Source organism: Molothrus aeneus, chromosome 19, assembly GCF_037042795.1.
Source record: "Molothrus aeneus isolate 106 chromosome 19, BPBGC_Maene_1.0, whole genome shotgun sequence".
Taxonomy (NCBI): Eukaryota; Metazoa; Chordata; class Aves; order Passeriformes; family Icteridae; genus Molothrus; species Molothrus aeneus.
In genome coordinates this window covers 181,165-308,797 of record NC_089664.1, presented here as the reverse complement: position 1 = coordinate 308,797, position 127,633 = coordinate 181,165, and the positions used below count along the sequence as shown (strand labels likewise).

General features: G+C 56.8%; 9 protein-coding genes and 1 long non-coding RNA gene across 20 annotated transcripts in view; 6 read left to right on the top strand and 4 right to left on the bottom strand.

The window, feature by feature from the left end:
* The first annotated feature begins 7,642 nt into the window (after positions 1 to 7,642).
* Positions 7,643 to 30,464, top strand: NPDC1 (neural proliferation, differentiation and control 1). 2 transcript variants are annotated; one of them, XM_066563082.1, is made up of 9 exons: positions 7,643 to 7,816; positions 20,666 to 20,809; positions 25,927 to 26,034; positions 26,151 to 26,324; positions 26,440 to 26,506; positions 27,463 to 27,547; positions 27,698 to 27,777; positions 27,878 to 27,974; positions 28,925 to 30,464. In XM_066563082.1, exons 1-9 carry the CDS (start codon positions 7,723 to 7,725, stop codon positions 29,000 to 29,002), a joined length of 927 nt encoding a protein of 308 aa, XP_066419179.1. In that variant the 5' UTR covers positions 7,643 to 7,722; the 3' UTR covers positions 29,003 to 30,464. The 2 variants fall into 2 exon arrangements, with proteins under 2 accessions (XP_066419179.1, XP_066419180.1); XM_066563083.1 differs by lacking the exon at positions 20,666 to 20,809.
* Positions 30,465 to 34,477: 4,013 nt separating this feature from the next.
* On the top strand, positions 34,478 to 38,837 carry LOC136564787 (POU domain, class 5, transcription factor 3-like). Its single transcript, XM_066563053.1, has 5 exons — positions 34,478 to 34,975; positions 36,519 to 36,630; positions 37,032 to 37,162; positions 37,672 to 37,836; positions 38,586 to 38,837. The coding sequence occupies exons 1-5, from the start codon at positions 34,478 to 34,480 to the stop codon at positions 38,835 to 38,837; spliced, it is 1,158 nt and encodes a 385-aa protein (XP_066419150.1).
* A 2,992-nt stretch (positions 38,838 to 41,829) lies between these two features.
* Positions 41,830 to 44,737, bottom strand: FUT7 (fucosyltransferase 7). Its single transcript, XM_066563055.1, has 2 exons — positions 44,685 to 44,737; positions 41,830 to 43,179 (listed from the first exon to the last, which is right to left on the bottom strand). Exon 2 carries the CDS (start codon positions 43,133 to 43,135, stop codon positions 42,092 to 42,094), a length of 1,044 nt encoding a protein of 347 aa, XP_066419152.1. The 5' UTR covers positions 43,136 to 43,179; positions 44,685 to 44,737; the 3' UTR covers positions 41,830 to 42,091.
* Positions 44,738 to 47,980: 3,243 nt separating this feature from the next.
* Positions 47,981 to 82,375, top strand: ABCA2 (ATP binding cassette subfamily A member 2). Its single transcript, XM_066563194.1, has 49 exons — positions 47,981 to 48,142; positions 55,389 to 55,482; positions 57,749 to 57,860; positions 58,283 to 58,449; positions 58,652 to 58,779; positions 58,948 to 59,052; positions 59,519 to 59,704; positions 59,786 to 60,004; positions 60,634 to 60,968; positions 61,215 to 61,374; positions 61,586 to 61,714; positions 61,996 to 62,163; positions 62,896 to 62,992; positions 63,342 to 63,515; positions 63,596 to 63,698; positions 64,249 to 64,363; positions 64,712 to 64,902; positions 65,142 to 65,292; positions 65,591 to 65,795; positions 66,252 to 66,416; positions 66,725 to 66,908; positions 67,177 to 67,389; positions 67,705 to 67,901; positions 67,982 to 68,164; positions 68,582 to 68,760; positions 68,849 to 68,969; positions 69,711 to 69,998; positions 71,027 to 71,245; positions 71,398 to 71,500; positions 71,844 to 72,169; positions 72,625 to 72,838; positions 73,017 to 73,122; positions 73,418 to 73,529; positions 73,951 to 74,011; positions 74,267 to 74,441; positions 74,527 to 74,642; positions 75,096 to 75,243; positions 75,454 to 75,577; positions 76,406 to 76,538; positions 76,700 to 76,817; positions 76,931 to 77,109; positions 77,416 to 77,557; positions 77,887 to 78,021; positions 78,198 to 78,301; positions 78,568 to 78,660; positions 78,955 to 79,057; positions 79,193 to 79,330; positions 79,540 to 79,746; positions 79,977 to 82,375. The coding sequence occupies exons 1-49, from the start codon at positions 48,077 to 48,079 to the stop codon at positions 80,010 to 80,012; spliced, it is 7,527 nt and encodes a 2,508-aa protein (XP_066419291.1). The 5' UTR covers positions 47,981 to 48,076; the 3' UTR covers positions 80,013 to 82,375.
* Positions 82,376 to 82,781: 406 nt separating this feature from the next.
* Positions 82,782 to 86,033, top strand: CLIC3 (chloride intracellular channel 3). The gene is made up of 6 exons (XM_066563002.1): positions 82,782 to 82,826; positions 83,728 to 83,837; positions 84,188 to 84,313; positions 84,453 to 84,559; positions 84,865 to 85,040; positions 85,372 to 86,033. The coding sequence occupies exons 1-6, from the start codon at positions 82,791 to 82,793 to the stop codon at positions 85,531 to 85,533; spliced, it is 717 nt and encodes a 238-aa protein (XP_066419099.1). The 5' UTR covers positions 82,782 to 82,790; the 3' UTR covers positions 85,534 to 86,033.
* Positions 86,034 to 86,409: 376 nt separating this feature from the next.
* Positions 86,410 to 88,720, bottom strand: PAXX (PAXX non-homologous end joining factor). 4 transcript variants are annotated; one of them, XM_066563133.1, is made up of 7 exons: positions 88,623 to 88,720; positions 88,481 to 88,541; positions 88,315 to 88,349; positions 87,997 to 88,187; positions 87,453 to 87,524; positions 86,902 to 86,995; positions 86,410 to 86,789 (listed from the first exon to the last, which is right to left on the bottom strand). In XM_066563133.1, exons 1-7 carry the CDS (start codon positions 88,706 to 88,708, stop codon positions 86,750 to 86,752), a joined length of 579 nt encoding a protein of 192 aa, XP_066419230.1. In that variant the 5' UTR covers positions 88,709 to 88,720; the 3' UTR covers positions 86,410 to 86,749. The 4 variants fall into 4 exon arrangements, with proteins under 4 accessions (XP_066419230.1, XP_066419232.1, XP_066419231.1 ...); XM_066563135.1 differs by lacking the exon at positions 86,902 to 86,995; XM_066563134.1 differs by lacking the exon at positions 87,453 to 87,524.
* TMEM141 (transmembrane protein 141) lies at positions 88,590 to 90,403 on the top strand. 7 transcript variants are annotated; one of them, XM_066563141.1, is made up of 5 exons: positions 88,590 to 88,828; positions 88,933 to 88,999; positions 89,110 to 89,193; positions 89,359 to 89,433; positions 90,095 to 90,403. In XM_066563141.1, the coding sequence occupies exons 1-5, from the start codon at positions 88,682 to 88,684 to the stop codon at positions 90,172 to 90,174; spliced, it is 453 nt and encodes a 150-aa protein (XP_066419238.1). In that variant the 5' UTR covers positions 88,590 to 88,681; the 3' UTR covers positions 90,175 to 90,403. The 7 variants fall into 7 exon arrangements, with proteins under 7 accessions (XP_066419238.1, XP_066419241.1, XP_066419236.1 ...); XM_066563139.1 differs by having other exon boundaries at positions 88,602 to 88,828; positions 89,353 to 89,433; XM_066563138.1 differs by having other exon boundaries at positions 88,670 to 88,828; positions 89,359 to 89,484.
* A 1,504-nt stretch (positions 90,404 to 91,907) lies between these two features.
* ENTPD2 (ectonucleoside triphosphate diphosphohydrolase 2) lies at positions 91,908 to 103,308 on the bottom strand. Its single transcript, XM_066563132.1, has 9 exons — positions 102,955 to 103,308; positions 97,116 to 97,233; positions 96,475 to 96,625; positions 95,691 to 95,850; positions 95,371 to 95,598; positions 94,786 to 95,052; positions 94,476 to 94,595; positions 94,064 to 94,198; positions 91,908 to 93,068 (listed from the first exon to the last, which is right to left on the bottom strand). Exons 1-9 carry the CDS (start codon positions 103,063 to 103,065, stop codon positions 92,868 to 92,870), a joined length of 1,491 nt encoding a protein of 496 aa, XP_066419229.1. The 5' UTR covers positions 103,066 to 103,308; the 3' UTR covers positions 91,908 to 92,867.
* A 5,715-nt stretch (positions 103,309 to 109,023) lies between these two features.
* On the top strand, positions 109,024 to 116,986 carry LOC136564691 (uncharacterized). Its single transcript, XR_010784743.1, has 2 exons — positions 109,024 to 109,106; positions 113,365 to 116,986. It is a non-coding gene; the product is annotated as an uncharacterized lncRNA (long non-coding RNA).
* Positions 116,987 to 124,137: 7,151 nt separating this feature from the next.
* SAPCD2 (suppressor APC domain containing 2) overlaps positions 124,138 to 127,633 on the bottom strand; it is an 11,921-nt gene continuing 8,425 nt past the window's right edge. The window contains 3 exon segments of the mRNA XM_066562945.1: positions 124,138 to 125,929; positions 126,814 to 126,927; positions 127,431 to 127,529. Coding sequence (XP_066419042.1) covers positions 125,801 to 125,929; positions 126,814 to 126,927; positions 127,431 to 127,529 — 342 coding nt within the window. The 3' untranslated portion in view covers positions 124,138 to 125,800.

Genomic DNA, 127,633 nt, shown 5'->3' with positions numbered 1-127,633 from the left:
GAGAAGGTATCTTCATGGGGGCACTGGCATTGTGCCAGTGTCAAACCATGACACCTTGGTTATGGAGAGATCACAGGGTACGGGGAGGGAGCTGGGGGTGGGTGGTCTCCCTAGGGGTCTTGTTATGGGTGTGTCTGTGTGATACCTTCCCAGTGGACCAGCCATGTAGTTTTCTATGTCTGCTTCATCAAATCAACTTGAAGGCTCTGTGAACATGGAATTGTAGCTAAAATAAGTTTATACTAGGTAAAGGGAAAAGTTTTCAGTGATGACAAATGGGTTGAGGATCCCAAACACCTCCTGTATTTGCCCCATTAAGTGAGAACTTTGGGCCTCAAATCTCCTGGGAAGGCACCGTGTAAGACCTCAGAGTTTTCCAAGTGCCACTGGCCATGGGATCTGGCAGTTGTGAGCCCAGAAGAGCATTTCCCCTTTCAATATAGACCCAGGAGTATATTGAAACCACACAGATGTCCAAACCCTTGTGCATTAGATCTAAGGAGCTGATTCCTGGGTCAAAGTAAATTTTTGGCACTGAGTTTCAGCTTCCAGCTCTTGCAGGCTTGCCGCTCCAGGGTGGCCAACAGCAGCATGCTCGAACAAAGGGCTCTCCTTTCTAATGCAGCCATCTCCCAGCTGGGATTTGCTTCTCCAGGCTGACCATGTTGCACCATATCTTCTCTAATGGACTCTCCACTCTTCAGGCATCCTGACAGCCCAGCTAAGCTTCCTCGTCAAGTGGGTTCCCTGTGCAACATCCAGAAAGGTCTCGCTAACCTAACACAGCATCAATATTTTCCCACATAGTCTGGAACCCTTTTGTCCCCATGACCACTTTGGCATCCTGTGCCATACTGGTGGCTCCAGATTCCCCTGACTCTCCAGTCAAGGATCCTGCAGGCAGGCAGACTGCTCTGCAGACACAGAGCTCTTGTACCCTCCAAGTTTTCTTTCTTTCCCCTGAAGCTTTGCAAATGTCTGGGGTCAGATTCCTCTTCTCCCTCATCACAAAAACACTTTGCACCCTCACTGCTGGAGACACAACATTCATTCTTCCTGAGTCCAGGTGCAGCCACATTTCCCTCCCTCAGCAAATCTCTGAAGACTCTCCTCCCTCCCTAATGCTTCTGTCCCAGTTGTCTTCATGTTGTCACTGGCCATAAGTTGTCATTGTCCTCTTGGAACATTGGGAGCAGGAGATATCTGACCTCCAGGGTGCTGTACTGAGGACACAGCAGGACTGTCTGTCCCCATCTACATGGCTGAAAGGCAAATACCCCATATATCTCTGCAAGCCATTCTCACAGGCTCCCTGCACTCCTTCATCTTCCAGCACAGGCTCTTTTCTTTCCTTGCAGACATTCCACTCTTTCCAGAGTCCCTCCTTGGTGTCTGTATGTTGCTTGTTTGCTAAGGGAGAAGCTGTTTCACCAGCCTCTCCCTTGTGCTTAGAAGGGATTTTTTGGTGCCTATTCTTTCTCTTTTATGTTTGAATGCTCAGCTTTCCAAACCTGCTCAGCTGCAGGAACCAGCTCACCTCACTTCTCCTGATTTGTGCTTGTTCTCAGCAACAGCCACCAATCTGCCCCTATAATCTTCCGATTTCTGCCAAATGGCATCAACTCATGCCTACTGGAGCTCTGAAGTTATTTTCCCAAATAGCTCTTCTAAAAACAACCAAAAGGAACAGGTACAAAAAAAAAAAAAAAAAAAACCAAAAAAAAAAAAAAAAAAACCCCAAACAACACAAAACAAGCAAAACAACCCCATCAACTCACTTTACACTGGTTATGTTGTCCTCATATCCAAGGATAACTAGAGTAACTGTTGCAGACAGGTGATTACAGCACCTCTGCCCCTCCAAAGAGCTATTCTTCCTGGAAGGAAGAAACTCCAGCCTAAGCCTAAAGGATTTCTCTCCTGGTAATTTGTCCTCACCCCAAACTGGCTGGGGGATCTGTGACGGGCTCCTAACATCACTTAGGCAGAAATTCCTTTCCTTCCTTACAAAGTCAGTTTAGGTCCAGGAAGATCTTTTGATCGCGTCTTTCAATGTCTTGTGCTGGCCTCTTTCCTCATCACACGCTCCTGTCCCTCCTCCTGAGAGCTCCATCACCTCTGCCCAGCTCATACCACCTGCTTCCGTGACTCTGGGAAGATCTGCTCCCATCGGCAGCTCCATGTACTGCTCTGAGTTTCTCTACAGCAGCATTGCACAAGGCTACCATTGCTTGTGATCTTTCCCATGAGCCAGATGTGAAGACACCAGCCCACGCTGCTCTCCCAGCTGCTCTTATCCCTCGAGTTCTTTCCTTCCATCTGTGGTTGCACACTTGTTTACCAGCTCCTATTCCTCATCACAACCCAAACCAGTATGTAAAGTACATGCCTCTCCTTCAGTCTCTATTCCCTTCCTAGTTCAGAGCCTGGCATCACATCACTGCAGGTGTCTCCCATCCCACTGGCATGCTTCCTTGCATTGAAGAGTGTGTCCATGAATGCCATGGCATCCATGCTCAGGTGCCCCAGCCTTGAACTGGCTGCTCACGCACCCCCCACCCAACTGCTGGCCACCAAGACAAATCCACAGCCCCCAATCCTCTGCCTTGTAGAGCGCATCCACAGTTGCCCTGTTCCCTCTTGGAGGGCCCTTGCAACGTTGTTTGAGGGTGCTCAATCCTCTCAGCCTGGCACCCACCTTCTCTTCACTCCTGGCAGATGTTCCCGCTCTTCTCTCTGGAAGGACCTGAAGACAACTCTGTCAGCACCAGTAGGTTCTTACAGACTTGTGTGAATCACTGATCATCTCCTGGCCTGCTCCTCTTGCAAATTCAGTAGCTTTAGTTTCACACTCAAAATATTCTGTATCTCATCTTCATTTATCCTTAGGCTCCAGTTTCTTGTTATACCCAGAGCCTTTCCTGCAGGCCAATGTCTCTGCTTTCCCTTGCCACACTCAAGCCTGCTGGAACCACAGTCACCTTTGGATGCCATTCTGGTCCTCCACACTCTCAGAGGTACCTGCCTCATGTTGTTTTCTCAGTGCAAACATGAGGTGACATCCCCAGTGAAGTATTGGCCAGCAGGCACTTTGTAACATTTAAAGATTCTTTTTTTTTTTTTTTTAATGTCTGCTTCCACAATCTGTGATGGAGAGGGCAAGCCAGACACCTTTCTGTATCTTCACTAAAGGTGTAAAAACAATTTGTTCCCATGAAGGGAAGCAGCTTTTCAGGTAGTGTCTGGCCTGTCACGTTTTGTGGGATCTTTAGACCAATCTCCAGCTGCAGGCCAAGAAACCTGGAAGGAGGAGAGGAGCTACTGCATCTGTTCCCTGATCTTCTCCTACTACTGTGTCTGTTCTTGTTTAACAGTGTTTGGGACCATCAGGAGAGCCCTGTCTATGTCCACAATACAGTCCTGCTATGTTCTCAGATGTTAGAGATGTCACTGAGGAAGCAGCTGAGTGACCTGAGACACTGAGTGACCCCCACCCTCCCAGCAGCAGGGACAGGTCTCTCAGTGACCTGACACAGAGGAAGAGCCTGGGGGTGCTGGTCAGGCAGTGCTGGTGGGGGCACAGCTGGCAGCTTCTCACTCCCCCTCACCAGCACATCCAGACCTCTTACTGCCTGGGGGGACCCAGGGGCTGGGTCCCTAATTCACAGAATCCTCTCCCTCTGTGACTGAAAGCTCCCCACTGCTGGGTTGGACTCACAGTGCCAGCTCGAGAGAGCCCAGCTCTGCAGGTACAGCCCTCGATGGGTGAGGTGGGTCTCATCCCATCCATAAAGCTGGGTATCAGTGTGGAGCACTGCACAGTTCCTCATCCTCTCAGAGGGATGGCAGAAGGATGGCATGTAGCATCCTCTGGGATAGACTAGGAGGGGATTCTTTAACACTGCTAATTCTTTGGCCACAGGAGGTCTCCCAGTAAACAATTCTGGGAACTCTTTCCATAAGAAATAAATACTGCCCAGATGGACAAACTGTGCCGGCTGTCCACACATTGCTTTGGCACGCTGATGCCCTTGGTTAAGCCTTTTTTCTTTAATCATTTATCTACATGAGGACTTTGTCAGGCTCCCTGGGAAGAGCTTTTCTTCCCAAGCAGAGCCCTTTCTGAGGTGAAACAGTGCAAAGCACAGCAGTAATACTCAGCTGTTTGCACTTCTGGTAAGTGCTGGATAATCTTGTCTGGGCTCAACTTGCAGACACTGCAGAGCCGGATGTCTTTCCCTTAATGCAATAAAATATGTATAAGTAGAAAAACCATTGTCAGTGGACTGATCTTCATAGTTTTTGGAGTCGAAAGTTAATCCTGGGAACACGAAGCTGCTTCCACATGTGAAATGGCAATGAAGCAGGAGTGCAAGTGGGAGAGCAGATGGATCTGGTTCATGATGTGCCTTCAGGAAGGGTTCAGGGACTCTCAACACATGGAGCCAAGAGGGTACCTGGTGACTGTAAATAAAGGGGTGGAAATGGATGTTTTGCTCTGTGTGTGCAGGGAGATCCAGCCACAGATAAAGTGAAATCTGTCCTCCCCAGACCTCAGCCCAGTGGGGATCACTTTACGAGCAAAACTCTGTAAGAATCCTACTAAGGGAAAATTATGGAAACTGGTGTTTTCTGATTGATGGAGCCAAGATTTCCCAGTGAGAACACAATGTGCTTTATCCCACTCAGGTTAGGCTGCACTACATCCTCCCAGAAGACATGGACAAGGCAAGGCTAGGTAAGGAACCCAGATTTTAAGACACCTACAAAATCAGCAGCTCCTTTGGAAATAAAATGGGAATTTCCCATCCCTTTTTACCCATGATTCCCAGGGCAGGGGTGAGTCAGAGCAATCTGGAACCCCTTTGCTCTCCTACTGCCAGGGAAACATGAGAGTTCATTGGGCATTCCTGCCATGTGTAGCAGCTTTAGTACTGGGCTGGGAATGCAACTCTGGAGCTTATGGGTAGAGGGGGAGGATGGAGAATCCTCGTGGCAGGGAAGGGCTGGGTACCATGAGTCCCAGCTGTGTCTGTGCTTAGCCTTCATCAACTCAAGACACTGATGGATGAGACCACACCACAATACAGACCGGTGGAGCTTGCTGAAAGGACCAGCAGTGTCATCAGGGATAAAATAATCATGAATTCCTGTTCTGAGAGTTCAGGGGAGACACCTGCTTCCTCCAGAGAAGCCAGGGTGCATGCAGCTCCAGGGGTACACAGGGCAACCCATCAGGGTGCAGGAGGAAAGTATATTTGGGCAAATATACTTTGGTGTTATATATTTAGTGCAAATATGTACAAATTAATGAACAAAATAAAATAATATTTTGAATGAGTGTTATTAAATCTTTATCTTATCCTTTTACAATGTCTATTCATGTGTATGTTTTACAATCTACATGTATATAACTTATGAATAAAGGGAGATATCCCTGCCAGAGGGCAGGAAGTGCTTGCAGTCAGGGTAGAGGCACGGGTGGTTTCCCAAGCTTTCATCCACCAGGATCTTGCAGGCCCCAGGGTGGTGACCATGGCTTTCGGGGGTCCTGTCTAGCTCTCCCAGGAGATCAGGTCCCACCTTGCTGCCAGCCCTGTTTATCCTTGATGGATCAGTGCTGGAGGATCAGTGCTGGAGGATTCAACTCAGCCCCACTGTGGTTGGGGCACCCATGGCCCCATCCATCTCCCCACCCACCACTTGCTCCCAGATGAAGAAATAGTGCCTCTACCCCATGACTGAGCGTGATGCTGGGGAGTGCTGAGGTCCCTTCCCTAAATTCCTCCCATGTCAAGCTATGACAGGTCTCTACAAAAGTGCTGTGTCCAGTAAATGGTTTTTATCTCAACTCACATTTTTGTGAGTTCTCCAGTTCTCAACTCCATTTCCATAGCAGGAAGAAGGTCATAGAAGGGGGGAGGGGGAGGGGGGCGGGGGAGGAGCAGGATCTGGCTTGGGAGAGTCTTGGGCAGGGGGCACTAAATTGAGGAGTGCCATTCCTAAACCATGACAGCAGCTTTTTCTTGGGGAAGTAAAATCCCAGACAGGGATTTTTTTTTTCACAGTCCCTTTCACAGGAGCAAAGGGCCAAGGAAATTAAGGAATAAAGAAAATTTAAGAGGTAACAATTCTGCTGGGAGCAGATCACATGGCTGGCCCCATGGCATGCTGTCACCCACCTCTACCTGGCACCTTCCTGCTCAGCCATGGTGGCAGGGGGAACCATGAGCAGGTAGCAATTCCTTCCAGAGCCAGGCCTGACATCCCTGTCACACCACACCATGGCAACTCGCTCTCAGCATTCCTTGGACAGGCTTGGAGTGGGCTGACAGCCTGCCAGGGCACCACTGAGGCTCTAATGGGGCTCCCACTGTGAGCGCGTCAGCTGGGGCTGAGCCCAGCCAGGCAGCAGGGCACAGCCACGGCAGTCCCTACACTGAGCCCAGCCAGGCAGCAGGGCACAGCCACGGCAGTCCCTACACTGAGCCCAGCCAGGCAGCACATGCTGGCCAGCAAGATCCCAGACAGCAGGTCCCATTCAGCATCATGTCATTTGTGTTTGAGTCAAGGCCTTAGGTCTGTGCCCAGAGCATGGGGCCAGAGACTGGATGCCAGGATTTTGAAGAGCATCCCCTGACTGCATGGGGGAAAACCTTGGGTGGCCTGGGAGCTCTGCAGCAAACAGGGACAACCTGGCATCCCTGTTGGACATGGCTGTTGGTGTGACTGCGGTGTCCATGTGGAATCTCTGGGCCTTGTGGCTGTGGAGGCAAATCACCACCAAGCACCCACTGTCCTGCAGCCAGATGGGACATTTGTACTCAAAGGGGACATAGGGGTTGAAAAGCAAATCCTAGAGATATGAGACTAATCCAGGATATGGAAAGAGGTTTTGCAAGGGAGTGACCCAGGAATGTGGCTCTGACTGGGAAGGGAGGGGGTGCTTTGGCAGTGCACTCCTCTATCCAAAGTCAACGGCAGATAAGGTCTGACAAACCCAGCACTCAAAGCCATGTGCCACAGCTGCAGAGCAAGCAGGGATGAGATATCTCCAGCCATCAGCCTAAACATTACCCCAGCAGCCACCAGCCACATGACTGACAGATGACATTCCCCAGCTCATCACTCCCAGTGTATGCCATTCATGTGGGACTGGGGGAATAACCAGATCCCAACATAGCATTACAGACTGCAGTGGGGTGGAAGGGACCTTTCAAGGTCATATAGTCCAACACCCCTATCATGGCAGAGACACCTGCCACTTGCTCAGAGCCCTGTCCAACCTGGCTTTGAACGCTTCCAGGGATGGGACAGCCACAGCTTCTTTGGGCAACCTCTGCCAGGGCCTTTCCCCTCTCATAGGGAAAAACTTCTTCCCAATATCCCATGTAACCCTGCCCTCTGGCAGTGGGAAGCCATTCCCCCTTGTTCTGTCACTGCAGGCCCCTGTCCAAGGTCCCTGTCCAGCTCTCTGGAGCCACCCTGGGCCCTGGGCCGGGCTCTGCGGCGCAGCACTCGGGGAGCCGCCGGCTCCCTGATGCCAGAGCGCTCCCGCCGGGGGCTGCGGAGGCCGGGCCTTGGCGGCGGGGGTGGAGCCCAAACGCGCTGGAGCCCCGCCCTCCGCCTGGCCCCGCCCCGCCCCGCCGCCCGCAGCCGCCGCGGCCCCGCGTCCGCTCGTGTCCGTGTCCGTGTCCGTGTCCGTGGACGTGGACGTGGACGATGGTGGCGGCCCGGGGCGCTGCCGCCCGCCGCGGAGCGGTGCTGCTGCTGCTCACCGCCCTCGGATCCTTCCGTCTGCGCCTCGCCCGTGCCGGTGAGTGCCTCCTCGTTCCCCCCACTCCCGTCTCCGTGTCCTCTCCCTTCCCCCGCGGATGCTCATGTCCTCTCCTACGACGAACCCTGGTGCAGTTGCTCCCCTTCTTCTCCCTCATTATCCCCATCCCCACCAGGGATCAGCATCCGTGGGTGTTCGTGTTCTTGGGTGGAGCAAGATAGGAGGTGCCCCCGTCACAAAGCCCCACGGGGGTTTCTCCCACCCCGCAGCGCTCCCCGGGGACGGGCAGCGCCTCCCCGTCACTCTCCTGCCCGCTGCTGCAGGCAGGGGCCTGGCAGCGGGTGGTAGCGCCGCAGGGCCGGTCCCCAGCAGCTGTTTGAGGGGGCTGGAGGGACCCACAGATGTGGATCCTGGAGTGGGGAAGGAGCACGTAGTCATGAGAGCGGCCTCATGAAGCACCTTTATTGGTAGGAAAAAATTAAAACAACATCAAAAACCACAAAGAAAAAAATAAGGGCGCTGCAGTGACCGAGCCATCCCGGGGAGCCTCCGGGGGCTGCGCTGGAGGGAGCCCTGTTTGCCCAGCTGTCTTATTGCCCCGGGAGCAGCCGCAGCACCGCCCCGGTACACCAGTGACGGTGACATTTCTGCTCTCCGCCGTGGCAGAAGGAATGGGTGGCCTTCGCGCCTTCCCGTGCAACACCGCCCTAAGCTGCCCTGCTGTCTGCCTAAGGGTTGTTTCGGGGCGTTCAGGTTTGATGTGTTTGAGTTTCAGGGTCTGGGTTAGGACATTTCCCCTCCTGGGGCGTCTGGCACTGGACATGCTCCGTGTCCTCTTGCGCTGTGCCCACTGCTGGGGCGCGCAGAGCTGTGATGGGCACAAACAGCGGCCCCAAAACCCCGGCCAGCCCCAGGCCCCGTTGCTGCCTGCGGGGAAGGCTGTGGCTGCCCGCCCCGGGGAGGTGCCGTGTTCCTGCCTAGGTACGGCCTGTCTCGGGCAGGTGCTTTCCGCCTGGCTGGCGCAGGAGCCGGGAAGGGCCTCCTGGCTCCCAGCATTGTTTGCGAATCCGATATTGTTTCCCTTCTCGGGCTCCCGGCAGGGCAGACGCCGGGCCGGCGGACGCCGGGCAGGCAGCCTGCTGTCACCGGGGGCCGGGTGGCCTCTCCGTGCTTCTGAGGGACGGCGGGAAGCTGCAATATCAAAACGTCTGTGTGTTTCCACGTCGGAGGGTTGGAGGCAGAGGTGGGGATGCTCCTGCGCTCCCTCTCTTTCCACGAGCCAAGGCTGGGGTAGCCCAGCCAGAGGTATTCCTAACACAGGCTGAGATGAGAGGAAGGAGATCCAGGCTCGGATGAGCCACCAGTGATCCAGCATAATCTCTGCTGCTCCTGAATTTAGGGGTTAGTGTGGGATCATCTGGCCTGGCAGTGCTGGTTGGGCTGGGTCACTTGAGGGGCTGCTGGGGTGATTGTGCCCAGGTGCTGTCAGGGAGTGGTGACAATTTCCCCTTTCCTTCCCCTCCCTTCCCAGCACTAGGAGGATGCTGGAGATGAGGTGAGCATGAGGGGCCTGGCACCACATCAGCAGCCTGTTCCAGTGCTGAGATATTGCATGCTCTTGGCAGATGTGGGATTGGATTTTCAGCTCAACCTCTTTTCCCTGAGAGAAGCTAGGGATGGTGTCTTTGCGCTGTTCCCGACAGCAGCATCCCATTGCCAGGAGTTTGAGGTTGTATGGCATGTGGCAGTGGGGAGCTCCAGGTAGGTTTCTCCTGGGGATGGCGGAAGAAAATATCCCTGGGGTGCTGGGCAGGCAAAGGAGTCTCTGTCCCAGCCCTACCACCTTTCTCTGAGTGCACTGGGGCACAGGAAGCATTGGCTGTTTCTTCTCACTTTATAATTGCCTTTCCTGGGCAGATGGGGCCAAGCTTGGCTTTCTCTGGGGGTGACTGCAAGGTGGAGGTGGCAAGCCCAGGAGCAGCTTCTGTTCTGTGGTATGCTGGTGAAACTGGCTCCTGGCAAGGAGGGAGCCAGGGAAAAGGTCCTGCACTACCATACCCATGTCCTCCTGCCTCTGCAGCTCCATCAAAGCTTCTTCAGAAAGCTTCAGGGGGTTGGCATCTCCTTCTCCTCCTCCTCCTCCTCCTCACTTTCCTTGGCTGGCGCTGCGACCCAGAGCCCCTGCAGCAGATGCCATCTCCCGGGATGCAGCTGCACGTGGCTCAGTAACATCCTCATCTTGCTGTGAGCCTGATCCAAGCTGGAGGAAGGGCAGCAGTGCTTTGGAGGTGCTGCAGGTGGTTTAGGTTCGCTTGCTACTCCTCAGCTGGGCTTTTTTCTCCCACGTGTCTCTATGCATCACACCAGGCTTTGGGCAGAGGGCCTGCCTTGCTTCGTTTTCTGGCTTCATTTCCTGGAACATGAGTGACAGCCATATTTCTCCCCGCTTCTTGAGTAACTAGATTGCCAAATTTCATCTATTATTATCCTTGTTATTATTGTAAACAAAAAACCCAGTTTTCCAAATGGGATGACAGGCTAGAACCCCATTTTTTAATAATCCTGAACCCCACTGCCACAGCCATCAGTCCACATCCCAGACATCTGGAGAAGATACTCAGCAAAATCTGAATTTTGTTTCCAGTCCAAGTGACCCATTTGGCCATGTTTGACCTGCTGGCTCTGCACTGCTGCTCCTCCTCATGCCGCTCTGCAGGGACGTGGGTGGGAGCACAGATGCTGGTGTTGATACTGGCTGCCCCTGCTCTGCAGTGATGCAGGTACTGCTCAAACTTCCCAGCTGGGCATGGCTAGGCAGGAGCCATCCCCTGGGAAGTTCCCAGGCTCAGCCTGTGGTGGGACTGTCCATCTCTTAGCTTTTCCTCCTTGCCTGCTTGTCCATCGCTGCACTGGGAACAGGCTTGGGACACAGTGGGTGCAGTAGCCCCAGGGACCCCCATGCTGACCCCTGAAGCTGCTGCAGCTCCAAGCCACTCTTGGGAGCAAGACATTGGGACTGGTGCTGCACCTGTGGTGCTTGCAGGGGCCTGGCTGCCTTGCCAAGTGAAGGGAGTGATCTCAGCCCTGCAGCATTCTCTGATTTGGTCTGTAGGTAGCAGCCCCAGTTTTTTCTTGAGGCACAGGAAAGGTTGTCTGGGTCCCCCTTGGGAGTGGTGGCGGTGGTGGGCAGTGATCCCATTCAGTCACTCCATCCTTTCAAGCCTCCTGTGGTGGGGGGTCCTCTGCTACACTGGTGCAGACCAGATGTTTCTCCAGGCAGCAGCTAGGGTGCTGCCTATGTAGTTTTATTCTTGGAAATAATGTCTCCACCTTGTTATCTGGGGTTACTTGTGCTCAGCTGGTTCTCCCTGTGGGAAAGGAGCCCTTGTGGGCATGAGGTGTGGAGGAGCTGGGATGTGCAGCACAGGCATCCCACAGGGCTCCAAGGAGCTGGTACCCATGCCAGGGACATGGGCAGGGCTCCGTCTGCAGGCCTGAGGAGGGGAAATGGGTGAAAAGATGTCTGATAATTCCAATTACAGAATCAGCATCAAGGAAGAGTTTATGGAAGAGACAGGGTGAAAATCCCTCATCCCTTTTGCTGTAGCTTTGTGGGGACTCACAAATCCATGTGCACCCCAGCAATACCCTGGGGATGCTGATGCGTGGGGAGCTGGAGCTCAGGGTGGGGAGACTGGGATTCTGGAGCCAGGGGCCTGCTTGCACTGTGCAGGGTCAGGTCCTTTGGATCTGCAATTTCCTGGCAGCTCTGGAGACTGTTCCCCCACCCCAGGGATCCCTCAGTTCTCAGAGAGCCTGAGTCTTCCCACAGCTCAGGGGAAGGTGCATCAATGTTTGCCTGAAATGTCTCTTCTGGGCCATGGGGGTATTAAGGGAGGTAATCGGCTTAGCCCTGCCGGGTGCTTCCGGGGGGGCACAGCATCAGGGGGTGACAGTGTGGTCAGGGCACTGGGGACACGGAGGTTGGTGGTAGATGCTGGAGACTAGAGGAGTGATGGGGGCTATCAGGGGTGACAGTGTGGCAGGGGGAACAGAAGGGGTCACGGGATGGACAGTGTGCTGAGGACAGGAGAGGTGTGGCGATGCTGGAGACAGGAGGGGTGATAGCACAGTGGGGACTCTAGGAACGAGAAAGTTAATGGGTGCTGCTGCAGACAAGAGCGATGGGCATGTTGTGAACAGGATGGATGGTTTGGTGCCCAGGGACAAGAGGGCTGATGGGATGGCCTCTCCCCATGTGCAAGGTGCTGGGTCCCTGGGCACAGGGTACAGAAGCTGCCATCAGTTCCACCCCTGCATTAAATCCATAAACACTATGCCCTGGTGCTTGGGCCCCACCAAGAGCTCTGGGTCTGGTCCCCAAGGGGGGTAGTGGCTCCCCTGGGCCGGCTGGTCCCAAAACACTTGGGCCTGACCCCAATGCCACTGCCAGCACTGAGGTATCTCTCTCCTGTGCCTAGGCATAACCCAGCACTGCTGCTGCTCCAAATGGCAGCTGCAGGCCTGTAATTAGCCACTTTGTGAGCTAACGAGAATTGCAACAGGAAGAAACTGGCCGTTAAGTGCCTGGAGTGATATTTGAATTGGTGGAAGGAAGCGCAGCCAGAGCAGGTCCTGGTCCCTGCCTTATCGTGCCCTGGAGCACCATGGGCTGCAACCGCCCATGTTAACCCATGCACACTGTGGCACATGCTGGGGTACTACTTCCTGCACAGATAGAGGATGGCAAAGCTTTTGAGAGGTATTCCCTGTTTGAGTGGGAACCCATTGCACTAGGTGGGTGACATGAGAAGTGACATGTCAGTTGAGTGCTGTCAGGGACCCTGACTCATCATGATACAGGGGTTCCCTGGGCTCCTGGCCTCTGTTCCGTTCCTACAGAAAGGAGATTGTGGTGGGGTTGGAGACAGGAGGTGTGGAAGGTGCAGGTCTCCAGTGCACCCATAGCACCCATGGCTGCTCTTGTAGGCAAGGAGCTGCTCTGCCTTGGGGACTTCATCATCTCGCACCTGTCAGAGGGAGTGAGAGGGCCCTAAATCAGAAGAGAGGGCAGCCTGGTGAGCTGCTGTAATGTGACCAATCCTGCAGCAATCATTCCTGGCTTCCTGGCTAGGAAGGAGAGGGTTTCCCTGAGCTGACTCTTCCTATGCAGCATATACCCCAAAATCTCTGGGTCCAGCTCTTTTGGCACCATCTGCAGCCCTTTATCAAGAGCCCTTGGATGCTGCATGCACCAGCACCCCTAGGATGCAGCTGTGCATCCCATGGACACCCAGTTTCTCTGTTGATGGGGCCTCTCAGTTGCTGGGTTCTACTCCATGGGACACAATGGCCCTGCAGGTCTTTATCACTGGTGGTGGCTGAATCAGTGCAGGCATACCTGTGGGTGCAGCCACAGCAGGGTGGATGCTGCAACCCCCACATTTCTCCCTGCCTCTGCTCTTGCATATCCACCAGCATGGAGGGTGCCCACCTGGAGTCCCCTTGATAGCCCTTGTTCCAAAGGCTGTTGTTCCAAAGACTCTTCTTCGAATGGCTGTTCCAACAGCTATAAAGGTTGGCCCCTATTGCTCCAGCACTCGTGGGTGAGGAGCTATGTCCCCAGGCATCTGTTTCAGGGTCATGGGCTGGTGGGAGTACCAGGGCTGGTGCCAGGCAATGACTAGACAAAGGGAGCTGGACAGACAGAATCCCCACCTTGAACAATGCTCCACCTGGAACAGCAGCTCCACTCTGAGCTGCTGGAGGCATCAGCAAAATTTTGCTCTTTCCCAAAGGCTACAGGATGTCTCTGGTGGTGGTGTGGGATGCTTTGGCTTTGCTAAAGAGCATCTTGGCCCTAGCAGGTGCAGTGGTACTGCTGCTCCAGATGGATATTTCCAGCCCAGTGGTGAGAGTGCATGGGAGCCTGTGTCTGCTTTCACATGACTGAGCTATAGTGGCCCCCGGCCTGGCAGCTCCTTGGGTGCTGAGCTGTGGGGTGGGCTGCCCTCTCCCACCTCCCTGCCATCACACAGAGAGAGTTAACCCAGGGCTGTGGCTCTGCTGTGGCTCGGTGGGCAAGTGTGTACCTGTGGGGTGCTCTCCTGCTCCTGGGTCAGTGCCCAGGAATGCCCTTAGGAGAGAGCTGGACCCCACTCCCTTCCTTCCAGACTGCTCAGTGTTTCAGGTGGTGTGCTTGCTGTGCACCACAGCCCTGGCCACCACCTGCTTCACTTGTGATGTGGTGCAAAACTTGCCCAATAAGAAGGGAATTAAAGAACCCAACCCCAGCCCCAGCAGGCTCAGTGCATGTGCAAAGTTCATTGGTATTTACTTGAGAAAAACCTGATAAACAAGTCTCCAAGTGGGTGGTTCAGGCTGCAAAGAGCAGCCAGATGCATTGGGATGAGGTGGCACATTGGTGGCAGCCTGGGGTCCCCAGCGTAGGTGTGCAGGCAGCGAAGCAAAGCCAGCACCAGGTTTGGGTGGGTAGGCCTGGGGAAATGGCATATGGCACCTGGTTTGCCTTTGGATTTTTTTATTATTTCTTCTCTTCCTGAATATCTGAAGCCACTTGTGGCTGGAGACCCCCTGGCACAGCAGGGACACAGGGTGGGATGCAGTTGTGCACATCCTGGGTGTGGCAGCCTCTGCAGGGCTGCAGTTGGGGCTGTCAGCATTCAGGGTTGTTGTGGCTGGGATACCCCTCGCTGGCTTGATGCCTCCCACACCAACCACAGGCAAGGAGAGCAATGTTCTCTACTACCTCCTGGCTCTGTCCAGTCTCTGCTGGGGTCTGGATTTGTGGTTTGCTGGAGCGGTTTCAAACCATCCTGGTGCTATCTCCTGTTCCTATGGCCCTGCCAATCCAGCTGTTTTGTTTGCACAGCAGGCAGGCTGCTAGGGCAAGGAACAGGGATGTTTCTGGCCTAGTTAAGTCCTTTGAGTAGTGATACAAAATTCCATTCCCTCAGCCTGCTGGAAATTGCCTGGTTCTGCCCCAGCCTGGAATCACAGGAGCAACTTGGAATTTTGGGGTGCTTGTAGATGGGGTCTCCTCTAGAGCAGGGACAGACTCTGGAGGAACACTGATGTTTGGGAGGCAATGTGTTTGGGGATGCCGAGGGCTTGGCATCTCCCCACCTCTGCAGGAACCTGGCTCAGCTCCTCCTGGCCCTCCCTTTCCCCCTTGGCATTGAACGTGGAGCAGGACAAGGCTCTGGAAGCCCATCCTGATGGCCTCAGGGCTGCACCATGGGTGCCCACCACACTGTCTGTGCTGCCTAGCCCAGGGCTCTGGGTTGGTGGCCCCAAAGCAGCAGCAGCTAGGTGAGGATGGGGGTGGGAGGTGGGAGTGGGGGGAGTCGTGAGGATGAGGCCTTTTTCCATTCTTCCTGGGGGTGGGGCTGTGTCTGGTGGGACTGTCCCATCAGTGGGACTGTCTCCTCGGTGGGAGCAGGGTGCAGTAGAGGTGTTTGCTGTGCAGGGATGGGGAATGCTCCCAGGGGTTCCCTACAGGTGTTCCCTGTCCCGAGTCTGTGGCACAAGGCTGCTGGCACTGTTTCTTGGCCATGACAGAAACTGTGCTGGAGATCATCTCTGCCAGCTGGGCCAGACTTCAGCACCCACCAGCCGAAGCTGGGAGTCAGGACACAAGCCTGGTGGCTTCAGGGATGGGAGCTGGTGACATGTTGCATCTGCCTGACCAAATCTGCTGAAGCACAAAGAAGCATTTCCAGCTGCTCCCTTACTGGTGGACTAGCATACACCGGTGCTGCTGCAGGATATGGGGTCAGACTGGTGGCTGTGGCTGTGCCACATGCTCTGTCCCCAGCGGTGACGTGATGTGACCAGCATCCCCCCAGTCCTGGTTTGTGGGGTCAGCGCTGCTCCACTGTCTCTGGGGGAGAGGGGGCTTGGCTGCTGCATTTTCAGGGGCAGGGGCAGGAGCACAGCAATGACATGAGCAGCTGCTGGCAGTGGCACAGGGACTGCCCCAGCAGCAGTGCCAGCTGTGTCCAGGAGTGGGCATTGCTCCAGGGGTTCAGCCCAGTCCCCATCCACCTGCTTCCTAGTGCAAGAGATAGCAGGGCAGGTGGATGCAGGCGGGTCAGGAAGCCCACCAAGTTGCGGCCACCAGTGGAGTGTCCATCCTGCAGTCACTCTGTGTGTCACTTGTGACTGGTGTGTGTCACCTCTGCTTGGTGTGTGTCACCCGTGGCTGGTGTGTACAGCATCCAGCCTGGCATTGCTACTGCAGCTGCTGGCAGTCACTACCGCTGACTCACTTCAGGAGCCACATCCCTGGGTGTGGGGCAGTGCAGGTGAGGTGCTGAGGGGGTACCTCAGCAACCCCTGCTCCTGCCTGCTGCAGAACAGCAGCACTGCCCCTGCCCAGGGAGGCTCTGGACAGGGGGAAGTGAGACCTCGAGGACTGAGGTCTGATGGGGGCATCATGCCAGCCTGCCTGCCTGATGCCTGCCCGCCAGCCTGCCCTGGGCCTGCTCCAGAGTCCTCCTTCAGAGCCAGGAGCACTTTACAGAGCTGCGAGGGAGCCACGGCCAGTGCCAGCTGGCAGTGGAAGTACTGGGAGGGCAGGCTGCAGGCAGGGCCCTCAGCAGTTCCCACATTATCTGGCTGGAGGAGGAGAATGAGGAAGAAGAGGAGAAGGAATGACCTTGGAGTGGAGCTGGCAGAGACCACACCACTGCAGGCCCGGCGGGGGCTGCCACCGCTGCTGGGGTTGTGTCATGGCCTTGCTATGGTCTTCCCTCAGCCTCAGCCAGCATGCAGGGGCCCAACGTGGGAGTGAGACCTGCACCCTGTTCCCCAGACACCCCGATATACCCCCTCAGTTGCCCATGTCCCACCAGGGGCCATGTCCTGCTGCCATAGAGGGGCCAGACCCAGTGGTCCTGGGCAGGCTGCTCTGTGCCCACGTGGCTGTGCAGCCAGAGCCCTGTGGGCTCAGCCCATGCCCAGTGGGCTCTGCCAGCTCCCACTGTTGGCACTGGGGCTGGCAGCTGAGAGGGAGGCTGGGTGTTGGTGTTGCCAGGACCTTAAACATTCACAGCAGTACTCGGTGCTAATTAATTATCCTCTTACGTTCACTTTTATCTCTCTATCTGCAGCAGTGACGCAGCGGGGGCAGTCCCTGCCTCCCTGGCCACACAAATGTCCTCCTTGGGTTTATTTTTGTTTCTTTTTCACCTGTATGTTTTGGCATGAGTATGGAAGAGCTGCTCCATCCAGTCTGAGACTGCCAGTGGCTCTATGCCCTGCCTGGGCACCGCCTGTCACAAGCACTCTGCTGAGTGCCACCCTGGATGCCTGGCACAGCTCTCCCCAGGGTGAGTCCTTGGGGATGGAGCTTTGTGCTCAGCTTTCCCCCATGGATAACACATCCAGAGGCCTTGCTGCTCACATGACTGTGTTTCCTCCTGGGCACAGGTCTGTTCCTGCTTACGTGTGTCCCCAGCTCATGCCCACCTGCTGTGTCTGTGCCAACTGCTGTGTCCGGTGCACCCGCTGGCCTTGGGCTGGGGTCCTGCCTGCAGGGAGTCACTCAGCTCCTCTGGCACCAGCAGCTCAGCCCAGGCTTGAGCTCGGTTTAAGGGGTTACCCCAGTTGTGCTGTTCTGGGCTCCCTGCCCACCTGCACAGGAGTTGAGCACCATGGCAGGGCAGTATCAGCAATTGGAGCATCCCCTTCCTCTGAACACCCCTGGCACATCTGGACAGCAGCATCCTGGCTGGGCTGTGTCTGATGCTGGCTGCACATTCCATATCATTCATTGCTTGCTCCTCTGGTCTGTACTGTCCTGCTGGCAGGGCCATGCAGGGGTAGGGTCCTTGCAGGACCCCAGCTGGACCCCAGCTTGGGTCCCTCTGCCCATCCCACTTGTGGCCAGGCCATGCTGGGCTGCACTGGTGCTAAGCAGGGACCGTGGTTGGGGTGGGGGGATCCCAGACTCCCCAGATTCAACAGCAGCCCTGCAGCTGCAGAGGCAAGACAGGGAGCTGCAGCAGGCATCCTGGCACTGTTAACAGGTGGGTGGCATGGTGGTGACATGGCTACAGCTGGGTGGAATTGGGACCCACATACTGTGCCAGCCCAAGTACTCTGCCTCAAGGTGAGTGTTCATGAGGGGGGTATCCATGGCCAAAGTGTTGGGGAACCCAACGTCTGCCTGCTCGAGCACTGGACTGGTGGCACCAGCCACAGGAATGTGTGAGTGTGCAAGGGTGGGGCAGCATTGGGGCAGTGTAGTTTGACATCACCACAGGGTGGCAGCAGTCAGGGCTGGATGTGCCCATGTGGCACCTGGGTGGTGGCACACTAACCCTAACCCTAACCCATCACCTAGCATGGCACTGAGGTGCCCACTCCCACCAGCAAAGGATTCTTACTGCTGGGCTTTGAGTTGGGCTCAGGGAGTAAAGCCCCTGTGGGCCCCCTCAATCCACAGGGTGCCCACGCAGTAATGCCAGCTCACCAGTCACTGGCTGGTGACACATGGGGAGCTCTGAATTGCAGCCGGTGACAGCTGGGCAAGCACAACTCATTCCTCAAACAGAGATAACAGCCTTCACTGGAATCCAGCCTGGGCTTTATGTACCCAATTGCTGGACTCTGGCTCGGGGCTCTGCACCCATCACTCATCACAAGGTGGCTCTGAGGCTCTTGTCGATGTCTGGCTCTGTTGGGGTGACCCACACTGGGGTGACTTCCTCCGCCAGTGATCAGCTTCTGGCAGCACCTGTTTTTTTGGGAGGAAGTGTTTCCATGAGCCTGTGGCACAGACAGGGGCCCCTACAGGTGTGTTCCCCACTGCCCCACGGGGCTGTAACATGTCCCCAGCCTGAAGCTGCACAGTGCCACGACCTCCTCCTGCCCTGTTTTTTAAAACAGAGTGGCCTTGAGAGTAACCCTGGGGAGGTGAAGCCAGGAGCCAAGTCCAATTTCTGTGCTTAGACATCTGATTATTTGCCCATTAAGCACTAATTGCCCCCTAGCCACATGGCCAAGCCCCACACTATCCCCAGGGAACAAACAGTCCAGCAAAAAACCCAGCTCCCATGGGCACAGTAGACACTTTCCCCCCCTCCGAGCGCACCCCCTCCAGGCAGCTGTGCCTGGTGTGGGGGTCAGCCAGCACTAAAATTGCAGTTGGTGCATCCTTGCCAGTGGCAGCCGAGGTGGGGAAGGTGATGACTTCCTCGTGGAGTGGAGTGGAGTGGAGTGGAGTGGAGTGGAGTGGAGTGGAAAGTTGCCTGGGCACAGGCTGGAGGTTCTTAGTAGCAGCTGCACCCTCCGGGGAGCAGTTTGATGGTGAAATATGGCCATGGAAAGGCAGGGGGTTGCATATCCCACTTGTGTGGCTTTGGGGTGATATCTTTCCTGCACCCTTGCTGGGGGAGCAGAACTGTCATGATTTCATGATTCATCCTCTGCCGGTTCTATCCTGTTTAGGACTCTCAGCTGTGTACTTGGTGCTGCCCCCATCAGTGCTGGAGTGCGCCGGGGCTGTGCCGGGTGTTGCCGTCACCCGCGGCAGGGACAGGCAGGTGGCCCGTGCATTGCTGGTGCCGGTGTGGGCAGCGAGGGCTAGCAGGGACTGCTCGGGGTGCGTGGGCAGGTGCTGGGAGCCTGTTCCTGCTATGATTCATTGCCAGCCTGGCCCTGCTCCCAGTGCAGCCCCACAGTCCTGCTCCCTGCCTGCTGCTGCCTGCGGGAATGCTGCGGGCGTGGTGAGGGACAAGGTGAGGGGCAGAGTAGGGCAGATATGTGCCACATCCTCAGCCAGCTATGCAACCCCATCCAGCTGTGGCCCCATCCAGCTCTTCCTCCCACGCACAGTTGTGCCCAGCCTGAGTGCTGGGTGCACTGAAGGGCACCTGATTCCACAGCGCCACCACTTGTGAGGGAAAGACACTCCAAGCTGCAGCAGGACCAGCAGTGTCACCATCAAAGCCGGGACCCCATTGTGCCCCAAACAGCCTCCTGCCACAGGTGGTACTGAGTGCTGGCCCTTTGTGTCACAGTTCCTGTCTGTCTCCAGCTCTGCACATGGTTTGCCACCATCACCTGGCCCAGGACTCAGCTTTGTGTAGGACATGGGGACCTTGTGCCTTGTGTTCCCCAGAGAGGTTCACTTCCTGGGATGAAGACCCAGCCATGATGGCACTGCCATGGCACAATGGGTTGGTGAGGCTGGACCTGGGGGACTCATGCCTGTATCCAGGGAGTGGCGTGAGATGCCCCATGAAACTGTGAATGAGGTTTGGGGTGCAGTTCAGTGCCAGGGAGGGCTGGCTCCCACTGCTTCCTGCAGGGAATCCTGAAGGGATGGGAGCCTAAGTCACAGCACTGTCACATCCCGCTGAGGCTTTGGGGGAGTTTGTGACTTTTGATTTAACAGTCACCACACCAGCAGCAGTCTGTGCTGGTTGGATTTCATCTCCCCATGCAGGGCAGGCAGCAGCAGGTGATCCTGGTGCTGCAGCACTCCCACATTGTGTCCCACAGGATGGTGGCACCCTGGGGCTGGGGACCCTTGGGGGGTATGGGCACTGCATGCATGCTCATCACTGCAACTGCCTTGTGAATGTCATGGAGTCACAGACTACCTCAAGTTGAAAGGGACCCATGAAGATCATCGAGTCCAACTCCTCGGTAATTAAGCTCGTGATTAATTCCAGGTGGTAATGGCCTTGTGGAGGCAAAGTGGGGCCTTGGGGCAGCTGTGGTGAAACCCATTGATAGCCGGGAGCTGCAGCAGGGCAGCCTGGGGCAGCTGGGTCCCACTCCAAAAAGCTGTGAACAGACCTAGGGGTGTGTTTGACCCCTCTCCTCCTCCTGAGCTGTTTTGTCCTGTCCCCACAGCAGCATCGTGTCCCCGGAGCCTGGACTGTGCCCTGCAGCGCCGGGAGTTCTGCCCGCCAGGCTCAGGTGCCTGTGGGCCCTGCCTGCCCCCATTCCAGGAGGACGACCACGGGCGCTGTGTCCAGAGGCAGCTCTCACCCAGTGGTAGGTGCACCCACCCTCTGCCCCTCTGCCTGCACACCTACCCTGCATCTCTGCAGCTCTGGGAGGTTCTGTGCCTCAGGACAGCCCCCCCACCCCAGCAGCACCCCATGCTCTTCCTTTTTTCCATGGCAGCTGTATCTCTGTGGGGACAGCTGCTCTTCTCCCTCCCACCCCACTCACCTCAGCTGAGGGGGTGGTTTTGGGCTGGCAAGCCCATCCTGCTCTACATGCATCCTGCTCTGGTGATTGGCCCCGTTAGCACTGTGGGGAGCCTAGGACCTCCAAGGACAGGAGTAGGACAGGCAGCTTCTGGGGATCTCCAGGATATTCATGGTGTGCCTGGCTCTTCCAGGGTTCAGGCTTTGCAGGAGCAGAAAAGCCATCTTCAGCACACAGAGCAGTGACTCATGCTGCCCATGGCCTCACCCATCCCAGGGTGCCAGTGGGATTTTAGTGCCTGATTCCCTTTGGTTTGAGATATTGGTCGGTGGTTCAGGACTGATGTTTCCTCCTTGGGTGATGCCCAGCATCCATGCTGGGAGGACTTGAGTCAGCTGTGACGGGAGGACCACTCCCTGGCTGCACACCAGGGCACCGAGGGCCGTACTGGGTGTTATTCCTGGCTCTGTCCCCAAGGGATCTAAGGGGCTGTGGCAGCCTGGGTGCAGCAGCCTATGGTCAGCCATCCCACTGCTACTGCAGTACTTGAAGGGTGCTCCCAGTGCAGCTTTGGCACCTGTGCCCCTGGTTCAGCTGCAAATACAGTGCTGGGAGCCAGTCATAGGCATATTTTAGCCTGACAGTCAACTCTTCATGCAGCTTGGAAAGCTGTGGCAGAGTTATTTTTGTGCCCCCTTATCATGGGCTCACCTCACAGGTAAGTTAAGACCATAATTATGGCTTCACACAATTATTTATTGCTATAAAGTGGAGTGGCCTCTGTGGCTGGGGAAGAGGCCAGGACTGGCCACACCCTCAGGCTGTTCCTGGTAGGTTCTGCTGGGGACTGCCTGGATGCAAGGTACTCTGGAGCACCTCTGAGTCACCTCCTGGTGCAGAACGTATTGGTATCTCCCCCAGCCCACCCTTCTCCACCTGCTCTTCACTCCCGCTGCCCCCAAAAGTCTCCTGCTAAGGGGTTCCCAACTCCTGGGGAGCTTCTAAAAACATGCAGGATGGACAAGCACTGGTCATTGAACCAGGGAAGCAGGTTCCCCTGCATCTGAACTCCATGCAGACATGGAGAGGTCCTCTGAGTTTTAGGGGATTGCTTTGTGTTGTTGAGCATGTTCAGGGTCTTGTTGGGGTGCAGTTGGAGATATCCTTCACCCATGGCTCTGCCCAGGTGGGCACATGGAAGATGTCAGAACCCAGCATGCCTTCAGTGCCATTCCTCCTAACAGGAGAATTACCCTGTAAATCAGAGGGGAGACCCCCAAAGCAAGACCCTTTGGCTGAAATGAGAGGGATGGCTGGGGGGATAAGAGGGATTGGCACAGGAATATGGTCTAGACTTGATGTTTGACAGCAGTCAGTGCCCCTGCCACGGGTTCTTCATTCACTGGCACTGAATGGCTTTAGCAGTTGTTTATAGTTCATTTTTTAATGTGGAGTCTTGAGAGCAAATTCCCCTCTCGCAAGGGCTGCACATGCGCTGGCATCTCCATAGCAACCCAGCTCCTTTCTGAAGGATGTGGCCACAGTTGCATCCTTATGCAGAGAGATGCAGGACCATGGTACCATCCTCTAAGGACCCACCATTGCAGGATGGTGACACCAAAGTCTCTCCCAGTCCTATCCTGTTGTCCCAAGCAATGCTGCTAGCTTGTGGCAGCAAAAGTGTGGGGCTGTGTTAAAAAAAAAAAAGGGGATCTCCTTCCAAATCCTTTGTTTTAGCATTCTGAGGATGGCCAGCTACTCTTGGCAGGGAGGCACCATTTATTTTTCAATGGGGGCTTTCTTTCTCATCCTGCCTGTACCTTTATCTGGTAGCAGCACTGGAGAGGGCTGTGAGGATGAAGAGGGGCTGTGATAGCTGCATTTAGGGGGAGATGCAAAGCAAACAGGGGGCTGCTGTAGCCCAAGGATACCTTAGCCTTTGAAGGGGATACCCATGCAGCCCTTTTGCTATGTAGGCAGACCCTTTAAAGGGTTACACATCCTTGAACCACTTGTGACTGCTGGTGATGCCAATCCTGGGATCCTGCCACTGTGCCATCCCCACTGCTTCTGGCAGGAGCCAAGGATCCTCTCCCAAAAGCAGCTTTTTGAGGTGAAAAGCACCATTTGGGGTCTCAGGAGGGCATGTGAGTGTTCCTGCCATTATGTGTAGGTCTTTCGGCATACCTGGCACAGAGGTGAGATGGGATGTATGGAATCTGGGTACACTGCATCCCACAGCTGGCTGTCTGCACCTGGCTGCTACTGTCTTGCACAGGGCTCTGAGCTCCCCAAAATCCCATTCACTCCATGGTGCTGCATGTGTCTGTGCTGTGATGGGTTTGAGTGATGTGCTTTGAGATAGTTGGTCTTATCCTGCTTCTGCTTGACCAGCATGGAGCCCCACTGGGCTGCAGGAAGCACTTTGGGAAAAGGGGCCTCAGCTCACAGACATGGATGTTCCTCATTCCCTGCCTGCTGTGCTGCCAGCATCAAAGAGGACATCAGCCATCCTGGGCAGGACTATAGAAATTAGTGGATGTATAAGAATTTTGTGCCCTCGTGTGGACACTGTCAGTTACAGGTTTCCTCAGCCCAGGGAAGAAGCCTCATGTGTCTCTTCTTGGTCCCTGTTTCCCCAAACTGTCAGCGTAGGTGTGTGTCCCAAGGTTGAGCCCTGAGGAGAGGCCAGGGGCAGAGCAGAGGGACTGGGGGGCTGTGTGCCAGCCTGGCCATGACATCCTGCTGCAGCACTGGTGGCAACTACCATGAGGGGGCACCCACACCCTACACAAGCCCTGCCTGCACCCCTGAGTGCCCCTGTGCATGGCCTGAGTGCCCTGTCCCTATCCCGTCCATGCCTGGTGTGCCCTCCCTGGACACTGTTCCTCCCCCACATCTCTGCTCCTGCTCCTGGGGCAGTCAGGCAGGAACTGGGGCTCACCTCAGCCCCCTGTTCCCTGGAGCAGCTCAGGGCCAGCATCTCACACACCCACAGTGCCTGGCAGGACCCAGCCCTCAGTGCCCTCAAATGCGTGGTGGAAACTGTGGCATCACTGGGGGAGGTTTAGCTGCCACACAGAATGGGAGGTGGGCAGCTTTTAGCCACTTGAAGACAATGTGCTGATAAAGCTGGTTAGTGCAGGTAAGTGGCACAACCCAGGCCCTGCAGCAACACCGGAACCCCAAACCACTGCCTCAGTTTCCAATGTTCCACTTGACACACCCCCACAGGGTGGGAGACTGAGGGACCTGGCAGCTGCTCTGGCTGCTTTTTCAACTTTATTTTCCTTTTTCCAGCCACATCACATCCAACACCAGCACAGCCTGGTGGTGGCACACATGGGATGGACAGGGTTGTCCCCTATGGAGACAGACTTTTCCCAGAGTGCAGAGGTGAGCTAGAGCCAAATGTCCCCATCCCAGGCATTAGGATGTCCTCTGGCACAGGGCTATCCCAATCCTGGGCACAAGGACGTCCCCCTAAGGCACAGGGCTGTCACACTGGGTCCCATGCAACTCCCTTGCCCATTGGGAGACGTTGGCCCTGTGCTAGCACCTTGTCACCATGGCACTCACCTATTGGGCACAGCACTGGCACAGCCCCATCCTGGCGCTACTTGACCATGGCACTGCTCTGGGATGCAAATAACAGGGTGCAAAGAGCCAGGGAAACCCAGGGCTCTAGCTAAGGGTAGGAGGCTGGAGGCAGTTTGGGGACAGCAGGGCATGGAGGATGTAGGGACAGTGACTCTTGGTGCTTTTGTTTAAAGCAAGAGTGTCCCCCTTTTCAATTGTTTTTTGGCTCATGTGATTCTGAGTCATGGGGCAGCAAGGTGGCAGTTGTGCATGGCTCCAGAGGGAATCAGGGTTTATTTCCAAACACTGGATGTGAGGACAGATTCCAGAGGAGATGTAATTCTTATGACCTTGAATTATGTGCCAGTACCACCTTGCCTTAGTATGTCTGGATTTAGGCCCAAGGGCTTCTCTTAGGGGACAGTCTGAATATGGGCACAAGAAGCAGGGATAGGATGGGGATTGAGATGGGGACAGGGATGTCTACTGCCTTTGATGTTTGAGTTTAATCCTGTTAAAAGCAGTGGTGAGTGTCAGAGCTGGACTCTGCTTGATGAGCCTGAGAAGAGCGACTCCACTCTTGCTGCAATGCTGTCACCTCAGGCCAGAGTGGGAGTCCTGCCTGTGCCTGTTGCTGCAAGAGCCCCCTGAAGAGCAGATGTGTCTGGTGGCCACTGTGCTGGGACATGGGCTTGGACAGCCACCTGTGAGATGCTGCTGGGGCCAGCCCCTGGGGGTACATCCCTTGCTGAATGGGGCTCCCAAAGGAGCTGCATCCCACCAGGCACTGGGCAAGAACCAACCCCTCTACTGGAGCAAGGGCTCCCATGCTCTGCTGAACAACCAAGCTGAGCTCTGCTCTGGGGTGGCTCCAGCCACTCTGCTCTATAAAGGACCCTGATCTATTTTTGAGGTGAAAACCAGTGTTTGGGGTGTCCCCTGACTGTAACTGTGCTGAAGCTACCCCTCACCCCTGAGGCAGGAAGGCAGATGGGGAGTATCTGTCCTGGTCCAGCTCCCATCCTTCCTTCCTTGGAGCTGCTGTGTAACCCCAGGGGCAGGTGCTGCACACTGGGTGCTGGCACCCTGCCCTCTCTCACAGAGTCTGCAGGACCTGCTGCCTCTGGCATGAAGGCAGATACTGTTGCTCCTGATCCTCCAGAATTTGTGGGGTGAAGATCGCACTGAACGCAGCAAGGATACCCGTGGGTCTCGGGGCCCAGCTTTCAGAGAGCTGCATCTGAGGGGCCTCAGACTGAACTCCACCCGTGTTTGCTGGAGCTGGGACAGGAGCTCCTTCTTGGGGGTACTGGTCTCGCCCTGGGGGTGGGCACACACCTGCACCCCACAGTGCCCATCTCACACCTGTTCTCCCATAGGACGGACCTCTGTTCCCAGCTTGGAGGCAGAAATTGATTTTCTTGCGGATGTGCTGGCCCGGCAGGAGGCTCCTCGCCACCACCCACTACAGGATGGCAGACCCAGGAGTAAGTGCTCATCCCTGTTCCTAGCAGTTCCTTGCAGCCAGACCCTGCACCCCAGGCAGGTTTGCCTTCTGGAGCTGCCTGGACACCACTCACCACTGCTCTGTCTTCTCCTGCAGCCACCCTGGTGCCCAACAGTGGCAGACAGCGTGTGGCCAGTTGGCTGAGAGATGGGCATCTGCAGCAGGGTCCCGCCAGCACCATGGCAGCCACCACCCTCCCTACCACTGCCACTGTCCAGAAGTACCCGGTGGAGGCGTCCCCCATCCCTGAAAATGACAACATGGTGCTCGGTGAGACCCTGGGACTCAGAGGAAGAGGTTTCACATCCTCACCAGGGAAGCATGGGCTGGTGTCACCATGCTGCCAGCTCACCTGCTGTCCCTTGCTGTCCTCTCCACCTGGCAGGGCTGATCGTGGTGTGCACGGTGGCCGGGATCTCCGCGCTGATCGTGGCAGCCATCTGCTGGTACAGGTGAGCTGGGGCTGCGGACAGTCCCTCAGTGACCCTGTGCCCAGGGCAGTGTATCCCCATGCTTCCCAGGCATGAGGGGTTGCAAGAGAGGCAGTAGTCCTCCCAAGGAGCAGCATCAGCTGGCTGGAGCAGGAGGACAGTAGTGAGACACCTCTGTGCCAGATGCAGGCTCCTGGGAGCAGATGGCACCTGGTGTGGGCATCACTGTGGTACTGGGTGCTGACACTGCCAGCACGTTGGTGCCTTGTGCCCAGGCCCCATGGGATGGAGGTGGTTATGCCTGTCATGGTTGCCATCACAGGGAACAGGGCTGACCCTCCAAGGGTCACTGGCTCCTCAATGGAGTCGTCTGCTTCTATGGCTCCCCATATCCTCTAGGATGAACTAGAGAAGTCATTGTGCCTACAGTGGGCACTGGTGAGGCACCTCAAATCCTGGGTTCAGTTTTGGGTCCCTCATGGCAGGAAAGACATTGCAGGTCAGGAGCATGTCCAGAGAAGGGAATGGAGCTGGCGAAGGGTCTGGAGCACAAGTCTTATGAGGAGCAGCTGAGTGAGCTGGGAGGGCTCAGCCTGGAGAATGTCCCCCTGAGCCTGCCTATCATGCTCTGCACAACTCCCTGACAGGAGGGGGCAGCCAAGGGAGGGTCAGCTCTGCTCCCAGGGAACAAGGGACAGGATGAGAAGAAATGGCCTCAAGCTGTCTCAGGGGAGATTTAGGTTGGATATTAGGGAAGATTCATGTAAAGGGTGGTCGGGCATTAGGCTTCAGGAAGGACTGCCCAGGGAGGTGGTGGAGTCACCATCCCTGAAAGTGTTCAAAAAACATGTGGGTGTGGCACCTGGGGATGTGGTTTCGTTGTGGGCTTCGGCAGCGCTGGGTTAATGGTTGGGCTTGATCTTAGAAAACTTTTCCAAACTTTGTGATTCCCTGATTCCAATGCCCCTTCCTGGCAGGCTGCAGAAGGAGGTCAGGCTGGCACAGAAAGCAGACTATTCAGCCCAGCGAGTAGCCAGCCCCCTGCCCTATGACAAGATCTCGGTAAGGCGCCCATATCCCTCCCTGTGAGGTGTTTGGCACACGGGCCTCAGTGCTCTGCTGGAGGTATTCCCACATGGTGGAGGCCCTCCACCAGCCAGTCTGGGGCCCTCCACAGCCCAGTCTCCACAGCTTTTCCTGCTCTCTCCACAGCCTGGGGACAAGACGCTGGCTCAGAGTGCCCAAATGTACCACTATCAGCACCAAAAGCAGCAGATGCTCTCCCTGGAGAAGTAAGCAGCCTGGTAGCAGACAACGTGTCCTGCCATTAACTGGGATGGTCCTCATCATCCCACTGGGTTTCACCGCCTCTCTACATCTTCTTCCCACCAGGCATAAAGAGGAGCCCAAGCTGCCAGACTCAGCATCATCCGATGAGGAGAATGAGGATGGAGACTTCACCGTGTATGAGTGCCCTGGGCTGGCTCCGGTATGTGGGTGCAGGAGAGCCAGGGGTCCCTGTGCCTGTGGGGGTGTCCAATAAGTGCCTGGGACGTGCCCTTCAGTGTGAGGAGCCTTTTCCACATGTACTTCATCAAACTTAGAGGTGGTCCAACCTCTGCCCCTCTGTTGCCCCCATGTCCCTGGCCAGCTCCCACTGAAGCTCTCCAGTGGGCAGGAATGCATGTCCTGGCACAAGGATTTCCTTGGGAGCAGATAATTAGAGCAGCCCTTGGCCCACCTGACCCACCATCCCTCTGGCGACGGGGGCATGGTCACCGCTCCTAGGCACCGGGGCTGGGGGGACTCGTCCTTGTGCCCTCCCAACGTCTGGAGCGCAGTCATGCGACCCCTCACAGCCAGAGGGTGTTCTTGGCTAGCAGGGGACTTTGGGGACGGGCATAACAGCCCTGGCTACAAAGAGCACAAAGGGACGAAGAGGAGCCTTTTACATGGTAATAGCTGCGGAGCGCGGCCATCAGGGCCCAGATCGAGGGTCATCAGTGGGTCTTTACAGGCCCATTAAAGGGCACTTGATCGCAGGCAGGCAGTCTGGACAGGGCATCCCATTCCTGCCAGCCGTGCTGAGGGGCCCATCCTGGGGTCCCCAGCCTGATCAAGAAACTGTTCCTGCCAGCCAGGCTGGGATTGCTGTCCTGGGGTCCCCAGCCTAACTGTGGGGTCCCATCCCACCCAAGACCTTGAGTTTTACACATCACCCCACCTCATTCCCTCCTGCCAGGGAGGCAGCACCTTTCCAGGGTGACGGAAGTCCTGGTGTTTGTCATCCATTGCAGCCCACTTGGTAGCCCACTTCCCCTCCTCCCTGCCGGTCTGAGGTTGAGACCCAAACCCCTTGGGCTGGGGCAACTGAATCCCAACCTGCTTTCTGACCTCCCGCCTTTTCTTTCCCCCATCCCTCCCCCGCCACCACGGCAGACCGGAGAAATGGAAGTGAGAAACCCGCTGTTTGACGACTCCTCCCTACACCCCTCCAGCCCCAAGTCGCAGCAGTAACCGCCCCGTCTCCTGCGCTCCAGCTTGCTGCAGACTGGGCCCAGTGGGGTGGCCGTGCTGGAGGAGCACCCACAGCTGGGTCGAAGGACGCTGCCAGACTGTTCGACGCCTGCCCAATAAACACCCACTAACAGCTATGGGGGGGATCGCCCCCGTTTCCAGCGTCCTTGTCCTCTTTGCTGCTGTGATCGCGTCCCTGCATTGCCGTTTGCTCACAGCTCTCGTGGGCGCAGGGGGGCGGCTGCTTTGGCATAGAAATTGGTGGGGGACGGGGGGGGGGGGGGGCTGCAGCACTGTCCCCTGGCTGAAGCTACATAGCAGCTGGGAAGGAGCCAGAGAGAAGGTCAGAAAGCAGAAGAGAGCCAGGAGGGCTGGGCACGCTCATGCCTGGCATCAGGGCTGCCAGCCTGCCCAGAGCACCTCTGCCAGGGATGGAGCCTTTTCCTGGAGCAGGTGGCATCACTAAGGGCTTCAGTCCCCATTCTCCTCCGCCCCAGCCTGGGCAGCTCCTGGCAGCAGGATAGTGCTCCAGGAGCCAACAGCAGGAGCAGCTCAAGCAGGCACTGGCATCACTCCCCAGGCTGCTCCTTCAGATGCTGTCCTGTGTTCTGACCCCATTAAGAGTGCTGGGCTTCAGGACAGTCCCAGTGCTACTGTGGCCTGGGAGCCCACATCAGTCTGAGCGGGCAGAGGATGGGCTCTATCTTAACCCAGGCCTCAGCAGGGTAAAAGCTCAGAAAAAGTGTTCAAGGTTTTGTTCTTAAGCTTATGTGGCTGTGGGGGAGGAAGGAATAGGACTGGAGGGGGCTGGGGTGGCTTGAGAGGGGTAGCCAAGGCATGGGGGCTTTGCTGTGCTGCTTCAAACCCCACAGAGCCCATGCCGGGGCAGCATACCTGTGGAGCCTGACACTGTGCATTCTCTGAGCATCCCTCTGTGGCAGGTGACAGTCTCCACTGCTCCATCCCAGGCACCTCTTGGGCCCCAGACACTCCCTGCACCCCTACGTTGCCCACATCCAGCCTCACCAACATGTTCTTGCTTGGAGCCCAGTGCTGCTCCTCCAACCCTCCCAGGTACATAGGCCATGAACCCCTCCAGTGGAAGGTCCAGAACAGGGTTTGGGTTACTTTGCACAGATGTGGCTTCATGTCCAGACCCTGTTGTGGATTGTCACAGGCACAGGTCACCGGTTGTGCTCACTGGAGCCATTGCACACTCAGGCAGGCATGGGCAGGGCAGGCAGCAGTGGCAGAGATGTGCTGGTGAGTGGTGGTGGCATGGGACCGTCCCTGTCCCTGGCGGGGTGGCTGAGAGAGGCCATCACGGCACAGATTCTGTCCCCATGTCCTGCGCTCCCCCTCCCCTGGGCTGCTGCCACTCTTCCCACACCTCTCGTTGTTGTTGTATGAATTGTAGTTCTTTTAAAAGGAGATTTTATTAAACGACCATGTTTGAGACCCATGCGAGTGTGTGGTGTGGGGCCCGAGGCTTGGGGGGCTCCTCTCGACAGCAGGGTGGGACAAGGGGACAAGAAAGGAGGATGCTGTGGTCCCCAAACCTTCCCTAGGGAACAGTGAGCAGCCATTCTGCTTCTGCAGCTGGAATAGTGTTCAAATCCTTCCCAAGGGTTTTCCCAGGCACATAAAGAACCGGGGATAATTTTCTTGTCTTTCAGTATTTGCCAGGTTTCAGCAGGGAAAGGTCGGTGGGAGCCCCCGCACCCAGCCCTGCAGCACCCACCACCCACCCCCCCTCCGCCCCTTGCCCCCAGGGCCCTTAGCACCTCGGGGATGACAGATAAGGGCTATCGAGTCCCCGCATTGTGTGCAGCCCAGTTCCTTTGATCACGCCAGCCCCCCCATCAAGCTGATACCATCTCTCCAGGTTTCAGCAGCCGGAGGTGGGTGCTGACTCACCGCCAAAGCACCCACCCAGGATGCTCCTCTCATGGGAGTCTCCAGCTGCACCCCTGGGCAATGCACACCCCAAATAACCCGAGATGCCCCCAGGGCTCAGTCCTGGGAAAACCCAGCCTAGAACCCACTCCTCTCTGCCGAGGTCCCCAAATTTGTCCTTCCTTTGCTCCCACAATCCAGCAATCTCTCTTGGAGCACATCCAGACATTTTGGGAAGCTCTAGCTTAGAGTAAAATTTGACTGTTCTGCTGGGAAGACCCCCTTGCTCAAGGCATGGAGGCCACAGGAGCCCTGTGTGCCCTGGAAATCCCTGTCCCTACCACACATCCGGGCATGGAAGAGTCATTTGTCCAGGACCAAGGGCCCCTGATGCAGACATCCAAGGCCTTCAGCCCCCACCTCACTTCCCACAGCTGTAACACAATAGGGTGAACTTACTGGTGTGTTCAGGCACTGTGATGGTGTGGGTGACACTCACATTATAGCCCAGGGCCTTCATAATAAGGGGACAGAACTGGACCAAAACACCCTCTGTGATTTTCCCCAGGGCTAGGTGGGAAGCACTGACTCCATACTGTCCTCCTAGGCCAGCTGCAGCCCAGCAAGCTGTGCTGACAGGGACCAGATCAGCATTCCTCCAGGCATGGGGTTTCTGGAGATGAACCCCCTGTCCAGCCCTCCTTAGATGGTCCTGGAGTGGCCCCCCTCACCACAAGACCCTGGCCCACCACATGCAGGACTGCAGCCCCCCTTCGATGGGCACTCAGGGGTATCCAGCACAACCTCCCTAATGGCCCTTCAATCACGGGCTACAGAAAAGGGTGACCTGACCATGAATAAAACATCATACATGCTCATCCACTCTCTTAAAATCCCAAGCAGCTGGAGCCACACCAGCACACTCAGCAAAGGAAGGATGGGCAGATGTACATCTCAACCTACTCCAGCCTGCTGCCATCTCAGCGAGCCAGTAAAGCAGATGCATTTCTTTCTGCTCTCATTTTCTTAGTGGGATCCCTGGCTGCCTTAGACAGAGCCAGGCCAAGCCTGGAACACTAGCAGGTTCCAGATATGGGCTAATGGAAGGATGCATCTATCAATCTCCTCTGGAGCAGGCAGAAGAGATGTGGTCACTGGTGCTCGAAGACTCTACACAATAACTTCACACAGCCCCCCCCCTCCAAATCACCCAAAATCATTGAAATGTATGGGGGGGACACACACACTGAGAAACCCCACTGACTCCTTCCACATCCCCCAGCTAAAACCATCACTGCCACAATGGGCCCCCGTGCCTACAAAGGGGCCGGTTCAAAGTCAACGTCTCCCTTCCCCTCCGTCTGTATATGAAAGGACAAGGAATGCGTTTGAGGGCCGGGGGGGGGGGGTGTGGAGGGGGGGGGGGGGAAGGGGGGGTGGGGATGGGGGGGAGGGGGGCCTGGGAGGCTTCCCGGGGGATGGAGAGAAAAAGTAGGTTGGCAGGAGGAGGGGTCAAGCCCGGGAACAATAAATCAAAGGGAAGGGGAGTTACTGCCTAGCCAAGGAGCTTCTGAAACCCTGGGCCGCAGCAGGAGCTCGGGAGGAGCAGGGCTGATGGCTGCCATCGGGGTCCCGCAGAGAGATTTCCTCTGCCCGCTGGCAGTGGGGCAGGCAGTAGCATAACAGGCAGTGGGCAGGTCTGCCCGCACAGCACTGGGTTCAGCCTCCTCTGCAGCACGGTAAAGTTAGTCCCTTGGCAGATTGAATCCAGCCCCTGCTGGGGAAGGTGCTTCACCATTCTGGGCATGGGACCCCCGAGGTCCAGAAGCCACAGGGCTTACTCAGGGCTGCCCACGTCCGCACTACAGGGTTTTGGATCCTCAGTTCATTTTCCTGGGGCTGCCCTCCCTCCTGGAGCAGTCTGGCACAGCCAGGATGGGCAGCCTGGTACATGTCCTGCCAGGCATCAGGAACAGACTTTAATTTCAGCTCATCTATCGGGCCATTTTTTTTCCTAAGAGGAATATCATCAGGAAGCTTAGTTGTACCACTTCCCCTGACATGCAGCAGTGCCATGTGCTGGGCCAGGGACTGATGCTGGCATTGTGGATACCAGTCCCTAGATGCCAGTCCCTGGATGCCAGCTGTGGGTATAAGTCTTTGTCTGCCAGCCCTTGGGTGCCTGTCCTAGGGCATCGCTCCCCGGGTTCCAGCCGCCTCAGCAGCCAAAGCAACTGCTTCATAAACAGCATTAAGCACCTTCCCTGAGTTCCCCCGCCCACAGCCCCATTCCCATCCCGTCGCGGGGGAGGCTGCTCCAGCCTATCTCCTGGCCATATCTTCAGTGCGAGACGGCTGCAGCTCCCGGTAATCCGGGTTAATAAACAGGCAGCAGTGTCGGCAGCGGGATAACTCCCTGCCTTGCTCCGGCTGGGATCACGGGGTGCTGGCAGAAAAAGCACTCCTCGCGTTGCTCCAGCTGAAGTCAGGGGGTGCCCACCCATGCTCTTGGTACCCGCCAGTATGCAGGAAGTGGCATCGGGCAGTGCCAAGCAGAGGCTGATGCCATGGCAGTGTTAAGATGGGGAAGCTGAGCCAGGAGGGAAGGAAAGAGGAAATGACTGGAGCCGAGCCAGCCCTGGTGAAGGCCCATTGTGAAGGGCAGTGTGAAGGGAAAGTCTTTAAGACAGAAAATATGGAGCGTGCTTTAATGTGGAGCCAATGGACACAATAGTTGGGGCTGCAATTCCTTCCCCGGCAGCACACTTTGAGCTCTGAGGTCCCAGGGACAGACATGCTTCTGCAAGCCACAACCCTTCTCTGCAGAGTGAGAAAGAGGAGAGGAATGGTGAGACTGTAAGGGGCCTCGAGAGCCTCAGCTCTGTCCATGCTCCCCAAGAAGCTAAGGCTCAGTAAAGAAGACCAGGCATTAAGAGGGGCAAGAGGTGATGGTCAAGCCCTGGACCACCCCTGCTGCTGCACGATGACACTGGCATCTCGCGGCTTGTCCTCTGTACCGGGGACAAGTGGCTGCCAAAGCTGGATGGGCTGCCCTCACACCAGCCCCTGGCTCCGGTTCATGCCTCCAATATCTCCCCAAAGCCATCCAGTTTCTTGTCTAGACTCCGCAGCTCTGGGGGTTGCCAGGTGTGAAGACCCGTGGCTGCTGCTGTCCTAACACGGGCGCGGTGCCCTCCGAACAGCATGGGGCCGGAGAGGTTGCGGGGGACGTGGGTGTCCTCGAGTCCCCCGGGATTGGAGAGGGTTGTGAGGCCCCGCGGCAAGATCGGTGTCCTCCCCCTCCCAGTCTCATCGGGGCCGCCCCGTCCACCTCTCCGCCGGCGCTGGGTGCGGGCCGGCGCAGCCCCCTCCCATAGCACCTTCTCTCCGTGCCCCCCGCCCCCCTGGGGGATCAAGTTCACGCCCGACCCACCGATGCGGGGCCCAATGGGGCCGGGGCCCATCTCCATCCGACCAGGCCCGTCCCCTCCACTCTCAGAGGCCCCAGCGGCGCCCCAGGAGTGAGGCAGCGGCCGGCAGCCCCCGCATGGAGCCCTAGGGCAGCGGGCGGCGGGCAGCATGTTCAGCCCGGACGGGGGGCTGCCGGCCGCCCCCTTCGGCCTTCTGACCGATGCCGGACCTCCCTTCCCCCGCGGCAGCTTCGACGGAGCGCCCGCTCAGCCGCTCTTCTTCCCCTTCGCCGCCACCGCCGAGCCCGAGCCCGCCCGCGACCCGCCGCCGGCCCGCGCCTGGCTGCCCCCGCCCGTCCCCGCGCCGCCCGCCAAGGTGGAGGCGCGCCCGGGCCGGCCCTGCAGCCAGCCCGAGCCCGAGCCCCGCGCCGCCGCTTGCTGCGGCCCGGCCTGGCCCCCCCCGCCCTGGGCCGGCCCGGCGCCCTCCGGCCCCGCCGCCCTGCCCGGGCCGCCCTTCCCTGGCCCGGCTGCCCCTGCCTTCCCTGGCCCCCAGCTCTGCCCCTCCGCGCTGCAGCCGGGCTCCGGCGGCCCGTCGGGGCTGGGCAGCAGCGGCAGCTCCAGCGGCGCCGCCAGCGAGGGCGGACACTCCAGCGACAGCGGTGAGGAGGTGAGACCCGACGGGCCGGGGACGGGGCGGGTTGCCCTGCCCCGCTCCCGCCGTCTGCACACGGTGTGCCCCTGGGGCTTTCCTTCCCGTCTGGAGCCGCGGTTCACCGCCCCGTCGGCAGGAGCTGCCCGGCTGCTCTCGTGTACCGCCGAGACCTGCCGGTGCCACCTGTCGGGGCCCGCCGTCGGGAACCCCCGGTAGAAGCCCTGACCCAGCGCTGGGGCTCGTCCCGCATGTGTCAGAGTCTCCGCAGGGGGAGAGCCTTGGGGAGGCTGCTTTGGGGTAAGATAGGGAGTTTTAGGAACTTGGGAGAGAAGCTTTCCGTACGCGATGCGGCGGGGTCGTCCCGGGTAGCGATGTAGAAGGTCGGCTCCGGCGTGATACTCGGGGCAGCGCAGCGAGGTCACCGAGGGCTCCTGGCCACCCCCCTCAGTCCCCTTCGGTCGTCTGCGTCCCCGGCCGCGGCTCCCGGAGCTCCACGGGCACTGAAGTTTGCTGGGGCAGAGACAGCCCGGAGATGAGGGCGGGAGGAAGACGGGGGCAGCAGGGCTGGTTCCCGGCACGACTAATTTTGTGGTTTGGGCTAGTTTTAATATTTAATATTTTTCAATGTTGACGTGTCACGATCCCGCCCCGGGGAGAGCAGCGGCGGCCGATGACGGGGACTGGCCCCTGACGGGGTTGGGGAGGATTCGCACTACCGCCAGCGGGTCGCAGCTGCGGGAGGTCCCACGCCACGATCGATACGTGTGTGTCCTCGGGCCGCAACCGGCCGCTCTGGATGGGAAGTGGTCATGAATGGCATTTTCTAGCTGCGGGACGGTGATTTGGGACGGCATCCCTCCTCCACGGGAGGGATGCTCTTGAGTTTACTGGTGCTGATTATACGCCAGAAACTACTAGCCGTGGCTCGGTGATAGGAAAAACTCCTGAAGAACCCGAAACCCCGCTGAAAACGTAAATTAGGTAAAAAGCTTCATAATGACCCCGTTGACGCTGTAGGCTGTTTGGCAGGAAGGTGGGAAGCGCCTGGGTAGCCTCTTGCCAGAACCAAAGAGCTGCCTGGTAGCAAAGAGGCGCTTAAATTTAACGCGGCTCAGGGGCGCGTTTTGTCTCTCTCTTCACGGGAGTCTTTTCCCTGCTCCGTACGCAGGCGGGAGAGAGACTGGTGAGGGGCTGCCTCAGCCCGAGAGCCATGGGGAAGTAAATCGGACAAACCTGGGACTCGGCCAACGTGATCATTGGTGCTGCCTCTGGCCAGGTCAAGGAGGCGCGAGCCAGAGGAATAAAGGAACATTTCCAAGGCGGGTTGAGGCAGAGCAGGAGCTCTTGGTGTCCTTGTGCTACCCTTGTCCGCCGCCGCGCCAGATTGGGTGGAGCCGAGCAGTGTGCGTGGTCGGGGTGGGTCCTGTGTGAGCTCGGTCGGTGTCAGTGCTCGAGGGCTCAGCCGAACCCTCTTCTGCCGCTGTCCTTCGGGAACCCAAACAGACCCCGGACCCTGGGCACGACTTGTCCCTTCTCAGTGTCTTTCTGCCCTTGCCAGGATGCGCCAACCTCAGGAGAGCTGGAGCAGTTCGCCAAGGACCTCAAGCACAAGCGCATCATGCTGGGCTTCACCCAGGCTGACGTGGGACTGGCACTGGGCACCCTCTACGGTGAGGGGTCGGGGGTGGCGGGGGGTGGAAAGGCCCTTGTGTTACCCCACAGCCAGTGGGAAGGGAGAGGCCCGCGAGGGATTTGAAATCACTTGGGATAATGATTTCTGCTCCTTAACGACCTGCAAAGGAGGCATCAATCTCCAGTCCTGGGCTGGGGCTCCCAGAGGGGTATCTCCAGATCTACGGTGAGAAGCTTCGAGCTCACAGGAACTGGTTTAAAATAGCTACAGTGGCTTATTGAGACGTATTTCAGGGCTTTAAATCCCTGTTGAAGGAACAGGGAGAATGCCGTTCCTGGTCTCCCAGGAACAGGGCAAGCTTGGGGGTGGTGATCCTGGGATGCTGCTGGCGAGGAAAGCTATGTGGTGTGTAATGCCCTGCCTGCCTTGGCCGTGCAGGGAAGATGTTCAGCCAGACAACCATCTGCCGCTTCGAAGCGCTCCAGCTCAGCTTCAAGAACATGTGCAAGCTAAAGCCGCTGCTGCAGCGCTGGCTCAATGAGGCGGAGAACACGGACAACATGCAAGAGGTGCAGGGCTGAGGGGGCTGGGAGCCGGGTACCTGCAAGCCCTGAGCCACAGATTCTCCTTCCTCTCCCACGTGCTTTCAGGGAGAACAGAGAGGAACAGAAAGCATCTTGTGGCACAGCACCATCTTGCTGCATGGCTTAAGTCTGGCTTGAGGGCAAACCACTGGGTATCACCTCCTGTCAGGCCTGGGGGGAGGAAGCCCAATCCCCCTGCAGACATGTTGTGGTTGTGACAGCTCCCATTTTGAGTAGCCAGGTCCTGCTGGAATCTCAGATAGACAGATTGTGCGGCTTGCGCTCCCTGGGGGGGATGCAGAAAGATATGTCCAGCCTCACTGCTGGCAGTGCTGGGACACTGGGAATGGCCCCAGTCACAGTGGAATGATGCTCAATGGAGAGTCACAGGGACACAGTCTGTGCCCCAAGCTCTGCAGCCAGCTACATGTGTTCCAAGCCTGGTGGAGACTCTTCCACCTGGTAACTAAACATATTCCCTCTCTCATTCCCAGATGTGCAATGCAGAGCAAGTACTAGCCCAAGCCCGGAAGAGAAAACGCAGGACCAGCATCGAGACCAACGTGAAAGGGACGCTGGAGAGCTTCTTCCGCAAGTGTGTGAAGCCCAGTCCCCAGGAAATCTCTCAGATTGCTGAGGACCTCAACCTGGACAAAGATGTAGGTTGGGAGGGTGGGGAGGATGGATGCCCTAATGATGCCAGCTCCTGAGAGTTTGATACTTTAGCTCAGAGCAAAAATGAAATACACATGAAGAGATGTAAAAAAACTGCCCTTTAGCTGTGCCAGACAGTTAGGATATATATGGCTCATCAATATGAAAAAGAAAAATCCACTTGGTTCCACAGAAGACTTTGGTTCACAGATTTAACATTTAAAACTTCAGAGAGACAAAAATAGTTCCCAGACCCAACTACAGGCATCTGTGTTTGTGTGTATGTACATAAATATGTCAAAGTAATCGATAAAAGTAATCATTTGATACTAATTTATCTCCTAAGAAGTTGATTTTTGATCCCAAGAACCTACATGGATAGTTACAATGTTTTTCTTCTGAAATGGAAATGTACCAGAAGAGACAAACCACAACCCACTAACAATGCACAAGTTTGCACACTGGCTTCATCTGGCTATGCTACCAGCCTTTGGAGAGCAGCCTTTCTTTTGATTTGTTATCTTCTTTCCTATTTAACATTTGCCATTTTTGTCATCTCTCAACTCTGGAAGCAGTGGGAAAATGGTCATGGCTGAAGTTTGTTTCAGCTGAGCCTAGCTAGGAGTTGTGACAGGGAGGGGGCTACACTGGCAGGTTGGGGTGCTGTGGAGATGCCACCAGCAGAAGGGTCTCCTTGTCACCCACATGGTGTGCCTGGGTCAGCCCTTATCCTTCTCTGTCTCCCTTCCCACAGGTGGTCCGGGTCTGGTTCTGCAACCGGCGTCAAAAAGGCAAACGGCTGCTGCTGCCCTATGGCAACGAGGCAGAGGGGATGATGTATGACATGAACCAGCCCCTGGTGCCCTCCACTCTGCCCATCCCAGTGACGTCCCAGGGCTACAGCCTGGCACCCTCCCCTCCTGTCTACATGCCGACCTTCCACAAAGCTGAGATGTTCCCACAAGCGCTGCAGCCTGGGCTCTCCATGAGTAACAGTGGCCACTGAACCAGGGGCTGTGGGCTCACTGCAGGTGGGCTGGTGCTCTGAAGCAGCCCCCCTTGCCTTTGGCTCACACAGGCTTCTGCTTCTGCTTGCTGGGCTGATGTGTGCGGCTTTTGGGGTACAAGGGGCTGAGAGCCTGACCCAGGGATGGTGCCTGCTCTCTGCAGATGCTCCCAGCCCTTCCCTGTTATATGAGCTTACTGGTCCCAGCAGCGTTGGCCCTCGCCCCGACTTCTCCTGGGGCCAGCTCCTCCTGCCCTACTGCACCCTCTGAAGCCACATGTGCCCAGTGCTCTTGAGCCCGTACCTGGCCCCAGCCCAGCCGCTCTCCTGCAAGACGCAGAAAAAAATATTTTTTAGATTTTGGGAAGGGTGGGGGGAGGTGGCGGTTTTATTATTTTTTAAAAGGTTTTTGGTTGTAGTTTTTAAAAAGCAAAAATTTTTGTAGTGATCTAGTTTCCCAGGTGTCTCCTTCCGCCCTGTCATTTAGAGAAGGGCTGGGGTGCCATGCCCAGGGCCAATGGTTCTGGTGGCTCTGCCCACCCTCCTGGGCGGCCAGGATGAGCCAAGGGCTGGGGCAAGGGGAGAAGGGGAGCCCCCTACCACCCCTCACCCTGTGGCACAAGAGAGCTTCGCTGCTCTGTGGGGCAGCTGATAAAGCTTGTTTGGGATAGGGGGTCCTCCCCAGTGCTTTGTGCCCAGCATCACCCCCAGGCCCCCCCCCCCCGCTCTCCAGCCGCTGTCCCCCAGCCCAGCTGCCCAGAGATCACCTTTCCCTGGAGGGCCCAGCCCAGGGGGCCTACACCACCCTTTCCATGCTGCTAGCACCCCACGCCTTCCAGCCTGCTGTAGTTAATGATGATTTTTATATTTTTTGTTCTGAATCACATTCCCTCTGGCAGTGAAATAAACCTCAGAGCTCTTTGAGGCAAGAATGAGTTAAACATTTCCTAGCCTTCCTCGCATCCCTGCTCCTGCAGCCCAGCAGTTGAGGGTTGGCTGCATGCAGGGGCACAACAGGGCTGGAGCAAGGCACCCTAAGAAGGTGGACATGTCCCTATCATTGCCAGCAACATTCAGCTCTTGGCTGCCTGCAGCTTGGCCTTCCTCCATGACTGGTGGCAGCTTGGCCCTGGAGTGGTACCAACTTGTCCGGGCTGTTGCCCCTCAAAGCAGAGGGGGTCAAAAGTGAAGGGAGGGGGTCATCTTCCACTCAGTTCAAGCTACTGGTTTGCTGTAACTGCTTCTGGGAAGGTTGGAAGCAGTGTGAGCTTACTTATAGACTGCTCCAGCAGCTGTCAGGGACAGAGAAGGACTATGGGTGCAATGTAGCAGGGTAGGAAGTGAAGAGGTCTGGAAAGCTGGGGCTGTCCTCATTGTAGTATGGTGCTGACAGGGGAGGGATGGATGTTCCCATATGTGAGGTCCAGCTGAGGCAGTCTCTGGTGGGGTGATAACAACCCAGCCATGCAGGTCCATTGGGCACTGGGAGCTGAACTGGTGAGAGCGGAGATGTCTGGGGGATGACCCTTCACTTTTTCCCACCACACTCTCTCTGTTGGCTTGCTCCCAGTCCATTCTCTCAAGGCCCCTTCCCCAACCAAACCTGTAGGGAAATTTGGAAAGCTCTGTTTTTTCAGCTTGATGGGTGATAGCTGGGGTTTTGCTCTCTAGGGCTACCTGGAATACGGGCAATGAAGGCAGCTGCTCACAGGGCACCTTGGGACCCTGCAAAGGGCTGGGCTGGGCTAGATTCCAGCCTTATGGGGCAGGGCCCCTCTGCATCCCTGCTTGCTCCCCAGAGCCTCCTAGTTGCCTGCCCACAGGGTAGGGGCACAGCCACGTGTGGCATCCATTGGAAACTGCCCCCTGTTGCTGCTGCCCAGTGCTGCCTGGCACTTTAGGGGTGCAGGAAGCTGGCAGGATCAGGAGCAGGAATCTGAGACAGATGGAATCTCTCAAAGGTTTGCTTCTCTATCTGGTTTTCTGCATGCAGCCACACAAGAGCTGCAGCCCACCATGGGACCCCCACATCCTGCTACCCTGGCACCCCCTGCCCATGAGTACCCAGCATCTGTCTGTGGGCACTCGCAGCCCCTCCCGTTCCGCTTCTGGTTGACCCAGAAAACAAAGCGGAAATCGGAAGCCACAGAAGTCAGAAGAGCACAGTGTGCCCATCCAGCTGTCACCTCACTGGGGCTGTGCCAGGGAAGGGAAGTCCCCTCTGCTGACTCTGGGTGCTGCCAGTCCTGGGCACGCAGCAGCTGGCAGGGTGGTAGAGATGGGGTTTGGTAACTTAAGGGCCACAGGAAAGAAAACTGGAAAGGAAGCTTGTGACAAAAAGAATTGTTTACATCAAGGGAGTTAAAGGCACTGAGTAGGGGCAAAGAGCAAGGGATGGAGCAGTAATGTCTTGCCCCTTGTCCTGGCGCTCAGCCCTGACAGCACCACCGATCTCAGATGGGTACTTGGGATGCTTGTGGTGCAGGGTGCCCTCTGTGTCGGGTGTGCAGGGTTTCCCCAGTGCAATGTGTGCATGTGCAAGTTGCCCATGAGACTGGCTTTGCTTCAGGGTTGTGCAAGCCTCCGGAGGCTGTCAGCTCACCGGCTTCCTGTCACAGCAGGGAGGGAGTGACAAACCACAGTGTCCCTCTGCCTGCCTGGCAGCACTGAGATTGCTCTGAGAGCATCCGCTGTCCCGTGGCTCCTCACTGGCACAGTGGCACCCATGGCTCAGGGGTGGGGGACAGGAAATGGGTGTTACCAGGAAGAGGGGGATCAGATGCTGTCCTTCCTCCCTGGCCATGGGGTAATGGACCCTCCTGGGTTGATGCCCACTCCTCCAGCCTAGCCACAAATGTCACCACAGGGCCTCTGCTGCCATGACTTTGGCACTCAGCAGGTGCTGGCAGGGACATTGAGGATCATAGGAGAAGGCTAGGGAGCCCTGAACCACCCACCACCCTCCTGACCTGCCCACACCACAAGCACAGCCTCAGCAGCACTATGCCATTTATTTCCAAAGCACCTTCTGGTCCTGCCAGCACCCTGGCAATGTGTTCGGTGTTAGGTTGGGGTGATAAGTCCTGTTTCACAAGAACTGAAGTCATAGGGAGTTGCTTGAGGTCGCAGTGTGACAACAGCTGGGTTAGGAGGAGAGTGGGGGTTCCTGTCCTTGTTTCACATCCTGTGTGCAGGTGAATGCCTCACACACCTCCCACCCTTGCCTGCATTCATCCCAAGGGTCCCAGCACACACTAGGAGTTGAACCAGCTCTGCAGGTCAGGATAGAGGTGGCCATGGGGCAGGTGGGGGTAGGCCATGCAGATGGCACAGATCCGCTCCCTCCAGTCAGTGTAGAGTTTCACACTGAACCTCCTCTGCCAGGCAAAGAACTGCTGGTAGCGGCTGGAGTTCATGGTCTTCAGGAAAGTGGCCAGCTCCTCCAGGGAGCCAAAGTCGTTGACATGGATGAAGGAGTCTGCAGGAACAAACTGCTCATAGTTGGCCCTGGATGGCCCCAGCACCACAGGCACGGTGCCGGCCAGCAGTGAGTTCCTCCAGAGTTTCTCTGTGATGTAGTCCCGGTGGATGGAGTTCTCAAAGGCCAGGTAGAACTTGGACTTGGATATTGTTGACAAGAGGCAGTCCTTGCAGAGGGGCTTGTTGTTTGCTTTCCCATATATATTCACATGGAGGTACCTGGAGAGGTTTTTGTAGACTTCGGCTCTTTTCTGCGTCCTGTGGTAGTTGCTGATAACCCAGGACACCAAGTTGGTTTTTGCAGGGATGTTCACAGTGGCTGACCGGTTGGGCACAAGCTTGCCATAGGGGATGAAGATGTCCGAATCCTGTCTGTAGGTCATTACCCAGTTGAAGGTCTTGTTCCATGCTGCTAGAGCTCTAGTGTTGGAGGGAGACTCCAGGGACACCCATACCCAGTTCTGCCCTGGCAGCCTCTCCTTGGGTAGTTTGTCCCGGCCAGGCTGGAGCCTGGAATGGGGGAACACCACCACATCGGCCTGGTGCAGGAGCTGCCGCTCTGTGGTGAGCTGGCAGCCTGTGATGCTGTACAGCTCACGGCACACGTCTCTGCTGACATTGGGGACCTGCTTGGAGGGCCATTCCCACACGAGGATCATCAATGGCTCCCTGTGTTTAGACTCTTCTCCAGAGCCCTTGGAGGGGTCGAGGAAGAACCTCAAGTTCCAGAGGGTGGTTACAAACACGCCAGCAGTGACCAAGGCTTTCACACCAGGCCGTCCCCATGGTGACCATCGCAACGGCAATGCCCAGGGCATGCTGGTGGGTTGGCTATCGCGTCATCGAGTGACAGAGCTGACACCTGTGAGAGAGGAGAGGCCCCTGAGGACCATCAGCTTGGCTTGCCAGGGACGAGGGGTGATGGGGAGGCACTGTGGCCAGAGGGGGCGGAGAAAGGGCTTCTTCATGAAGCCTGGGTCTCAGCATCACCCCAGGACCCTCTGCTTCCCTGTGCCACAAAGTTCCCCATGTATGTGCTTTCACCCCAGGGCGGCCTTTGATAATGCTTTTGTAGTCCCTTGTGACCTTTGGGGGAGCACAAATGCTGCTGGGAGGTGCAGAGTTGATGGGAAGTAGCCACCTGTGCCCCTCTGCCCTGCCTGGCTGACCCCACTACAGACAGTCTTTGCTTGCTCTGTGCCTCAGCTTCCCCACCGGACACACAACCACAGTCTCAGTCCTTCTTGCTTTGCCCAGAATAGGTCAAACCTGATATGCAGCCAGACTTGCCTCTGCTGTGCACCAAAGGACAAGAGGGAATGTCCCAGTCCCACCTGAATAGCCCCATGGTGACGCCTTAGCTGCGAAATGGGGTGACTGACTCTGAAGTCCAAAACTCTGACGAGGGCCAAGTTTGGCAGCGCCCTGCCCAAGAAGTGCCCACTCACCCCAGCATTCTCCTGTGACAATGGCAAGGAAATTGCCAAGCTCGAGGTGCCCTCCCCAGGTCAGGATGCACTCCCCAGTCCCTAAGGGCATCAGGAGCCCCAGCAGGCTGGGGCCCAAACACTCATATTTAGGATGTCAGAGATACCCAGTACCCCACTGTGTAAGCACAGAGGAGAGAGAGGACAGGGAGAGCAGGGAGGACAGTGCAGCACTTGGGGCTGCCACTGGTGGGGCTTAGCTTGCAGGCACATGGGCCCCCCAGCTGTGGGATGCTCACCCTGCCAGGGTGCCCATCTGCCTGCCTCGGGCTTCTGTGGTTTAAGCAGCAGCCCTGCTGGGAGCAGAGCAGTGGCAGAGGTGGACAGGGAGATGGTTGGCTGCACTGGGGACTAGCCACCAGCTTAAGCCCCCTCTGGAGGGCTGGTCCCACGGCAGGGCTCAGAGCATTCAGTACCACAGGTGGTTTCTCCTTTTGTGGAAACCTCTGGAAACGTGTGGGCTGCCTGAGCCCTGCTGCCAGCTGGGGCTGAGCCAGTGCCTCCAGTATTGGGGTCTCCTGGAAAACAGTGCCCTACTTTCCCACCCACTGCAGCACTGCAGCTTGGCTGCAAAAAAATCCCTTCCCCACCTTGGCCCACTCCATCTGTCCTGCTAAAATGCATGAGCTAAGTTTAAGCTCCAGACAAATCTGGCATGGGAAGCAGAAAGGGATGGGAAAGCATTGCTGGTTCCCTGTACTGCACATCAGTGCTGCAGGTCTCTGTCCCCAGCAGCAGGAATGTTGCTTCTGTTTTGGGGATGTTGCCCCCATTTTGGGGATGCTCTGAAAGGAAAACCCCTGCTATAGCAGTGGCAGGGGCCAACCCATTTCTCAGCCCCTCTCCCCTCAGTGGTCAGTAATGTTGGACTCAGACTTACTGTGGTGGAGGTGTGCGAGGTGCCAGATTCGTCTGCCTGGGTGCTGCTGGGCTGGGGCACTTGAGGGCTTCCTCTTTTTTCAGTTTTGTCTTGTCCCAGCCCCACAGCAGGTCCTTCCTGCCCCATGTGTCAGCTGGCACACCCCGCTCCCAGCACTTCCCCTGCACTGTGCTGGGGGGTGGGTACCCTGTGACTGGGTGGGTGCCCCATGGCTGGGTGGGTACCTTCTGGCCAAATGGGCACCCCATAGCGGGTGCATGGCCCAGAACAAGATGGGTGCCCCATGGCTGGGTAGGTGCCCTCAGCCTTGACGAGGTGCCACCCATCTGCCACCCGCAGCTTAGTTGCAAACAGGATATCAACTCCCACTGACTCATCCTGAAACCATCAACTAACAGCCCCAAAGTGCCACTGAGCTCTGGGCACTGTCCTGTCTGGGATTTTTCCTGCCAAAAGGGGCAGCAGGCACGTGTGAGCCTCAGCAGTGTGTACACAGAGAGCTGCCTTCTCTGCCCCTGCCCTAGTTCTGCTCTGCTCTCTGTCCAGCGCAGTTTTGTCCTTTGCTGGCATTGCTGTTCAGGACCCAAGTCTCCATGAAAGCCCTGGCAGGCAAAATGAGATGGGGAAACTGAGGCAGAGGCAAGAGAGGAGCATTGAGGTGTGCAGCACTGTCCCTGAAGCTGGTAAGGGTATGTCCTACACCTTGGCACACACAGAGCTGGGAACAGGGCTCCAAACTGCTCCCTGGGGGTTCTCAGGCTGCTCCCGTACCTCTGGGGTCTGCACTCTCAATCCTGCTGGCTGCCAACCTCTTGGGATCCCTGTTGGGTACAATGCCATGCCACCATGCCACAGTATATCAGGGCTCTGTGGTTTCACTGACACCCCAGGAATCCTCAAAGGCCAACTGCAGCCCCAAGGGAGGGTGTTCCTTCTTCCACAGCCATGTCCATTTCCTGTCATCTTTTCTCACTCCTTTTCTGCATTTCTTCCCCTGCATGACTGAGAGCCCAGATACTACAGTCCATTCCCAGGGCACCATTCTGAGCCTTGTCTGTCCCAGCCTTGCTGCCTGTGGTCAGTAGTCCCTGCCTGGCTGGAGTATTCAGCATCATCCTGCTGCTGCCCCCTAGCTTGAGAACCCAGGGCCACATGGGCTGGGGCCATTCCCCTCCATGGAGGACAGCACTGGAGACAGCATTTCCATAGGGTATTGAGGATGGCTGGTAGAGCAGCAGGGAGCTTTTCCTTGGCACCCAATAGCTATCATGTGCGGGTGCTGCCCCAAGACACCCTGTGTGCATGGACAATGCCCTGGGAGGACTTGCAGCCAGTGGATCCATACACCGTGACCCTGTGGACAAAGGGACATGGCTCTGAGCCAGGCAGGGAGCCAGGGCCAGTGCTGTCTGGGTGGGTTGGGCAGAGATCAAGGCCAGAGGCCAGGCCATGAGACCATCAGGAATGCTGGACAGCACCAGCACAGAGCAGAGAGAAGTATATGTGTGTGGGTACTGCCATCTGCAGATGACTTCATACAGAGACAGGAGCCTGGCCACCCCACAAAGGAAGTCCCCTGAGAGGAGCTTAGGGGTCCATGTTCCCAGGTCTTCAGGACCTTTTGTTCATGGAGGAGATGGGCCACAAGGTCTTTGGAGCTTCTAGACCAGGGAGGGGTTGGGCCTTGGGCATCAGGCCCTGGGTCCTTGGAGGATTTTTGCCACAGTGTCTCCAGGACTGTGCTGTCTCGTGGTGCACTGCTGGGTCTGTCTCTTGCTGGCTTCTTGGGGTTTCCATGGCCATGCCAAACAGAAGAGCAGTTGTGAAGCTCCCCAGGACCCACCCAGGGGCAGCAGGAGGGAAAGTGCAGGAGACCCAGGTCAGGGCTTTGACCCACCCATGGGTCCCCACACTGTGCCACTCCAAGTTGGGACCGACTCTGCTGCAGGACAGGGGCTTGGAGATGCTCCTTGTGTGGGCTGTGGGCAAACCATGCACAATTCTTTGTGAGGAGTCTAGGGTGACTGCATCCTTCCTTCCCCAGGGACCTAGAAAAAGCCTAGCTCCCCTTAATTCTGGGCATCTCTGCTGCCTGTAGCCCTGCCCGTGCACCCAGCAACCCTCACAAACCAATCACTCTCACCAGAGCAGGGAGCTGGGCACACAGAGCCTCTCCACCACCACATCACCAGGCATCCTTTGTCCTCCTGGACCTCAGCAGTGTTTTGCCCAGAAGTTTGGGGAATAATGCTGCTTTGTGTTGGACAAGGGGAGCTTTTGTTAGCCCCGGGCAGCTGCCAAAGGGCCTGCCCTGAGCACAGGCACCCTTGGCAGCACCACTGCGGCTGGGACAGCCAGAGAGGGATTCACTGCTCCTGGCTACACTTGGCCCATGAAGAGCATGGAGAATGAGATGGTTACAGAGAGCTGGAGGAAAGGAGAGGGAAGAGGGAGAGAAGGCTGAGGAAGAGCAGGAAGAGGGAGGGACAGGTGGGAAATGGAGAGAACCAGAGGAAAAGGAAAAGGGAAGGAAAGAAGGATGGGGGAATGGATGAAAGCAAGGCCAGATGGAAAGAGGAAAAGATGGCAGGAAGGAGGAAAGGAAAGAAGAAAGGATGGAAGGATAGATGGGAGGATAGATGGACAGATGTAAGGAAATGTGAATAAGAGGAAGGATGGATGAATGGCAGGAAAAAGGATGGATGGAAGAAGAGTGGATGGGATTAAGGAGGAGAGCTGGCCTGGTTCAGTCCTTACTGCTGAAGGCATCCAGCCCTGGGTTCAGAGCTGACAGGACACAGATGTGGCAGCAGGTTGGTCCTTCCAAAAACACCCGTGGACGCCCCAGCACATGCCTGTGGGACAGGTCAGGCAGGAGCAGGGTGGGCAGCGTGCAAGAGAAGGGACAGCCGTGGCACCCTGGTACACAGGTCCCGCATCCACGGGCTAGTCCTTCCTGTTCTGGGGGAGCACCAGGGGCAGAAGCGCGGAGGTGATCAGTGTATGGCTGAGGGGCGGGAGGGTGGCGGCTCGAGGGGAGCGAGGATTCCCCGGCCCCTGGGGCAGCAGCTCCGCTCTGCGCAGTCAGTACCGAGGCCACTGTTGCCGGGATAAGCCGGGCCCGGGCCGCGCTGTGCCGGGGCCGCCGTGCGGGCGGAGCGGGCGGGTTCGGCGGCGCCTTTAAGGGGCGGCCGCCGCGGGCCGGGGGTGGTGCTGGTGCAGCGCAGGGTCGGGGCGGGTGCGGCGGAGCCAGGCCTGGGCCGAGGCCGTTTCGCTTCCTTGCAACCCACGGCAAGCAGTAGACGCCGGCTGGGAGGGGATGGCGGTGGGCGGCGGGTGACCCCGGAGCTGAGCGCGACGCGGCCCTTTAGCGGGGCCGACCCGACCCGACCATGGGGTTCCTGCATCAGCTCCATCTTCTGCTCTGGAAGAACGTGACACTGAAGCGGCGGAGCCCGGTGAGCGGGGGCGGGGGGGGCCCTGCAGCCCCGAGGGGCGAGGCCGGGTTCCGCGCGAAAGTGGTGCCGGAGGGTTCCCCCAGTCCCTCGGCCCGGCGGTGTCCGCCTGCCTCGGGCCGCCCGTGCACGAATCCTCCGGCCCAGCGCGCCCCCGGGCCTCTGTGTGGCAGCAACAGTTGGGGCTCTCCCGCTTCGCTGTCGTGTCCGTGAGGCCACCCGGTCCCGGGGGCCGCAGGAGGAGGGGGGCTGGATGTCGCCTCCTCGGGGTGGGATCACTCCCCGAGCCCCGATACCCACCGGGTATAAATAGGTTCTCAGTCCATATGTGGGTCGGAGCCGCCTATCTTCCGTGGGCTGTAGAAAAGGCAACTTCGTGGGGTTAGGGGCCGGGGGGCAGTCCCTCCCGGGCTGGCAGAAGGGGCAAGATGACATCGACCGTGCTGAGGCCTCGGGGCCACTGCCGCCCTGTCGCAGGCTCCCTGTGTGGGGTCATCCATCGGCCCCCCGTGGGATCCTGCACTGTGGGCCGGGGGTGGGTGCGCGGCCCGAGGGAGCCGGTTATTTTTAGCGGCTGGGGGAGGGGAACGAGCTGCTGCTCGCAAGCTGGCATCGCTTTTCTTTTCCCTTCCCAATTATCCCGCAGGCCCGATCCTGCTGTTCCTCACCGGCAGCCACCAGCCCCAGACCCCGTATCCCGGTAACCGGAGCAGCAGAGGCTCCTGTGACAGGACCAGGCATGAGCCTGGTGCTGCAGGCAGGTTTCCCTGGACTGACAGCCCTGGTGCCCCCAGAATGGATGAGGGGGATGATGCTGTTTGGCTGAGTCATCTCCCCTCTTTACCCTTAGCAGAGTTGCATGGCCACGGCAGGGGCTGTGCCGGACCCTTGCCTGCAGGGATGAGCAGCCTGGCACGGCTGGGCCCTGGCACACACCGGCTGACCTGGCCTTGGCTTCCATGGCCATTGGGTTACAGAGTGGGGGTGCACACAGCTTTTGGGGACCCATTTCTCCGTGACCCTCCCTACCAGCCCCGTGGGCAGTGTGGGGGTGCATCACAGGAAGCTGTGGCCAGAGGAGGAGGATGAGGAGCCCAGGCCGCATCACCTCCATCTCTGTGGACTGTTGCTGGAGTGCCACTGCTTCAGGCAGGGTGGCAGGTTATGGAGCAGCCCCTCCTTGCCCACCCAGCAATGGTGTGAGTGCAGGGGACCAGCTCTGAGCCAGGACGAGAGCTGGTCCCAGTGCCGCGGGTGCTCATGGATGGATCTGATGCAGTCCCTAGGACAGCTGTGCCCTGAGGATGCACGTGCCCTGTGTATGTCACCTCCCTCCTTGTGCTACTGCTGTGTGTGAATACCAGAGCCACTTGGTGTCCCTGGTCTGCGCAAGGGCCATCATCCTGCCCACTCTGTGGGGAGCTCTGCCCTCTTGGAGTAGTGCTGGGCTGAGCTGCCAGTGGTGACTGGCCAGGGCAGAGCCAAGCCCTGTGTTGGCTGTGCCTGGCACTCAGCAGTGGGTTCCCCAGTGCAAGTCTGTCCTGGCAATAGCTACAGATGAATGTTTCACTATGAGAAACCAGCTCCCACTGGGGTGATCTTACTGCAGCAGCCAGAGGCTGGGGGACTGGAGCAGCTGCTGCCCCTGGTGTTCACCCAGGGGCAGGCAGAGTTGGGAGTTGCTGGGCTTCTCCCAGCCTCAGAGAAGGAGTGTGGGCACAGCAGCTGCCTTTTGGTCCATCCTAGTGCTGCAGGTGCTCCCCTGGGGTCAGTCCTTGCCACCATGTGCTCCCCTCCCGGCAATAGGTGGAGTAGCAAACCCAGTACTGCAGGGTAGGGTGGGAAGCAGAGACCTCAGGTTTGACTGAGGGCTCTGACAACTGGAGCAGTTCCGTGTCCTGCCTATGAGTGTTGGTGGCCTGGGGGTGTCCCTATTGTCCCTGGCAGCAGGGGCTGTTCAGGAGCAGGATTGCAGTAGGGTACAGCCATGGTTTTGGGACAGACTTTATTCATAGTTTAGACAGACTTTCATATTCACAGGCAGACTTTATTCATTTATTCATAATTAATATTCATTATTTAGGTGAGGACTTGGCCAGGCCACTTATGGGTGGATGGTGGGTGCAGGGAGACCTGCAGCATGGCCAGGCACTGTCCCTGGTCAGTGGCACCTCTGTAAGGCCTTGTTCCCAGCCCATGGTGGCTTTGGGCCTTGCCTAGTGTGGCTGAGCTGTTCCAGGGACTGCTTTGGGGTTTTCCCATGACTTTATTCTTCCCAGAGCATAACCCTGGGATGATGGAGGTCTGAGCAGAACAGCATTGGTGGCTCTTGGTGGAGGGAAGCCCGAGCTGTGGGGTCCCTTGGAGGTGCCCATGGCAGCCCTGGGGATTGCTGGCTGTGCCTTGAATCTGCTGGGACAGGAATTGTTAAAGGATGGGCTCTCCCATGACTTTGGTATCTGGTTTAAACCTATGTTAGATGTAAGATTTAGCAGGTGTTCTCTCAAAAGTCACCACAGGCACAGTTCAGGGTGTTCACCTTTCTGCCCTGGGGCTCTTTGTACCCATTCATTTGGGATGGGCAGGCAGCCACAGCTGGAGCTCTCAGTGATGGAAGTGTGCTGCCAGTTTGCTTGGTCCTGGGGAAGGATTGGTGGGTAGGTCAAGGCTCTTTTGTGGGAATGGTGGGAGCAGTTCTATGCTGTTTTGGTGCTGCAGCACACTGATGGGGCTCCCTGTGGCACAGGCACTGGAATGAGGGAAGGGAGAGCTGATAGCAGTGTGGCTGTTCTGCTCCATGCAGGATCTGTGCCTTCTGCACTTTGTCCTGAAGATGGAAAACTCTCCACACAGGAGCTGGCAGATCTGTCCTTTCCCCCTGGCTGGTGGCAGAGAGCTGGGGGGAAACTGATGCTGCCAGAAAACTAAAGGCTGAAATTTGGGGTGCTGGGGGGCTGTAACACCGCCTCTGCTGGGGTGCAGTGTCCCTAGGACTGTGTGCCTGTGGCCCTGCCAGCTCCTGCTCGTACTGAATCCTGCAGCAGGAATCAGTTGGGTACTGCCCTGGCTGTGGGTGCTCTTTGCCCTCTCCTTGTTTGCAGCAGGTGTGGGGAGGGGAAGCGCGGGTTTGGCAGGGGTGTGGTGGCCCAGCAGTGTCTCTGTGAGTCCCTGTTGGCATTGGCAGCTGGGGCATACCCGTTGTGGAACACCTTCATCCACACTGGCTGCTGGCATGACCCTGTGCTCAGGTCAGGCATCTTGTGCCAGTGGGAGGGTGGCCATGTCCCAGTGCTGTGTGGCCTTTGCACAGGGCACTGACAATGATGTGCCCTATTGGCCCAGCACACAGGTGCCTGGCTGACACTGCAGGAATGGGGAGAACCGTGGTGGGTGTTCCTGGGTCCTCAGCTCAAGAGAGCTGTTGACAAACCCCAGCAGGGATTTCTCGCTCCTCCAGCCTCCCCAAGGCAGGACCCCAGGTTGCCGTGCCGGGGCTGTCGGGGGTGGGGATGTGTCCATGCTGGAGGCAGGGAGTAGTGGGACAGATGGACATAACTGGAAGTGACCAGAGGCAGAGGTGAGGGTGGCCAGGCCTTGGCAGGATGGGAGTTGGCAGCCCCTGGACCTGGCCTTGTCTGTCCCTGTGGGGCAGGTGACCTTGAGGGAAGCCTCTCAGGCCCCACCTGGGTGGTCAGATTTCCACTGGAGCTGGGCAGCTTGGCACAGCCTCATGCATTTTGGGGCCTATTTTCCCCCAGAGCTCTCAGTCTCATCTTTCCCAGTGACCACAGCTTTACCTGCCTTTACATTCTGGCTGTGGGCAAAAGTGGGCATCTAACAGTGATTAAAGTGTGGGACCATGAAAATTTAAAGGTATTTCTGCAGCCTTAAAATGCTATTGGAAAAGTTGGATCCTGCAGGACTTGAGAGCCCAATCCCTCAGGGTTCCTGCAGGCCAGCACCTATTGCACTGGCATGGGCAGAGAGGCTGGCATGGAGTAGGCAGCAGCTCCTTCCTCCCATGAGGAGGACAGGCAGACCCTGCCCTGTCCTCTGGGGGGTACGTGCAGGGATTTTGGATGTTGTGTGTAATGCTGCTTCACCTATGTTGGAGCCAATAAACCCCCTTGCTGGTGCCAGGCTATGGGCAGGGGGACTGACATGGCAGGTGTGGGGAGCAGGGATGTCGCTGGAGTTGCCAGCTTGAGCGTCTTAGTATGGGAGTGCCCAGTCTCTGACTGCCCCTCTCCCACACCATGCTGGCTGGAGGCTGTGGCTTGTGGGCATCAAATGTTGTTGGGGGCACAGAGGAGAGAACTGAGTGGACTTTTGGGTGACAGCCTTGGACAGGAAGAGCTGCCTCTGCCTGGCCTGGCTGTCCCCATGAGGACTGCCCCCTGGGCTACTGGGACATGAGTGCTGCCACATCCTGGGGACACCAGTGGAGTTATGCAGTTGTTAATGATCTGACAGCCATGTCTGTGCTGACCCTGGCTCCAGCACATCTCCCAGCTGTCCCAGTGGTGGCTGGAGAGTGGGCATGGTGGCACCGTTGTGCTGGGCAGGGCTGTTTACTCTGCTCTGTTTGTATCACTGTCCTGTGGTGCTTGTCTGGCCTTTTGACCTGGCTGTGTGGGAGCTGTGTGTCGCAGCAGGCACTGCTGCCTCCTGCTCAGCCTCCTAGCAGCCTCTCGCTCCCATCTGACAGTGTGGCAGAGGATGGGCCCAGGCATTGAATCACTGTCCCACTGCTCCCGGAAAGACATGTGCTTCTGCCAGGGGCCAGCACCCTGCTGTAGCACCCACCCAGCTCTGCCTCCCTGCTGGGGGAATTGGGCAGGACCCCACCACCCCTGTCTCCAGCCAAGGACAGGGCTGAACGTGGGGCAACTTACCCCACTGTCTGTAGGGTGGCAGGTTGACACCCAGCACTTGTGCAAATCTGAACAGCGCCTATGACCTCATCCTGCTCACATACAACCAGGCTGAAATGAACATGTGGCAGGGGATGTGGAAGAAGAGAATGCCACCACCCAGGAGCTGTCCCTGGCCCCACAATCATTGTCACCTGGTACCAGGGCTCCTGGGACCAGTGTCCCACCCTCAGTCCTGCACCTGTGCCCTTGTCAAGAGAGCAGGGGGGCAGGGGATGGGTGACAGAGCAGGGCAGACTAGCTGGTACACTCATGGCCACCTGCTGGCAGGCACTGGCCCCTCTCTTCTCCTCTCCTTGGCTCTTTCCTACCTACTGGGAAGCATTTCCTTCTCATCTGCTTGTATCCTGGCCTTTCCTCCTTGCTTCCTCACACAATCCCAAAATGTCCCCCTAGTTGTCTTGTGCCTGCACATGGGGACCCCACCATCCCCAGGCTGTGCAGGTGTCCTGGTCTGGTGCCTCGCTGGAAGTCTGAGGCTCCGTTGGGCCCCACTGCATGCCAGTGCCCCTGGGGACCAGGGGGGGCAGGGTCGGTCCTGGAGGTGCAGCCTGGTAGATAGCCATCAGCTACCATGTCTGCCCATCACCATGCCACTGTGGGTGCCAAAGGTGTGGGACAGCCTGCTGTGACACTGGGATATGTGAGACAAAGGGTGGGGACAAGGGACATCTCTGGGGATGGAGATGAGCAAGAGTCAATGACCTTTGTCAAAAAAATAAATAACAACAAGTAGCTTCCAATAAGCTGTTGCCACCAAGGACAGTTCCCACACGAGCCTGGTACAGGCCAGCATGGGTGTGTGGGGATGGTTCCCCCAGTGCCTGGGCACAGAGGCCTTGTTGTATGCCTGGTAAACAGGCAGGGGGTGGGGCAGGGGCCACGGGACTGCAGTGTGTGTCAGGGTGTCCCCTGCTATCCTGCTTTGTGCAGGACCAGTGACACCAGGGACTGTCCCTGGGACTGGTGTTATCAGAAAGATGACTGTTCTCAGGCACTGCTCCTGGGGGCATTTTCCATCTCCTCCAGCTCTTCTTCCTCTTCCTTCCAGAGTTCCAAAACCAGGAACCTCTGGCATGGCGAGTGCAGCATGGGCAGCATCCACGGGTGCAGTTGTGCTCATCCCACGGAAGTAGCACTGTGGTCATTTGCTGGCAGGGACCTGGGTGCAGGGCTCCCTCTGCTCGCTGCCATTTGGGGCTGCTCTCACTTTTTTGACAGAGTGTTGGCAGCCCCTGAGTGAGGCAGCATGGAGGTAATGTTGGAGACACAGGGCCTGACCCTGTCACCTGTTGGAAGCTGCATCCTTCACATTAAAGTCTGTTCTTGCCTCTCCATGGGCTTGCCCATTGGCACTGGTCACTGGGAGGAGGCCGGTGTGGGTGGTGTAGAAAGCACCTTCCCAGCAGTGGAGCTGGGCCCTGCCATGCCTATGGGTGGCAGCAGTTTCAGGGTCTCAGCAGCTGCCTTGGGTCTGATCTGGCTCTGGATTGAGCCGAAGTTGGCTCACCTCATCCTGTGCCTCAGTTACCAAGCCTGCAGTGGTTCCCTGCTGCTGGGCAGCGGGGCTGTGCCATTTCTGGGCACTCCAGTGCAAAGTGGCAGCAGCTGTGCTGGCAGTGTGCCGGCTGCTTGCTCCTGCCCATAGCTGGAGATGCTGATGCCTATCCCCAGGGCCTCTGGGCACAGAGGCTAGCTGGGACTTCTGAGCCACTGTGGCCAGGAAGTCCTGGGGATTTGCTGTTATTTACCATATGCTGCCAGTGGAAATTCCTTGCAGCCAGAACCTTTTGGGAGGGCATGGAATGGGTACCAGGATGGCCCAGTTGCACCTGGAGCTGGTGGCAGGGCGTGGCTGAACTGAACTCTGCTATTGGACTCAGCTATTGCTCCTTGTGAGATCCAGCAGTGGCACAGGTGCTGAGGGGGCATCATGCTGCTCCAGGCTGTGAGGGCACTAGCCTTCAGAACTTGAGGTCTTCTCCCTGGGCAGGTCCAGCTATGGTGGACCTTTATGGCTGAGCTCAAGCCTCAGCAGCCTGTTTGCACTACTGGAAGAGGTATCCATCCCCTCTGTGTACCCTGCCCTGTCCTACAGTGCTCTGGACAGGGTGGTGCAGGCAGGAGGTTGTGGGATGCCCAGGAACCTGTTTGCCGCTGGCTGAGCTGTGACAGAGCCACCAGCCATTTGCAATATGTGGACACAGTGCTGCGCTGCACCAATGCCTGGGGACCCCTGTACTGCCTGTGCTTCTCCCAGGTGGCTGTGTTCTGTCCCTAAGCATCCTGTTCCCTCTGCTCTGTGTCATCCCCAGTGGGTACTGGCCTTCGAGATCTTCATCCCCCTGGTGCTCTTCTTCATCCTCCTGGGGCTGCGGCAGAAGAAGCCCACCATCCCTGTGAAGGAAGGTGAGTCCCAACAAGGTGGTGCTTGGGGCACTCCCACACTTGGGGCCACCCTGAGGCCCTGGGGAAGTGCTCCAGCCTGGGGGCAGGGGGGACCTAGAGAGGCCTTTTGGGGGACATTGCACTGGGCAGGGGCTACAGCCAAGGACTGGTGGAAGTAGCAGAGTCTGTCCCAGCCTGGGGAGGCTCCCCTGGGGGTTGCAGCACCAACCAGCCTGTGGCTGTCATCAGCATGGACATTTTGCATGGGGAAAGGCAAACTGGATGGTGCTGGAACAGCCACAGTCCCCCTAAGTAGTCGAGGATCAGCTGGAGTGGCTCTGGGAAGGGCTCCCCAGTGAGGGGGAAAGTGACCTACAGAAAGCCCTATGCCTGGCCCTGGTGTGCTCAGAGGCCTGGCAGGATGATAAACTGTTGGGACTTGAGCTGAGGGCTCTGGGAGAATTCCAGCTGGAGCTTTGACCTGGGTTGTGGTGGCTGTGGGCTGTGCAGCTGGGAGGAGGCAGTGGAGTGAAGCTGTCAGCTCCCAAGGGCCCACTGATGGCCACCTTGGTGGGTGATCTGGTACAGATGGCACAGCAGGGCCAGGGGAGATGCTGAGCACTGCTGGTGACCCCATGTGACGATGGTTTGAGCCTGTATTTCAGTGTGTCCCGGCGAAGGAGAGCCCAGCTGCCAGTGCTGTGCAGCTGCGGCAGGTGCTGCCAGGGTTCCCGCCTTGGCGCTGACATACACTCTGTGTTGTGTGGTTTTTCATTCGTTTTTTTTGTTCTTTTTTGCTCATGTTTTCTTTTTCTTTCCCACCATTTCCCCTGCCCGCCTGCCCTTCATGCCTCAACTGCATGCACCAGTCTGTAAGTTGGTGGGTTGGGTGGGTGCCTCCTCCCATTCCCTTACCAGTGCTGGCCTCATAGTGTGGGGAGGAAGAGCTTGGTTTAGATCAACTCACTCTGGCCTAATTTATGCCTCTGTAAACCCCTTGCCTTCCTCCACAGCTGGTGAAGATGAGCTCAGGCAGCATAGTATGGCCCCTGCCTGCTCCTCCCCAGGGACTTGATCAGTCATGATGGTGTACCCCCTTGGTTGATGGTGCTGGGTTCCCAGGTGCTGGGGTCACTGGTGGCCATGTCCCCGGCCTCCTGGGCTGCATAGGACACTCCAGCCAGGTGGAGGCTTGTCTTACTCCTTCTTATTGCCTGCTTCCTGGAGCAAAGTCTATTTGGCTCTGTCACCCATGTGGTTGCCTGTGGTCACCCAGTCTTGCCCAAGGGGTAAGGGGCTGGCTCCCACCCTGGCACCACCACCAGGTCTCTGTCTTGGCCTCTCCTGGCTGGGACAAGCTGGAATGTGGCACTAGAGCCTCAAGGTCAGCAAGATGCCACGCACTGACTTTGTCACCAAACTGTGGCATGGCCACCAGTGTGGGTTCCACCACCCCAAGAGGCTGCTGGCCTATCCCATGCTGCACCTGTTCCTTGTTCCTGCCAGAAGCCCATCTTCACCAGTGGCAACCGTTTGTGGCCTTGTTAACAGCATTGACCTATCTCTAACCACAGAGTCATTGGCAGGGTGGCGAAAGCAGGGTCCCTGCCTGATGACAACCTGTGGTCCCCATCGGGCCAGTGGCATTCTGGGCTTGCCCTGCCCTGGGGAAGGACATGGGAGGGTCCCAGCAGGGATGATGGCTCAGTGCCATTGGAGGGGGCGGGGGGGGAGGGTTGCCAGCCCTTTGCTGTTTCTTGTTTCTCTCATCTCCGTGTCTCCATTTCCACTTACCTCCAGCTGCCACACGTTGGGGCAGCTGGGTTGGGGGGGAGGCTGGGGGCTCTGGGAACTGCAGATGACAAATATATTTTCCCTGTTGTATTTGTCCTTCTTTTCCTCTGGAGATCCACCACTGCCTCTGAGGCTACTAACAGGGGGGATCGGGGGCTTGGAGGAGGTTGGTGGCCATCTTGGGGGCAAGTGGTAGAAATTGGCATTGTCATGGGGCACAAGGGAGCCATCACCCAGGGGAGAGTGGGTGGGGGTGAGAGGGCTGGAGCTGCCTGCAGCCCCACAGAGTCACCAGCCAGGACAGCCCTGGTGGGAAAGTTGCTGACTTCTGACTGTGGCCACCAGCCTCCTGTGGGCTCACAGACCCCGGCGTGTGCTTTTCTGAACGGAATGTCTGATTCTCTGGTGGCCCCTTCCCCCTCCCTGCCTCTTTGCCTCTCCCCCCTGCTGCCCGCACTTTCCTTGGCCTCTTCTGCCCTCTTACTGGCTCCAGCTTTCTACACGGCGGCCCCGCTCACGTCAGCCGGGATCCTGCCGGTCATGCAGTCCCTGTGCCCCGACGGCCAGCGTGATGAGTTTGGCTTCCTGCAGTACTCCAACTCCACGTGAGTCTTGCCCTCACCATGCACTTCCTCTCCCACCCCTCGTGCTCCCACACAGAGCCCCGTTCCACGCTGACATTGCCACCCTGGGGCTGAGGCAGAAGCTAGCATCCCCCAAAACCTCTTGGGTGCAGACCACCATGTCCTTGGTGCAGAGGACACCTCAGTCTGTTCTGCTGTGGGCTCCCAGGTATTCAGTGCTGGGAGGAGGACAGAGGTGGGTGGCTCCTGGAGACACCATGAGGTGCTGGGGCTCTCCTCTGAACCCTGGCACACTGGATTCAGCGTGCAGGCAAGGGCAGTGGTGCCCCGTTTCAGACAGGACTGCTGTCCCCTGCACCTGAGGGGCTCTGTCCCCCAGAGCTCTGGGGAAGGTGTCTCCATCCCTCTGTCCCTGAAGCCAGGGCGGTGCTGGGCTCTCACAGGGTGACACAGATTCTGGAACACCTCAGCGAGGCAGTAGAGCAAAGCAGCCTCTTCGACCCGCAGCATCCAGGACTGGAGGAGGAGCTGGAGTCGCTGCGCCGGCACCTGGAGGCCCTCAGCAGCCCTGAGCCCAGCTCCATGGAGACCCACTTCAGCAGCCAAGCAGGTGGGTTGTGCTCTGCCTGCCTCCACTACCTCTTTGGCAGGGACAGATAGCACCAGCTGGCCCAGCACCCAGCAAAGCGGTGGTGTGTGGCAGTGCCCTGCCACTGTCCCATGTCTCTGCATTGGGCAGGGCCAGCTCTGGTGCCATGCCGTGTCCCTCCTGCTGGTGGGCTGCTCTGACCTCCCACCTTATTCCTTGGCAGGGTCCAGCTTCACACTGGCATGGGCAGCCAAAGACCAGGGTGAGCTGCGGCACTTCCTGATGCAGAACCTGTCCCTCCCCAACAGCACAGCTGAGCTGCTCCTGGGCTCCAGCATTAACCTGCGGGAGGTGGGTGACCTCTGGGCTTTGCAGGGGTCTGTTCTACCCTGTAAATGGCACCCAGCTTGGATTTGTCCTATCCTGCTGCCCCATGCCAGGGCCTTGCTGGGCAAGGAGGTGCAGCACTGGTGCTCCACTTTTGGCACACCTGGCAGTTGTGCTCTCATCTCGGTGCAGGTGTACCGGCAGTTTTTTGATTCCTTTCCTTTGGTACCTGATGAGACCCATGAGCGAGACCTGTGGGATGGGTTTCGCCCCAGCAAGAAGATGACACAGCTGGAGGTGAGGAGCAGTGCTGCATGCAGGAGACATGGTTGAGTAGAGCCCATCCTCTTGTCCCTTCCATATCCCACCCCAGGTGATCTGGGGGTGTCTGTTCCAGTAGATGGGCCATGACAGAATATTTTCAGGGGGCAGAGAGCAGCAGGGATGGCGGGGTCCGTCCTGGTGCTGGCACCAGCTCCCCCAGTTTTATGAGACACACCAGTACCTATGCCTGGGTTTACCATTGCAGTGGGGGTTGGCACTGCCTGGGTGGTGGCTGTGGAGGGAGCAGGGGAAATTGTTCCCCCCTTGCGTCTGGCATGCAGGGAATCTCTGCTCCCTGCATCTGTCCATCCTTTTTCTTCCCTGCCCTGTGGAGACCATGGATGCTGTGGGGCTTTTCATGTATGCTCAGGGACACACAAGGAGGGGGACCTGGGGGGAGCCCCCATCCCACCAGCCATCCCCATTCTTCATCTTGCAGAAGAGTCTCTCCAGTGGCTGGAGGAGCCTACAGGAAGGGCTGGTTCACAGGGTGCTGCGGGACCCAGTGGCAGCCCCACACCATCCAGCACTGCTCCACATGCTCTCCCAGGCTCTGGACCTCACCAGCACTGCTGTGGCACCTGCTATCTCTGATAGCCCCCAGGCCTTTGTCACCGAGATGGAGGTGAGCACCTCATGGGACAATCTGGGCTGCTCTGCCAGAGCAGGCACTGCAGCCCTGTCCCTACAACTTCCTGCCCTGTAGAATGTGCTCTTCACCGGGCCAGTGCTGGAGCAGCTGACTTGTGAGCAGTACCCAGGGGGACTGCACCGCCTCCTGCGCGTGTCTCCCAGGCAGCAGCCACTGCTGGCAGCATACCGGGCACTGGCCTGCAATGGCAGCCGGACCATCCGCCAGGAGCGCTTTGCCCAGCTGGCCTCCGAGCTCCAGAAGCAGCTGGACACCCCCAAGATAGTTAGCAGGGTGAGTGCTGGGCAGGTGGGGTAGGCTGGTGGCAAGGATGAAACTTGGGAAGGATTTTCAAACTCAGCTGGTGTTGTATTGGGATTGGGAACAGTTCAATGTCCTGGCTTCCCTTGGTGACCGCCTTCTCTGACATGAGTACCCCCCTCCCACCTGGCTCCATAGTTAAGATCCCAGGTGGTTTCCCCTCTAGCACTTGATTGAACACTGCCTATTGGATGGGACTGGGTGTCCCCAGCATCTTCCTAGGTGTCCTTAGGAAGCCAGCTTCTCTCCCCAGGACCAGCAAAGCCCTTGCTGGCATAGCTCAAGCCTGACTCTTGAGGTCCCACTCCTTGTCCCACCCAAGCTCGATGTGTCCTTTGTAGGAACAGAGGACCACCCTTCCTGTCTTGAGTGGTATCTCGTGTCCTCACGCAAGTCTCTGCCAGCATTTGCCACCATTCTCACTGCCTCATAGGCACAGATGCACAGCAATGAGTCCAGGGCCCTAACCTTGGCACAGCTCCAACCCTTTAACCAAGAAAGTGGAGTTGCTACTGCTTGAGGTCCTCGTTGGTCCCTTCCTAAAGGCAGGCAGACCCTGTTGTCCCAGCAATGAGTAACTCCTTGTCCACGCATACTCACAGCTGAAGCTGGAGGAAGTGAACAGCACAGCCACTCAACATCGCCTCCGTGCCCTCCTCGAGGACTTGGTGGAGATGGAGAAGATTCTCCAGGACATGGACATCCTCTCAGCACTGGCTAAGCTGCTCCCCAGGGGAGCCTGTGCCAGCAAGGCCGTGCCACCCATGGCCAACAGCACCAGCTGGGCCAGCGCCAATGCCACGGCTGGCAATGCCACGGCAGAGGAGGAAGAGGGCGCCAGGGAGAGCCCGTCTGGCATTGACAACCCCCAGGGGCAGTTCTCAGCATTTGTGCAGCTCTGGGCAGGGCTGCAGCCCATCCTTTGCGGCAACAACCGGTAGGAGCACTGGGGGATGGCTCCAGGTTCTCCCTGCGTAGGCCAGTTGTGTCACCCCTTGCTGAGCAGGCAGGATGGGTGCTGTACTGCAGCCTTGTCCTGCAGCCAAGGATGCTCTCTGTGTTGGGCAGCACCATGCAGGCACTGGAGTCAGTTTGAAGGCCTGTCACGGGCAGGGATGGGGGCTGCCTGCAGCAAGGGGTCCTGAGCCTGAAGCAGAGTAGAAAGCCTGAGCTCCCTTTGCAGGACCATCGAGCCTGAGGCACTGAAGCAGGGCAACATGAGCTCGCTGGGCTTCACCAGCAAGGAGCAGCGAAACTTGGGCCTCCTTGTGCATCTGATGACCAGCAACCCCAAAATCCTGTATGCACCTGTGGGCACCGAAGTTGACAAGGTCATCCTGAAGGTGAGGATGCATAGGTTGGGACCCCTGTCCTTCTTCTCCCACCATCCTGCTCTGCAGATGGGCTGTGTGGCAGGGAAGAGGTTGACTGCCAGACACAGGGAGCTCCCACAGGCAGTGGGAGGTGGGCAGGTATCTCCATGACTGCTAGTCATCCCAGAGAGCAGGAAGCCCCTGCCTCCGCCCACTGTACGACTTTCTGCCTGGCCCCCAGGCCAACGAGACCTTCGCCTTTGTGGGCAATGTCACCCACTACGCCAAGGCATGGCTGAACATCTCCCCTGAGATCCGAGCCTACCTGGAGGAGGGCAGGCTGCAGAGGCGCATCCACTGGCTCCAGCAGGTAGGACAGTGTGGTGAGGATGAGCCTGCCTGGGATTTACTGCCCTGGCAGTGGAGAAGGGGTTGTCCTCCCCCCCACATACCCTGTAACTTCTTCATGGGGTACTCCCTAGTATGCACCTTCTCTTGTGGAGACTAGTCTGGATCCCTGCACAGTGTGCACACTGTTCCTCATCCCCAGGAGGAGTTTTGGGTCCTGCCTGTGTCTGTGGGGGTGGACAGTGACCTGAGAGGCAAGGCATACCCCAGCTTCTCCCTCCCATGTCTTCCTCTCTGTCTCAGTTGACTGCTGACCTCCACAAGCACCCAGAGATTCTGAATGTCTCTGACAGTGATGTTCTTCACAACTTTCTCAATGGCAACTTCTCCCTGCCCAATGCCAGCATCCTGCTCCAGCAGCTGGATACCATTGACAATGCTGCCTGCGGCTGGGTCCGCTTCATGGCCAAGGTGAGGTGGAGCACACCTGTGAGAAGGTTGAACTACCAACAGCCAGGGTCTGTTGGGCTGAAGAGGGTCAGATCCAGTGAGACCTTTTTAAGAGCATGGGACAGGAGCTCTGGGGAAGGTGGTGGTTCCTGCAGTGTCCAGAGCTTTGGGGTAGATGTCTAGGGTGGAGGTGCTCACACACTGTTGACTTCAGGGACTGGGGTTGGCTTTGGGTGATGCATGCTGTACCATCTGCAGGCTCTGTATGCTAGACCTATCCAGGGCCTTGGGATCTCGCTAGCCTGCTGGAGCATGTCCAGAGAAGGGCAGTGGAACCAGGAAAGGTTTTGGAGCACAAGTCTGATGAGGCAGGACTGAGACCTCAGGGAGCTCAGGCTGGAGAACGGGAAACTCAGGAGGGATCTTCTAAGTCTCTGCAATTGCCTAGAAGGGTGTTGCAGCCAAGTGGGGGTTGGTCTTTTCTCCCAAGTGACAGGACAACAGGAAACAGCCTAACATTGTAGCAGGGCAGGTTTAGGTTGGATTTTATGGAAAATTTCTTCACTGAAAGAGTGGTCAGCACTGGAACAGTCTGCCCAGAGCAGTGGTACTACCCCTGTGTTCAGAAAATGTATGAATTTGACACCTGGGGGCATGGTTTAGTGCTGGGCTTGATAGTGTTTGGGTTAATGGACTCAATGATCTTGGAGGGCTTTTCCAGTCTTAGTGATTTTATGATTCTCCTCCCACTAGGTCAGCGTGGACATCTTCAAAGGCTTCCCAGATGAGGAGAGCATTGTCAACTACACGCTGAACCAGGCCTATCAGGACAATGTCACGGTCTTTGCCAGTATGTCCCTGGGAACCAGCTGTTCTCAGGGTCCCTGAAGCTTTGCCCTTCTCCAGCTGTGCCCTGGAGCCACTGGCTTCAGGATGTGGGTCCCTTGGTGCACATGTTGGGTGGATGAGGGGGCTGAATATGGTGCCCATCCTCTGCCCCAGGCTGCTGTCCTGGCTCTCCCACTGACACGGCCTGCTGTCTGTGTGCCTTCGTATCCCATGCATGTCCACATCCCCAGCCATGCCACCCATCTCATCCATGGCAACGCTCGCAGTACCCTCCCCATCCCTGCCTGCTGCTGTGGGCTGGCTGATGTGGCTGGCCCCTGTGGACTCCCTGCTTCTTCTGCTGCCCACAGGTGTCATCTTCCAGACCAACAGGGATGGCTCGTTGCCTCCCCATGTCATGTACAAGATCCGTCAGAATTCCAGCTTCACAGAGAAGACCAACGAGATCCGGCGGGCATACTGGCGGCCTGGCCCCAACACCGGCGGCCGCTTCTACTTCCTCTATGGCTTTGTCTGGATCCAGGGTAAGTGTCAGTGCTCTGCCACAGCTGCCCATGGCCCTGGCCTCTCTGTGCTCAGCCTGGCCTCTCCTTCTCTTCCACAGACATGATGGAGCGTGCCCTTATCAACACATTTGTTGGCCACGATGTGGTGGAGCCTGGCAACTATGTACAGATGTTCCCGTACCCCTGTTATACCCGGGATGAGTGAGTAACACTCACCTGCAGGACCTTCCTCCTTCCACTTTGCAGGCCAAGATACTTTAGCTGGGAAAAGAGAACAAGTTTGGGGGCCAGAATGAGATTGGTGACCCTGGGAGTGATGAGCAACCAGTTAAGTCCAATTCCTTGGACTACCAGGCTCAGGAGGGCAGGAGAAAGTAAAGAAATGGCACATGGATCTGTTGGTGATTATGGATTACAGTGGTCTGGAGGCAGCACCTGTAGAAGTCCCAGAGCCACCAACACTCCTGGACAGGAGGTTGGAGAGAGCCCCATCCACACCAGGGTAGCCAGGGCTCTGGGTGGAGCCTGTGGCTACTACTTGCCGGCAAAGGCCTGCCAGCCGTGACACTGGATTGTCCTGTGGACTCACTGGAGAAGTTCTTTCTTAGGGCACTAAGGAGGAGCTGGGTTAGAGACTAGTTGTCCCTAAGCAGTGGGAGAGCCCCTCCAAGGCCCCTTGCCCCAGGGTCCCTGCAGGTCTCTGTGGCAATGCCACCATCCAGTTCTCCCCTCTCTTCCTCTACCCCATCAGCTTTCTCTTTGTCATTGAGCACATGATGCCCCTCTGCATGGTGATCTCCTGGGTCTACTCAGTGGCCATGATGATCCAGCACATCGTGACAGAGAAGGAGCATCGCCTGAAAGAGGTAGGGATGGTGGAAGAGATCTTGGGGAGGAGTGGGCATATCTGCGCCCTACATTCTGTGCTGTGTCCCTGGTCACCTTCCTTGTATTTCTGGGTTACATGAACTAGGGCAGATGCAGATCCAAAATTCCTGGGCGGAGCTGGTCCTTCTGAGTGTCCCCAGCATGAGATGATCCCTGGCCAGCCCTGGCGGGAACTGAGCTCCTTGGTACCCCAATAGAGAGTGCTGTGTCCTGCCCACTCCCAGCAGCTCCCTTGGTGCTACCCCTTGCCCTCCCAGCCCAGCGAGAATAGAAGCAGGGGTGCACAGGATTGGGGACAGTCCCGCTGAATAGTTTTGGCCTCACAGGTGATGAAGATGATGGGCCTGAACAATGCGGTGCACTGGGTGGCTTGGTTCATCACTGGCTTTGTCCAGCTCTCCATCTCGGTCACAGCACTCACTGCCATTCTCAAGTACGGCAAGGTCCTGATGCATAGCGACGTTCTCATCATATGGCTCTTCCTTGCCATCTATGCTGTGGCCACCATCATGTTCTGGTGAGCTGCCTGGTCTGTGCTGGGCATTAAAGGGGCATGGGCAGTGCCATGTTCTTTTGCCATGGAGGGAGGGTGCTAGAAGCTGTGTGGGCAAGGGCCAGTGGAGGGGCACAAGTCCCTAAGTCCCTCCAAGCCACTGATATGGGGAGCCAGTTTATTGCCTCAGCACCACCAAAACTAGATGGTGTGGGGAAAGTCCTGGTGGGGTGGGATCCAAGGAGATGCTGTCCTCCTCGCAGCTTTCTGGTGTCAGTGCTCTACTCCAAGGCCAAGCTGGCGTCTGCCTGTGGTGGCATCATCTACTTCCTCAGCTATGTGCCCTACATGTATGTGGCCATCCGGGAGGAGGTGGCCCATGACAAGATCACAGCCTTTGAGAAGTGCATTGCGGTGAGTTGGCTGCAGCAGCTGGGGACACACTTGGTCCCAGGTTTGCCTCAGGTACCTCATGTCCAGTACAAAGCCACCAAACTGTCATCAAGCCCTGGGCAAGCCATTGCCTGTATGAACCAACTCCTTGTGGGGCTTTGGAGGTATCTCCAGAAGGTTTGGTGCCTCTCAGGTCCAGGAGCATTTCCATGGGATTGGGTGGGGCAGCACTACGTAGGAATTCACCCAAACCTGTTCTTCTGGAGTTGACTTGCGGTTCCTGCTGACCTCCCATTCCCTTCCCTCCACCTCTTCACAGTCTCTCATGTCCACCACCGCCTTTGGGTTGGGCTCCAAGTACTTTGCACTGTATGAGGTGGCTGGCGTGGGTATCCAATGGCACACCTTCAGCCAGTCACCTGTGGAAGGAGATGACTTCAACCTCCTGCTGTCCATGATGATGCTGGTCGTGGATGCCATGGTGTATGGGGTGCTCACGTGGTACATCGAGGCCGTGCACCCGGGTACGTGTGGGCAGAGGGGCATGAGGACCCCCCAGACCTTACAGGAGCCTCTTTGCTGGGTGACACCTCCCACATGTTCTTATCTGCTGGTGTCAGCCAGGTATCTCAATTCAGGGGCTGGCTGTAGCAAAGCCAGATGTCCACAGCTGAGATACTAATCCCCCTTATCCCCACCCTTGTGGAAGCATCTCAGTTGCTCTGTGATTTTTTCATTGTAAAGCTGAAGCATGAGCCAGCCCAACCTGAATCCCAAAGGAATTTGTTTCCTGGCACAGCCCACAGAGCTACACTGAGCCCAGCTGGCTGGAGTGTTCACAGCCCCCACCCCGCAGTGGTGACCTGACCTGGGAAAACTCCCAAGCCCTTGCCCATGCCAAGCTCTGACCCAGTCCTCAGCAGCTTCTGCATGGGCCTGGGTGTAGGGTTGGCCCTGACTCCCTGGGGCTGTGGTTGCAGGCATGTTCGGCCTGCCACGGCCCTGGTACTTCCCTTTCCAGAAGTCTTACTGGCTGGGCAATGGGCGCGTGGAGACCTGGGAGTGGACCTGGCCATGGTCACGCAACACCCGCCTCAGCATCATGGAGGAAGATCAGGCCTGTGCCATGGAGAGCCGGAGGCTGGGTGAGGGCAGCTGGGGGTGGCAGTGGGTGGCACAAGGGTGGCCCTGACTCTGCTGCAGGGTCTTGCCTTGGCCATGGACCCCTGTGCTCTTGTCAGGGCAGGATACTGGGCCAAACACTGTGGCCTCTCTGGGAGCTGCCACTCCCACTGGCGTGGGAGGGGGAAAATTGGCAAGAAGCAGAGGGGAAGGGACCACAAGCCAGCATAGCCACCATGGGATGGAGGCGGGTTGATTCATTCCCAGGGAACCCCACTCAAAGCCTGCCTTCCCTGCCCTCCCCTGGCTCCTCACCATCCTACTGTCACAGCAGAGGAGACAAGGGGCATCGAGGAGGAGCCAACCCACCTCCCCTTGGTCGTCTGCATTGACAAGCTCACCAAAGTCTACAAGACAGACAAGAAGCTGGCGCTAAACAAGCTGAGCCTCAACCTCTACGAGAACCAGGTTGTGTCCTTCCTGGGGCACAATGGCGCAGGCAAGACCACCACCATGTGAGTGCCTGTCCAGGCAGAGAGAGACCATGTTCCTCTGGCCAGCTGCAGGGCGTGAGGCAGGGGCCTGTGGCAGCTGGTAGCATGCCCAGAGGGCAGCAGTGTGGGTATGGGGCTGACACAAACATGGGAAAGGAGTAGGCTCGTGGCCCTGTGCTGATACTGCTCTGCCTGGGGCCCAGCAGATGCTCCCAGAGGTGTTGGGACTGGGGCCAGACTGGGGCCAGTATGAGCTCCCTCACACTGTTGCCTTTCTCCATCCATCCAGGTCCATCCTCACTGGCTTGTTCCCTCCAACATCGGGCTCTGCTACCATCTATGGCCATGATATCCGTACGGAGATGGACAAGATCCGGAAGAACTTGGGCATGTGTCCCCAGCATAACGTGCTCTTTGACAGGCTGACAGTGGAGGAGCATCTCTGGTTCTACTCGCAGCTCAAGAGCATGGCAGAGGAGGAGATCCGCAAGGAGATGGACAAGTAGGCACCCTCCAGCTCCTTTGTCTTCATCCATGCCTTTGGCATGAGTGAGTCTCCTTCCTGCTGGCTGTGCTATGGGGGGCGATCTGGTGGCAGTGGTTTCCCATGGAGCAGCTCCACCAGGTGTTTTCCCACCCTTGGGGGTGTCAGGCTGTGGAAGTGAGCAGAAGATTCTCATAGCCTGACTGCAGCTGGGCAGTCCCAGCAGCTGAAGGCTGCAGATAGCATGTGGGGAAGAGCCATTACATACTCCCCACAGGACTGGGCACCAGTACAGCCCCCACAGCATTCCTGGTGCTTCTGCCCTGTCCCCAGGATGATTGAGGACCTGGAACTTTCCAATAAACGGCACTGCCAGGTGCAGACTCTCTCGGGTGGCATGAAGAGGAAGCTGTCAGTGGCCATTGCCTTTGTGGGTGGGTCGCGAGCTGTTATCTTGGATGAGCCCACAGCTGGTGTGGACCCATATGCCCGAAGGGCCATCTGGGACCTCATCCTCAAGTACAAGCCAGGTGAGCAGAGCTGGGCAGAGCCTAGCATGCTCCTCTGTGGCAGCCATGGCCCCTCTGCTGAGGCTTTGTGCTGCCGTCAGGGAGGACCATATTGCTCTCCACACACCACATGGATGAGGCTGACCTGCTGGGGGACCGCATTGCCATCATCTCCCATGGCAAGCTCAAGTGCTGTGGTTCTCCATTGTTCCTCAAGAGCACCTATGGTGACGGCTACAGGTTGACAGTGGTGAAGAAGCAGTCGGACACCAGGAATGGCACAGGTCTGGGGAGCAGTGGGACCCTTTGTTAAAGGAGTAGATGGCACCCGCCTTCTTCAGCCTAGCAAAGGAGAGGTCAACACCCAAGTACTCTCATCCTGAGTCTCCTTAGGTCACATGGAGGGCAGAAGGGATGGGGCAGGGATGTAGAAGACCCCATTGCTCAGCCTTAGTTTTTCCCAGCTGGGTCCTTGGCCAGACCTTACACAGTGGCATTTTTCTCCAGGTGCTGGTTCTGTTGAGTCTGTGGGTTGCCCTGTGGGTTGAGATGTCCAGTGTGGGCCACACTGCAGAAGACCATCCCCAGGCCAGTCAGGGTGACAGGGAAGGTCCTATGGCACTGGGGAGTAGGGGAGATGTGGGGGTCTTGGAGGGAGGCCAGGTGTGAACTGACTGATGGGTACTGTCTCTCTGCTTCAGAGGCAGGCCACAGCCCCCTGAGCCACTCCTCTGTCAGCCCCTGCTCTGAGCCTCGTGTCTCCCAGTTCATCAAGAAGTATGTGGCCTCCTGCCTCCTCATCTCAGACACCAACACAGAGCTCTCCTACATCCTGCCCAGTGAGGCTGTCAAGAAGGGCTGCTTTGAGAGGCTCTTCCAGGTACCTGCAGGGGCTGGCAGAGTCAGCAGGCACAGGGCTGTGGCACTGTGGACATCTGCCCTCCTCACACAGCACTTTGCTCCCACAGCACTTGGAGCAGAGCCTGGAAGAGCTAGACCTCACCAGTTTTGGGTTGATGGACACCACGCTGGAGGAGGTCTTCCTGAAGGTGTCTGAGGAGGATCAGTCTCTGGAGAACAGTGACGTGGGTACGGGTGTCTGGGGGGGCACAAGGTGCTGCTGGGGCTAGTGAGGGGCTCTGTGATCTTGCTGGGCTTGGTGGCTGCAGGAATCTCCTATCCCAGGTGGAGGAGAGATTTCCAGCAGAGCCCATCCTGGCCAAAGGCAGCCAGCCTCTGCTCCACTCTGGCTTTACTCTCACCTGGACTAGTGGCTAGCTCTGGTGTCCTCAGCACAGGTCTCCAGAGGACACCATGGAGATGGGAGATGCTCTGAGGGCTGGCGCACCTCTGGCATGAAGCCAGGCTGGGAGAGCTGCAGGTGTTGACCAGGAGAAGAGAAGGCTCCAGGGAGACCTTATGGCACCTTCTAATGCCTAAAGGGGGCTTGAAAAAATCAGAGAGAGGGATTTTAAATGGACAGATAGTGTTAAAACAAGGAGGGAATGGTTTTAAACTAAAAGAGGAGAAGTTTAGATTAGATGTTAGAAAGAAGTTCTCCCCTGTGAGGGTGGTGAGGCCCTGGCACAGGTCATGCCAGAGGAGCTATGGGTGCACCATCCCTGGAAGTGTTCAAGGCCAGGTTGGATGGGGCTTGGAGCAACTTGGTCTAGTGAAAGGTCTCCCTGCACTTGGCAGGGGGCTGGAATGAAGTGAGGTCCCTTCCAACCCAAACGAATCTGTGATTCTGTGGTACAATCCATCCCCAGTCGGTGCTATGCTGCAGTGTAGAGTAGCATGGCTGGTGGCAACCCACATTTTTTCTTCCAGACATGAAGGACTCCAAGGATGCCCTGCAGCCACCTGCCTCTGAGCTGGGCCCAAAGTCTGAAGCCAATGGGGAGTCCCTGGCCGAAGCAGCCATGCCAGAGAAGCCCGAGGTGGAGCTCAGCAACCTGGTGACCTGCTCCAAGCTGGCGCAGTCGCAAGCGTCCCTGCGCTCAGCGTCCTCGGTGGGCTCCGTGCGTGGCGATGAAGGTGGGGCTTATTCTGAATTCTTTGGGGATTACGTGCCCCTGTTCGATAACCGGCAGGACCCCGATAACATCAGTCTGCAAGGTTGGTGCTGCTGGTGCCTGGCCAGTGGCAGGGGCCGTGGGCGGCACTTAGCTGGGATGTGGAGGGTTCGCCCAGGGTGGGCAGAGCTGACCCGGTCCCTCAGGGTATCTGGTTGTGACTGAGATGGGTGGCTGTGACTGCTGGGACGAGAGCCCATGGGGAGGGGGCTAATGGGACATCCAGCAACACAGCAACCAAAGAGCCACAGCCTGGGTGGGAGGGCTGGGAACAGGCTCTTTCCATGAGTTTGCACCCCATGCTGGTAGCGTGTGCCATGCGGGTCTCGTGCCAAGGCGTGAAGCCAGTGAGAGCAGCCACTGGCTTCTCTGGGTCTCCAGTGCCACCTTGCAGACTTGCCCCACTAACATGGCCTCTTCCCACACTGTCACCAGTTGGGTTTCTCCTCTTGGTTCTTGGGCACAGAATCACCTTCCAGGTGATGGCTTCACCAGTCATACCCTGCCCCAGGTGCAAGGCTATCCCCACCTGGATGCTGGGATTGCTGGATAGAGAGGGTGCAGGCAGGTGCCTCGAAGTTATTGCTGTAGTCAGAGATCCTGTTCTGGGTTATCTCACAACTCGTGTGACTAATTTAGGGATGTGCCACCTCTTTCTCCCACCAGGGCTGTGGGAGAGGGAGGTAGAGGTGGGATAGTGCTGTGACAGAGCTCCCACTGTCTCGCTGGGACTCCCACCTGTATCTTGTCCCTTGTTCCTGTGTGTGCTGACCCCCCACCAGCTGGCAGAGCTGATGGGCAAATGGAGGAGTCCTAGAAAAAAGCACCAAATTAGGTTGTTTTTTTAAAACTATTGTCTAAATTTTCCTTTTGGGGCCAAGAGGAACCTGCCAGCCAGATACCATGCTCCTGACTGCACTGCTGCTGTGGCTTGGTGGCAGACTTGGGGTTGGGTGCTACCCTTACCCTTGGGGTGGCTGAGCTGGGCTGGGTGTCTGGCCCAGCTTCCTGGGAGCCCAGGCAGGTGTGTGAGCAGCTGTGCCAGAGGGCTGATGTCCCTCTCCCTCCCAGAGCAAGAAGCAGAGGGGGAAGCAGAGGATCGTGACCTGGCAGGTCAGGGAAGCTTCAAGCTGGAAGGCTCGTGGCTGAAGCTGCGCCAGTTCCATGGGCTGATCGTCAAACGCTTCCACTGCGCCAAGCGCAACACCAAGGCCCTCTTCTCGCAGATCCTGCTGCCCGCCTTTTTCGTCTGCGTGGCCATGACTGTGGCGCTCTCTGTGCCCGAAATAGGTGCATGCAAGCCACCTACCTACCTGCATGCTGGGCAACCTGTTCTGCCTCTTCCAGTGTGGCCACTGGCTGCAGGAGGACAAGGCCAGCACAGTCTCCCTGTGTGCAGTGGTGCTGTGGGTATGAGCAGGTTCCTGTCCTTGTCCCCACAGGTGACCTGCCACCCCTCATCCTCTCGCCATCCCAATACCACAACTACACTCAGCCCAAGGGTAACTTCATTCCTTACGCCAACGAGGAGCGGCGTGAGTACCGGTGAGAGCTGCCACTGCTAGTGACCAGCACCCTGTGCCCAAGGCCCATCCATGGGACTGTAAGGGGGGCAAGTGGGGAGGGCAGCCCACAGGAGGCCTGGTGCCAGGGCTGGCTCAGGCGTGGAGCAGAGCCTGGCTGGTGCCATGTCCCCTGATAGAAAACAATCTCTGTCCTGGCCAGGGTGTCTCTGGGAGATGTGTGAGCCCTGACACTGTGACTAGCAGCTCAGCCATGCCAGGCATAGGCTGTGTGTGCCCATGATCAGTGCCAAGGCCTCAGGGAGGTCCCAGAAGAAGATGGCCATGGTGCTGAGATCTGTGTTTCCTACTCCTTGCTCCTGCAGCATTAGGCTGTCTCCCGATGCCAGCCCTCAGCAGCTTGTGAACACTTTCCATCTGCCTTCCGGTGTGGGGGCCACCTGCGTGCTCAAGACACCCTTTAACAACACACTGGACCAACCCATGCAGACCCTCAACCTCAATAGCAATGAGTCCAAAATGCTGGCAGCCAAGTACTTCGATGCCATGTGCATCGACTCCTTCACCCAGGGCCTTCCACTTTCCAACTTTGTGCCACCACCTCCATCCCCGGCTCCCTCTGACTACCCCATGTCAGTGGATGAGGACCTGCTCCATGCCTGGAACTCCACAACCTTCTCCACTCTTAAAGGTATTACCTATGCTGGGTGCTCTTGTGTCTGGGATTTGTCTCCAGCAGGGGGACAATGCCTCTCCTCACAGAAGTGGCTCCAGGGACCTCTGGGAGTACCTGTTAGTCTGGCCTGGCCACACAGCAGAGCTCTGTTGGGCAGAACTTGTGGCTTTGACCCTGGAACACTGTCCTCATTGAGCCCCAGCCATGCCAGTAGAGCCCCTTGGATGGTGACGCTGTCACAAAGTCCCATGGCCAGCCTTGCATCAGCTTTGCTGGATGTGGTCCCCAGCCCTTTCTTTCTCCAGCCATGCCTCATGGCCCATCTCTGAATCTCTGTCCCCCCAAAGCTTTTTGCACATTCATCTCTTGGTCACCAGGACCCTGCCTGCCCAACCACCCCACCCTCATGCTGTCCCCAGCAGCTGGGGCAGGCAGGAGCCTGGCTGTGAGCCACCCCTTCTGCTCCTCAGGGACCGTGACCTCAGCCCCTGCCCTGCCCCACATCATCCATGAGCCCATCAAGTGCACGTGCTCCATGCAGGGGACTGGCTTCTCCTGCCCTAGTGGCGTGGGGGGCCATCCCCCACAGATGAAGGTGGTGACAGGGGACATCCTGACAGACATCACAGGGCGCAACGTCTCTGAGTATCTCCTCTACACCTCGGACCGCTTCCGGCTGCACAGGCAAGAGGGGAGGCCGGGAGGGTCTGTCCTGCACCACAGAGTAGGGATAAGAACCAGGGGTCTGGTGACACCTGCCCCAGGGTGCTGGCTGGATTCAGCAACATGCTCAAGCATGGTTCCACCCCTGGAGGTGGGGGGCAGGCAGTTTCAGCTTCCTCAGCAGTGCCTTGTCCCACAGGTATGGGGCACTCACATTTGGAAATGTCCAGAAATCCATCCCGGCCTCCTTCGGAGCCAGGGCTCCGGCCACAGTGCGCAAGATTGCTGTGCGGAGAACGGCCCAGGTGGGACAGCACTGCACCTCAGGGCAGGGCAGATAGGTGGGGAGGAAAGGGGGCAGCAGGAACCCCTGGGACTGCTCTTCTGCATCTCCCCAAGTGCTTTGGGAGGCTCCAGCCACAGGGGAGTGGTTAGCAGGTCTGGCCCAGCACAGTCAGCAATGGCCTATTCTCCCTACAGCCTTGAGCACAGGGTGCCTGCCCTGTGGGTGGCTGTCCATCCCATTGTACCCTTCTCTCCCAGTATATGTTTGGGCCCAGCTCTCTTGCCATGTCCCACTGTTCCTCTCTCCTCCTCCAGGTCTTCTACAACAACAAGGGCTACCACAGTATGCCCACTTACCTCAATGCCCTCAACAACGCCATCCTGAGAGCCAACCTGCCCAAGAGCAAGGGCAACCCTGCTGCCTATGGTAAGGATTTGCAGGTGCTTGAGGGCAGGAGCATGTCAGGAACAGCATTAGGGTCCAACCAGGCTCCAAAGTGCAGTGTCCATCTTGGGCCAAGCCGGCTAGTGTCCAGCTGGAACAGGGGTTCACACACGTCAGCTCTGAGATATGAAAGCTGGGACAAGCTCTTTGCCAGGCCTGGGCTGGACTGTCCCAAAGTGCTGCCTGGAAGTGCCTGGGCTTGTGACATGTCTAGGGGTGCTCTTCAGTGAGGGAAGGGCTTGGCACTGAGGTGCTGAGTTGCTTCAGAGAGCCCAGCTCCTCTTGAGCTTCAGGTTGTGGAAGCCCATCCTGCTCAGAGCCAGGACCAGGCAGGCTGGGGACAGGGCTCTGTGTCCCAAGCCAGTTTTCATGCTTCCATGTTTCTTCTTGGTCGTTGTTGCAGGCATCACAGTCACGAATCACCCCATGAACAAAACGAGTGCCAGCCTGTCCCTGGATTATCTGTAGGTCCAAGGGGAGGGTCTGAGGGAGGGTGGCTGTCCCATGGGAGGTAGGGGGCTTTTTACTGGTGGTTGCATGGGAAGATGGAGGCTTCTGCTTCACAGGCTGCATGGTGGGGAGGGACAGGGTGGCTGTGATGTGGGGGTCCCTGTGCCATGCCCTAATCTGTGCACAGTGACTGTCCCACACCAGGGTGGGTGGCCCTTCCCAGGCAACTGAGGGTGATGGAGTCCATGTTCTCCTTGCTCCCCATCCAGCCTGCAAGGCACAGATGTGGTGATTGCCATCTTCATCATTGTGGCCATGTCCTTCGTCCCAGCCAGCTTTGTGGTATTCCTGGTGGCTGAAAAGGCCACCAAGGCCAAACACCTGCAGTTTGTGAGTGGCTGTGACCCTGTCATCTACTGGTTGGCCAACTACATGTGGGACATGGTAAGCAGGACACGAGGCCCCACTGGCCTAGCCTCCGGGGCTGTGCCAGGGAGTGGGCAGTCACAGATGTTTCTGTCTTCTCCAGCTAAACTACCTGGTGCCCGCCACATGCTGCATCATCATCCTGTTCGTGTTTGATCTCCCAGCATATACCTCTCCCACCAACTTCCCCGCTGTCCTGTCCCTCTTCCTGCTCTATGGGTATGTTGCTCAGAGGGAGGTAGTCAGGAGGCACCAGGGATGCCTCCAAAGTCTTATGGGGTGGTGGTTTTAAACTAAAAGATTGCCATTTAGACCAGATATTAAGAAGAAATTTTTCATAATTGGGGCAGTGAGGCCTTGGCACAGATTGCCCAGAGAAGCTATGGCTGCCCCATTCATGGAAATGTTCAAGGCCAGGTTGGACAGCTTGGAGCACTAGTGGAAGGTGTCCCTGCCCGTGGCCGGGGACTGGATTAGATGTCCTTGAAAGTTCCTTTCCAGTCCAAACCATTCTGTGATATTCTGCAGCCCCCCCATAGCTGGTTGGAGTGCAGTGGCTGTGAGGGCTGGCGTGGGAGAGCCTGGGAACAGCAGGATGGAGATGGGCAGTGCCAAGGCTGGGGGCCCCTCTGCTGCCATAGTGACGTGTGCTGCTTCTTCTCACCTCCCCAGCTGGTCCATCACCCCTATCATGTACCCAGCCTCCTTCTGGTTTGAGGTGCCCAGCTCTGCTTACGTCTTCCTCATCGTCATCAATCTCTTCATTGGCATCACAGCCACTGTCGCCACGTTTCTGCTGCAGCTCTTTGAGCACGACAAGGTACGGCATTCACAGCTCTGCTGAGGGCCACCAGGAAGGGAGATGCTGCCATTCTGTTTGTGAGGCAGCTCAGGCCAGGAGGGACCTCAGGAGGTTTCTGTTTCCAGCAGGATCAGCCATGAGACCTGACTGGGCTGGATCTTGGGGATCCTGCTCCTACCACTCACTTGGGGTTGGTGGATGGTTGTGTTCTCTCTGCTGTCCCCACAGGACCTGAAGGTGGTGAACAGCTACCTGAAGAGCTGTTTCCTCGTGTTCCCTAACTACAACCTGGGCCATGGCCTGATGGAGATGGCCTACAATGAATACATCAATGAGTACTATGCCAAGATTGGTATGGCCTCTTATTCTCTCCTTCCCTTGTGCCAGGGCATGTGGAGCTGGAGGGGACCATGATGCCAGCACATCCCCTCTGCCTGCCCCATGGGGGTGTCCCAAGGCCCAGAGCAACCTGGACCAAAAAGCCAAGGGGGTGGATTAGATGGGGCACAGAAGAAGACACAGCTGAGGGTCAGCTGTGGCATGGTGCCAGCATTTCTGAAAGTGGTTCCTTGGGTCATCCCAAATAGCAGCCCCGTGGGGAGAAGACGGTGTGAGCCCTGACAGAGGTGTGTGGTTCTGCTGCTGCTGCACACTGCCTGTGGTGGGCCATGGCGAGGCTGTGCTGGATCTTAGTGGCAGCATAGTGTAGCTGTGGTGGGCCATGGTGGGTCTGTGCTGTAACAGGAGGGATGGAGGCTGCAGGGACTCTCCATAGAGACAGGGTTTCTTTGGGTCTGCACTACCCAACCAACATAAGCCTTTTGCCACTTACAGCTTCATCCTAGCCTCAGAAGCTCCCCTGCTCTCTGTTTTTTGAGCAGCTTCTGTACATAATCCAGGTGCTGCTGGCATTGTGAGGGACAGTTTTGGGTCAGGGTTTGACAAATCCCTCTGATTTCACTCTCAGCTGGGTTGACTCATCCTAATGAGGTTGAAAACTTGCCAGATGATTTCCACAGCACCCATGCTCTGAGAGGGCATTGTGTTATGGTGAGCCCAGGCAGCTGTGGTGGGTGAGCATGGGAGCAATGTCATTGTCATAGGTCAACTCAGGAGGGACAAGCAAGCTGTCTCCATGGGAAGGTGTCCCCAGCTGCTCTATGCTCTTCCTCCTATTCAGGGCAGTTTGATAAAATGAAATCACCCTTCGAATGGGACATCGTGACACGGGGGCTTGTTGCCATGACAATTGAAGGCTTTGTTGGCTTCTTCATCACCATCATGTGCCAGTACAATTTCTTCCGGAAGCCCCAGTGAGTGTGGCACAGGGCAGGGATGTTGGGGTAAAGATTTGCCGTTGGGACACTTCAGCTTCAGGCTGCCTTTCTGGCAGTGTTGAGTGGGAGCTGCCTGGTCCTGTCATGGCTGCAGCTCCTGGTCCCACATTCCCCCCTGCCTCTGCTCCCTCCCACAGGCGCCTGCCCGTCTCCACCAAACCCATTGAGGATGACATTGACGTGGCCAATGAGAGGCACCGGGTCCTGCGTGGTGATGCCGACAATGACATGCTGAAGATTGAGAACCTGACGAAGGTGGGGGCTGCATCAGGCTGCAAGGAGACTCCAGGGACCAGCCCAGCCCAGGGATGTGGGTGGGGCAGTGGGTCCAGATGGCTTCTGGTGTGCTGAGTCCCCTTCCCTGCCAGGTGTACAAGTCCCGCAAGATTGGGCGCATCCTGGCTGTGGACCGGCTGTGTGTGGGTGTGCGCCCTGGGGAGTGCTTTGGGCTGCTGGGTGTCAATGGTGCAGGCAAGACCACAACATTCAAGATGCTGACTGGGGATGAGAGCACCACAGGTGGAGAAGCCTTCATTAACGGACACAGGTAAGGGGGGCCTGGGGGCTGCCTGCTTTCCTGGGGATGGGATGGGGTCTGCTCGGAGAGCTCCCAGGATAAAGCAGCATGAGTGAGCTTGTGTGTCCCAGTGGGACTCGGCAGCCTTGTGTCCTCCTGGGTGACCATCTACCTGGGATGTGGGTCAAGAGACACTGGCCCTGTGCTGAGGCTGCCCAGTGGGGTTTTACCTGGGGGAAGATGCTCCAGTGTAAAGGCATGTGAAAGGGGACTTTCAGCAGCAGTCCTCACAAAAAGAATTCTTTCTTCCCACAAGTGCTCAATCCTCTCCCACAGCATCCTGAAGGAGCTCCTGCAGGTCCAGCAGAGCTTGGGCTACTGCCCCCAGTTCGACGCGCTCTTTGATGAGCTGACAGCCCAGGAGCACCTGGAGCTCTACACCCGCCTGCGTGGCATCCCCTGGAAGGATGAGGAGCGGGTAGGGCTCTGGGCAAGCAGTTGGCAGCATCCAAGGGCTGGTGCTGTGCCACAGGGATGGCATCTCACTGGACAGCAGTGGCAGCCTGAGCCAGTGCTGCTGCTCTCGTGGTAGTGCCACCCTAGCAGTGTGCCCACATGGGCTGCCAGGGCCAGGCACATGCACTTGCAGGTCCCCACCAGTGCTCATGGCTGTGCCAGGGGCTGCCATGGGGCTTCCCTGATTGGCACTTGGCTAGTAGTCCCCTTAGCAGCTGATGTGCCAACCCCTGCCTGTTCTGCCAGCCCTGTGGCCTTGGCAGGATGACAGCAGTCCCCCATGCCTTGCAGGTGGTCAAGTGGGCACTGAAGAAGCTGGAGTTGACCAAGTACGCAGACAAGCCTGCCAGCACCTACAGCGGGGGCAACAAGAGGAAGCTATCCACAGCCATTGCGCTCATTGGATACCCAGCCTTCATCTTCTTGGTGCGCCCTGAGGGTAGAAAAATTACTCCAGGTGGGAGGTACCCACCCCCTGCTTCACCACACGCCATGCATCTCCTGGAGTGTGGGATGGTGGCCTGAGCTGGACTCAGGACAGGAAGGGAGTGGTAGGGTCCGTCCCAAGGCTGGCATGTCTGAGGGTGCTGTCTGTCCCCCAGGATGAACCAACCACAGGGATGGACCCCAAGGCACGACGCTTCCTCTGGAATCTCATCCTGGATGTCATCAAAACGGGTCGCTCCGTGGTGCTCACGTCTCACAGGTCCAGAGGGGTTTTGTGCCCATGATGCCTCCAAGCACCTGGGGTGCTGTGTGGGAGGGAGAGGGCTCCCCAGCAATTGGCTCCCCAGTCCCTGGCATGAGGAGCAAGGGGAGCCTGGGACACCCTCTGTTGCCTTCTCTCATCCCTGGGAGTGGGGCCGCTGCACTTGGGTGATGGCCTGGGAGGCCCAGCTCTCCACCTACCCCCACCATAGCCCTGGCACTGTTCTCCGATGCCCTCCTCTGAACCCTCCCTTGTCACCCCAGCATGGAGGAGTGCGAGGCCCTCTGCACCCGCCTGGCCATCATGGTGAATGGGCGGCTCAAGTGTCTTGGCAGCATTCAGCACCTGAAGAACAGGTAAGAGCCTGGCAAGAGCTCAGAATGCCTGCATGGGGCCCAGCAGCCTGTGTGTGCCACTGGGCAGGAAGGGGCTGGATCCCCATGGTTGGGTGACAGTGTGGCATCTGTGACAAGATACCAGCCCTCTGTGTGGGTGCTGCTTTAGAGGTGGACAGGAACGGGGTCACTGAAGTGCCCTGCCACTGGCCTGGTGTCCAGTAGTGGCTGCCTGAGAGCATCGTCCCCTTCCATAGGGTCATGGGGGAGCAGATGAGGGGACAGGTCCTCATTCGGTGCCTTGTTCCTGTGCAGGTTTGGTGATGGCTACATGATCACAGTGCGCACCAAGTCCAGCCTCAATGTCAAGGAGGTGGTGAGGTTCTTCAACCGTAACTTCCCTGAGGCTGTCCTCAAGGTGAGCTGCCCATGGTGGCCATGCTGTCCCCTGCCAGCCCCCACTTCAGGGCACAAGCAGCCTTCATCCTCCATCGGGTGATGGGAGGGAGTCGGGGAGTGAGGGCTCAGTGTCCCCTCTGTGATCACCTCCCAGGAGCGTCATCACACCAAGGCCCAGTACCAGCTGAAGTCAGACCAGATCTCACTGGCACAGGTCTTCAGCAAGATGGAGCAGGTGGTGGATGTGCTGGGCATTGAAGACTACTCTGTCAGCCAAACCACACTGGACAATGTAAGACTGGGGACAGCATGGGCAGCTGGATGCTTGTCCCCAGGGAGTGCCAAAGTGCCAGGCAGGATTTGCCTTTGGGGCAGGGGTTGGAGCTAGACGGGGGAGCATGGTGGCAGCCACCACACAGCAGGATGCCCTGGGTCCTGACCTGGCAAGCATGGGATGGGGGTGCTTTCCAATACCTGAGTCTCCTGCCCCTTCCTCCTCAGGTGTTTGTGAATTTTGCCAAGAAGCAAAGTGACAACCTGGAGCAGCAGGAGACCAGCCCCAGCTGTGTCCTGCAGTCACCCCTGGAGCGTGTGCTGAGCCTGCTGCGCCCCCGCACCGCCCCCACTGAGCTGCGGGCCCTTGTGGTGGAGGAGCAGGAGGACCTGGAGACTGATGACGAAGGCCTCATCAGCTTTGAGGAGGAGAGGGTAAGAGGTTGTCCCCAGATCTGGGTGTTCCTGGTCCCACCTGCGTCTGTATCACAGGCCCTGGGACTCAGTGCTGTGACACCACACACAAAGGTGACAAAATGGAGTGGCTGGGCCTGGGAGGGGTGGGGGCTCTCTGCTCTGCCGCCTGTGCCAGACTCTGGCCCCAGATGCCCTGGGTATGCTGGCTAAATGGGCAGCCCCTGAGCCCTGCCTGTCTCCCTGCTCAGGCTCAGCTCTCTTTCAACACGGACACGCTGTGCTGAGTCCCCGGGGATAACCATGTTGTCAAGCCACCAAACCCTTTTGGCCTCTCCCCTCCCTTTGCCCCGTGGAGTGGAGTTGCCACAGCTGGAGCCACATGCCAGGGAGGACTCAGTGGGTACAGCAATGCCTGGATGGACCTCGGAAGCCACCACTGGGGTGGCTATTTCCCCCTTCAGCTCTGGAGCAGCATCACCGCATGGTGCTGGGGGCATGGTCCTCAACATGCCATGGATGGAGACTCTGAAGGAAAGGACATGGCTTGCTGCCAGCACTGCCAGCCCCACTCACGTTGGGGCAGACACACAGGCCTGTGAGCAGTGCCTTTGGACACTCATGTTGCACTCACTCTGGGGACCTTTGGCTGTGGGTACCTCCCCAGGCCTGGCCCCATGGAGCTAGAAGAAGGATGGCTGCATCCACATCCCCCCTGGCTGATGCTGCCCTGGGCACCACTGGGCAGGTGCTCTGGTCCTTCACCTATAACCGATTTCTGTCACCAGCAGGATGTCACTGGGAGTCTTGGCCTCACTGGTACATCCTGCCCACCCTGGGGTCTGTTTTGCCCTGGCCCTGCCTGGCCTTGGGCACTGGCTTCGTCCCCAGGCAGCAGTGCTGTTGCAGAGGCACGTGGCAGCGTAGAGGGGTATTTCACAGGGTATTTCACATGCTGGCACCAGCTGTTTCTCCCCTCTGCCCCTAATCATGTCGCTCACCCTCAAGTCTCTGATCCTGCCTCCTGCCTGCCCTCACCACTTGCTTCCTCTATCACAGGGCATTGCTGCAGCTCTGCCACCTTTCTGCTGTGTCCCTTTCCACTTCGCTTTTTTCCTGACACTTGTTCCTCAGTGTCCAACCCTGTACAGGAACCAGCTGCACTAGGTTCTTATTGTTGGGTCACTGGTGGTACTGGGAGAGGGGTCACAGCACCCCAGCTTGGCTTTGGAAGCTGGTGGTGGAGTGGCCTTAAGGTACGAGGTCAGGACAGTCCGGGTGGGTGCCAGCAGCCTGGCAGTGGTGCCTGGGGTGGTGGGGAGGGAAGGAGGGACTGCAGTAGTGGGACTGGCAGTGTCACTGGCCAGCAGTGGGCACCCCCTTAGTCAGCAGTGCTCCTCCTTTTTGCAGAGGGTCCTGCTGCCTTGTCACCCACAGGGACCATGGCTGGCACCTGCAGCTCTCAACAAGTTGCAGCTGTGCCCAGAGGTGGGCCTGTGATGCTGATCCACCCCCCCCGCTGGGTGCCACAGTCTTTGGCAATCCCTCAGGGTGGCTATGCACCTTCCTGGGGAGCAGCCATGGTCCGTCTGCCCTGTGTGCTCCAATGCCCTTTCTGCCTTCCTGGCACAGGCTTGGCTGGAGGCCCTGAGCAGCACCAGGCACCTCAGCTGGCTGCTATGGGAGGTGGAGGTGGAGAGATGCTGGCTCTGGCCCCGCTTGGGCACAGGAGCAGGGCCTGACCTCAACTGTCCCCATGCCCCCTGGTCCTATCAGGCCCATATACCACCTGCTATGGATTGTGATACAATATACAGTATTTTCAATAGGGGGAAAACTGGGAGAAGAAGCTCTATTTTCAGATTTTTGAGACCATTTTTTTAAATGGCATATGGGAAACTGGCTGGATCTGGGATGGGTTGGAGGGCACAGGGGTGCAGCCCCTATCATTGCCCCCTGCTTTGCCCCTGCTCCTATGCTGGCCACACTCTGCCTTCCCCAGGGGATGCTGGGGGACAAGCCAGCTCAAAGTTTGCTGTTTGCCATCAGGGAGAGGGGATAGTGTCATCTCTGAGTCCCCCCAGCTGTCACCTTGGTGGCACCCTGGAGCACCCCAGAGTGGGCAGTGCTGTTGTGCTCTGGGCTTTATCCTTGCCCCATACCTGCCACACTACGGTCTTGTTCCAGGTTCCAGAAGGGCACTGGCACCCCAGTCACAGTGTCTTCCCTGTCCACCCAGTCTTCCCCCTGCCACCATGCCATCATTTGCATGGCTTCTGAGGGTCAGTGGAGGTGCCCACACAGCCTGGGTGGCCACAGTGGCCTACCTGCCATGGGCTTAGTGCTGCCCAGGCACAGTCGCTGTGCTAGAGTCAGTCCAAGGGTGGAGCGGGAAGGTAGCACCCCAGGGCAGGGGTGGCTGCTGCCTTAACACTGTTCACTTCATTGAGTTTGGCCCCGCTTCCAGCCTTGCCTCCCTCTCCACGTCCTTGGCCACCAGCCGCAGGCATGGCGCCAGTGCCATGCTCAGCCGCGGGTGTGGGGCCCCTGGGGGTGGGGACATCTTGGAGTTGCCTGTATATTGCTACCAAACAAAAAGAAGAGGAAATGTGAAAATAATGACCGTTTTAAATAAAAAATAATAACTGAATCCATTGAGGCTGTGTAGTTGGGCATGGAGGGAATGGCAGGGCTGGGTACCTGGGAGGGCCTGGGCTGAGGAGGAGAGTGGCAGTGCCCAGGGTGGGGGTTCAGGATCCTGCTAGGGACAGCGTGTGCTGGGGCACAACACAGGTCTGTGCCCAGTGCTTGTTGTCATCCAAGCAGTGGGGTGGTTGGGGGTACAGGCAGGAGTGGCAGCAGCTGGCAATGCCACCAGCTGCATTATCAGCCTGGGGTTGGCAGCAGCCACGGTGGCAGGGCCCCACAGCAGGGCGTCCTGTCTGTGCCACAGAGCCAGGCGTGGGTGGGAGCGGGTGCACCCTGAGGAGGAATGTGGGCTGGGAGGGGCCGTGGTTTCAGCTGTGGCACTGAGTACAGCAGTGCAGCAGCAGCCACCGCTCAGCATGGCCGAAAAACCCCAAATCCAGCTCTTCATCAAGGTGAGGGGGGTCCTCAGGTCAGTGCCCCAGGTCACTGGTAGCTCTGGCAACCAACTCTGGCAGCGCTGTGGTGGGGTGGCTGGGCTGCCCCTGTCCACTGCAGTGCCCAGATGTGGGGCACTGGGCAGGCAGGGGGGCAGATAGCGGGCAGTGGGTCAGGCACTGGATAGGCAATGGGGCTGACAACAGACAGTGGGGCAGGAAGGGGACAGCAGGCATGTGGGGGGATAGGCAGCAGAACAGGCAGAAGGCAGCTCGGGCTCTTCTCCAGGGCACACTGCTTGCTGCTTCCTGCCCTGGAGGCACAGGGGCTGTGGGGGCTAAACCTGGGGAGGTTGGACCAGGTTCCCCCTGAAAACAGTGAAAACAGGGCCTAGCAGGCCAGCACCACAGCATCTGCCTGCACCTGCCAGGCCCTTCCCAGCCACCTGGCTAGGGCAGTCTGTCTGGCTGTGCAGGCCAGGACAGAACTCACATGGGATTGTGGCCGGGGTTGACAGGGCCACCAGCAGTATCTCTGTCACCTTCCTCTGGCACATCTTTGCTGCTGGACTGTCCTCTGCTACTGCCACCCCTGCTGCCACACTTGCTCTCAAGCCCTTGTCCCACTGACACTGTGAGGCTGCCGCAGCCTGGAGGTCCTTGTCCCCAGAGGGTGCCAGGGCCAGCACTTGCTGTGCCATGTGGCTGCTCTGGGGTGTGGCACTGAGGCTCTGGGAGCAGGCAGGGGCCAGGAGCTGGCGCCTTGCCAGGCATAGCAGGTGCCATGGACAGCAGCACAGCTTGCCAGGCTGGGCTGGGGCATGTGCCCTATCATCTTCACCCTGTACCCTCTGGGACGGACCCCACTGAGACCATGCCAGGGTGAAAGCGCAGCTGAGCTCTCCTTCTGTGCCCACAGGCAAGTGAGGATGGGGAGAGCGTAGGGCACTGCCCCTTCTGCCAGCGGCTCTTCATGGTGCTGCTGCTCAAAGGGGTGCCCTTCACCCTCACCACTGTGGACGTGAAGAGGTGAGTGGTGGCCCCCTCCCAAGGGGTGCCAGCCTTGGGGCCAGGATCATGTGCAGGGTGGGAGGTTGGTGGGTCCCCAACACTTTGGGAAGGGATGTGAAGGGTGGGGCACTATGGGATGCATGGAGCTTTTTGTACCTCCCCAGGTGACCACTGGTGCTTGGGGGAGGTTGGCAGGTATTTCCTTGGCCACACACTGAGGCAGGAGGGGCCTGAGGGCACCACCTTGTGCACCAGCCCACCAGAACTCCCTTTGCTTGGGACATGTGCACAGTATGAACACACACACACACAGTGCCCGGCAGAACGCTGGACATGCCAGGCATCAGTGGCTTACCCATCTCCCACAGGGCACTGGATGTTCTGAAGGACTTCGCTCCAGGTGCCCAGCTGCCTGTCCTCCTCTACAACGGCGAGCCCAAGACCGACACCATCACCATTGAGGAGTTCCTGGAGGACCAGCTGAGCCCCCCCATGTCAGTGGCTGGTGCTGCCTTGAGAGGAGGAAGGGGCCCCCCTAGAGAAGGGCAGGACAAGCTGAGGGATGAGGGGGCTGACAGCACATGAGCCTGTCAGCCTCTGGTACCTGCCTCAGCTGTGCCCATATCCCCGCAGGTGCCCCAGTCTGGTCCCACAATACCCGGAGTCAAGCCTGGCTGGGAACGACATTTTCCACAAATTCTCTGCCTTCATCAAGAACCCGGTACCTGCCCAGGACGAGGGTGAGGAGCGGGTGGGGGAGCACCCCATGCAACCTCGCGGGTGCCACACCCCAAAGCTTAGCCTGGTCACACTGAGCTTTCCCAGTCCCCCCACCGAGTCCACAGTCAGGTCTGTCCAGGCACTGCCCTCTCTACATGGGCCAGTGTGGCTATGCCAGGTCTCTGTGGGAGGGCAGAGGCAGGTGCCACCCTGAGCCGGGTGGGAAGAGGCTGACAGGTTCTGCCTGGACACCTGGGCTGGGCTGGGCTGGCAGGAGGCCACAGCAGAGCAGGGCTGTACTGTGACCTGGCCACCCTCCCTGCAGCACTGCAGCGGAGCCTGCTGCGGGCCTTGCTGAAGCTGGATGAGTACCTGAGTGCCCCTCTGGAGCACGAGCTGGCCCAGGACCCCCACCTCCGGGTCTCCCAGCGCCATTTCCTTGATGGAGACCACCTCACACTGGCTGACTGCAACCTGCTGCCAAAGCTCAACATTGTTCAGGTAAGCCACGGGCATCCCAGCACCATGCCCTTCTCCTTTCCCTGACATCCCTATGCCCTCACTTTCCTCTTGGTACCTACAGCAAGCCCCTGCTCCTTTCCCAGTTGCTCTCAGTTCTGTGCCCCCCAGCATTCCTCTCCCTAGGAGCCCTGCCCAGCACCATGCCCTCCCACAGATCCCACTCCTTTCTGCATCCCAACTGCCAGCCCTCCACTGTGCAGTGCCATGAATGTCCCTGGCTCCCTGCCACCCTTCCCAGCTGGTGCCTGCCCTGGTGGTAGAGGCCTCCTTGGCACAGTGTCAGGCAAGTCTCCCCCGTTTGTACCCACAGGTTGTGTGCCAGCACTACCGCCGCTTTGGGATCCCCAAGGACTTGCAGGGCGTGTGGCGGTACCTCAACAATGCCAGTGAAACCAAGGAGTTCAAATACACCTGCCCCAATAGCCAGGAGATTATACAGGCCTATCGTTCCGTGGTCCGGGCACCGCAGTGAGCCGGGCACGTGCCCTGGTGGGTGCTAGGCCAAGGCTGGGGTCAGGCAGGAGGTCAGCACCCACCCTGCCCCTGCCTGCAGGGGCTCAGGAGAGCTCTGCCACTCGCACCCAAATTTCCTCCGCTGGCACACAGGTGCTGGCAGCAATCTGCAGTGCACTCAGCCCCTCTTGTGCCACTCACCCTTCCTCACAACCAGGACAAGCTCTGTGGCCCTTCGAGCATCAGGATGAGGGCAAAGGGGCACGGCCACAGGCACCATCGGTGCCATAGCTGTGCCCAGCTGAGGGCAGGGTCAGAGTTGGGGACAACAAGCTGCCCTGCAGCCACTTGCACAGGCAGGCAGACTGTGTCACCCACCTGGGCAGCAGGCACCACAGGGTGCCCTCACACCTGCACCAGGTAAGAGGATCTGGCACAGCCATAGAGACCTATGAAGGGAGCTGCCGGGGGGGGGATAGCATAGGCAATGGACACAGGTCAGTTCCCCCCAAAACTCACTACTAGGAAGCTCTCAACAGACTTGGGGGTTGTGAAGCAGGGAAAGCACAAGCTAAGCTTCAGAGTTCCTGGAAATCAATAAAAGCTTTGCAAGTAAGACCAGTGTGAGTCTAGAGTGACCACCCCAGCAGCTCCTCCCTCACAAGGCTTTGTACTGACATCCTCATCCTTTGCCAGTGCCCAGCAAGGCAGAGCCCACCCTCCCAGCTCTCCAGAGGGGTTGACCAAGTTCTAACCACACACCTGTCAGCCCACTTGCAAAAAGCTGTCAGGGAAGGGAACTTTTCTGAGGCCCAGACATCTGGGTTCAGCTGAAACAGGCCCAAGGCTTCCTGAGAAAGGGAGAGGCAGAATGGACAGACGCACCCAGAGAGAGTAGCTGGCTAAAAACACCTTTACTGGCAAGAAGCAAAGCACAGGTGATCTTTCCATTCCATGGTATCAAAGCTCCATCCAAACTCCACCAGTTCATGGTGAGGTCAGGAGCTGGTCCCTGCCAGCAGGGAAGAGCTGCAGGGGATAAACCCACCATGCTGGTGTCCCCTCTGCTCCATCTGTTCCCCCAAAAGGGGAAAGCTGAGGGTTGGCTGCCAGGTACTGCTGCCTCTGTTGTCTCCCTGGGTTGAGGAGCTCAGTAGGTCCGGAACAACAGGGACACCTCCTCACTCAGACACAGTGGTCCATAGGGCTGTCATCAGGGCACAGGACAGCACCCATCAGGAGTCCTCGAAATTCACTCCAGATGGCACCTTCTTGCTGGAAGGAGATGGAGGAAACATCAGTCACAAGCCCCAAGCCCTGCTGCCACATAACTTCGGAGCAGAGCCCACAGGGTGCCCAGTGAGCAGCACCCAGCCCCAGCACTGACCTTTTGAAACCAGGGTTAATGAGAGACTCCCCCGGTACCTTCCTTTTGCCTGGCAAAGCTGAGCCAGAAGCCTTACTCTTCCTGGGGCTGGGGTCTGCCTCGGTCAGGAACAGGCAGGACACAGATTACAGGTTACCCAGGAGCTCTGGCTGCCCTGCCAGTCCCTCCACGGCTAGGGGGAGCCTCCAGGAGCCCAGCCTGGCAGGACCAGCAGCCACAGAGGGCAAGGGCCAGGCTTGGCCTTCTCTCCCACAAGGAGGCATGGATCCACACAGCCTCCAGTCTGGAAGCACAGGAAAGCCTGCCCTTCTTCTGAGGCTGGCAATGCCCAGCCTTTGACCTGAGCATTCCAGACACCCTGAGAGCCACCACACTAAACCCTGCCCCTGCTCTGCCTGGAAGAGCACCAGGACAACAGGTGGCTGCCAGCAGCCAGAGCTGAGGACACTCAAGAGTGTCCTGGAAAGCACATGGATACAGGAGCAGCAACCTCCAGGAGGGAGAAGACAAAAGACTGCAGGAGCAGGGCAGGTGCCCCTAGCAGTGCCTACCTGGCAGAAAGAGCTGCTGGCTCCGGGCAGCGTTCTTCTCAGGACTGCAGGAAGATGCTAACGTCTCCACTGCTACTGAGACAGGAGCCAGAGCCGAAGCTTGTGACAACGCCTCCTTATTCCACATGCAGCACCTTCAAGCCTCCCTCAGTGAGCTCCCTCCACAGCCAAACTGAGCCCCATTCTCCTCTCAGCACTTCCAGCCAGACTGATGCTGCTCCAAAATCTTTCCACCCCTCAGACAAAGATATCTATAAGGCGACTCTGACATTCAGGATGCTAGTGTGGTGCTGCCATGAGAACAAGGGCTGTGTTTCCACACAGAGACATAGCACTGTGTCCTCCCGGCCCAGCCCCAACAGGGAAGTGACGGGCAGCAGCTCTTCTGCTGGTCTACTGGGACCGGTGAGAAGAAACCACCTGGGGTGAAGCCCTCTCCTAGTGCGGCTGAACTGGGGCACCTAGGGCACTTTAGGTCGGGGTGACGATCCCATGAAGGTGGCAGGAGCTGCTAGCCCTCCCCTCTTCTAAACCCACCACGGACCTTCCAGGCGCCTCTCCAGGCTCTCGATGCAGCCGGCCATGCCGAAGACCAGCGCCTGCAGCTGGCTGCGCGCCTCGGCGGCGGGCAGCTGGGCGAGGGCCAGGGCCGGGCACTGCGGCTCCTCCGGCAGCCGCAGTGTGGCCGAACCCGGGCCCAGGCTCAGCGCGGCGGCTCCGTGATCCAGGGCGGCCCTGCGGGGAGTGGGGGTAAGGAGAGCAGGAGAGAGAGGGGCTCCGGGCGAGGTGGGGCCTAGGGTGGGGGGAGCCCGGGGAGAGAGGGTGCCCGTAGCGAGGGAGGTCCCAGGGCGGCGGCACCCACCTGAGCATCGCGCCGTGCTCCTCCGGCGGGCACCGCTGCAGAGGGAGAGGAGGAGGAGAGCGCGTCCAACACGGCTTAGCCTGGGTCCAGATCCATCCCTGCCCCTCCGGCACCCCGGTCTCAGTCCCGGGCTCTCCCGCCTCCCCCTGTTCCCCCCGGTACATACAAAGCCGAGCGCCGGGCAGTCACCGAGCTCCCCGGCCCAGACCTCCATCGCGTCGGTCACACTGCGGGAGGAAGCAGCTCAGGCCAGGGCTGCTCGACCCCCGCCCGCCCCCCACCTGCTCCTTCTCCCGCCCAGCTCTCACTAGACGGCGCCGTCGGGTCCGCAGTAGCAGAGGAACCGGCCTGTCCCGGTTCGGAGCACATGAAAGGGCCCCTCCGGTTCCGCCATGGCCGCGGCGGAAGGGGCGGGTGGCAGGGGCGGGTCCTGCCCCGGGCCGGGCCCGGCACCCTAGCCATGGTGAACCTGGGCGTGCGGCGGGTGGAGGACGATGTGGCTGCCAAGCACCCGGTGCGCCCCGCGGGGGACGGGCTGGGGGGCCTGGGGGTGCGGGGGGTGCCGGGACTGAGGGGTCCGGGTGGGCCTCCGGCCCTCGCGCTGATGCCTCCCCGCAGGCGCTGCAGCAGTACGCGGCTTGCCAGTCTCACGCCTTCATGAAGGGCATCGGCACCTTCTTGGCAGGTACGGGCCGGTCCAGCCACCCGGCATCCCCCGGGCTGTCCTTGGCCGCTCCGCGGGGGCAGTGGGGACGTCCCGGCCGTGTCCGGTAACCCCGGCCTCGGTCTTGGCAGGCAGCGGGGCCGCCTTCGCGGTGCAGAATATGGCGCGGCAGAAGCTGCCATACAGCCTGCAGTGGAGCCTGCTGTTGGCTGCCGGTAAGTACCCAGCCCGAGCGGTACAGAGTGGTGTTTGCCACTGTTATGGGGGCTCGTCTCTGGCTCCAGCCACCTCCCAGTGCCCCGGTCCCCAGGGCTCAGGAGGGTTCGTGGCAGCGGGTGCTGCTGGCACTCCCAGGAGCATCTCGGCCTCCCCAGCTGCAGGGTCCCTCGGAAGCTACGTGGTAACCAGAGCTGAGACGCAGAAATGCTCCAACTTCTGGATTTACCTGGAGACAGGCAAGTCCCTACAAGAGTTCGCCGTGACTGGTGGGGTGTCTCAACCCGCAGGTACAGTCATATCTTCCTACTGCTTTGCCTGAGCTTGTTGTGCCTGGTTCTTCCCTGATGCAATAATTACTCTGCTGGTGACCGTGTCATTGCCAAAATCTCATTATATAAGTCCCACACTGGCACCCCGCAGCCAAGGGGTGGGAGCAGGAGCACCCATGGTGGGTGGAGCTCCTTACCTAGTTTCATGCCTCCCCTGTCCCTCTGTGCACCAGGCACAGTGGGTTCCTGAGCAGGGCTGGTGATGTGGGCTGGGTGCACTCGCTGCTGCCTTCTGTCCTGCCTGCTTTGGGTATTCACAAAAGCCAGCACAAAAGGCTCATTTGCTGGGAGCGGAAGGAGAAGGTAAGGGATGGAGAGAGCAACCGAGGTGTGGAGGGATTTGCTGCCCAGTAGGGTGGGCAGAATTGGAGGGGCATCAAGACAGCAGCTGCTGGACAATTCTCATTGGTGCTCGCTGCTTTCTCCCATACATACCTTGAGCTTCCAAAGCTAGGCCAACTTGAAGAGGCTTTACGTGCTTCACCAAGGCTCTGTGGTTCTTTGCCCACGCTTCGCAAACCCATCAGGGTAGTTGGAGGTCCAGGGAACTTGTACTTTCTTGTTGCAGAAAACCTCCCTAGTGCAGAAGACAGGGATGGCGCTGCAACACTGGTGAGGAGGAACAGATACGGTGACGTGGTGGAGTAGCCAGCAGCGCATAGCCTGCCGTGCCTGTGTCCCACTTCACCCCTTCCTGTCTGCCCAACCTGACACTGCCCATGCTGCCTGTGAGGGTGGTGGGCTTGGTGACACTTCTGGAAAGCTCTGAGGACTTGATCCTGCCAGAGACAGCATGGTGGAGGCACCTCAGGGATTGCTGCCTGCCCCATGGCCTCTGCACATTGCGCTCGGGGTACAATAAAAGTTGAGAGCCGAATGCACTTGTTGTGGATGAGGTGAAGGGCAGAGCAGGTGGTGAATGTCAGCCTGAGGCAAGCTCTGGTCCCTCTGTGGTGATGGCAGTCACAGTCAGTACTTGGATTGCTCTGAGACTGCAGGTGCAGACCGGTCTGGTCTGAGTTGTGAGGGTAGAGCTGTTGCTGTGTCATCTTTCCTGAGCCCAGCCAGTCCCCATGTCCCTTCCACCACAGCAGCAAGGCTTTTCATACCTACCTGAACAGGCCTGAGCTAAGTCCCACAGCTGGGTGGCCTCTGGGGTGTCCCCTTCCCCTGCAACAGAGCTGACCATGTGCCCACGGCCCCTCTCTGCAGTGCTCACCTGTCACTGGCTAGTCCCAGGTTGCCCATCCAGATCCATAACTGCTCGGCAAGGTAATGGTACTGTCTCGAATCCCATGCACACAGTGGGGCATGTGGGGTTTTTCCATGTCAGACTCCAAGTCTTGACTAGGTCAATTGTCTGCTTTTGGTGGACGTCCAGCTCTGATTCAGCTGCAGCTGAATTTCTTAGAGGAGGAAACTCAGCCTGAATTCTGGGAGCTGCCCAGGTTCTTAGAGCAGTGTTTCAGCTTCAGGAACCAGTAGTGCCTTCTCCATATGAGATACATAGACAGGCCCTGAACATCACCACAGGAGGGAGTCCCTGTGCTGAGGAGATGAGCTTGGGGAGGAAGCTGGGCTTGGAGGTTCACAGCATCCTCTCAACTGGAATCAGGTTTGCCCTGTGCAGAGAGATGGGGAGCAGCCAGTGGAAGAGCTGAAAGCAAAGTGCTGCAGGGAACAGGTGTGTTAAGTCAAGCATGGTATTCCAGCTGGAGCAGGGAAGGGTGTTGGGAAGCGAGCAAACCCACGGAGCAGAGTTGGTGCTGCCAACAGGAGCAAAGAGGGCAGTGAGAAACTGCAGCTCCCTGCAGCCATTCCTCTTTAGTGTTCATGGAACGTGCAGGGCAGGGGAAGGCTTCCGAAAGGATTGGAGAGTTTGGACCAGTCCCATGCAGCTGCTGAGCACTGCAATGTGTGTCCTGGTGTCTGAGCTGCCAGTGACTGCAGCAGCAAATGTGAGCTGCTTTGCTGCTGCCCTTGAGCACCAGAGCTGGGCCTTGGCAGTGGAGGCTGCTGGCAGGTTGTTTTCCTGGGGGCTGTGGCAGTGAGGGACAGCTTGAGCTGCCTGCTTCTGGCTTTGGGGTGACTGTACCTCCAGCATTGGGGAAGCACGAGCTTGGTGACTGGCTGGCTGCAGCTCCTCCACCTCCAAGTGGGTCTGGGTCTGGTGTGAGGTTTCCAGCCCACCTTGGTCTATTTGAGGTCATCTCCAGGCTGGTAGAGTGCACAGAGCTGTGACGGTGTCTCAGCACTGGACAGGCTGCAAGGGCTGAGACCTCTGGGCAGAGGCTGACCTGTGGATGTGGCTGAGGGGTTCTGCCCCCATGGGACAGCCAGGCTGAACTGCCTGTTGCTGATCACAAGCCACTGAGCCATAGTAGTGGTTACAAAGGTTTATTTCAGATTATTAAAAAAAAATCAAGCAAAACCAAACCTTCTTTATGTTTGTACATCCCTGTTCTTACTTAATTGGAAATGAAGGTGCATCCTCCTAGCTGCCTGGTGTGGGGTGATGCCAGGCTCAAATCTCAGTGCAGAGCAAAGCCCCACAGTGTGGGAGCCTCTTGGCTCTGTGCCAGCATGGCCATGCACTACAGAGCTGCAGGAACCAGGGTGTGCAGGAGTCTTTGGATGTGGCAAAGACAAGTCTAGCATAGGAACCATGGGGGTAGTGAAGGCATTATGTCTGGTTGTTGAAGTGGGACCTGGAAGCTGCCATCTTCCCACATGTGGTTGTTTCTAAGTCCTTACCCAAAGCTGAGGTCAATGGCCAAGGAAAAGACCTTACCTTCAGGAAGGTCACTGGGGTTTGTACATCAGACAGAAAGACAACATGAGCTTCAGGTGATGCCCAGAGCTCCCCAGGAGGCAGGGCTGATGCTTCAGGGACAGGCGAGCAAGGTTGGCGGTTGGCTATAAGGACTAGTGTAAGTAATATTCCCCATTCATACACATACATATGAAAATTAATCCTGTTGTTGCTTGGGCTCATTGGCTCAGTTCAGCTCAGCTCTGGTGGCAGAAAGATGCCCTAGCTCTGAATGTCCCATTTCCAAGCCTGCTCCAGGGTCCATCCCTGAGTAGTGCAGGGAAACATTTAAGCCCTTCTCCCATAGGGCCAGTGATCGTCTTCTTCCTTTCCCGCAGCTAGAGGGCAAAGGGAAGGCAAAAGGACACAGCTAATCTTCTGGGATGGTGTCAGGTTTTGGAGGAGGACATTGCTGCTGAGCACTGCAATGCTGCTGAGCACTTGCCACATCCCAAGCATTCAGAGCATGGAACCTCCAGCAGGTAGGATGGTGCTGGTCCTGCAGATATGGCCCACCCTGTCCCTGCCATCAGATTATGCTGGACTTGCTGTGCCGGAGCAGGCAGATAGCAGTCACCAGGGATGTCAGGGTGGTGACCACGAAGAGCAGGATGAGGAGGACCCAGTAATTGTACAGCATGCTTTTGTGGGAGGAGGGCTTCTCTGCCGGGATCATGTTGGTGAGGTTCAGCATGTAGCCCAGGGCCCAGCCAATGGAGGTTTCTCCTGCCTGTGGAAACAGCATGGCATTGTCACCATCCAGCCAGCCCAGCTGCATGGGCCTCAGGAGACCATGGAATCATGGAATCACTGAAGTTGGAAAAGACAACTAAGATCATGGAGTCCAACCAGTAACACCAGCACTGCCAAGGCCACCACTAAACCATGTCCCCCAAGTGTCACATCTGCACATGTTCTAAATCCCTCCAGGGATGGTAACTACCCCATCCGTGGGCAGCCTGTTCCAATGCCTGACCACACTTTCCATGAAGTAATTTTTCCTAAAATATAACCAAAACTTCCCCTGGCCATTTCCTTGTCCTGTGACATGTTAACCTGTGAGAAGAGACCAACCCCCGCCTGGGTACAACCTCTTGTCAGGGTGTTATAGAGAGTGAGAAGGTCCCCCTTGAGCTTCCTTTTCTCCAGGCTGAGTTCCCCCAGCTCTTTCAGCTGCTCCTTGTAAGACTTGTGCTCCAGACCCTTCTGGGACAGCTTCAGTGTCAGCCCAAGGGAGAAGAGTGTGGGGGAAGCTGCAGCCCCCTTGAGCCTCTGCTTGCCCACAGGTCCAGCCAGCCCAGGGACAGAGCAGTGACCATCTTGTGCAGAACTGAGCTCATCCCCTGGGAGTAAAACCTTGTATGCTCAGGCCAGTCCTGATCTCCTTGCACATCCCATAGCGTGTGCAGACAAAAGTACCTCCTGCCCTGAGGTAACTTCCCAAAAAGCCTCAGCAAAGCATTGTATGGGATGGCTGGCATCTTGAGAGCCAAGGAAGGGCTGAAGGACCTGATCCCATGACCACCCCAATAGCCAGCTCAGCTATGTTTCCATCCCCTGGGAGATCCCTCCAAAACCTGAGAGTTCCATCCTGCCCCTGTTCACTGAGATCTTCCTTTATTCTGCTTTGCTCTTTTTCCATGAGGGATCATCTCTCCTGCAGGGTTCTTTGGCCTAACTCCAAAGAGATCCCGTGGGATGGGGATGGATTTTGGTGCTACCCACCTTCTTCTGGAAGGCAATGTTGGGGAAGGAGTGGTTGTTGAAGCTGTAGCCTTTGGTGGTGAGCAAATACACAAATGTGCTGACAGCACAGTAATCTGGCAGCCTCTTCTCCAGCTTTGGGGCTTTCAGGAGCAGCTGGGTGGGATGCACAGAGGAAAAGAGAAGAGAGGTCAAGCCAGCAATGGCCAGGCTTGTGTCTGTGGCCTGAAGCTCAGGGTGTTTACATCTGTGAGGCCAAGGCTACCCCTACCCACCTGAGCCCTCTCCCAGTCCCATGTAGGAGCCATCAATTGCCTTCCCCCTACTCCATTGGTGCCAGGAAACCCCGTGACCTCCAAGGGCTTCTCTCAAAGCCTGGGTGATACCCCACATGAAGCAGCCCCCTTCTTCCCATGATGCCCAGGGAGCCCACCTCACTCCAGCTGGTGGCACAGATGGTCTCTGCAGCATCCTTCAGGTTGTTGGGCAGGTGCACAGGTCTTCCCATCACAGTCTGTATGAAATCCACTGTGTAGAAGAAGGCAGAGAAGGCCTGATGGAGGGAAAGGAGCAGCTGTGAGACAGGCCCGGAGTAAACTCTGATCATGAGCAGACACTCTGGCCAATGTGGTGGGCACCAGAAACTGCTGTTGCAGAGCTGGAGGTCTGATTTTGCTGCCACATGATGCTGGGGAGCTGCCCGGCCAGCAGCCGAGTCACCACCCTCCTCTTAGGGGACTTACAATGAAGTTTCCTGAAATCTTCGGCTGGAAAACACCATCAAAGGAGCAGTGGGAGAAGGAGCAGTTGGTGAAGTCAAAGAGCTTGCTGACATGCAGAGTGCAGAGGTTCCCATTCCCAGTGCCGACCAAGGTAACAGTGGTGTTGAGGGCAAGGCTTGGTCTCTCCTTCTCCGTGCAGGGGCTGTCATAGATGCTGCTCAACAACAGGCTCTTGTTGTAGCCCATAGGCCAGCAGGGATGGGAGACAGTTTCTTGGTAGTGCTCAGCCTGCCAGAGGAGGGACACAGGGGGTGCATGAGCTGTGCATAGCACAGCTTCCCCAGAGCTTGAGCAGCCAGACACAGAGCAGTTGACAAAAGTGTCTCAAAATGGCTTGGAGTGTCTTGGCTCTAGCCAAGAGCTGCATCATCTAATGGAGATAGTGGGAGAAAGCCCTGGGAACACAGGAAAGTGTTGGGGGCAAAACCCAAGTTGGCTGGTAAAGGTGTGCAGCTGGTCCAGGGCTGAGGGACAGTGTAAACACGGAGGTGAGGGGGCAGCTGTGGGGTCATGACAGCCAGCATCCACATCAAGCACACACTGTACCTGGAGGAACTTGGAGAGCAGCCTCTTGAGGACCTGGTCCCTCCCATAGCAGAGGAAGCTGTGTGTGTACACTTTGTATGCCTGGCCATACAGTTTCAGCATCACCTCATTTCTGGGGTTTTCAATCGTGTCCCTGGTTTCAAAGGTGATCTGTGTGGAAGCACCTCCAAAGTCCATGGCCCCCAGGGTCTTCTTCTGAGGGTGGATCCATTCTCCGAGCCATCCACGCTGAGCCAAGGAGGACAAGAGCAGGCATAAGCATATGAGGAGCTGCCCAGCCACCACAGCCATCCCACTGGATGTCACTATCCTCTGCTCACCTTGATGAAGTTCTCCAGGAGATAGTTTGCAGTGACCCAGCCAAAGACCCCTTCCTCTTCCCCTGACAGGATCTTTGCTCCCCGGAAATCAAAGGGGTACGTCTTCAGTGTGGCTGCTACAGCTCTGAGGACAGCGTCCGACGCCTGTGGATCCGCAATGCTGTGGGCCAAGTGAGAGGGCGGAGTGACAGACCTGTGCCACAGTGCTGCAGAGCCCTCCCTGTCCCAACGGCCCTTGAAGGCCAGCACTGCCATAGCAGGGCCCAGGAGGAGAGGTGAGCCCTTGCCTGGGTACTCATAGGCATGTCCCAAAAAACCACTAGCTAATTCCCCTTGTCTCTGCTGGAGGAGGCAGGTAGCAGGAATGAAGTGTGCTCCTCACTGCTGGGACAATGGAATCCATCCTGCCTGGGCTGAGTGAGAGGAGCACAACTCCTCCCCCATGTGCTTTTTGAGGGGTGTTTATTCTCACTGTGTCCCATCAGGCTGGCAGTGGGTGCAAGGGATTTTCCTCCTAGCATCCAAAAAATCTGGGTGGGTTATCCTGGTGCTGGCCCCTCCACCAGCCCCCACTAGCACTGTGCTGGCTGTGCCCTGTAGAGTATATCCTGCTCTGAAAGGCAGGACCACTTCTGCAGGGGACAAAGCACTGGGCAGGTCGGTGGTCAAGAGCTTTGCCCAGCAAAAGGGCAACACTTCAGCCATCCTTCCCCACCTCCACCCCTGCTGTGTGTAGCAAGCTGGCATGTTAGACTGGCACAACAGGGCCCCCCTGAGCACTCACTTGAGCAGACGCATGCCAGCCGTGGCACCCAGGTAAAGCGGCGTGCCTGCATGCTTCTCCTTGGGCACATCTCTCAGGGCCTGGTTCAGGCAGTGCTCCAGGCTTGTCCCAGCCGCCAGCGGGTTTGAGCTGTAGCTGGAGATGCCAGGACCTGTGAAGAGGAAAAAGCATTGCTCCCTGCTGGTGAGGGGATGATGCTTAGTGGGAAAATGCCTGGTGAGCAGCTTTGCCCCTTTCAGGCTGTCCAAAAGGCAGTTTTCTGTAGGCGTGGAGCCATCCAGGGTCCAGCCACATCTCTCTGCCCACGCTGCATCCTCTGCTGGCTGACAGTCTGGGAAAGGTTGATAAATGGAGAGTGAAAGACTGACCCTGGCTCCTCACTGGGCTAGGCAGGGAGCTGGATTGTTCTCTGGTGGTTCAGTACCTGCCAGGAAAGGACAAACCAAAGCATGCACAGCTGCAAGCCTTGGGGGGAGTTGGGGGACATTTTAGGAATAGAGCTGAACCCTTTAGAACATGTCACTACACTGGTGAATACAGAGGGAGGCAGCTGGGCATGGCAGGGGCACTCACACCATGCTGCCCTGCCACAGGGATGCAACAGACACGGCCACCAGCCCCGGACCTGGGCAAGCCCTTACCCTCCACATCACACATGCTGTGCTCGCTGACCACCCCGGTGTCATTCTCCTTGTCTGCAGGCCACTTGTAGATGAACATGGCGGTGTGGGAGGACCCAGCGTCCAGCACGATGCCGTACTGCAGGGGAAAGGCAGTGGGTCAGGCCTGGAGGCTGAAGGTCACCTGGGTTCTCCAGCCCTTACCAAAGGAAGGCACTGGGGCTCAGTGCACAACCCGTCCACACTCCGACCCTCAGTCCACACTCCCACCCTGTCAGTGCCCAGCAGCTCTGCAATATCATCTGGCAGAGGCAGGCTTTGCCCAGCCCAGCCTGGCACTGCTGGGCCCACACCTGCCCAAAGAGGGCACTGCCTGGCATGTGACTGGGAGTGGGATACTGGCCATTCTGGAATGCTATTTGGAACAGCACAGGGACTCTAGCTTTTTGGGTAAGGGGACCCCGTTGAGTGCAGCTCAGGGGCTCTTCCCCCACTGCAGGTTATCATCACTCCTGGCTGCCTGCTGAGCCATGCTAGCCAGTCCCTGGGACTGGTGGTGGAGAGAGACACCTGAAATGGCTCCTTGGGATGCTCTTGGCCAAAGAAGGGCAGCCAGGCCCTTCGTCCCTCCTGCCCTTGTATGGCTTGGCTATTCTCTGGCTATAAATAACCCTGCTCCTCCTGCCAAACAAGGTTACCCAGCTCCCAGGGAGGGGACACCATACATGCTGCCTGCAGCACCCCTGGGCGTAGCCCTCTGCCTGACCCCTGCTGCCCATGGTCTCAGGGTTGCCCATGCTGGCCCCCACTGTGCCACCTCAGGGCTGTGAGTATGGGGGAAAGCAAGGCAGGACCCAGAACCACCCCAGCTGAGCATCTCTGGGGTGAATCCATCTAAGGCTTAAACCTCCTATGAGTCTCTGTCTGCTCCTGCCCTACCCAGATTCAGTACAGCCAAGGGCTGGAGTAGGCAGCTCCTCTCCCTGCCCAGAAGCCACCCCACCCCTGCCTGCCATGGGTGCCCCATGCTGCCCCTGTCCCTATCACCTGGTTTTCACCAGCTCAGGCAACAGAAGTGTCAAGGACACCCGAGGTCCCCACTTATAGGTAGCCTCAATTACACCATGAACCCATAGCCCTGCACCAGTGGTACCTCCTGCTCCCTCAGAGGAACATCTCACATAGGTGACCCTCCCAGACTCACCCAGTGATTTGCTCATGCCCTGGGCCAAAAACTACAAGCCAGCAAAGAATCCCCCTCTGTGGCCAGGCTGGAGCAGTGGAGTAGCTTCAGCTCCTGACAAACACTGCAGAGAGGAGGAAAGAGGCTGACAACTCCCCCCAACACCTCTCCCCAGCCTCCTGGGCTGGGTGCTGGGGTGAGTTTTCCAGGCAGGCTTAGAGGGCTCTCAACACCCTCTTTGCCCAGCGTGTGGCATCCCAGTCTGTTCTTGACAGAGCAACCTCTGTCTTGCCTTGCCTCCCTGGGATCCTGTCACCCCTGTATCCCCAGATGAGCAGTCACTGACCAAGCACAGGAGAGTCTGAGGAGGGTCCAGCCCTAGGGGACCCCCTCTGTCCACCTCAGTGACACATGTGCCCACGCCCTCTGTAGTCACCATGCAGATGTCTCTGATTTGCTTACAAGGCACTGCATTACCCCAGATATCACCTGGAGTGACACTAGCAGGAGCAGGGTGACAAGGCTGTCCCCATCAGGAAAGCATCGGTAGGTCATCCCCAAACTTGGGGCTAAGCACAGCCAACACCCCCTAGGAGTAGTCTCCAGTGCGGAGATGCCATGGAGGGGCTGAAGTCTACAGGGAGGGACAAGGCTGGAGACAGGGATATCTACAGGGTGGCAAGGGCTGAGAGATACTGTAGTATGAAACAATAAGGATGACCTGCAGTGCCAGGAATACCTGGTGTCACCCACCAGGAGTGGGGTCAGCCTGGGAGGGCGATGCTGGGGATGCCAGACTCACCCCATGGCAGGAAGGGACATAGCCACATGGCTGGCTCTAGGGTGAGCAGGAGGAGACCCACCACCCGTGACAGGAGGAAGGCTGTTTCCCAGGGTTTCTTCCTGCATTCAGCAGGGCTGACTTGGCTGTGCCCCACTTCCCACCCCATGGAGAGCTGGTACCAGGATGTATGCATGGGGGTACATACCTGGAGTGGAGTTGCACATGTAAAGAGATGCACAAATGTATGTGCACATGTGCTTGTGGTCTACATGCTGCAGGAGTGTGCATGTTTGTGTGTGGGTGCATGGGCATACAATGGTGTGTGCAACTTTAGGTGTGGATGCTTACACTATGTGCATGCAGACCGCACGGGTGAGGTCTGCATGCACATAGGTGCGCCAATGTGTGTGCGCATGGGTGCATGTGTCCGTGCACACATGCATTTAGGAGGGCTATGTGCATAGGTGTACGTGGGCACACATACCACATTGCGTGCCCAGGGAAGTGCAGGCAATGAGAGGCAGCACGAAGCCTACACCCAGAGTAAGCCCCACACAGACGTGACATGTTGGGGTGACAGCTGGGGCAGGATGCAGAACTGGCTGCGCATGTAGGCACATCCTAGTGCCCTTTGCTGCCAACACCTGTGGGTCTGGGTGGGGGTATCTCCTCTTGGACCCCCAGTGCATTACCACCAGGTGTGGAGTGGTGGGTGAGGTGCATCCTGTGGGTCCCCCAGCCTTGGCGGTGGCAGCAGCAGCACTTGGCCTGGCTGAGGTAAGGTGCTGCAACACGATGGTGCTGCCTCTGCAGAGAGTGCCTGGTGAACTGCTACCACAGCTCACCCCACAGCCACCCCAGCAGGAGAGGAGTCACCGCAGCCTTGTGCCAGCCCCTCCTGAGGGCACAGGATTTTGCACCCAGGCTTGTCCCTGTGGAGAAGACATCCTTGCCTGGGAGTGGTAAGCAGCGGTGAGAATCGTGTGCATGGTGCACAAAGGCACCGAGGCAGACATGGGCAGCCTAGTATGTTCCCAGTGATGAAGAAATGTCATCTCCTCCAGTCCCAAGGGTACCTCATGCCTCCAGCATTCACACAGAAATCATGAATGGGATAACCTACAGTGGTGTGCAATGGTGCCAGTCCCTGGCCCCAGATCCTGTCCCTGTCTTAGCTTCTGTCCCTGCCTAGAGCCTGGGCTTGGGCATCAGAGCCACTGCATTCCCCAGAGCAGAGTGTGCTGCTGTGTGGGTCTGAGTCACGGCTGAGCCATGGACATGGGCAGGTAGGCTTCAGGGGCCCTACAGGTGGGAAGCCCCAGGAGGGAGAATAAAAGCCCACCCCGATAGTGATTTGCAGCGTGAGTGCAGCCCTCAGCTCTGCCAGCTGAGCTGCCCTGTGCCTGCTAATAAGTACACTGCAAATGAGGGCTGGGGAGACACAGGGATGCCCTGGCGCACTCCCACACCAGCACCTGGCTCCCATCACCCCTCTCATCTGCCTTGGCATGTTTGCCTACTGGCACCCAGGGCTTTGGCAGGGCCTCATGCATGTGGGACAGTCCCCACCACCAGCATCTCCTGGTAACACAGGGATTTTTCTAGCAGAACCCTCTGACCAGACCCTGGTGATGCTGCAGGCAGGGGGGACACAGAGAGGTCTCCATTGTGGCCCCACACTGGGACAGTTTTCCAATGCCAGCCCTATCTCTGCTGCCTCCTAGGTCACCCATGGTCCCAAGGGCTCTGCCCCAATGCAACATCACTCAGGCCAGCCCCATTCAGGGCTGCTCAGTCCTGAAGCCCCTGCAGAGGGGGCACAGAAGACAGTCATGTTCCCAAAGGCCATGCATGAGTAGTGCTTGGGGCTCCTGATCAGTGTATGGCTCTGCCCAGGGGAGGAGGCAGATGGGGACATTGAGAATGCCCCATGTGCTGCTGCCTGGCAGTGTGCTCCATGGCCATGCCCAGGACTCCAGCCCCCATCCCGCAGGCCCTCCAGGCTGTCCCATGTCGCATGAGGGGCTCATCCCTGGCTTCCCACCGTTTTGCCTTTCTGAAGGGTGGTGAGGTCATGCACCACTCAGGTTTGCAGTGAGATGTAACAGGTTTCCTTCCTGCTGCAGTAGCCACAGCAGCCACAGGACGTAGAAATTGCCAGAGGTACGTTTGCCAAAAGAAGAAAGAAAAGGGCTGTCAAGAGCAGGACGCAGCTCAGGGCAGTCAGGCCATAACCTCCACTGCAGACCCATGAGGGAAGGATCAGTCCCTCAGCAGCAAGATAACGAATCCTGGGTGGTTTTAGGGCTATATTCCATGCAAAGGAGCTGGAAAGGGAAAATGTGGAGCTGTAGTTCAGCAGTGAACAGCACTATCCAGGAGCTAACGTGGACTGAGTCAGCAAGGACACATCTTGTCCAGGCCATCAGAAGTTGTGCCCAGGGTCTCCCATAGCAGGACCGACCTCTAAACCACATGGGCATCTTTTGGGCTGAGTTAAAATAACACAAAGTTCTGCATTGTCAAAACAGCACTGGGCTTTGTGTGAAAGCAAGTCCTCAGCACCTTCCTGGTGCCAGCCTCATGGGAACAGGCACTGCTGGACACTGAAGCACACACCATGCTGGACCTCATTGCACTTGGCATATCCAGGAGCACTGAGTCCCTGGGCCAGGCCTTGTGCAGAGCAGGGTCAGGACCCAGGTGGGTGTTCAGGAATGCTTGGTCCCAAACTGCAGCAGTGCCTGCAGACTAGAAGGTGCTAGCACTCAGAGGGAGAAAAAGCATCAAAAAAGGCACAAGAAAAAAAGTTTCTGGGAATTAATTTGGTTTAAAACCAAAGGTCCATTTTGGAACCAGGGAGAAGAAAGGTTTTCCAGGCTGATCCAAGTGCTACATATGGGGATCTTGGTACCAATCTAATTCCTTCATGTTCCAAAAGATAAAATCCACTCTGAAATCAGCTCAGAGTACTGCCCAAGATGGCCCAGCATGTGGTAACAGGTGGACAAAAAAGGTGTCACAGAGAGGGAGTTAAAAATTCGTAGTTATACTAAGAGCAAAAAGGGTCATCTTGGCTAAGCCTGCTTGTCTTCATTACATCTGACAAACCCAGAGAGAAGGCAGCAGCACATCTGGCGTGCAGGCTGGCTCAGAAAGTTTCCAAGTAAATTGCTTGGGATGAGAAAAACGGGGTTTTAGATGGAATACTTTTCAGGACAAGAGCCTGGGACTATTTTAAAACAAAAGACTTGTCCTACAAAGGGAGTGCTTGGCCAAAAAGAAATTGTTCAGGAACCTCTTTCATCATCCGAATTTACGACAAAAAAGGAAAAAAAAAAGCAGCTTGTATTCAAAGGAAAGTGCATTTGTCACCCAGCAGCACTGGCTCAGGCAATGCAGTGGAGCCCGGGGAGATGCTGGGGTGCACAAGGAAGCCCTGGCCCAGGCAGAGCAGCAGCAGATGCTGACTCGGCTGCTCTGACCTGGGGGGCCGCTATCTTTCAGTGTGTCCAACGGATTCCCCTCCCAAAGCGCACGTCCCAAGGCACAACGCATGGACGGCCGAGGGTCCCGCAGCCGGCGGGTGCCGCAGCGGAGATGCCACGCAGCGGGTCTCGCTACTGGGGCAGCTCCGTCCCTGCGCACCCGGCGGGGGCTGCTCCCTGCGACCCTCCCCGCAGATGAGGGACCCCTCAGCCCTGGCGCCTCCCGTGACGCTGGGGATCCTCAGATGCCGGCGTCTCTCCCCCACCAGTATTCCCGCACACCGAGAATGCCGCACACCGACGGCGTGAGAATGCCCACGGCGGCTCCCCCAGCCCCCGGCAGCCCAGCACCTCCCGGTACCCGCCGCCACTCCGCGCCCAGTCCCCCCGCGCCGCCCCGCTCACCTTGAAGCCCGGCGGGCCCCGTGTGTCCCCAGAGCCGAGGAGGAGGAGGAGGATGCCCAGTAGGCAGCCGAGGGCCAGAAGCAGGAGCAGGGCGGCCAGGCGGCGGGCCATGGCGGAGCCGGGCAGGTGAGCGGCTCGGCAGCGGCGGCGGCGGCTCCTGCCGCTCCTCCCCCGCCTCCTCCTCGCCTGCCTCTCCCGGCTGAGTCACCGCCGCCCCGGCCCACCCGGGCGGGACACCGGGCTCCGTGGCACTGCGCGGGGCGGCCCGGGCTGCGAGTCCTGCGGCTGCCCCGGACCCGCACTCAGATTTTCCTGCCCCCTCCGCCCCGGGACCAGACCGATCTGCCTTCCCCAGGCACGGTTCTTTTGCCCAGGATCAGCACCAGCCCGGCCCCTCAGGCACCGCCCCGGCCCTAGAATCAGCTTTGTCCCTCCAGCATCACCGTTACCAAGAGGGCTCAGCCCAATCTTGTCCCTCCTTCCTGGGTACAGCCTGTGTCCTTGGGATCGGCCCCATCTATCCCTCCGGGCAAGGTCCTTGACCCCAGGCTCAACCCCATCTTGCCCCCTCCCTAGGGCTTAGCCTTTAGATGGTTTCAGTGGGATGTGGGAACATCCTGAGATGCAGAAAAGTTCCAAGAACCTCTCATCTACAATGATTAACAGCTGTGGTTGTGTTCCTGCTTTTAATCATCACAAGAACTTCGTGACAGCCCTGAGGAGCCCAGATGTATATTGAGTCTGTTTTCAATATGGTCACAAGTGAATAATGTGATGTGATGCATTTGCATAGGGAGCAGTGAGCCAAAGGAGGTTTGGTTCCTTCCTCTGAGAAGGACATTTGCAGCTTGCTTACACAGTGGGATACAACAGTGAGCAAAATAATAAACAAGGAGAGAAGGCTGGAGGTCACAGCTCCTAGAGCAGCTGGGTTGCAGGCTGCGGATCACAACCTCACACTGAGGGTGTGAGCTGAGGCTCCTCATGCCTGCCTCACTCCTCAATACTTTCTTGAAGCAAGGGGCTTTCCTGCTGCTCACAGCTGACCCATGCACAGCACACATTGCACCACTGCACCTTCTGCAGAGCTCCCTGACCATCACTGTGGTATTGGGGCGCAGAGGTGCTCATGGGGCTAAGCCTTTGCCCAGCGCTTGTGGTGCAGGAGCCTCCAGCCCTGATGCACCACTCCATTGCACAGGTTGTGCAGCTGGAGGTCCCACAAAGGATGAGCTCCAGTGCTGTCCCTACTTTCACCCTGGCAGTGCCCATCACTGTGGAGCAGGGCTTCTCTGCAGGACTGCTGTGAGTCTTTGCAGAGGTTTACCTCCTCACTTCAATTCATTAAGCACTTAACTCTGAAAAATCCGTGTTAATCTATTCCATACATTAATATATTAATTGATGTGAAAAAAATATTTGCTTTTGCTGCTGATTATGGCACAGGAAACCACAGTCCTGTCCCTGAGGCTCAGCACAGCATCATTTCTGCTGCCTTTCTGCCTCCCCAGGCTGACTCTTCTCAAGTTTCTATAGGAAAAATACCTGCCTATTATTGACTCTTTATGCTGCCCATCTCACCTTCTGAGGCAGTTGTCTGCCATCCTGTACAGTGCAATTGCACCAGGGATTATCACAGAGAGATTTTTCTGGATTGAACTTAATCCCTTTCTCAAACCTCCTGCTTCACTTTTAGATGGACAGGCAATGAGGTCTTCAAAGACTAAAAAGGAACAAAAAAAATCTCTTTTCTGGATGATGGGGAGCAGAAACGGGGTTGGAGGAGCCCTGTGGGAGTAGGGATGGTCCCCTTGCACCTCATCCTTCTTCTGGTTTTGGAGACTTTGGAGCAAGTTCCTATCTGTCAGGTGGTCCTTGTTGTGGTGGGACCCATCCTGGGAGATGTGTGTCCTCCATACCTTGGTCTTGCGCAGACTTGGCCATCCTATTCCCGGGCTGTCCATAGGTGGCTTTGAAAGGGGGCTGGCATCCCTTCCCTCCCCAGGGTGGGCTGCTCCTCCTCTTCATGGGGTCACTTTTGCCGCCCTCTTTCCAGCCCCAGGGGGATAGGAGCTGAGGTCAGAGGGAGCCTGTGCCATGCCCTGGACAATCACTGGTGTCCCAGGATACTCAACCTCCAGTGCAAACAGGAAGGCACCAAAAGCTTGGACATGCTGGGGTGGAAATACTCCCATTCCCAGGGGAATGTCAGCCAGACAAACACGTGTATAGCCAGAGAAATACCCGAATACCCTGTGACAGTATGTTCAGGCAGGGAGCACCCCAACACGGCTGTCTGAGCTCAGCCCAGCCAGGGTCAGGCACTGCCAGCTGCTGCCCCAGTAAGGGGGGTGGGAGGGGTGGGGGGGGCTCATGTCAGTTTTCCTTTCCCATGTAGCCCTGTCAAGGCACCATAGGCTGGAGAGCAGGGCACCGAGGGTGGCAGTGCCTCTGCCCGTGGTGTATGGGCAGCCCCAGCCACTCACAGGGAACCCAGCTACATCCCTGGGCAGGAGCAGGTGTCTGCACTGAGGTGGCTGCCCCAGGTGGGCAGTGCCTGAGCTCCAGGCACAAGAAAGTTCAGTGTGAAAAAGCGAGGGGCAGGGAAGGCTTTCTTTGCCATGGAAGACAAAGCAGGCAACTTGCTCCAATGGCAGGAGGCGAGAGAAGCCTTGTTTGTCTGAGGAAACAGGGATGTGGATTTTGGGCACTATCAAAGAAAGGCAAGAACAGATGTCACCTCTGCAGGACTTGGGTTGCGAAGCATACAATCTGCCCCAATGAACAGGTTCAATGAACAAGCAGCTGTGTGGGGAGCCAGCCCGGCACAGCTGGGTTGCCCTGCCACACTACCACTCTGCTGCCTTTCTACCTGCCACGCTGTCACCTGTCTGCCTGCTACCCTGCTTACCATCTGTCTGCCTGCCAGTGTCTTACCTCTGTCACCTCTGTTGATGTCCACAGCGCTGCTCTCCATACATTCATCCTGCCCTGACCATTCCCAGGGACAGAGGCACGCCGTGAATTTTTAGGGAACTGCTTTGATAGTGGGAGGGACAGATCCACTCAGCATAACCAGATATGAAAATGGCATTGAAACCTGAAATAACCAGACAATCCACCAGGTGCAGGAGCAGGGTTTGCTGTGGGGCAGCAATAAGCTCCCCACAATTTAATGTCAATTTTTCATTATTATTACAGCCTGTGTCACCACCGTGATGGGGCCACAGTAGCAAGGGACCAGGTTAACCTGCCTGATCTCACGAGAGATCTCTCAGGAGCCCAAACTCCCTGCTGTGCTGGTGTCTTTGGATCACCCCATACCTGCATAAACACAGAGAGCTTAATCTCAGGTAAAGCTGGATGAGGATGCTGGTCACCAGCATGCCTGAGACACCTGAAGACTCTTGTCTGTATTTCTACATCCCCTGCAGCTGGTGTGGACATGGGCTTCAGCTCTGTGACTCAGGGAGACATGGCCTTCCTCCAAGGAGAGACACAAACTCTCAGGAAAGACAGGACATGCTGGCACCCATCCCAGCTGGGCAGAAAAGCTTGTCCCCACCATGAAGCAGGGGAAACAATCCCTGGGGGCAGAGTGGAATGTGAGTACAAAGAGGAGGTGGAGAGTGTATTAGTCACCCAGCAGTGCAGGGGACCTCCATTTCCCCAGACAAAGGAGAGAGTTTTTCTAATCTATCTCTTCCAACAAAAGGCTCGGAGGTGGGGCCACCTGGGTGAGGGTTGCAGGGTTGAATGAGGGATCAAAGGAGACACTGGAGCAGGAGAAGTAACTCGCTGGTGGCTCTGAGAGGTGGAGTTTGCTGGTTGTGGGACTCAGGGCTTCTCAGTGGCTTTGTAAACCATGAGCACATCTGAGAGCTCTGGTGGGCGGCCCTGCAGCTTCATATGTGGTTGGGGAATAACAGGAAGAACACAATGAGCATGTAGACACTGTAACAGGCTGCGGTCCAAAGGGAGGGGTTAGGGGCGGGGTTCTCTGCTCCCATCTGCGAGCTCCTCAGCAAGTGCAGGGGGCCATTCAATCCAGAAACATTCAACAGTTTTGGGATTGGTCCAGTGCAGCCCAGTCCTGAGCAATGCACAAACAATCCCACAACATATTCCAGAGCTGCTCCAGCACCACGTTGGTCTCAGTCCTGACTTGCTCCTGAGGGAGCACTGGAAGCCAGTGGGGCTCCTCTGCAGAGGCACTGTCCTGGTTTAGGGCAAATTTGGGAGAAAACCTCCAAAAGGGGGTCTCCCAGAAAACAAACCCATACGGCCCCACCCCCTAACCCGTTTGGGAAAAATTTCCTCGGAGAGAAGTGGAAAGAACCTGTTTATTTAACAGGGAAAGCACCCCCCAGCACAAAAAATGAACAATACCAGATGACAAAACTCAATCGCCGCTCTGAAGAGACAACAAATTCAGAAAGTCTCTCCTGTGGATGCTTGCTCTGTTATCAATCCCTCCGGCACTAGGAAAGGCTGCTGCCCAGAGTAGGCCCCCATAGGCCACAAAGTGCAAGCTCTCAGTGCTCTCCAGGTCCCAGTCTGGAGCAGGTTTGAACAGTTCCAAGAAAAGGGAAAGAAAAAGAGACAGTCTAGGGAAAACTCTGCCTCAGCCAGCTAAACCAACTGAAAAGCAAAGGAGCACTCTGTTCTGCTCCATCAGTGCCTGGACAACACAGTGCAGCACAGAATGTGGAGCAGTGTTGCTTTTAGAAGAGTGAGTGCAGCCTCTGATAACAAACTCCGTACTTCTTCTTCTCCCCACCTTTGCTCTCTGAACCAGACTTGAAGGCAGAGAATATAATATCCAGCATTAACAGAACAGATGGCTGAGGATACAAGCATCATAAAGTCACCCTAGGACAGGCACTCAGACCAGGAGCCATCAAGGACAGAGATGGGCTGGCTGGAGGGAAGCCTGTAGCAGCCAGGACATTTGGGACAGCATGAGGCTGCAAAGGTGCTTCCAGAAAGAGCACAGCCCCCATCTGCCTCTGAAGCACAGATCAAGGAATAAGGGCAGGGACTTGCTCCTTTGGTCTCAGGTTGGGCTGAGGCTGCTCACAGGTCCACAGGCTGTGGTCCATGGGAGGAATCCCCCAGCCCTGTTCTCAATCTAGATCCCAACTCCACTCCCATTCCCAATCTCAGCTGTGCCTGGGAGCTGCACTGGAGGCACAGCCAGAGAAAGGAGTGGGAAGCTGCTCCCAGGACTCTGTGACTCCAGTCAGGACCCGGACCGATGTACCCTGGGACTCAGCTGAGGCATCAGGTGTATTTTTCAGCAAGTGCAGGCCAATGCAGACCACTGTGCAAGCCCAGAGGTGCCTCTTCCTCAGGGACCCTCCAGGCAGGGTGAGTCCTGCATCAACCAAAGGACTTGGACATCCAGGCTTCCCCAGCTGCTGGGGCTGACTTCCCAGTATCTTGTTGCCTTGCATGGAGGAATCATAACACTGTGTGGGGTATCAGGAAACCTTCCAGCTGCCTGTCCTGCTGTTGGGTCTGTCCTACATTCCAGCATAGATGTGTGAACCTGGACCCAGAAAGATGCTTTTGCTCAGGGTGCATTTACCCACATCTCCACCTGCATGAAGTTGGAGTCAGACAGGACTGGAATGGAAGCAAGGATCTGTCAGGAATTTCTGGGGATGCCCACACTGAGTAAGGCCGCAGCATACACATATGAGGCATTTTGGGGTGTTTTTGAGTCTGCAGCCAGTGAAGTTGAAAATCCAATCAATGTTTACACTGGCAGAGTAAAAAAATAAGGGAATGCAACAACCTCCCTCAGACAGGAGTGAGCTCCTGACTGAGTGCAGCTCCTGCTGAGCCTCTGCACCCTGTGAGTGGGAGCCCACTGATGTATTCCACCCTCGGCTCCAAGCCCAGATCTTGTCCTCTTAGAGACATTGAAGGTCTGGAAGGATCTTGGTGTATCCAAGGCTATAATCCCCCTCCTGGCAAGGATCTTTGCCTGGAAGGAAAATCAAACCCAAGTACAAATCTCTATTCTTGCCTCACTTTCTAAACCCTTTTTTGTCTCCTGTTTTCCAGGACAGTGTCTGTGTGATGCAAGCCCTGAGGGGGTCCACGGGCAGAGATCCCGGTTGTCCTGGCATTGAACCAGACAGGAAGTAAGTAGCTTTTACAGAAAAGCCCCATTGGTTTCTCCTGGTTGTTTTGCCCAGAGCTCTCTCCTGCCAGGACAGAGGGTCAGGAAGTATTGAGGCACAGGGCAGCCCCTCAGGCTGACAGCCATGTTCCCACAGCCCTGGCACGACAACTGACGAGCTCTCTCCCCAAGCTTGTGACATGAGCCTGTGGATGCTGGCACAGGACAGGACACCTGCCAGCAGAACATCTGTCCCCTATGCTGTGGCAGGGCAGAGGTGTCCTTGGCACATGGAGGCCCAGGGTCATGGTCACATCCTGTTGGCTCCATGCAGCCACTGCAGGCTCACCTGTCCCTAAGCCTGGTGGGACAGGTTGACTGAACACGAGCGAAGCATGTGACATAAAGGAAGGGACCACCACATGCAGATCCTCCTGGGCAGCCTTGTGGCAAGGGGCTGATCCCCATCCTCAGTGTGAAGGAGTGGATGGTGGTCGGGTGGGGACAGAGCTGGCAGGATGGAGGGGAAATAATCTTCTACTTGGAATAAAGCAGGGAACTGCTTGTCACTTTTCTTAAACTGGCAAACACTACCCACAGGCTCCAATTCCGAGTGAGAAACCATGTTTTGAACAATCTCAGCTCATCCCCACAAGCACTAATGCGGCTCTGGGGTTTTCGGGGTCTCCCCGACCCCGGCTGCCATGGGTGTCCCAGACAGCGAAGTCCAGTTAAGCACAACCTGTCCAGGCCCCTCATGCAAGCTCCTAGCCGGCAATCTTAGCAAGCCCAGCTCTTAAGTGATTTTAAGAGATCAGCTCTTAAGAGATCAGCTCTTCGGTGATTCGCAGCTCTTTAGTGATTTCAGCTCTTTGCTTGCTAAGTGCCTTTGGCAGACGCAGGGAGAGAGAGGAGAAGGCTGTATGAGGTTCTACAGAGGTGTCTTTATTGGTATCTTCTGTGAAGAGTCCCAGTGACAGCTCTTCTGCCGAACTGGGCAGAAATAGGGGTTTATATAGGGCATAGGAGTTTTGGGAAACAGTCCAATAGTAAGGGTCGAGGCAAAAGTGACCCATCGTTTTACAGAGATAACAAGGGTCTGAGGGTGGAAGAGAGGTTTCTTAGGTCCGGTCATCATGACTAGGTATTTCCTGTCTTAGGCAACTGACTGCCAGGGAGGCCTTGCAGGCCCTGAGCCTGCTACAGCACACCAGGTAATGGCCACGGTGAGCAGCTGGGCCATGCAGAGACTGAGACCTTGCCTGGCTTTCAGGGCAACAGACTCACTGAAGCAGCCCATGGCCATCACCACAGACCCATGGAGACCCACAGCAAGAATGAACTCCCTGGGGGAGGCTGGGACACCCAGGCTGTCCCCATTGAGCCCCACCAAAGCATCAGGGGGCTCTGACTGAACAGGGTGCAGTTGGGGGCAGCTGAGAGGCTCTTCTGCTAACCCTGCTACTCATCACCCAGAAGCCTGAAGTGAACACGGCCTTGGGATTCTTGCAATGGTCTGTAAGTGACAAGATGACAGGCAGCAGGGCATGGGGAGGTAGGCCACGTGGGAGTGTCTTCCCTTCCTGAGGTGGGTACAAGAACTATTGTCCACTGTCCGCCAAAACCCAGATCCTTTCTGAAATGAAGTAGTTTCTTATTCCCCAGTTATCTACATTTAACCTGGCTATATGAAAGATTTGTGTCCCTTGAAGCTCCAAACAGAACCTATTACTCCATGCTCAGCTATTGTACTGATCTGCAAGGAGAATTCAAGTAACCTGAAAAGATGTGGTTTGTATAGGCATCTCTGCATCAGCTCTTCTGTGCACTGAATTTGCTCTTTTCCTATTGCTGATGCATGGAGAAATTCTCTGCCCAGAGGTTCCCTCAAATCCCTAGAGTTGTTAGGGAAAAGCAAACATTTTAGGAGGGCTCTGAGCATCTCCCACCCTCGCACCGTGCCATAGCAGCAAGTTCAGGAGGGAGGAGCATCTCTGTTAGGGCATAAGCCACCTTCCTACTGCTATACTGTAGCTGCAGCTCTCCAGCAGCAAGTCCCAAGCCAACCAGCTGACACTGCTCCAGCACCCCTTTCTTGAGCTCTGAGAAAGGATACAGGAAGGGGTTCCATTTTGCACTGAGTAAAATCATCTTTCTTCCCTCTGATGCTGACAGTTGGCTTGAGGACCAGTATCCCATGGAGGGCTTGATTTGCCAGTGGCAACATTCTGTCCCTCCATACTGCAGCACAGCATTGCAGCGGGAGAAGTTGTCCCGTCCTGTCCTAGGGCTCCTGCAAATCTTTGGCATCAAACTATGCTTGTTGATCCAAGACCTCATACTGGAAACTCAGCCTGTGGGAATGGAAAGGTCTCTTCTCTTCTTTGGCAGGACTTCAATAAAAAACAGGCTCCCAGTACATCTGGGGCTTCCTGGTGTGCCCCCCTGCCATGAGGTGGGGAACACCAAGAAAAGCTGTCCTGCAGCATTCCCTCTCCTCCCTGCCCAACAGTCCTTATGGGGAAAGCTCTGCATCACAGAAACTGTCTGTCTTGTCTGGACTCCTTGTTTTTGCCTCTCTCTTTTCCCATTGTTTTCCATCAGGAGCCACGAGAGCAGCCCCAGCACACTGGCTCAGATCTCCCCACAAGCCTGGAGCAGTCCTTTGTCAATACAGTGACTGTCTTAACAATGCTAAAGTTAAATTTGTGGCCCTGATAATGGATTTTTCTTGTGACAGATGGTCACTGCCTCCATGCAATGGTACACAGCCTGAAGGACACCCCTCCAGCCAGCAGGCTCATTTCCAATCCTTTAGACATCCCAAAATGCAGTAAGAAATCTCAGGAGAGCCATTTCCTTTTCTAGAGTTGAGGGCTCCGCCATGGCTGACACAATGTGCACTGTCTTCCCAGCCTTAGTCCAAATAACATTTTCCCATCCTCTCCCCACCAACTGGACAGCCAGATCCTTCCCTCCCTATTGGCATTCCAGTGTGCAGCCTCAGCCAGCTGACTGCTGGAGGTCAGGAGACGACTTGAAGCCACCCATGCTGGACCCAGACTGGAAGAGCATCTTTTGTTCCTGGACAAGGACTTCCAGGTGCCACCCTGGTGACAGAGCCAAAAACCAAATGCACTGCCCAGGGGCTCCAGCTCTCAGCTCCTACTGCCCTCGGGAAGTCAGTGCTCACATGCTCCCAGGCCTCCCAGGACTCCCAGTTGTTGGTGGGGGCAGAGGAGCCCTTCTGAAGGGAGCAGTGAGGATGTCACAGGCTGTTGTTATTCCTGCCTTCGGCTGTAACTGCTCCTGGTACTGGAACAAACCCCTTGTGTCCAGCAGAGCAATGCCAGCATGATGCATAGGCAGGGCAGGTGGTGGCACACTCAAGCGAATGATGGCATAGGCAGTCGATGGCATGGGCAGACAGTGGCACACAGAGCACAGATTCATTTCCCACCACTATGGCAGGGAGGGCAGTGTGAGGTGCCCAAAGCAGCCTGGAATGCTCCTGACTGGCTGCAGGAGTCCTGTTTCAGGGCTGGCAGCAATGGACCTGCTGCAGCATAAGGGCAGGAGAGCGGGTGCTGTGACCCTTTGCAAAGGCTCAGCCAAGGGATCTCTCCCTCTCCCATATTGCCTGTCAGCCCTGGGTGCTTCCTGGCAGCATCCCTCCCTGTTCCTGATGCCCAGACCCTGCAGGATCCCCACCCAAACCTGCTGACATCTGGGCAGATGGAAGAAGATCCTCCCAGCTGCTCAGAGCTCCCACTTTGGGCAAACACCACTGGGACCTTGCTTTCCCGGAGACAATCCCTTAGCATCCACCTCCTGGCAAACCCTCCAGCAGCCAGACTTTTCTCTTTCCAGCAAAACTGAGGCTCTACAGGGCTGCCCAGAAACAGGGATGAGCTTTGTACAGCTGCAGCAAAATCACCTTTTACTGCTGAGCTAAATCACACCCTGGCCAGGAAATTATTCAGCTTTAATCAATTTATTAATCCCATTTTTTCCCAGATTTAACCCTCCTGCTTCACCACCATTGCCCAACCCTGAGCCTTTTGTATGAACTCTCCTCCTGAATTCCTGGTGCACCCCAGGGGCCCCAGCTATCTTAAGAGCTTTTTCTCAAATAACTCAGAACTCAAAGATGGAAATCAGATTATCCAAAATCCTGACAATGAAAAACCTCTAACATTTATAACCGGCAGAGATTTTCACAGTTATACTTTTCAGGTTTTGGACATATCTGCAGAACTGGACTTTTATTTGTCTTTCAGGAGAAACTCAAGCTTCTGAGCTGATTGTGGGATGCCACCACCTTGAATGTGAGAAAATCATGAGTTGTGGAGATCTTAAAAAGCCCTGGGGAGCTTCATTCATTTCCTCCTCCTCCACATACTACCAACCAATGTGACTGATGGGCAGCTGGATGCTCCCAAGGATGCATAGGGGTCTCTCCTGCTGCAGAGGGACACCCTCAGACATACCCCAGGGCTGCAGTTACCTATTCCTGTCCCAAAACAGACACATGTCTTTGGGTCTCTTAAGGCCACTTCAGGCAGGTCAGCTGGCTTTGTGCAAACTTCTGGAAACATGAAGAATGTTGCTTCAGCACGAAGCAAGTCTGGGACAGCTCCACAGCCCCCCTGGCACAGCATCACAGTGCTGGGCAGGGTTCCAGTCCATTCTGGAGTCCAGCTCCCTCCTTCACTAACACTGGTCCAGAGGAGGCCACGGAGCTGCTCTGAGGGCTGGAGCCCCTCTGCTCTGAAGCCAGACTGGGACAACTGGGGGTGTTCACCTGGAGAAGAGAAGGCTCCATGGAGATCTCAGTGCCCCTTGCAGGACCTAAAGGGGCTCCCAGGAGAGCTGGAGAGGGACTTGGGATAAGGGCCTGGAAGTGACAAGGGGGAATAGCCTCAGTGGTTAGATGGGATATTGGGAAGAAATCCTTCCCTGTTAGGGTGGTGAGGCCCTGGCAAAGGGTGCCCAGAGCAGCTGTGGCTGCCCCCTCCTGCAAGTGTCCAAGGCCAGGTTGGACAGGTCTTGGAACTTCCTGGGACAGTGGAAGGTGTCCCTGCCCATGGCCAGGGGTGGAACAAGATGGACTTTAAGGTACCTTGCAACTCAAATGATTCTATGGTTCTGATCTGCAAAATATTTTTAAGAAAAGGTCCCATGAAAAATGTTCTCTGCTGCAGGACAAGAGAGCAATCAGGACCCTCATCTGGGGTGGCACCAGTTATACTCATCTCTGAGGCTGAAGTAGATTGCAGAGGTGATTGAGTCACCAGGAGGGGAAAGGAAATAGAAGACAGCTGTGTTGTTCTCTATTCAGGGATGTTCATCTCTGGGATGATCTCAGGCCTTCGGGGCTGCTAATGCTTCACTCAAGGCCATGGCCCTGCCCTTTTAAGATACATTTGTGCTTTGCTCCCAGGACAAAAGGAAAAGAAAAACCTACTCAGGTTCATTTGAAGGAAACTGGCAGTGACCTCTGTGCCTGCAGGGATAGGGCCATGCCTAGGGTGAGCGTGGAAAGGATGCTTGTCCCACCTCCTGCTCTTAGGTTTCAACAGGTGACTTAGATGAAACTACTGAGTGCAAATTTTCCAGTTTCACGTGGATTTTAGTTTTATGTGAGGTGGAAGAACAATCATGGTTTCATGGGTTAATGACAGGTGCTGCAAGGAAACACTACCCTGTTATGGGGAAAAGCTTTCTTTACTGGAGTAATTTCTTTCTGTTCAAAGTCCCTGGGCAGGGTTGAAGTTAAACCCTCAGAAGAGAAACTGTGCATGAGTGTGAAATGGTGAGGTTCAGATCTCAAACTCCCTTGCACCAGGTGCTGGAGCAGCTGCCCAGGTTGGTGTGTCCTCAGGGGAGCTAACATCAACCTAGGTGTGTGAAGCTTCTGTCAGGACAGACATGCTCCTGCCTGGTGTGTATCAACCAGCCAAGAGCTGGGCAGAGGCTGCTATGGATGGGCATCCACATCCCGCTTCCAGTGCATCCCCCTTCTGCTCTAGCCTGGTCCCCATCCTGCCAGGGGGCCATTGTGTCCTTGGGACTGCATTGGCAAGGTTTGGGCAGTGGGGGTCTGTAGAGTGCCTTAGTGAGACAGCACCAGAAGCTGTCCCTGTGTTGGACCCACTACCACCCAAAGCTGAGCCTGCCAGCAGTGAATGGGGGGGTCCTCTGGGATAATGTTTTTAAGAAAGAGTAAAAACCACTGCACAGTCCTGCAGATCCTAGTTCAGTGGAGAGGGAGAGGAGGAGGTGCTCCAGGTGTCAGAACAGAGACTACCTGCAGCCCATGGGGATGACCATGAAGAGACAGCTGTGCTCCTGAAACCTATGGAGGTCCATGGTGGAGCAGATACCGACCTGCAGCCTGTGGAAGATCCCACACCTCTGCCTTCCCATGGCACAAGCCTGCTCAGCCTCTGAGGGCTGGTTTGAGCACCAAACCGGTGCTGGGAGCCTGCTTGACTGCCACTGTCTCCTACCCTCACCTTGTCATGCAGGAAGACTTTATGCATCTTGCTAAAGGATTCAGCTTCCATTTCCAACACATCTCTCTTTGGAAGTGAGCCCCAACATCAGCAATGTCAGTTCTTCTGTGGTTTGGAGGGGTACACAGTCAAAGCAGGACTTCCCTAACCCAGGGTCAAGAAGAGCTGCCAGGAAGCTGCCACATCCCAGCCACTTCCAGCCCAAGGCATGGAGTGCTTGAGCCCTGTGCCAGGCTGCAGGTGCTGCTCAGCCTCCTCTCAGTAATCTGCCAGGACCATCACTCCTGAGAGGCAGGGAGAGGATAGACACCTGGTTCTGTGGCTCAGCAGTGGGTTGCTGCACGAGGACAAATGTTTCCAGTATTTGGAATAACTCAGGTCTCCTGACAATCACTGGACTGCTCACCAGCGGACCAGGCACTTGCTTAGGCTCCTAGCAGTAGCTTTAAGCTTTCAGGTGATATCTTTACAGGTTCAAGTTCCACTTGCTTAAAAAAAATGTCAGAATCCAGCTGGAGCCTGTGCCAACCACATTCCTGGCAGCCACATTCCTGGCTGGCACACACTGCTCTCCGAGATAAGCCTGGAAGCAGCCAGCAGTAACACAGATGTGATATTCCCACCACGCCCTCCTGCCACCCAGTGGTGTCCATGAATGAGGAAGGTAACAGCAAGCATATGGGATACTTTCTTTGAGCCCTCTCCCTGTCTCCAGCTGTCTTCAGCTTGGGGGTTACCTGAGCCAGCCATGATTTTCTGATTTTCACTCTTCAGTAGATTCTTCCTCTCTGTACTTGTCAAAATCCTTCGATTGCAGTGCAGGCAAACCTCCAGAAGGACCATCCCTTATCAGGGAGCTGCTGCACCCCAGCACTGGGAGCTGCCTGCTTCAGGATGGGTTGGATCTGGCTTCTACCTTCACTGGAAGAGCTGGTGGCTCCATCCCTCTCCAATCTCTGCAGGACTGTCCTGAGTTTGCAGACCCCCAGTTGTATCTTCTCTGGCTGGAGGGACCAGTACTGCTTAGACAGGAAGGGTCCTTCCCAACAGAGTTTCCCAGGAGTCCTATGGCCATGTGATGCCTCCTGGCAGGGCCCAGCTGTCCCTGCTGCCCCATGTGCCACTGCACCACCCTGGTGCATTCTAGGGGGTAGGATCAGTCCCCTCATGGTCTTTGCTGCCATGCTAATTGTTCCTACAACCAGCTCCCACCTCACATCCCTCCTGGGGTGAACAGGATATCCACCACAGAGCAGAGGCATACTACTAAGCATACTACTATCCCACAGGCTGGCCCAGACCTTCGGGGTTTTTCACACCAGTGATGTACTTTCCATTGCTTTAAAAAATAAAATCCCTGTAATAAAAACTCCAGCTAATTTTATCCCCAGCCTGTTTTTTCCAGGCTGCTGCAGTATGAGGTGCCTCCCCCAGCCTTGTCTGGGGGGTTCACTGTGCAGCACCAACAATGCTCATGTGTCCAGGGTGTCTGGGGGCATTGGAGGGGAGGACATCGAGCCCCAGCAGTTGGTTGGTTGCCCATGGAAGGCCTCTTTCATCTTTGCCTTGCTGGAAAGCCAGGAATCAGAGGGAACAGTTTGGTGTGGTGAGAGCAGAGCCACAGTGCAAGCAAAGCCACAGTGTGAGCATGAATACATGTGACCATGGACAGTGCAACCCATAAGCATGATGTGGGCACAGATACAGAATAAGCATGTACATGGCATGACGACAGTCACAGTGTGTGCACAGATGCCATGTGCATGTCCACAGGACAGCCTGGCACAGCATGTGCATCTACAGCCACAGCTGTGCTGCTCTGCTCATGCCCTTATATGTGCCTGGGGCAGTGGATTTCTCTAGCAGTGCCTGAATTGCTGAGCACCTCCTAAGCACTACCATGCATACTGGTGCAGCGGTGTTGTGGCAGTGTTCCCCCATCCATCTGTCATTGGAGGGAGTCATTAGCATGCTCACAGGCAGTGCTGGAGCACCCAGCAGCTGTTGAGCTGTGGCAGTGGTCAGCCAAGGTGGCTGTCACAGCCTGATACTGGCACACACCAGCCATTTCTCAACCCTGCAGCTGGTCTGGCAGCTGAAAGGATGGGCAAAAGTTCCCTGGCCCTGAAGGCATCACCCTGGTGCCTCCAGCCAGCAGCAAGAGGGCAGAAGGGGCCCAGGGGGCTGGGGACTTTGAAGAAGGGATCCTGCTCTGCACACCCACATCCCATCCTGAGGCTAGCACACCAGCATCCTATGAACAGAGAGAGCTGCCAATCCCACTGAGAATCAGGAGGAGGAAAAGCAGCTCAGGCCTCCACTAAAATGCGGAAATCCATGGAATACTACAGGAACTGGAGAGGGGCTCCAGCTCCCATTGTTCCCAGGACACGGTGCAGCCACATTGGGAGCTCTGCCCCTCCTCAGACCCCCGAGGCACAGCTGTCCTGCAGGATGCAAAGCAATTGGGTCATTTCTGGGGGTGTTGGACCCTGTGGGATGAGCTGCTCCAAGCCTCACAGCACCAACAACCCAATTAAGTTTTGCAATACTTAACTTTTTCATAGCCCCTTTAGTTTCGTAATTCTGGGCTCCCTCTGGAGGCAGGTGCTGCACGAGAAACTGAGCAAAGGGAGCAAAGAAAGCTGAAGACCCTGGAGAGAAATAAACATCCTCTCCTAAAAGTATTACTTAAAAAAGTTGGGGTTTTTTGTTTATTTGTTTGGGTTTTGTGTGTGTGTGTGTGTGTGTGTGTGTGTGTGTGTGTGTGTGTTTTTCCCTCCTAATTCCTTGATTTTAGGAAGGCTAAGGAGATTTATGACTTTTAGCAATGCAACAGTCTACTTATCCAAGGAAAATATGAAAAATAGCTGGGTTTGGAAAACCCCCTTAGGATTTGGGATAGAGAAGTAAAACAGGAGCTGACAAGTGAAGATGTCCAGGCAGTGCAGAGTGTGAGACACTGCAGGGGTGAAGCTGCTCCTGCTAACCTCCCCAGAATCAGCCACATGCCTCCAGCTGTCATGGGTGCAGGGGTGCCAGGGATGCTGCTGGGGTGCTGGGTCCCTCTAACCCAATGGGAAAAGCCTGGCATGGAGAAGTAGCTACAGGCACTCACCAGCCAACAGTGAGAAGGCGTTGGCATTGGTGCAGGAGCACCAGCACCATAATGTCTCTCACAAACCCAAATTATTTCCTTCCTAAGCCATCAATACTAAATATTTAATGATAGAATTTTTAGATTATTTGGTTATTAACTTCCTGGTTGAACCAGCTGAGGCCTATCCAAACTGGCCGGGCACAACCGTTACATGGGATGGGACACTGGACTCAGAGTCTGGAGTGGCTCCCAGCCCAGCACAGTGAGATGATTGATCCATCTGTGGGACAAGGCCTTGCCCAAAAAGTGGTTCAGCCTGAGGACTAATGAAGGTATTGGAAGATTTGAAGAGCTAATGGAGATTTTGGAAGGATCCCAAAGAACCATATGCTTTCTGCGCAGCAGAACTCATGCTTCTAGAAAGAAAAAAGGGAAGTGTTTAAAACACCTGCACCGAACTCAGTGCAAAGCACTTTCATCTAGGGCTAAATAAAACCTTAGGGGCCAAGGCAATGTCTTTCGGGTTTCTTGATTTAACGATAGGACAAAAGACTGTTTCTTTCCCAGTTTGAGCAGCACCACCGGGGAACAGTGATTTTCAGCAAAGAGGCCATACCTGGGGGACCCAGGGCTAGGACATCCTGCTTGCACTGGGCTGTCATCGCCGTGTCACTCCGCCCTGCGGGACCCATCTGTGGGCATAAAAACATGGATGTGGTTGTGACCTTTGCCCATGGCAGCTGCAGGATGCCTTTGCTCACTAGCAGTGCAGGTGGCCCTGCCTGCCCTCAGGTTCTTGACAGGAAGATGTCATAATTTAGATAATAAAAATAGGAATTTTTTTTACCCCCAAGGAAAAGGGCCAGAGGACATGTCTACTGTCTTCTTGGGCTTGTAGACACTCACAGATATCCTTCATGCACAGGAATTGTTTTCAGTAGCCAAAATCAACCAAACCTGCCTGCCTGGACCTGCCTGAGGATGGGTTGTCCCTGGCTGCCCATGACCCATTTTTGGGCTTTCTTAGACCCAAAACAGGGAAGCTTTGGGGGTAAAAGGAGGGCACATGCCCAGGTGACACTCCATAGCAAAAGGACTTGCTACTCCCAGTGCTGTCGCCTGGATCCAGCCACAGGGCAAAGTGAGAGTCATGTCTCCCCTGCCCCATGTCCAGGAGGCCAGACAGCAGCAAGACAGGGGAGTGAAATGCTGGGCTGTTTGTGCCTATGGAATAGTCCAGGCTTTCTGCTTTCGTGTCATGCTGGTCCATGGAGGAGAGCCACAAAGATGATTGAGAGGGATGAAGCATTTCTCCTGAGGAAAGGTTGCATAAGTTAGGCTTTCTCAATCTCAGGAGAAGAGAAGGCTCCAGGGAGACCTTAGAGCCTCTTCTAGTGCCTAAGGAGACCCCAAGAGAGCAGGACAGGGGCTTTGGACAAACCCCTGGAGTCACAGCACAAGGGTGAATGGCCTCGAGGTTTAGTGTATAAGGAAGAAATTCTTCTCTCTTACGGTGGTGAGGCCCTGGCATAAGTTGCCCAGAGCAGTTGTGGCTGCCCCACACTGGTATTGTTCAAGGCCAGCCTGGACAGGTCTTGGAGCTACCTGGGATAGTGGAAGGTATCCCTGCCCATGGGAAGGTGTGGAACAAAAAGGTCTTTAAACATCCCTCCCAACTCAAAATCATCTGGTATTCTTATTCTCTGATTCAATGGTTCATGTGCCCAGCCCTCATCAACAGCTGAGGAAGGGCAAGGGGTCTTTTTACATGAGTGGGTTTTGATGCCTCCCTGGGATGTGACTGCAGCCCAGACCTAGCACAGGCTCTGTCCCTCCAATTGCCTGTTCCCACCCAGAGCATGATCCAGGAGGAGCAACCAGAGGTGTCCCAATGGCACAGCAGGAGGATGGGGTCACCTCTACCCACTGTCTGCACCCACTGCCACACAGGTGTCCCACAAAGGGACACTTTGGGTCTAAGGGAACCCACACATGTGGTCTTCCAGGGTGTTGGCCAAGACCTCAGCCTCTGCTCTGCTCCCTGACAGATGCTTTTCCAGGTCTGGGTATCTGCCATGTGCTGCTGCCTCCTTGTGTAATCTGGGGGAGTTTAAGTCACTGTCCCTGTGGTACACAGCTGCAGAGCAAAGCAGGGATTCTGGGAGCCTCACTCTTCCCCATCACATGGGTCTCCTGAAGGCAGTATCTGCCTTCAATCAGTTGTACCTTGGAACAGAGCGGGGTGGCTGCGCAAGCAGAGGTGAACACCCACGCCAGGCTGGGATCACAGCCACACTGAGTCATTGGCTCTGGCAGAGATATGATGGGACACTGAAGCAGAGCCTGGATGCTGTGCTTGATCCCCTCAGGATGGGAAATGAACCCCCCCAGAAATGAACCATGCTAGTGAGCAAAGGCTCAGCCTCCTCCATACCCTGCAGTGGGGAGGACAGACCCTCTCCATTCCACCTGGGAGTGGCCTTTGCTCACAGTGCTGCAAGTGTCAGCCACAGGCAGGGAGGGGGAACAGGGAGCACTGGGTAGCACCAGGTGATGCTCCTAAAACAGAAGGCAGTTTATACCAAGAGTTTATGCCAAGAGGAGAATAGAGTTGGCATTCTGGAACCTGGGATACAAGCAAGAGCCCAGGATACAGGAAGGGCTGCAGCAGCACAGCACAGGCATGGTCTGGGATGGGAGAACACTCTAACTGAGGGATCACAGGGATGATCAGCACCTGCTTACAGGTCTGAGATGCAACAGACACCTCCTTAGTCCGGTCAGCCCTACATGGCCCAGCTCCCCATCCCAATGAGAACCATCCCCAGGACCCAGGGTCTTCTTCCAGTCATTGCATCCTCAGTTTGCTTCCCAGTGAGTTGCACTGACAACAGCAAGGCCAGGAGGTGCAGAGCAGGACGGCTGCAGGGCCAGGGCAGCAGAGACTGCCCCGGCAGTGCTGAGCATATGGCAGGGAAGAAAAGCAAAAAAGAATGTGCAGGTCAGGGGCCCAAGATGCGTCTGCTTCTGCTGACATGTAGGATAATCGCTCTGCTGGGACAGCAGGCCTTGTCTGAAGGGGCAGCTGGGCATGGAGCCCAGGCTCAGAGGACATGTAAAGGGCATGTAGCTGGGCAGGAGAGGAGAGAAAGTATGAATAGATAAAGCTGGGTGACTGGATCCTTCCCACACTGCACAGCTGAGGACACAGAGGATGACATCCTCTATCCCTGGGCAGCCCAGGGGCCAGGTATACCTCCAGACTGAGCTCAGGAGAGGGCTCACTCTGCTCAGACAGTAGCTCCAGGCTCTGGCAGTGGGGACCCCCATGCAATGTCACCCTGGCACCCACCATAAATGCCCAGGGACAGGCATGTTGACCCAATGGTGTTGCACCTGTGTGTGACAACCTCCAGCATGGAGAGTTGTGGGGAGGTGAGGTAGGTTGGCAGGAGCTGTCCTGGCTGGGAACAGCAAAGCCCTGTTCCAGCTGTTCCCAGTGTAACCACAGCTTCACACTATGGGATCCAACAGTTATCAGAGATGTTGTAGTGTTATTACAAAGTTTTTATACTTTGTAATACTTTGAAGAAATTTTGTTTTGTATCCCCATATTTTTCCCAAATGGTTTATCCCAGACTGTACCCAACTCCCTTTACCTGTGTAATCCCTCTCCCTGGATGAGATCATCCCCAAACCCCCACCCTGGCTCTCTGCCAATCACTCATCATCCCATCCCCTCCCTCTAGAAGCTTCGGTCCAGGTCCTCGAGTGATTAGCCAGAGGCCAGGGGTCAGCCCCCCAAGCCCTGCCCCATACGCTGTCCTAAATGTCAATCCCCCAGTACCCATCCCTTAGGATCACTTCTTGGTTAGTAAAATGTTATCTACTTTGGGTTTCCACCTCCCTTTAAATGTAACCTTGGCACATCTCCCGGGGCTTTCAGCAGGAGGCCCCCTAAGGTGCAGGAGCTCCCCAGAGCCCCTGAATAAAACCTTGGATTAACCCCTGCTAAGAGTCGGCCCTTTATCTTCTACCGATGTCTCTGGTGTCTCTTGTGCTGCAAAGGCGACCAGCCCAGGTGCCCTCAGTACCCTCGGGGCACAGACAGTGTCTCCCCGCTGTCGGCCGTGTTGGGGTTGCCCCCCCGGTGTCTGCCGACTCGGGACTGGCCGAGGGTTCCTGAGAGGCTCCCAGAGAGACAGAGACAAGAGCCTGGGAGGTGCCACAGATCTATGCAAACCCAGTTCCAACAGGAAAAAGCCTGAAGAGAATGGAACATGCTCACACACATGTCCCAGCATTCACATCACTTACAGACCTGGCCACAAACGCAGGTCTCATGGCTCCTGAGCCAGCCCCCACTGTTAAGGGTGCCAAAGTGGACACAGCCCAGACCCACAGGGGAGGGTCAAGCCCATCAGGGACCTAAAAAGAGTGTGGCCAGGCCAGAGTGACAGCTTGAGGTGAACTCTGCACTTCCCAGGGGAAACCTGGTCCCAGTGGGCTGTGGCACTCCCAGGGCTACCCCACAACCTACCACAGTCTCACAGAAGGTGGGATGGGAGCCAGTGCTGCTGGCCAGGACTGGGACAACCCCTCTGAGCTGCAGCAGAGAGAGCTGCCCTGAAACAGTCTGGAAAGGGAACTGCGACTCTTTTTCTTTGGAAGCCCTCACGGGCTTCACACTCAAGCAAAGGCATGAAATGGGAACCAAAGGCAATTACCAACTCTCTTCCTGCCCCAGCTGGAACTAGTGGCTGCCCTAAGCAGCACCCGGAAGAGGCCATGGCAGACACTCCTTTGCCAGCTGCCAATAAGTGGACTGGGGTGTCCCTCTTGGCTCTGCTCCCCACAGGGGAGGCTCAGCCTCTGCAGGATGCAGGGTTCACCCCACAGCCTGGGAAAGGAAGGTACCCCAATCAGGGCAGAGCCTCAGGTTCCCCCATGTGAGTTGCCATCTCAGCACAGGGCAGAGGGACATGTGCCACATATGCCATGCCACTGAGGTTCCCTGTGGCTGACCCTGTGGGAAGGAGTCACTGCAGAGCACCAGCCACTGTTGCCACCACTGTGGGGCAGTACCCTCTGAGAAAGGGTACTTAAAAACAAGTAAGAGGTTGTGAATTGCACCAGCACTGCCTGACCAGTGTGAGCCTCAAGCACAGCTTCTGGGGGAGTAAACAGATGAGGAAGGGGTGCAGGTGGCTTTAAGACCCTGCCCCACAGCAGGGGACAGGGTATCCCCAGACCCTGAGAAGCCCAGAGGTGATGGGAAAGGACATGAAAACATGTTCAGGTACAGAGACCCCCCAGGCTCTTTGTTAACCAGATTGCAGCTTCAGCTCCCCCTGCATTCTGAGAGACAGGACAGTCAGGGACTTCAGGGCTGGCAGCAGTAGATGGGGTGATTTAGGGAGAGACAGGAGGATAAATTAAATAAGTCACCCCACTTTATTATCCCTAAATCCAGGTAACCCTCATAAAAAGGGTCAGTTCTAATTAACCTCAGACAAAATAGGCACTGGACACTAGAGGAAGCATCACAAAAAGGATGGCAGGCACTGATACCTAGGGGACAACTAACAACCAACTCCTGCAGACAGGGGACATGACTAGCCATGGCCTTGCTGCTCCTCCTCCACCATCTCCCTGGTACTCTGCTGATCCCCACTCCAGCTGCAGGCATAGGCAGAGCAGGGATTCATGCCTTGCAGTGAGCTTTAACTCAGGATAAGTCTCAAAGAGAACAGCTGGATGGGACAGAGTCCTGACAGATAAGAACAGAAGTGAGAACAGAATTGGCCTGCATGTGTCAGCTCAGGGCAGAACCAGCACTGCCCAGCTCAGCTCAGTGCCACAGAATCATGCCTGGAGAGTCAGACCATGAAACAACACCGGAGAGAAAGGTCCTGGCCTTGGGGATACAGAGGGCCAGGCTGCGCTAAATGGGATCTCCAGTGAAAGTACCATGGATACCAAGTACCAAGCCACAGTCAGATGTCATTCAGCTCAAGCACCATCACCGAGCTGAGTGGGAAGCAGGAGGAGTCCTGAGATGTGCCATCTAATAGGACCCATCTTGAACGACCACCACCCCTCAAGACACCTGCAGAGGAGCGCAGCTCACAGTCAGGATGTCATCCCCCACAACCATGTGAGGCAGAGCTGCCATTTCTCCCGTGGAGATGTGCACAGGGAAGAGCCTGTCAGCCTCTGCTCTGTCCCACACCAGGTTAAATACAAAACCAGGTTCTAAAGACCCTCTGTGAGGTCAGGCTGATGTGAGCATCCTCAGGCTATGAACATCGCTTCTCCTTTCACAGTCATCATGAAAATAATCTAATCCTGGCAGTCATCAGGAAGTATTTGCCAGGTCAAGCCAAGTAAAGACTGAGATGTCTGTCTCAACTTGTCAACAGCCCAAAACAGCAGCTCAGAGATGTAAGCTGTCTTGGTTGGGTCTATGGCTCATTTCCTGTAGGAGCCTACAGACATGTAAACAGCAACTATGGTATCCTTACCACAAACATGACAGAGTGGTTGCCATGAGGACCACCAGTTTGGGCACTACAGGGCCAGGACAGTGCCTCTGGCAGGCAGAACATGGGCAGCAGAGAGGGGCCAGGCATGCCTCCTTGGATTTCCAATCTAGTCTTCCAACAGTGAGACAAGCAGGAGCCAGCACCTTCTGAGGGCCAGGCTTGTCTGGAGATGCTGCTAGAGTGCTGAAGATACATCACTTTCCCAAGAGCATCCAAAATCCAGCCTAAGTCAGCAAGGGAACAACAGCTCACCCCACACAGGCAGCACAGACAGCAGCCATGTCTCCTGACTGCTGGGGGTCACAGGACTGGGGACAGTATCCCTGCAGCCCACTTAGAGACAAAAAAGGAGCAGCCTGAGAGCAGCATGGCTGATAAGCCATCAGCAGGGCAGGGATGCTTCCCAAGAGGGGTCCTGGCTCCCTCGCAGAGATGCCACCAGCAGCCCCAGACCTTGAGATACAACACCTGGAGCAGCAGGTGTGATGAGTTTAGGGCAAGAGTCCCTTGAAACCCCCAGGTAAGTTTGGGGATGGGGCAGGGGAGGCATGTGCTAGATGAAGGTGGAGTCCAGCTGGCTCATCTCATGGTTGTTGTGGGCACGAGCCTCAAAGAGCTGCTTGATGAGGGCAGATTTCTCCTGCTCCAACTGGGTGATGCGCTCGCTCTTGTCAGTCACCTCCTGCACAAGACAGGGGAGGAAAATGATAGTTAGAGGAGGAAACTGCTGGCAACTGGTTGTGTTGCTGGTAAAATTTCATAGAACCACAGAATCACAGGCTTTGGGTAGGAGGACATTAAAGCCCATCTCATCCCAGCCCCTAACCAGGGGCAGAAACACCTTCCACTAGAGCCAGTTCCTCCAAGGCTGTTCTTGAACACTTCCAGGGATGGGGCAGCTTCTCTAGGCACCCTGTGCCAGGGCCTCACCACTCTCACAGGGAACAATTTCTTCCCACTATCCCATCTCACCCTGCCCTCTGGCAGTAGGAAGCCATTCCCCCTTGTCCTGTCCCTCCAGGCCCTTACTCAAAGTCCCTCTCCAGCTCTCATAGAAGCCCTTTAAGCCCCGGAAGGGGCTCTGAGCTCTCCTTGCTCTTCTTTTCCCCTGGTGAACACCCCCAGCTGTCCCGGCCTGGCTCCAGAGCAGAGGGACTCCAGCCCCAGAGCATCTTTGTGGTCACATGCTGGGACAGAAAACCCCAGCAGTGAGACTGGCCCTGGCCTGAGATGGCAGACCATCCCTTCCCTGACAGCCCCCAGCTGCAGCCTCTGCATTCTCTTGTGACCTCCATTTGTCACAGTCTTTTCCCTCTGGCAGGAATGCCCTATCCCTGCCACTGACTCACCCAGCAAGCAGCTGGAGACAGCTGGGCACAGCTGTGTGCCAGAGGGCCTCCACATGCAGCCCACACCCCCTTCTCTGGGATGACCAAGTTTGGCCATGCTGAAGGAACACTGTTCCTGTTCCTGAACACTGCTTGTCATTCCTTCCCTGGCCCTATCCCATCCCCTTCCTTTCTCAGCACCCCCAAGGGCATCTCCTCCACCCCCACCTCCACTGACCTTGGTGAGAAGCCGATTCTGCTCCTTCAGTATGTTGATGGCTTGCTGGGAGCCTGTGGAGGCTGGGGATGTCACAGGGACCAGCTTGCTCAGTGCTGAGGAGGGGTTTGCTGCCTGTAGAGAAGATGAAGGCATGAGACACTGAGCCTTCAAGCCTGTGGCCCTTCCCAGGCATTTTTCAAGGTGAGATGTTTCTATGGCACACACCTGAGAGAAGCCCAGCAGAAGATTAAAACCACAACACAGGCCATCACAGGGTCTCCAGCCCTGTGAATGGGGCAGAACGGGGAAGCATTCCTGCCAGTGTGCCTGGCAGGACAGGCAGCAGTGGGCTGCACCTCCAGCTTCTGCCCAGCAGGACAGTCTGCTCTGAATTGGCTGACTCAGCACCTTGACAATGGCTGTACCTTTTTAGGGATCTCCTTTAGGCCTCCCAAAGCATCCTCCAGCCCACCTCAGGACCAGCTGTGCTGTCCTCTTGGCTGTCCTCCATCACCTTCCCAGAGCTGGGGGAGACTGCAGCAGCTCCAATGTCAGCCCAGCCACCAACGTGGGAGGGACAGGATGAATTCTAAGATCACACAAACAACCTCAAGCTGCTGATGTCCTGTTCTCACCTTGCTGGCAGTGGAAAGAAGATCACCCAGACAACGGTTCACCTCCTGCAGCTTAGGGACCAGGCGCCCCAGGTGGCTCTGGCCACCTTCAGGGAAATCCTGCAGGATGGGGAGGAAGAAGAGGCTGGAGGTTACCATGGGGTCAGCTCCAGGTCTGGCCACCTCCCAGCCCTGTTCTCCAAACCCAAACTTAGCCAGAAGAA

Coding starts and splice junctions, on each gene's coding strand:
- PAXX (XM_066563133.1), bottom strand. CDS start 88,708: ATGGCGGAACCGGAGGGGCCCTTTCATGTGCTCCGAACCGGGACAGGC. Junction 87,525..87,996: donor CCTGGAGAGGCGCCTGGAAG/GTCCGTGGTGGG, acceptor CTGTCTCAGTAG/CAGTGGAGACGTTAGCATCT. Junction 86,790..86,901: donor ATTAACCCTGGTTTCAAAAG/GTCAGTGCTGGG, acceptor ATCTCCTTCCAG/CAAGAAGGTGCCATCTGGAG.
- NPDC1 (XM_066563082.1), top strand. CDS start 7,723: ATGGTGGCGGCCCGGGGCGCTGCCGCCCGCCGCGGAGCGGTGCTGCTG. Junction 7,817..20,665: donor TCTGCGCCTCGCCCGTGCCG/GTGAGTGCCTCC, acceptor CTGTCCCCACAG/CAGCATCGTGTCCCCGGAGC. Junction 26,325..26,439: donor AAATGACAACATGGTGCTCG/GTGAGACCCTGG, acceptor TCCACCTGGCAG/GGCTGATCGTGGTGTGCACG.
- ENTPD2 (XM_066563132.1), bottom strand. CDS start 103,065: ATGGCCCGCCGCCTGGCCGCCCTGCTCCTGCTTCTGGCCCTCGGCTGC. Junction 95,851..96,474: donor GCTGGCATGCGTCTGCTCAA/GTGAGTGCTCAG, acceptor CTTGGCCCACAG/CATTGCGGATCCACAGGCGT. Junction 94,596..94,785: donor AGATTTCAGGAAACTTCATT/GTAAGTCCCCTA, acceptor TCCCTCCATCAG/GCCTTCTCTGCCTTCTTCTA.
- CLIC3 (XM_066563002.1), top strand. CDS start 82,791: ATGGCCGAAAAACCCCAAATCCAGCTCTTCATCAAG. Junction 82,827..83,727: donor AAATCCAGCTCTTCATCAAG/GTGAGGGGGGTC, acceptor CTGTGCCCACAG/GCAAGTGAGGATGGGGAGAG. Junction 83,838..84,187: donor ACCACTGTGGACGTGAAGAG/GTGAGTGGTGGC, acceptor CATCTCCCACAG/GGCACTGGATGTTCTGAAGG.
- FUT7 (XM_066563055.1), bottom strand. CDS start 43,135: ATGCCCTGGGCATTGCCGTTGCGATGGTCACCATGGGGACGGCCTGGT.
- ABCA2 (XM_066563194.1), top strand. CDS start 48,077: ATGGGGTTCCTGCATCAGCTCCATCTTCTGCTCTGGAAGAACGTGACA. Junction 65,293..65,590: donor CCTTTGAGAAGTGCATTGCG/GTGAGTTGGCTG, acceptor ACCTCTTCACAG/TCTCTCATGTCCACCACCGC. Junction 68,165..68,581: donor GGACACCAGGAATGGCACAG/GTCTGGGGAGCA, acceptor TCTCTGCTTCAG/AGGCAGGCCACAGCCCCCTG.
- TMEM141 (XM_066563138.1), top strand. CDS start 88,682: ATGAAAGGGCCCCTCCGGTTCCGCCATGGCCGCGGCGGAAGGGGCGGG. Junction 88,829..88,932: donor ATGTGGCTGCCAAGCACCCG/GTGCGCCCCGCG, acceptor GCCTCCCCGCAG/GCGCTGCAGCAGTACGCGGC. Junction 89,000..89,109: donor CATCGGCACCTTCTTGGCAG/GTACGGGCCGGT, acceptor CGGTCTTGGCAG/GCAGCGGGGCCGCCTTCGCG.
- LOC136564787 (XM_066563053.1), top strand. CDS start 34,478: ATGTTCAGCCCGGACGGGGGGCTGCCGGCCGCCCCCTTCGGCCTTCTG. Junction 37,163..37,671: donor ACACGGACAACATGCAAGAG/GTGCAGGGCTGA, acceptor TCTCATTCCCAG/ATGTGCAATGCAGAGCAAGT. Junction 37,837..38,585: donor ACCTCAACCTGGACAAAGAT/GTAGGTTGGGAG, acceptor CCCTTCCCACAG/GTGGTCCGGGTCTGGTTCTG.